The following is a 144,179-nucleotide window of genomic DNA, read 5'->3' as shown; positions in this document are numbered from 1 at the left end:
AATTATTGCCTTACAGGTAAACACATTCAAAACTCCATTCAAATAGTACGTAATTTGTGGTAAATGGGATGAAACATGCATAGACACCAATGTGACCCTTAAAGGAGTGAAAGGAGCCCTAAAATCACTCAAGTGTGTTTTTCATTTTGTCATTACCACCAAGGACAATAAAAACTGTTGATTGCTGGTTATCTATAAATGCACAACCTTTTTCAACACCACAGAGCTGAACGGATATTGATTAATGCATATGGTGGCATACCTAACAGGTCAGCACGCAGTAAAACAGTCTGTCTACTGAGACAACACTGTACTCAGTGAACACCCAGTTCCATCTGCTCCATGTGTCTCATCTACAGCGATACTAACTCCTAATAAAGTTTACTGTGACTTCAATCGGGAGAGTAACTGTCTTCATGTTTATTCTACTTGGTATTCACACTCTCGGGTAGCTCACAGCGCCACTGCCCCCTAAAAATACGACGTCACGACGGAGTCAAACGGCAAAGACTCTTCATTTTCTTCAACTTTCCTATTGTGCACGGATTGATCTCACAAGTACCCATTCAACACAGTAGACATACTGTATGATGTTAAATTTGAATCTAATGCTTAATTTTGCTTAAAGTACCATTTCATCCCAGTCAGCATTTCTTATGGAATACAATACAGTAGCTGCAAACTGCTATCAGCTACTCATTAGCCAGCTGTGTCTGGTGAAGCCAAACAACAGCCAACACTTCAAAATGTCAAATGGCATTGTAACACACTAATGCTCTGGACATTCTTATATTTAACTCTGTACAGTAAAGTGAGGGGAAATGCATAATTCTCTGCGCCTTTGAATTAGCGCAGCTTTAAGTTTCTAAATTGGAAAAATTTGGAAAGAGTACACCTCTCTTTCATCGTCATTTGCCACTCATCGTTGATGTCTTGTATACTGACATTGTTTGGTCATGTAACATTGTACAAGGGGAAAGTAGACATGGTTTCAATCAGAACATTTGTGCTGCACATGCAAAATAAAATGAATGGCTCAAGTTTATGTTTATGTCAGAAACTGCCTTGATGCTTTGACATTTTTCTCTAAAATGAGGATTGATCATTTCTTAACAGAAAGCACTAAGAGAATCTGAATACTAACTATTAAGCTCATGATTTAACATTCTACTATTGACTACATGCTTTGATCCTTAATCACTGCCACACGTTCTCTATCCAAAACAATATTTATCTAGACTGACAAGATGCTCAGCATAATACAACTCAAATGTAGTGAATTCACATTAGTTCTCTGGTACACACTGACTGATGGCAGCACATCCACACGATATAAGTCCTCTCTGATACACACAGATGTCCAAAATGAGCCCACAGGATTCACAAACTGTGCACACAACGTAGAGAGCTATTTAACAGTGCTGGTCAAAAATACGTTACGTTTCCAACCAAATCGTTTGCATGCGTGGCCATGCAAATTAAGACTATCGCTGGTTCACAAACACAAATGAACATTGCCAAATTGCAAATACCTTTGAAAAGAGATGCCCCTCCCTCTGTAAGAAATATATTATGTATAACAGTGCTTCACCCTTAGACATCATGCCAGTGCTTCCTCAGTTTATGAATCAGTCTGTGGTAGCTCCCATTGAAGACTTACACAGCCCATAAATACTTGAGCTCTAGGATTTCTCTTCTGCACGTGCGAGAAGTAGTAATAAACACACTGTACTGACACTAATAGCTTGGGCCACAGCGTGTACCGAACAGAGGCAGTCGCCTACTGAACTGAATGTCCTGTACTGAATCGTCCGGCACATGTATCGTAAAGAATATAAACTTTAGTCCAATGTAGTCTCTTGGTGTTACTGTCTTTGTCACTCATGATTTAACTCTTACTTGGATCCTTTGTGTTAGCTGGCAACCAGCTGAACTGATACTGTTTTCGTGGCACTAGTAAATCTAATTCAAATCTCTTCTGTTCTTTTACATTGTTAACCATCCTGTACCCAAGCAATTTCATGGCCCCTTTACACACTTCCTGGACACGTTTGACCTTGCTGTATGACAACATGCTTCGCCAAGCCTCGGAGACAACAGCAGCATCTCGTGAAGTGATTTTAAAGGCCTCTGTCTTGGAGCCTTTGCCTTTTCCATGGGTCACCTTGTAGATCCATTCAGACAATTGTGATGTAATTTCCAGACCTACAAACTTATACAAGTCATTTATCTCCCCATGTGGGTCACGTACTATGTCCTCATAGCGGACCATTTTGTAGCGGTCTTTCAGAAATGGAGGAGGCTTCAGATGGGCCCTCTCATTGATGCGCACGTGGCTACGGCAGATCTCCTGCATGACTTGATACTGCACCTCGGCTGCTGGTACGTTTCTCTGGTTCAAGACGATGGCGTTATCATTCTCAAAGGCTTTGGCTGACGCCTCTCTAGACCGCACCACTGCCCGAGGGTCTCGTACCAGGTGGATGATGCGGAGATCTAGGCTAGGGTCCTGCAAGAGCGGGTAGAGGGATTCCAGCTCAAAGAATCGTACTTCTTTTAATACCACATGACTGTAAGTGCCACAGGCCTGCTGCACCTGCTTTAAACCCCTCGAATCACATTTCTTAAAGCACAGAGTCTGGTTACTGAACTGGTTGCGTGGCGTGAGAGGACAGGCCGGTGGTGAGCACAGAGCTCGACTGTGACTCCACATAAACAAGGAGGACACATTGTGCTGCTCTGGCAGGTAGGCATCCATCACTGAAAAGTCACACTGGAATACGCTCCGTAATACATCCCTCGTGGCCATTCGGAGCACCCGCGCACTGGGTTTGTTAAGTTTGGTCCACAGATGCCAAGCGGGCTCCATGAGATAGAAGACAGACGGGTGCTGACTGAACACCTGACCCAGGAAGGACGAGCCTGATCGCCACGACGACAGCAGCAGAACGTGAACTTTGCCATTGGAGGAGGCAGAGCTGCAGGGACCGAGACTGAGCTGGCTATACCAGCTATAGAACAGCACCACTACCGTCCCCTGCACAATCACCAGGAAAATCATGGTGGCGAGGTTCAAACTGCAGCGGGGCATGATGGCTCCGGCTCCACAGCTGGTCTCTGGTGCTTGATCGACTTGTGGACTCTGCCGTAGAAAAGACAGGTCTGAGGAAAATATAGAGAGAGAGACACAAAGAGAGAGAAAGTTAAACAGGAAATGACTGCAAATCTCCTTTTAGCAATTGTAATACAGTAGTGTGTGGAGTAATTCAGTATAATACAGATTAGATAGAAGATAATGGAAAAAAAAAACCCAGACCAATTAGGGGTTCAGTATCTGAAAGGGCAGTTGTGACCGGGAGGTCGGCCCGGACTGGCAGGCTAGAAGCTGGGTGTGGAAAGTAAACCGAGCAGTGCTTGCCCTCCCTCATTTATCACCACTGAGGTGCCCTTGAGCAAGGCCCATAACCCAAACTTAGCGGCCAGCAGACCAGGCTTTGGTTGTACTGGGCAGCTTCCAGGTGTGAATGTTATCAGGGCCTTCCTGCAAAACAGAGCCTTCCTCTCAGTGAGTGCTGTTCCAGAGCCTGGGTACCACAAATCAAAATCTCTTACCACAAATACTACAGACATTGCCTTCTACTTTTTATCTGTATGTCTGTACTTTTGAGTTTTCAATTAAATTAAACGAGGAAATTGTACTCATCCACAGGGCAATTAAAAAGTGGAAGGCACAGGGACAGACTGCAAGCACAGGCCTGCCTGAGTCAGGTGTGAAGAGTTCCTGAATGTATACTGGAGCCTGATGTGGAGACAAGTGATCAGTAAAATCTCAGTGAATTCAATCCCGTGCTTCACCAGCAGCAAATGAACAGTAAAGGTGTGGTGTTTGCTGGTTTTACAAAAGAGGCTTGCCACCGCCTTCCGCTCAATGGCGTGCCCAGCCTCTGCGTCAGGAGGAGGAAGCGGCTTTAAGGAAAATCATTCTCTAACAGGTTAAGTCTGTTACAGATACTCAGAGAATTGGCGTTACATCAAGATTTCTATTTCTGTGACATGGTTCGGAGTCAAAAATATTTTGACTCTAAGACATTTAACAGCTATCTGGCACCATTTCAATCTTTTTTGAAGATGAAAGGCAACTTGAAGCTCAGTCTGTAGAGCCAGGCACTGTGATTTTTTTTTATACCGCCTCTCTCTCCCCCAATTCCTGTAGCCCGTCTGAACTGGACACAAAACACAGGCCAATGGAGTCTAAAGACATTTTAAGTAGATGAGTAGGTAAGATATTATATTTTAAATAATTGATATACATTTTGAATTGCTTTTGGGTATGAAAAAGTATATGTGTAAATATTAATTTGGAACACGGATAGATTATTTATAAGAATTTGATTTGTGGACACGGGGGTGGGATTAAATACGTTTTTTTCTTCTTCCCACTATTTTTCAAATGTGTAAAGAAATTGGCAAGAGTTTCCATTTCCTCCTTGAGCAAGGCAGTATTTGCTTTGCTGTCATGTATCTGACAGCAAACTAAAATAAAAGAGCTCTATCTTTAGAAACCTTAGCCTGTCAACCATGCCCTTCTGCATTCTCTGCCATCTATCTCTGTGTGTATCTTTACCTCGGACGTCACCTGTTTGTAACTACAAGGATTGTATTTCCCGAAAAACAGACTCACTTACACAGAATTACTCAGAATGACCACAGAAAAGCAATGGCATTCCTAAAGTAGGCTAGGTCTATCTCAGAACATAAGCTATTTCCGACATCCCATCCCACTTCAGATGTGAATGTCACTTAGGGCTTGATTTGCAGGTAGTACTTGATAAGACAAAGAAAGTACACTTAGGACAAAGGAAGAGGTGACTAAGACACCCTTTCCTTATGCAATACGTATTATAAATAACTACTCTAGGTCTGACTCTGTTCTTCAGGTTGCAAAACCAAATACCTACATGACACCTGCTTTCATTTCGCAGTATCGAAACACACACCCCTTAAAGAATACTGCTGACATCCTGTTAAGTAAAGGAAGTTCATCAGTGAAAATGAAAAAGCTCTAGTCATCTACTGTATTGTGTGTGACACAAGAGGCCCCTTAAGTATGCAATTCAATTCTATTTATTTAACGCCAATTCATAACAGATCACGGGGCACTTTTCATATAGAGCAGGCCTCGTACCCTTTATAATATTATTTACACAGACCCAAGTATTCCTACTATGAGCAAGCACTTGGCGACAATGGAAAGGAAAGTGGTGTAATTTATTATTACTCGATAATGTGAATATATAGCTAAATGAATGTCAGGCATATTAACATGATAAAATACACATATTTTAAAGGAATTTTCAACCAAAATTTATATTTTTATGTATAAAGTATTCACCTATAATTCTTTTTGGAATAACAGGTCATCTGCTGTGCATCAGTTAGAAACAGCCACTGTGCACCATGTTTATTTCTAGGGAATGCACTTTGCTTTGATTATTGATTACCTCTAATTTAGCTATCTCTGTTAAATACAACTAAGATCTCTTTAAAATATCATACTGGCTGCCTAGTCTACTATTGTTGCCTGCATCTGTTATGTTGATACGGACATGTAACCAAACAGACCACTTGCTGTGATATGAAGGGCGCTGCATATGATTTGCCTTCTCCAATAGCACAGACAGACAATACAAAATGATCATTCCCAAAGCATCTATGAACATGGACTTTACAATGTAAAGAATTATAGTGGCAATTAAGGGAGAATGGCTCATTGTTGAATGAAGATGGGTAAGCCTACATACAGAGGAAGACTTGCGTGTCATGCATTAAACCCAACAGGATGGTTCACTCCACTCATATTTACTCTCTCCCTTCAAAAATAATTGTTCCCGCTAAGTGAAACCCAAGATCAGTTTCATCACAACACTCTGTTTAATGATTGATGATCACCGCCGGGCACTGCTATAAAACAATCATGTTTCTAATGTGCATTCGAGAAAAGAAAGCCATGCTCTGCACAACGAGAGGATTCTGTTAAAATATCAGAATCAATCCAGTGATCATCTGACTTACAATTAACATGCTATTTATGGAAAAAGTATTTCTTGTGAAAGGGTCATGCAGGCTTCTTTCCAACACAGCCACCAGTCATATAGTGACCAGTTTATAGATTTGAGATACATTAGTAGAACAACCAAAACTTAAATTAAAAAAGGTATTCGCCTGATTTTCAAATTTATTGGATCTGCCCAACTCATTAATATCTGACACACAGCTTGGATGACAGCTCATTTCGCTAAATGCAGCAAAATGCAGAGCAGGCTCCTCTGTAGCATGAACTCTGCTCTCTCCCCTGCCGTTAAATGGAGCTGATCGCTACACTGTGTATGTAAACATATTACCCAACGTGCTGTCGTGAGAGGAGGTTCTTCACCCCTGCAGCTTATGATGTGGATGCTTTCAACTTTATCACCTTACAATGGACAACTGTAGGTGAGCTGAGAAGAATGAGCCGAAAGGGGTGGGGGTGGGTTTAACGGGTCGATGACCTCTCTCTCATTTCAACAGTAAAAGGTGTCAATATGGGAGACTTGCCAGACAAAACAAGAACTTTCCACCACAGAGGAAAAATGGTCACACTAATGGAGCAACAGCAAAGATTAAAGACAATAAAATGACTCCTTATTTTATTTTAGCCGAAATCAAATAAATCACTGTCCAGACTGTCTTTTCTCCTCCCCTTCTTTCTGTTCTGTTCATATTCAAATGAAAAACAAACAACATTTAGCATGACATCATTATATACGCTGACCTTCACTCAGCACCCCCAGCTGTGACTGACTTCCAGCGTCCCTGTGAAAGGAGGCCGGGATTGTTTGGCACACTTTTCACTCTGCTGTATTTCTCAGCCATAATTTATATTAAAATATAAGGTCTCAGCAACAAATAAATTTGTATGTACGCAAATGTGTTCTAAAATTAGGGGATTGAAGTCATGATACGCCATTTGTGCCCACGGTTATTTTCCGGTCCTTTAAAGGTCACACATTTGCTTTGTTGATCCCTGTTGACTGAGGTGATCCATACAAGCGTACCATAATCTCTTGTGCTTATTGAACAAGCCCTGACATGAGCTCCTTACTTTCAGATCCTCGGGATACGAAGGTAAACACCCGACATCATGACAGACCCACAGCTCTCATCACACCACACCCAGCTTTAATTCATACATTTACTTAAAACCTTATTTTTTTGTAGTAGTAAGCCAGAAATAAAAGTTTCATCTTATCAGATCCTCTGATCTCCACACTTATACATGGACAACGTTACTGGAATACTCACATCATAGCTAGACGTGAATTACATTTCCTTGAAAGCGAGACTATATTGGATTGCTCAATAGTCTGCCCAGCAGGAGGAAGTGAATGTAAATTTAAATACATCTCACGATAGATGTTGCATGACACAATAGTGGAATCAGCTCCAACATTTATAAAGTACCACAGATATCCCTATGTACAAACATGAACATGACATGTAACACTGCCTAGTGTGGCATGTGGCCTATACCTGACTAATCTGAAATGCTAACATGATGTGGCATCAACAGTGTCACCGAGAAGGCAGATGCACCATAACAGGAATGCTGTGTGGGCTTTCAACAGACCACAGCTTAATGCAATATTTGCAGGAGGGTCCTCATGACAAAGGGGAGAACAACAAGCCTTTGCTTACATATTAGTACGCTGAGTGAGTGCGTGGATAACACACACGGACCTACCGCACAGACATCACGTGTATGAACTTATATGCTCGTACAAACACGACACTGCATGATCAGAACCACGTGCTGAGCACTGTCCACGTCTGTATCGGGCCTTCAATGCAGCAACACTAGCACTGGTAGTTTGGGGTTCCTCCACACAAGTGAGGTTGTAGGTTTGGAACAACAGATACTTCTTTTCTGTCTGTGAAAGAGACCAGAGAGTTGCCCCTCTGCTTTCTCCAGCTGTAACTTCAAGCTTTTCTTACTCTGCTTGTTTATGAGAATACAGTTGCCCAAAACCATACGCTGAAACAAGCTTTTCAGTGTTGTCTCAGAGTGTTGTGCAGCTGCATAAAACAGCCATGGGTATCTGTGGAAAGAGCACCGAGTCCAGAGGATAAATAAACTACACAGCCAGGCAGTCTTCTTCAACAACAACCTCAAACAGCTGCTCAACTGTCAACTCCTCTGGATGAAGGTTCCCTTCATTTCATTGTGCTAAAACACAATACAGACATTTCACAGTGATTTAAAAATCAGTTTGTTATCACGTAAATGTAAATATTCATGTCAATGTATTCAAGGTGGGTTAAAACCAAGGGCAACTGGATTTGGTTGAAGGTACTCAAAGATGTTTTCGCCTCTCATCCAAGAAGCTTCTTCAGTTCTGACTGACTGGCAGGACGTCTATCTTTTAGAAAAAGTATGAATAAAGATGTCAGCAGCTTAAATTTAAATGCATGTTTCATGCAACTATTCTATCAGCTTCAATGAAAAACAGTACAGTTAAAGTGTGGTAAAGTCCAGCTACCGGTTTTTCCTTTCAGTTTAATAGAAGCATGATGATACTGTTATCGTTCTGCCTTACTTCTGCTGTCAAAATGAATAATTCTGAGCAACTTGTGTTTAAAAACTGTCTCAATGAAGTTTTTTTTAACAGTACACCACTATAATATCAGAAAAATAATCCCATGAAAAATTGTGATCTTTCATTCAACCAAACTGCCCAGCCTTAAAGCCTATTCCCAACACAGAGACCCTGTCCTCCTGTCCTGCGTCTCTTACAAGTTAAGACACTGAGCCTCAAACTGGGACACAGCAGGTCTACGTGAGGGCAATTCAGAAAGGTCGCCAGCAAATGTGGAATTTGAATTTTAATCATTGAAATTGAAAGTCCTTTAAAAATATCTCAATGAGACCATGTGCCCACTGCCTATAAATGCCAAAAATTGATGTTATGTCTCTACACCGGGGTTAGCCAAGACACCGCTGAATAAACTTTGAAAGTAGGTCCGTGTCTGTATGCGTTTAGCTATCAAACAAACCGCTAACTTCCTGACGTGTCTGAATTTTGACGAACTAACTTGCTTGACCGAAGATGCGGGATGAGGAGCTACTTTATTTCATTCCTCCCTCGCATTTAGCAGAAATGTCTTACCTTTAACTTTGTTTTCGGTCGTGCTGCGTGTCGACAGAGCGCTCTCTGTCCCCCCACCCCGCGGTCCTTTCCTTTCCTCAGCTCCGTGCTCCGCCAGCAGCTGCTCGGCCCCCTCCACTGTCCGTTTGTGTACAAAGCGTTGTTTTGAGACGTGGCCAGAGGCTCTGCTGGGCTAACTGGCAGTGGGCTGGGCGGGGGCCGGTGGTCCGAGACAGAGGAGGGTGGTGGGTGGAGTGGACCAGGCTGGACCTGAGCCAGAGAACAGGGTCCAGGAGTCGCAGGAGGAGAGAGCGAGATATCCCCTGAGGTTCAAAGACAGAAAAAGGCTTATATTACAGAAGCAATTCCTAAACTCGACTGTGTCTTCACGTCCTACCAAGAACTGTGAACCCGATTCTTCAATCGGCACTTGTCGTCTGTCACGTCTGTTTCTGTTTAGAATGTCCACGAGACTGCCCGTATCCATGACAACGGCCCTCGCTTCTCCGGCTAGCTAGCTGTCGGCTCATGTAGAAAAGGCAGTTCAGTTTCAGCCACAGTTTCGCCTGGAAGTTCCGCGTTAATTCGCCCGATGGGAAACCCCTGGGCGAATTAACGCTTCAGTGAATAGCCTATACTTTCAACCCCTAACACTAAAGTAAGCCTACTATTTTATTCTATACATTGGTAGTATACTACCAATAGCGCTATAAATACACAGCAGTTTACTTTAACTTTATCAATATTACGTTAATAAGAGCAATCCGAGACAAAAATCTAATCCCTCATCTTTCTCTCTGAGTAGGCCTCTCCCTGGCTCAGCTTCCCCTGTGCTGGACCCTCTGCTTTTACTGATTGTACAGTTACATATGCACGAGAAGAAAATCAGTAGCCTAATAAATATGACAATAATGTAAAAATGTAGCCTACAAAACAACAGTGTTGGGAGGAAATTAACACGTTACAAAAGTACGTCAATTACAGTAATGTATTGCTTCTCGCTGTAACACAGTGATATAACGTATTCGTTAATATCATAGGCTACCCGTTACAATCTCAGTAACGCGCGTTACAACGCATTTTAAATTAAGTGTTTTGTTTTTTTAATAATTCACCAACACCGAGAAACATTTCGGCACCAGCAAAACAAATCCATGTAGCCTAAATGAGTAACGTTATTTCCTGTTGCGGGAATCCGATGGCCGAGAGAGAGAGATTGTAGGCAGGGTGCAAACTACGGCGGGGCTGGGCTCCACTGAACAAGACGGTAGCTCCCCTGATGGATCATGCGTAAATAGATCTCTAGAGGCTAGGTGTTTGTGCTTTAACGAATTACTTTCATGATCAGAGAGGCTGCTGTCAGTTCATCCTGGCCGATCCTGTAGGAGAGCTGGGAGATGATGACGTTATGCTGCTGTACCTCGTGCGTAAATGCGCACAGTGTCTTTCTTAATGGGGAGACGATTCATGGTATTTCATCCAAAAGACCCACCCGATATAACTCTGCACATCACTAGAACCCACCTATGCAGCACATCTTTCTATCAGGATAATGCGCCCATTAAAGCAGTGAAAGTAACTCAACGCAAAAGTAGTGTAGGCCTAAAGCATTAGGCTACAATTCAGAGACAGTAATATTGTAATATAACTAATTACTCCCAAATGACAGTAACTTGTAATCTATAATGTATTACATTTGTGAAGTAACTTGCCCAACACTCGATATTAGTTTAACAGGCCTACTGTCCTTCAAAACTAGATCTCAATAACTCTTAAAGAGTGTCCACTGAAAGTGTACTGACCATTTAAATTTAGTTGTGCTAAAAGATACTTCATCCAAATAGGCCTAAAACAAAGAAAGACAAATGCCTGATTATTATACTGTAGACCTATTTAATTTCAAAAAGTATGAACTGCCTTTTTGTTTTGTATCACATTCCCACTAGAATCATGTCAGGATGTGTGATTGTACAGCTAATTTTCATCTTCATATCCTATCCTCCAACTGTATTTCTTTGTAGTGTTTTGGCTTTATATCAGTTTTGATCCGTTACTGTAAAGGTCCATTAAGGAAGTTATAGTAAATTTCTGTCCCATTTAACTTTGTGGTCATGTGTATCTCAAAAGTAGACCAAGGCTTACCAAGGTTAATAAAAAACCCTTGTTTACACTGTGCGTCAGCTCAGTGATCAATGTGGCTGGGTTGCTTTGAAGAAGAACTGGTGTGACCAGGTTATTTGCTTTGTTGTCATATAATCATGTTCATCTTTAGGACAATCAATAGCAATTGTTTGACAACAGTAGGCCTATTATGCCCGATACACTGTTTAGAGACATTTCATCTAAGAGCGAAAAAATGTTGCTAAAAAAGGTAAAAGCAAAATTATAATAGACTACTGTCAGAGCTTGAAGTTGAAATGAGTTACTTCATAGCACTGCATTGCTTAACAACTTGGTTGCTGAAATGTAAAACTGGCAGAGTTGGACTTTGACCCGCATTACCAAATAATGCAAGTAAGTTAGAAAATATATGTAATTGATGATATGATATGGAATTAAAAACATGTGAGCAATACAGCATTTTAAAAAACTGGCACTCTGCTGTCCTCCAGAAAGTTTGACTCTCAGTTGACATTCGAGCTGGTCTTCTCAGGAGCTCACCAAGTCAAATATGTAAGTAAGATTGATTCCATAGTTACATGCGCACCACACAAGCAACACAAATCTTCAAAAATAAGTTTTTGAGAAGATGTTAGAAATCCTCCCCACTCTAGTGGTGAAAATTCCACCCAGCATGCGTCCATAATAAAAGCCTGAAAAAAGCTTTTAAAAACTATGATGATTGTATCTGTACTTGAAAGTATGAAGTGGAGTAGATTTGAAGAGAATATGAAGATTGTTTTACAATTGACTTTCAATTTTATTTTATTTATATGGGGTCGATTCATAACAGAAGTTATCTCGCTGCACTTTTCATAGAGCAGGTCTACAGTTTACTCTTTGTAGTGATAAAAAAAAAACTCCCTTTTTTTTCCTGAATGGCTTCTGTAGCTGAAAGTATATAGAAGTAGTAGCGAAGCAAAAAACATAAAAACACACAACAAACACAGAAGAGTATAAAGATTTGAATAATAGTGAAAACACTGAATCATCACACTAATTACAGGTGTGTTCTAGCCTCACTTACCTTGTGTTCTTGTGTAGCTTCCCTCAGATGTCACACCTCTACACAAGAAAGCAGTCTCCTACTGTCTACTGGCAGGTGTGCAACAGTCTCCACCTAGACTGAATGAAACAATGTATGCATGCCATTCTAATAAACATTTATCAACTGGTGTAAAACTATGTTGCCTAACGTAGTGTAGCAGGTTTGTTTGGTATTTCAGACTAAAGAAAATAAAGACATGCAGTGAAGTAGAGAAAAGTCTCTCCACCCACACAAAGGTTGACACACCGGATAGCAACCATTGTACTGGCACTGTTGCTCAAACCAGCCCTGTAATCTGTCATGGGAAAGCTCTGCTCGGTCCTGCTACCTACTGGAAACGAGTGTTATCACATCATCATATTGGATTGGTAGCAATCAAGATTGTATTAGGTGTGAAAACATCAGATTGGTGTATTTATATTAGCACACATACAACAGGCACTGGCTCTCATGTAGAATATTGCTGTTGTATAAAAATACATACAGAGCAACGCTACTATGAGCAATTCTGTGTCCATGGGTCAGCTTACACTAGTACTCATCTTTATTACAGGATGAAATTTTAAGGTTTGTACAAACTGAAAAACTTTGTTCAGAAGTATCAATTAATGTGTAAGTATTCCTTACTATTGCAATGCTGCTGAGACATTGCTGTTTAAGTGCCAGCATCATGCCTACTGCTGACAAATAATGATATATTAGGAAATATTTAGCATAAGGCATCGCGTGGTTAAAATTCCAGGTGTGGAATGCCTCTGAAGTGAAAGAAGAGAAAACACTTATAGATCATACTGACAGTTATGGAGGAAGTAATCACATTCTTTAGTGTAAAAATGCAGTGACAATACCACAATTTAAAAATACTCTGTTACAAATAAAAGTCTTGCATTCAAAATTCGACATGAGTAAAAGTACATAAGAATTACCAGCAAAATGTACTTATTTAATTATCAAAAGTATAAGTAGACATTTTAAGAATTGCCCATTTCAGAGTGTAAATCAATGGACCATAAACTGGGGGCTGTCCCTTCTTGGCGAGCTGCACTGGGCTGTGAAAATGGGAAACAATGGACTGTATATGAAGTGATATCCCTATTTACATTCTAACAGGTGGTGCTTTTAACATGACATCAGATGTTAGCATTATTAATTTATAACTAACATAAGCATAATTAACTAGTTACCGGCATTGGCAATGTCATGCACCAATGTCTTTTTGGCTGATTTGAGCAAAGCCTCTTAAACTATGAAAACGTCTTTTACCAAGTACCTGTTGTACAAACAGGGTGCAAACTATGGGGGGAGCTTGGCTCCTCTTAATAAGACAAGACATGCTATTTTTGCCATTCATTTCTATTTTTCCGTATCATCATGGATCATGCGTATAGCGTTGTGCATCATCTTTAGAAGAGGCTTCCTTCTGGGACGACAGCTATACAGACCACTTTACTGCTGTGTGCGGCGTATGGTCTGAGCACTGACAGGCAGCCTCTGCTGCAATGCTGGCAGCACTCATACGTCTGTTTCCCAAAGATATGGATATGACGCTGAGCACGTGCACTCAACTTCTTTGGTCGACCTTGGCGAGCCCTGTTCTGAGTGGAACCTGTCCTGTTGAACCGCTATATGGTTTTGGCCACCGTGCTGCAGCTCAGTTTCAGGGTCTTGGCAACAGGGACGTGCACAGACATTTTGGTGGGCAGGGGCTCAAATAAAAAAAAAGACAAATATATTAACTCAACAACATTTTTACTTTTCTATAAAATAATCAGTTCACACAGAGACCACGGTCTTCTTTAGTATTCACAAGGTTTATCACAGGAGCAGGCGACAGACAAACATACAGACAAAGCAAACTATGCCACAATGTGCATGTTTTCATTTATGACTTAGTTTCATTAATAATTTATTTATTTTTCACAAGGCAATAAATTGTTTCAATTATTTAGGTGTTATTGGAATACATAACACTTCACATAAATCTTCACACTAAACTGTGGCATTGGGCTGCAGGAATAATTAAAATAAATGTTATTTAAATACTTCTACTTTTTGTTTCACAAGCAAGATGCCAAATGAGTAAACATAACCTTTAGCTTCACACAGCCAAGCAACAGAATACTGAATTGCCTGAATACATTAATGTGTGTGACATGGACAGTTTCACATTTGAGGGAGGACAGTTTCACATTTGAGGGAGGGCTGTCTGTATTATATAAGGATCTATCAGCATACAACAAACTAATAGAACGGAGAGTTATTAGATAAGGAGCCTACCATCAAAACTATGAAGTTACTCTTTAAGGCGCTTTTTCATGGAGTGGCCTATTTTGCTTCCATGTCTTCTTTTACTCCAGTGGAATACCCTCGGTCTATTTGCATCTGCAGATTTATTCTATATTACCCAAAACAAGCTAATCTGCACATTTCAGAGGAAAATAGCCAACTCTTGATGTAAGTCATTAACTGGGGAAGTTGTGTGGTATGTGTGCAAATTGGCGTATTTTAACTAGTTAACGCCTAATTTGCATATCAGTGTGGCGATTGTGATGACGTTATTAGACACAAATGTTACTGTGTTCACCTGCAGTGTCTCCATCAGTACATTAGGTTGTAAGGCCATGAGATATTGCCTTAGCTAAACTTCAGCTTACCTACTACAGTAGCTCAGCTCATGAGTCATGCCTTAGCAAGACATTGGCCTATATTGTCTTCTGTTTAATTAGCGATAAACTCGAGGCACTGGTAGTTTAGTATTTTATTAATCACCACTCACCTCCACACAAGCCAATAAAAACAGTGCTGGGAGAGAAGCTGGAGGGGCTGCTGTCTGTCTGTGTGCTGCGCTCTGGGAATCAGGGAATCTGTTGCAAACAGGAATAAATATACTGTATATTCATTTATTTAAAAAAAAAAAAGCATCCCAGAAAAAAGGGTAATTTCTCTTGAAGAAGAAAAAGGGCAGGTGCTGAAGCCCCTTTTGATGTCTATGTGTGCACGTGCCTGCTTGGCGATTTCTTATAGCCTAGGCAATCTTCATGTAGAGCAAAAATTCTTTTTTTCAGATCCTCAGAGACTTCTTTGCCATGAGGTGCCATGTTGAACCTCCAGTGACCAGTATGAGGGAGTGTGAGAGAGATAACACCACATTTAACACACCTGCTCACCTGAGACCTAGTAACACTAACGAGTCACATGACACCGGGGAGAGAAAATGGCTAATTGGGCCCAATTCTGTGTGGAGTTTGGATGTTCTCCCCGTGTCTGCGTGGGTTCTCTCCGGGTACTCCGGCTTCCTCCCACCATCCAAAGACATGCGGACTAGGTTAATTGGCGACCCTAAATTGTCCTTAGGTGTGAACTGTGAAGATGGACTGGCGACCTGTCCAGGATGTACCCTGCCTTGCGCCCGATGTCAGCTGGGATTGGCTCCAGCCCCCTTGCGACCCTGTATGCAGGATAAGCATCTTACAATAATGTTTACAAGAACTCACTGACTCCACAGATTAGAGTATAGTGTAGACAACACAAATATTATATTGACGCAAAGGTGCAGGAGTAAGATATTATTATCATTATTATGTACATGTCAGAGGTGGTTGTGATATACAGGCACACATACACATACATTCATACATGTACACAGTGCGATGGAGCATAGTGCAAAGGATGCTGGAATAAAGTATTTTGTGCTGGAGTTATGACTAGAGGTAGGTGGCTTGGTATACATTATATGCAATAATACAATATAACAGTATAAACAGCACTGAAATAGAGAATGGTGAATAAATAATAAGTGTTAGCCAGTAAACAGGTGGCTGATTAGAGACAGAGTTACTGGGTTATTGCACAGGAATTATTCCTGTAACCGTGAGTCAGAAATCAGCTGTTCATCAGAGTGATGGCTTATGGGAAGAAACTGTTCCTGATGTTTCCTGCCCGTTTCCTGACTCTGGAAATGTATAAGTCCTGAATGGAGGGCAGGTTGGCACCGATGATCTTTTCTGCAGTCCTGACTGTCCGTTGTAGTCTGCTCCTGTCCTTTTGTGGTGGCAGATCCAAACCAGACAGTGATGGAGGTGCAGAGGACAGACTGGATGATGGATGTGTAGAACTGGATCAGCAGCTCCTTAGGCAGGTTGAGCTTCCTGAGCTGGCACAGGAAGTACATCCTCTGCTGGGCCTTCTTGATGATGGTGTCACTGTTGGGCCCCCACTTCAGGTCCTGGGAAACAGTGGATCCCAGAAACCTGAAGGATTCCACAGCAGACACAGGGCTGTTGAGTTTGTTGATGGGGGGCAGAGTGGGGGGGCTCCTCCTGAAGTCCACAATCATCTCCACAGTTTTGTGCGTGTGAAGCTCCAGGTTGTTTTGACCCCAGAGAGCCTGAGTGTCTGTAGGCCGACTCATCACCGTCCTGGATGTCGTCAGCGGTCTCCTGAGGTGCAGTCGTTGGTGTAGAGGGAGAAGAGCAGAGGGGAGAGCACACACCCCTGGGAGGCGCCAGTGCTGATAGTCCAGGTGCTGGATGTGATGTTCCCCAGCCTCACCTGCTGACTCCTGTCAGTCATGTTCCTGGAGAGTCGAGGTGTTGCAGGATGTAATGCAGTCCCAAGTTGACCTGTTAGCCCTGTAGGCAAACTGCAGGGGGTCCAGCAAGGGGCCTGTAATGTTCTTCAGATGGGCCAACACCAGTCTTTCAAAGGACTTCATGACTACAGATGTCAGGGCGACGGGCCTGTAGTCATTTACTCCAGAGATGATTGTGGAGTGTCAAGTCATTCAGCTCATCTGCCAGTTGTTGATTATCAGCAGCATTAGGATGAAGCACTGGAGTCTAAACATTAGATAGATTAGTTGTTCTAGGTTAAGGCCAGTTAAAGATGACCTAATAGGGAAACCTATAAGAACTAGCTGGAAGACAGAAACATCAAAGAGATCAAAAAATGTTCTCCTTCAGATTTGGTGTTGGCCTTTGACATGTTCACATGTTGCATGCAGGCACTGTATCTTCCCGGCTGGGCTCAATAAACCCTGCTATGTTAAGTCTTTATCAGTCTCCGAAACGTCTTCACACCTGAACCTGGCTCACAATAATTTTTCAACAGATACTATATATGGTCCAGTGAATGTGTGTCTATTTGCAGGAGGTGTGTTTTCCTTTACAGGTATTATCTTCCACATGTCATGAGGTAGTATTTAAAACCACACCCTCAGTCTCCTACATCTTGCTTTCAGGCTGGTCTGGGAGATTCGCTGTGAACAGTGTTGCGCCTGTTCAGATTTCTTGTCCCTCATTCCTCCTACCTTTTCCTTATTTTAATAGGCAACACACTGGCAGGTGTTTTGAACAAGAACTATTCCAGGGCCTCAAATAAACAGACAAAGTAAACATATTAACTGTTACAGGAAGACTTGTTTAGTTAGAAATGTCAAGAAGTACACATTAATCATCTTTCTCATACTCAACATTACCTCAGTGACTGCTACGGAAAGTTAACTTAAACTGAAGTTACTCGGTGAAAACATCAATACCCAGTGATGACGTTTTCCTGTAATGTAGCTGTTAGTGAAAGCTGGGGTCTGCAACTTTGAAGAAACCAGCTAGACTTCCAACCGAAAAAATCCCACCCCCTTCCATTCAGGCCTCCCTCAAAATAAGCACAGGAAGAGTGCGCAGGTAGGTAGGTAGGCAGATTGGCCAGCCAGTCATTTCAGACAGCCACAGATAGCGTTTTTTCTTCCCTTTTGTGTGAGAGCATTTGATTTATTAAATGTCTCTGTACTATGAAGATTATTCATCTTAAATTACATATCAGTATTATATGTGGCTCAGGAGGTAGAGCCACACGTTACTGGTCAATAAAGCGTGTAACAATCACCACAAACCAAGTACAGGTACCCATAACTTCATACTGCTGCAGTGGCATGTACTGTAACTAAATACATTTACTCAAGATATGTAGATAAGTACACATTGAGGTTTTTTAAGTTATTTCACTTTATAATTCTACTTCTATATACTATACCACACTTTAGAGGGGAATATTGCACATTTACATTGCTGAATTTATTTGACAGCTATAGTTACTAGGTACTGTACCCATTAAGATTTTACATACAAACCATACAATGAGCTTATAAAATATTTTTTATTATAAAAATATATAATTAAAGGTAAAATCACCCAATATGACATAAACTTATTGAAATTACTTTCACAGACTACAAGCTGCTAAATACTACTAACACATGAATACACAATCAATAATACTTCAATACAATACACAATACTTCAATAATATGCAAAAGTAAAACACTCATAGGGACCTTTACCGTGAGCTATTGCTACTTTAACCTAAGTAAATTATTAAATGCTTCTTCCACCACTTCTCTTGACAAATATTTTTTGAAAATTGATGGCCAGCACAGCAATGTCAGCTCATTTTAAGTCATGCATGTAAAACTTTGCAATGGCATACATTAAATGTAGTGATGTAAAGTGATGTTATTTTTCTCTGAAAAGTTGTGAATTTAATTGTCATTTTATAACACAAGCATGTATAACAAAATGTACATTTGCAGTCACACAAACGCAAACACAGCAAGACATTACAAAAAACTAATAATTTTGATGCAGTGAGGATGATTAATTTAAAAGTCTCAGTGCTTGAGGAAAGAAGCTGCTCTGGAGGTTGAAAGGGGAAAATAATAGAGTTGAAGACCGGTTGGGGATGTTTACCAAAACAATGAAAATATTTGGGGAAATTTAAATTTAATAGGGTCCAGTAAGGGTAGTATTCTTCAGCAGTATGTCTTGCAATTTCTGAAGGTTGTAGGTGAACGAGATAATACCAAATATGCAGTTGTGCTTAGCTCTCCTGGGCCTTGGTAAATAACACTGGATATATCACAAGATTCATCCAGAGAAAAACAATATAACACTGAGAAAAGGATGCACCTGGTTCCTGTTTCCGCCAGACTCATATCCTGTCCTGCTCTGTGCAGCCAAAGCCAAAGTGCTTTGGTCACCAGTAAATGCATGCTGGATGAATTGAGAGGAGCGGAGTGAGTAGGGGGGTGACTTTGCCCCAGGGCACTGATGTGGAATCAGTTTAAAACAGCTGCAGTAAGGTGTAAAAAAAAAAGAATACAGTGTTTTGTCATTCAAACAATAGTCACTCAGTCCGGAAGCAGTGTGTGTGACTTCACTATTATTGATTCTAACAAACGGGTTAAAAGACTGTTTCTTATTTTGCATCACGGCATTGCTCAAAAACAAACACTGATAATGTTGACGGCAATGACAGTTGGTCTGTCCAGACTTGTATATCTCTCAACTATTGGACTGCCATGAAATTTTGTACAGAGAGGGTGTGAAGTCTGTGGACTTGGCGGTCCCCTAACTTTCCTTCTAGCACAGCCATTCTCAATAAGTGGTGCTGCCGAATGGCCTTGGGTCTCATTTATAAAACTGTACATAGAAAAGACTCTTAAATGTTGCATATGTATAAAACACAGAAAGTGTGCGCACAAAAAGACATTCAATCCAGTGTGACACTGACGTTCGTTTTGGTGAAACAGAAGCATGTTGTTTGGTGGGTAAAAAGCGCACATACACGCAACGCTTGTGCACCGGAGCGCCACGCCCTTATAACTGATCTACTGAATATGCTTGCTGGTTAGCTCGAGCTACAGCATGTATTGCTCGCATCTGCTAATCCGGTTTCAGCAGTAACTAACAGCACCTTTCCCCTCGTCCTGAGGGCATTTCACACTATACAACTATATGCTAGTAAAGCTCAGTCTGTGTCACTAGCTAACAGGCTCTAGCTACATCTAGTCCATACAGTCCATACAGTGCGCATGGGCATCCTGGATTTTCTGCAGGGCCTGTTTGATTGTGGCTGTGCTGCATCCAAAGCTGCATCTGTGTTGCAGCTATTACAGCGGGCCTCAACAGTCTGGACTATTTCATGGCCAGGAGCCACCCGCTGGTGAGGCATGTCCTACAGGCTGAGGTCCCTTGGTCATTGTGTTGGCCCTCAATGGGTCCTCCAAAAGGTGTTGGACAGCCTTCAGGAGGATCTCTTGGAGCTCCTCTTAGCTCTGGCGTCTACCAAGAGGGCAGGGGACCTGTGAGGGCAGGGGACCTGTGGTCTTGTCTGTGCCCTCCTCTTGTAGGTCTATCAGTGGCAACAGGGGGTCGGTGGAACTGCGTCCAAATCTGTCCTTTTTTCCTAAAGGTCACCTTTTCTTTCAGGTCTAGGGTCATGAACCTGAGGCCTTCATTCCTCCTATCACCAAAGGGGAGGAGAAGCGCCTGCACACCTTATGATCTAGACAGGCACTTTCTGCTTTCAATTGCTTTCAGGAAATACGACTGGTTGTTAGTGTACCACAGCGGTTAGGCTCAGGGGCCCCTTTGTCTGTGCAGCGGCTTGCTCAGACAAAGGGGCCTAAAAGCACATACTCAATGGCGCTTTTCAGGAGTGTCTCCGTGGAAGACACCTGTCTGACCGCCTCCTGGTCTTCCATTTCAACCTTTGTGCAGTCATGTCTCATGGACATGACCGCTGGTTCTGCATCTGTTTCAGTGCTTGGTGCACTGTCTTGGGGGGCCTCGTCTGAAGAACAAAGAGGTCTTTTTTGATAACATCCAGCCACGCTGGTATTGTTGCAGTTTGACTGAGGCCCTCAGGTGGGGCTGCGGGACCTCTGTCATGTTTCTGGCTTTTGGCAGGGTTCTGACTAGTTTTTGGTTTGGGTCCAGCTGGGAGAACATTTCATCCCTACAGCCTTTGCTTTTAACCAATTGCATAGCCAGTTGCAGAACACCTATGAAATAGAATTAGTAGTTACCTGGATGTAACTCCAGTTGTATGAGCATGTGCGGAGCCCTCTAACTAGTCCACCCTAGTTGTTGTTGCTGACTTTCCAAGGGAGATCAGCAATGCATGCACTGGAGCTATATAGGGTTTTGATTTTGTCTCAAGTGCTGAGGCAGAGCCTAGTGATGGCAAACCAATAGCGAAGCCCCAGCTGTACTTTGTGTTTAGTGCTAATTAGCAAAATTTAGCATGATAACACACTAAACTAAAATGGTGAACATGACACACATTATACATCCCTCACATTTTTGTAAATATGTGATTATATCTTGAAGAAATGACACTTTGGTACAATATAAAGTAGTGAGTGTACAGCTTCTATAACAGTGTACATTTGCTGTCCCCTCAAAATAACACATTACACAGCCATTGATGTTTAAACTGCTGGCAACGAAAGGGAACACATCCCTAAGTGAAAATGTCCAAATTGGGCCCAAAATGTCAATATTTTGTGTGGCCACCATTATTGCCTTAACCCTCTTGGGCATGGAGTTCACCAGAGCTTCACAGGTTGCCACTGGAGTCCTCTTCCACTCCTCCATGACGACATCACGGAGCTGGTGGACGTTAGAGACCTTGTGCTCCTCCACCTTCTGTTTGAGGAGCCCCACAGATGCTCAACAGGGTTTAGGTCTGGAGACATGCTGGGCCAGTCCATCACCTTCACCCTCAGCTTCTTTAGCGAGGCAGTGGTCGTCTTGGAGGTGTGTTTGGGGCCAATCTCTGAAGAGAGGGGATCCTGCTCTGCTTCAGTATGTCACAGTACATGTTGGTATTCATGGTTCCCTCAATGAACTGTAGCTCCCCAGAGCCGGCAGCACTCATGCAGCCCCAGACCAGGACTCTCCCACCACGTTTGACTGTAGACAAGACACACTTGTCTCTATACTCCTAATCCATGTCCTTAGCCTGCTTGTCTTCAGCAAACTGTTTGCAGGCTTTCTTGTGCATCATCTTTAGGAGAGGCTTCCTTCTGGGACGACAGTCATCCAGACCGATTTGATGCAGTGTGCGGCATCTGGTCTGAGCACTGACAGGCTGACCGCCCCACCCCTTCAACCTCTGCTGCAATGCTGGCAGCGCTCATATGTCTATTTCCCAAAGACAAGTTCTGGATATGACACTGAGCACGTGCACTCAACTTCTTTAGTTGACCATGGCGAGGCCTGTTCTGAGTGGAACCTGTCAAATTAATTGTCTTTCCTCTTTTTATAATTTTTATACTTGTATATTGTATATTTCTATGTACATGCAGCAACCATGCAGTCCAAAACAAATTTCCTTTCGAGGACAATAAAGTAGACTACTACCCCTTAAACAAAAACATTGCTAGCTAGCTAGCTACTACGTGACCCCGGGGCGTCACATACACACGCGGCCTGGATGCGTCTCATATACACCTACCTGGGGGCTACTATACACGCAAAATCACAGTTTTGCGTACAATACACACGGCTTTTCCAAAGCGTGTATGTGTGACGCCCCATTCACACCTGAGACCTAGTAACACTAACGAGTCACATGACACTGGGGAGAGAAAATGGCTAATTGGGATGAATTTGGACATTTTCATTAAGTGGTACTCACTTTTGTTGCCAGCGGTTTAGACATTAATGGCTATGTGATGTGTTGTTTTGAGCGGACAGCAAGCTGTACACTCACTTCTTTACATTGTAGCAAAGAGTCATGAAAAGATGTCAAATATTTATAAAAATATGAGGGGTGTACTCACTTTTATGAGATACTGTAAGTCAATGTACAGAGTCACATAGATATATGGCTACAGACTTGTGTTCTATTTACAATTTTCACCTAAGATGTTAACACAATACTACTGACATACAGGCTACTGTATGTCCAATTAAAACAGGCTCTGCTAAAATTAAAAAGCCCTCTGGTATGTTTTTTATTACCTGTAAGTCTACAATATTATTGCCAGATATTACAATAAAACAAACAAAGGTTGTATTTCCATCTGTCCATTCTGCTTGTCCTTGTTTTAAAAACGCCATAGAGTACAACCTCTATCTGTAGCAGACTGTATCAATCCACATGAGGGTGGCTGCAAAATTGTTAAAACATAGATAGTTTTAAGGGCAGATGAGAATTTTAGATACTAGAGTTTAGCAAACAGGGTGTGACTAACTAAACTGCATGACCTATCCCAAACTGGCAGGCTGAGTGGCCTAAATGAGCTAATACAGTGGTACTGCTCTAGAACTACACCAGACACACACACCCAGACAACAAACTAATTGTTGACATGCGCATATACTAACAAAGGAAGGAAGGAAAACAAAAACTCTGTCTCTTTCCCTGAAGTACCCCAGACAACCTTCCTATAAAGTACAGCACAATTCTTCATAAGCCATCCTTAAATTAAAGCAGGTTTTATATAGGACAGTCTGATCAATAAAGTGGCTGTTATAAAGTGCCTGCATAGCTTTAATCCTATAGATCAGTCAAGCATAAAAACAGAGATTAATCCGTTTTTATGGTCAGACATAGACATAGTATGGGGTAAATAGGGAACTGAAAGTTGCATATTAACAGGGCCTAAAGATTAAGATAATAATTAAATAAGAGTATTCAAAAAAGGTTCACTGCTGTTACTTGCCAATAAATCATTTTTTCCCCCAAAAAGATGCAAGTAAATGAAATCATTTTGCTTGAAGAAATGTTAAAATGAACAAGTTGTTGATTATCCATCACCTCAAGCTATGCACCATAAAAGAACAGAAGAACACATTGACAAAGTATTTCTTTAATTACAGTCACAAACTGTCACACATACAAATAGTAAAAATATAGAAAATGTATTTATATTTTCTATAAATCTCGATTGCTTCAAACAGCAGTAAAAGAAGAAATGCCTTTTCAAGAGCAAGAACTAGTGTAACTAGTGTAGAGCAGGGCCTGCGTAGAAACCTGGACAAGAAAGGGTTACCATATAAATTAATTTGTGTATCTCTCAGTTGTGAATAAAATACAGGCAAATTATTAAGGGGTTCATTGGTCAAATTTTTATGTAATGAGGACAAACTAGAAAGACATCTTAAAGTGATAAAAGTAAGTTGAAGTTTCAAAATGAAATGGATGTGGCTTGGTAACTTCATTCATGACATTTGCTTCATATGGAAACAGTGCACTGCAACTTCTAATCATTTTTCAAATGAATTCTGTGTACAATTTAAAGTTTCTCTACATTTAGTTTTAAAGCAGCCACAAGTTCGTTAGAGATAACATTATCTATACACCACTGTTGTGTGAACGTTATACTATCAGCATGGGTAACCAAGGAAGCAAATATCTTCCAGAGACAGATGGTAGAATTTAATGTTTATGTTCTCATAATGTAATTACAAAACTGACCAAATGCCTATTCCCTAAAACAACCATTGATTTGGTATTACATTTCAGTGTTGTTGAGTCACTGTGAGACACATATTGTCTCTGAAAAAAGCAACCTGGTGGTTTTTGTATACCTGGAGGTCAAGGCACTTCTACTGCATCATGAAAGATGAGATTTTCCCACTGGTATGGGTACGGTAGTTAGAACCTGGTTCTGAAAAACAAATCTCTGTATGCGTTCAAAGATCCAGAGGAAGACAAGGAGGACACTGATGTATTGAACCCAGGCAAATTTGATGGTTTCCCAGAAGCCAGGACGATAGGTGGAGGCAAATGGTTAAGGCAGAAATTATGAAGAAACCTGGCCAAATCTTCTGTACTGGGCCGCTGTATTTGGATGCAGTTCACTTCATTTCTTCACCTGCTTTAACCCAAGATACAACTACCATTTAACATTGCTGACGCAACACATTTTTAAAAACCGTTTAGTTTTTCAGCCTAGCCTGGTGTCGCCAGACTTGTTTGCATATTCGTATTAGTCTGGATCCTCTCATTTCGTTTAAAATTTGAAATGGAAGTTATCAGTGGGAGCAGACGAAAATGCATCCTGGTTGGATAGATCTATAACCAATCGACACATGCAAGTTGGGGCAGTGCTTGTCTGTTTTCAAGTAGGAGAAAAAATAGCAGCCTTGTCATAAGCGTTCTCAAATTGCAGGCAGATAGTACAGTAAAATGTGTTTTTGAAAACATTTGAGATGGGCAATGCAGTAACATAATCCTGATTCATATCTTATCAGCACCTAGTTTGACAGTTTGATGTAAGAGGAGGACCTACAACGAACCAGAGTAACGAAACATGTGACTTTTCAGTCAAATCTGAAACGGTGACACTTTTTTCAGTCAAACCAAATGCCACCATATCAGATTGTGACGCCCTGTGGGGTCAGGTCTAGTGACTGGCCCGACTTGATCCACTTCAAGTGGGAATGTTTCTGAATGGGAGGGAGGCTGGGAATCAGATGAATCTGCTGAAGTCATGTTTCATTTGGTCTGGCAGATATGTCAGATTCCCAGCCCAGTTTTCATGTGTGGTTTTCAGCGTGACCCTTTTTGTAGTTAAACTTGCTGTCTCACTGCTGATCCTAGCCCACACTCATTTCATAAGGTGAAAGCAGGAGGAACACACTGTTGCCTGCAAAAATTCAGGTTAATTTATATATGTATATATGAATGCATACAGTATATATGAATAAATAATATGCTAAAACGATAGAACTAGCAACACTTTACTTTGACCCCCTTATTTTAGCCCATATTAATAATATTATTATTAATACTAATAAGTTTAAACATTTAATAAATTATTTATAACACTATAATGAAGTAAGAAAATGTAAGTCTTTAACTCCTCCTGCAGGCACCCAGAAGTGAAGACTGTTGTATAAACAGATGAATGACACAGCTGTAATTATGTAGAATATGTTATCATTATTTACTTTAAATGTCCTTATAACTGTGTGCAACCACATTATAGTGTGTTATAAACCATTTATCAAATGTTTACTATATAGTACTTATATACGCAAAAGGGGGGAGGTTTCCATTGAAGGCATATAAAAATAATCTCTCCTATGAGTGAATCCTATGTTAAAATACACAGAAACACAAAACCCTTTCCTGCATTTATTAAAGGATATCTTATGACCTCCAAAGGGTACCGGATTTTTGCATTTAGCTGAAAGGGAGAACCAGCAGCTCGTCCCACAGTCCAGACTGGCATGGGACAGGACAGTACTGTGGTCACTATGGCAGAAAAAAGAAAGGGGCAAAAAGAAAATTGACAGAAAGACTGACAGTTGACACATTTTACAAAATGTGAATGTAATGCCATGGATGTAATAAGCGGTGGGTTTAATTCCCGATCAAAGGTGGTGATTCAGCTTGAGTTGATTCTGCTTTGAGTCACACAGCATATTAAGCAGTCATAAAATCAAGCAGCCAAAATAAGAGCCTTTTGTCAACTTACAGTTTCTATCCTGGTAGCTTCCAATTATGTTGTCAAGGTCATACGCACTTGCAAAGGGGCTGGAGCCATCGATCACTGACACCTAGGCATCAACAGAGAAAAAAGACAGACAGATCAAATACCAGATTAGTGACAGGTCATTTTAATATTGTCCATTCATTTTACACTATAATGCAGGGCTTTTCAGTCTGACACTGGGGACACCCCCAGAAAAAAAAAGGCCGGCAACAAACTGGAGACCAAGACACGAGTCTAAAGGTTTGAGTACGATACCAAAGGCTGACATCAGGGCAGCTGGACTGAAGGCCAGTGACAGGGCAGCAGGGCTGGAGCCCATCCAGAAGAACCAGAAGTGGCTGCTGCAGTTCAGTTATAGAGGCAGAATGTTGTTGCAACTCAGCAGACTCAGCAAGTTGTTGCAGCTACTCAGCAGAGTGAGGGATGTGCTGTAGCACAGGTGTTAAAATCATTTGCAGCTCTGTGACTGAAGCAGGAGGTCTCTGCAGCATTGCAGTGTCAGGGTGCTGCAGTAGTGCAATGGTGACAGGGATCTGCAGCAGCTCAGCAGTGTCAGGGGGTTGGCTGACAGGCAGGCAGGTAGCTAGTCACCGATGCACAAGCAGGCTGGGGAATCAGGTAGTTAGATGCTAGCTAGCAGGAGACACAGAGTCAAGTTTAGGGCTAGCGTGCTGGGAGCTAGCAGGGGTGACCAGGAACCTCTCTCCCCTCCAGGTCACTGATTCCACAGCCACGGAATTGTAGACAATGCTTGTGATTCCACCAGACGCAACGCAGTGTGTTTCAGAAGCATCCCAGAAGTGGCTCTGCTCCGCCGAGAGCATACACAGCAAATCTATTTTAGACAAAAGCCCCGTCAAGCAGAACAGAGCAGATGAACCAGGCAGAAAGTCAGACACAGAAACGGCACATAGAATCTAGCCAATTTAACACCCTGTGAAGACTCCCCATCATATTCAACAGTTAACACAATTAAAACAGACAAAAAGTAACCATTAACTACATAGCCTACATAGTGTCATTAAATGGTCTTCAAATGACATTAATATTGTCTATCGCAATTATTTCTGGGACAGTATATCGCCCAACAAAAGTAGTTATTGTGACAGGCCTACATGCAGGTACACAGGCTGCTGGCATGATCAATCGCAGACATAAACAAATGCACTGTCAGCAGAGTGGCATATTTTACAAACCAAGAGCAAACTGTTATATTAAGACAAATACGACATAGTCTAAGTAACACAGCTGGAGAGAGAAAACCGCCGATAGTGTGAATGCCTGAATGAACAGGCGTAGCCTATAAAAATGTGTTGATTTGATGTGTTCTTATGGCGTCTACGTAAACATCAGCCTTATTCTTTCAGCTCAGCTGTGGTCGCTCCACCTCACCTTTTAAGAACTTTTTGTTACTTCAAAAATGAGATTTATTTGACGCACTCAAAAGTGTCCCACACATTGTTCTAAATTAACTTCATAAAGCAATTGTTCATCTCAACAATTAGGCTACTGAAAACTCCCGTACATAACCTGCGCTCACAACGCAAGAGGTGGGGCACTACGTGACCAGTCTGTAAGATAGCTACTAACCTAAAATAAAAAGCCTACGTTCATATTAAATCTTTTTAAAATATCACTACCAACTGCTCATAATATTCATAAAACTTGGAATGTTTAAACTCTCTCAATGAAGACTTTTATGGGGCTGGGGAGTCTACAATTGACCTTAGCATGGGAATAGTCAGGGGTAGGATATCAGCGGGCGTGGCTGTCCTATGGAATAAGAAGCTAGACTCAATAATAAATGTGTTTTTTTTATCTTAAATGTGTATACACCATATCAATGCTGTCAGAATGAGGATGAATATTTAAATAGGCTTGCCTTCATCAGTTCCTTTATTCAAAACATTAACACCTCTTGCGTTTATGTCATTGGAGATATGAATGCGGATATCTCGGATAAGAAGTCACGATTTGCCAAACATAATTCAATTCTGTGAAGATAATCACATATTGTCAAGCAGAGTATTGTTGCCCACAAACAGTTGTACTTACATTAGCGAGGCCTGGCACACTACATCATGGCTGGACCACTGTATCAGTACAGCTGATGCACATGCCTCCCTGGGGTGTATGTACATTTTGTATGGGGTAACAACATGTGAGCATATACCTCTTGCTATGGTGAGAAATGCTGAACAAATACCTGTGCTATCCAGATGTGGAAACAGTGTCAACACAGAAGTATTAGACTGGTCAACACTCAAAAAGGAAGACATTTCTGCCGATTATGCACATACAGATAAGTCATTAGGTAATATCCAACTACCTCTAGATGCTGTGTAGGGACATTAACTGTGGATGAGAAGCATAGGAGAGATATATGCTCCATGTATGCTGACATAGTTCATGATCTATATGAATGCAGTAAGCCCTATTATAAACATAAAAGAACCATAATAACAAGCCTGGCTGGAGGGAGTATGTGGCTGGATATCATACGGAGGCACAAGAGGCCACTAAATCATGGGCTATTGCTGGTAGACCTCGACAAGGTCCTGTGTTTGAGCATAAGAAGCTCACTAATGCAAAATATAATTATGCCATTCGCTTTATATATAAAAATGAGCAGGCCATGAGGGCTTCCATGGCAAGGAAGCTCATAGGTAACAATGTTAATGATTTTTGGAAAGAAGTGAGAGTTCTTAACAACTGCAAGACATTTCTACCATGTACTGTTGAAGGAATCTCCGGACCAGACAAAATTGCAGCAGTTATGGCGACAGCACTTTAGTTGGATTGCATTTCTGCTGAACATCTTAAAAATGCCAGTATAAGACTAGCTCCTTTGCTCGCCATTTGTTTTACTGTTTTTATGATACAGGGTGTATTGCCAGACTTAATGTTGGCTGTTGCATGTACGGTTGGTGTAAAGATATCTCTGTTTAAAGCATATTGCACACCTTTCTATACTGCGCGCTTGTGGTCAAATTATAGAAAGGCAAGTTTATTGAAATTCAAAGTAGCATATAACTACGCAATGACAATATTACTCACACGACCAAGATGGTGTAGTGCAAGTGAGAAGTTTGTGGCTGCAAGAGTAAGGACCTTTCATGCTCTTTTAAGAAACCTAATGTTTAGATTCATGTGCTGGTTTAATGGGTCACAAAATGAAATAATAATGGGCTTAACTAACATAAGGCTAAGTACTACACGATACCAATACGTATATAGAAACACTGGTATAATTGTCTCCTGGTAGAACAACGATTTTCTTTTGAAATAAATTTTATACTTTTCATTTTTCTAACCATGATTTACTATGGTATTTTTTTATATGTAGGTATATGTGAATGCATGTGCGTTTGTGGATATGTTTTTATGTATTATTGTGGGTGAGATTTGGACCTTGAGTATGTAATAAAGTTTTGATTGATTCATTCAGCCTCACATAAGTAAAATGAAACTCATTTAATTAAATGGCTGCAACAGGCTTTGTGAAATGGACTTGGGAGCAAATAAAAAATATAAAACACATTTCAAAGCAGTAAGTAGGCTTACTGTAAAATCCTATAATAAGTAGTAGCTTACAAGGCTTTCAATCAGTCTCTGTAGGATGATATCGCTATGCTAAAGTTTCTCCGCATCACCACAGCAAACATAAGCAGCCTATAAAACAGTCTGCAGGATCTGCTACAGATAGTGATTTCCCAAGAGAGCGGATTGCTCAGTAGGCGGCGTTTTTATAGAGTTGATCTATAACATAACCTGATCCGGAGCAGGTTAGCTGTTCAGTATAGGTTACCATGGTGATCTACCCCAGTAAGAAGTGACCACAGTACTGGTACTGAAAACCCAGGGTTAATCCTGAAGTTATCTGGATAAGCTCAAATCCGGCTTTGTGGTACAGGCCCCTGGTAATGATGATGCAAAAATCCAGCAAGCAACAAGGACCACGGTTGAAAGGCAGAGGACAAACAGGATGGCAAACAGGATGGCAAACAAGCAGATAGCAAACAGGATGAACTAATATTGTGACAGAGAAGTGACTGGGTGTATGTGCTGAGTGGCTGATGAGGTAATTAGTTGCATGTGAGGAGTGGCCACAGTAGGCCATGTAACTGCAGGGCTGATAGGGAAGTGAGAATGGGGCTGTGGTGAACAAGTTAATTGTAAATAATTGCCCTTTCCTAACCAAATAATCCAAATGGTTGCCACAAATATTTGAATATCCTAATTATTGTATGTATATATTCCATTATATTTACTGGAGATTATCCAGCTTGATACTTGCCTGTGACTGAAGTGAAATGAATTAACGATATTGCTGAATTTATCCATTTCAAAACAGTATGAATATACTTGTATAAAAAATATTATATCAAATACACATCATTCGTTTGATCTAGCTCCGACAGACGGCTTATGCACTTTTATTTTGAAGGCAGCAACGTAACAAAAATAACAACACAGAGAAGTTTGGCAGAAGTTAGCAGACCGAGAGCAATCACAACTTGGATTAATTTTTATGAAAAGCTGTTTTGATTCTTTTTATCGGTGGACCCTTACAGACAAAAGGAATATTAATAATCAAGGAATGGACACAGTCTGACTTAATGAGCTCTTCAAAAGGTAACGGAAGTCGGCACTTTTTTTCCCTCATCTCTTGTACCATGTTGGTCACACCGGTAAGTCTGTATGAATCAAACTTTGGGGCTCGTTGTTTCCGTTGCATGTCCACTGACATCTAGGCCTGTGTTTGTCAAAATGTGTTCCCATACCAGGCCAGTAAAAGGGGCAGGTGGCTATTTGGGACTCTGCTATTAATTGAAGTTTTATGGTAATTCAAACTGAGCATGTCAAGTTAGCCCACATACTGCATTATCCTTACTTTGATCATTTTGGAGTAGCAACATTCATAGCTCGCGTATGGGTTTCAATTCTTGTTTAAAAACACACGCATATTAGCAAGGACAAGAAACCAAACAAACAAAGGAAGCAGATAATACCCTTCCAAAAGTGTCTCCCTGTAGCACTTAATGCAATTTACTATTCTACTCTACTCTGGACATGTGGTACCAACACACCAGAGACAAATTACACATTTCAATCACTAATCACAAACTCCACCTACCAATGCACAGCTTTCCTTCATACCTTACCAAGTCCACCTGCTAAGGCCCTGAGAAGAGAGAAAAAGGTGGACAAATTGCACTACTCCAAGTTACCAAAAACACAACAAAGGCCAAAAGAAACAGATCCATCCGACGAGCCCCCATTTGTCACATGACATGACATGACAAGCCATAAAGTAACATGATTCGCCTGTGGTTTCACTCTGATGGCCTGTGTTTTAAGTTAAAGTAAGAAAGATGTTTTGTTGATATACAACCTATGGTTGTACGTGATCGTTTTTCAGATTAGAGGTTGATGTCTAGTAAAGTGGAGGTGAAAGTCCGCTCTTGCAGGAAACTCCACCCTTTAGAGATATAAACAAGGTCTTCCTGATGTCAGATGTGTTGATCTCGCGCACATATATATAGTATATAAGAAGAGGGTCAAGAGTTTTCATTTTTTAAATCTATATTATTTGAGTTTATAATATTCATTAATGCATTTTAAAACTTGTTTTTTGAGATAACATATTTTATATGTATCCCCTGATGATGAATTGTTTTGATCAGCAAAGAAGGCACAATTAGCTAATGTGACATCAACAGTTAAAAGACAAGCACCTTCATTTTGTGACTATAGGAGCAGGGGAAGCCTTTCTCTCCTTTTGAAGACAGAAAGCGATGAGGAAAATAGAATGAGGGATGACATGAATTCATTGAATTCTGCATTTGGAGTGATGCATTTGAAACAGATTATTTTTATTTCTGCATGCATTTAAGGTTATGTAAGAGAAGGGATGTTCATTTATTTTGTGTGTTAAGTGTGGCCTACTATATTCGGCCTTTATGCGTTGGAAGTTAATGAAATGTTTATGAGAATACTGGTGCGATGACTATATTTGCACCGTTCACTCTAGGCCAAGTTTTTTCTCGCTTCTCTTACATGTATCTCCTGATCCTACCTCATCTCATCAATCCTATCATATGAGTTCCTGGCTCTCTACTGCACCTTGTCCCATTCATACATTTGCCTTTTCGCTCATTTTCTTTGTGATTGTTTTGCATGCTCGACAACCACCCCAGCTTCACCTTCCTGCAGAGTGCTCTGCCAGGATCTGCTGCAGCCTTGGACCATGTGAACTATAGAGTTTCAGGGTGTGTCAAAATATTTTCCCATGTCGTTCTAGACTGCTCTACTTGAATTCGTATTGGTGCAAAACCAAGAGTGAGATAACTGGTGGATAGGAGAAAGACAGTGAGTCTGTGTCCTCTCACATTGTAAATGTTGAACAGTCCTCGGTGAGGCAGGGGTGTCTTCTGCTGCAGCCTCAGGTCTCCGCTGATGAACAGCTTAGCTCCGGGGACAGAAGAAGAGTGCTGCACATAGGCCAGGCTCTGCATCACTACTGTGGACATCCGCTGGAAAAACACAAAGAAATGCACACAGGAAAGGATGTGTGGCTCATTCAGTGTAATAGCAACAGTATCAGTTGACTATATTCTAAAGCCATCTAACCAAACTGACTGATAATATGACCATACACATGCGGTAATTATTCTTGTAGCAGGTAGACTGAAAGAGATAATGGTACTTGCTCCAGGGGCAAAACAGCACACTATACTTATGAATATGTGATATTGTGCACGATCTTGCGAGATTAAAACAATATTTCTATTAGGGGAAAACCTGTCTGGCGAGATTCACACAATGGACACTTTTCACACACTGTCACATCAATTTTCTCACACACTGAAAAACAAATGAGTAACTGATAACGTCAACTCGCTTTGCAAGTCATCTTCACCCAGCTGAAGTGACACCCGCATACACCGAGATAAGGGACCCAGAGTTTTTCTATATATACGTAAAAACCTGAGCGCAAACTTGTTCTGTTTGGGACTGTGAGCTGCACTTTATTGGAGGCGTTTAAGTTAATATTTGTGTGGATTTGTGGTGAGATTGCGGCCTGATCACATGTGTTTCATAGAGCTGACCCCAAATAGTCGAAGATTCGATGCTGCGATGGGCGGAGCCTGATTCGACTGTCAATGTCACAGTCGAAGCTTCACAGCAAAACAAGGATCATGCCATATTAGCGATATGGGGCTGCTCAACGTTTTAGAACTACCAGTTTCCTCCCAATACGTTAATATACAGCCTATTACAATATACATTTCAAAGTTTAATGCTGTAAATAAACATGTAAAAGGAAAAAACTTTCACTAAATGTTTTTAAAGTGGTAGAATAAATCCAACCCTGGGTCAGTGCGCATGTGTAGGCGTAGCGTTTATACAGTCTATGGTGTAGCCTAGCGGCAGAAGAAGAACCTTGCTGAAGAGACCGAGCCCCAGCTTCACTGGTGTTGTGCCAGTGTGGAGTTGTCCGCACCTCGCGGGACTTTCAGATAATCTATCACCATCGAAGAATCACAAAAAGAATATAATATCGTTTCTTGAAATAGACACGCTAGGAACAGCATGGCATGCAAGCAAAACTCTGCACAAGACCGGTGAATGACAAGCGAGAGAGAGAAAGAGAAAGGGCCTTCAAAAAGCCTCAGTTTAGCTGGAAATTTACAGTTTAAGTTGAATGAATAGCAATCACCATGCACAAAAATTCACATGATTCGACTATAGGCAGGACTTGACAATTCTGAGTCGACTATGTAAATCCTTAGTAGGGACAGCCCTAGTTTTCAGTTAATTTAGCTTTCCACCTCCTTGTCTCATCCAGTAAAGTCCCAAATGGGGTTCTGTGTCTGTCATATGGTCTGAAGGGCCTATTACCATATCAGCAGAGCAATAATGTAATGCACAGCAGAGTATAGGGTTGGCTGACTTCAAAAGAATTATGAATTCTGCTTAAATGATGACATTAGTCTCATAATATTAAGAATTATTTCTGGACAGGTCAGAGAACACAGATGTGTAAGAGAGATTATGAATGTGCAGAAAGTTTTGTACATGAGCAGAAAACCTGCTGAAACAGAGGAGCACCTGAATTTTGTATTTCCCTCTACATAAATAAAAACATTTCCACCATAAATTGATAGAGAAAAGGCAGATATTGGTGCAAAAAAAAATCACCAGAACGCAGGAAATTAAGTGTTTCAAATTTCTCAAAATTTTCATAATTTTCATAACTTAGTATTGAACTTTAAAAAAAAAAGTGTTAAAATCTCGTCTGGTCTCACTCCAGTAAAATATATGAGGATAATACAGGTGCTGGCATATAATTAGAATATCATCAAAAAGTTGATTTATTTCAGTAATTCCATTCAAAAAGAGAAACTTGATAATGTATACATTCATTCCACACAGACTGATATTTCAAGTGTTCATTCCTTTTAATTTTGATGATTCTAACTGACAACTAATGAAAATCCCAAAATCAGTATCTCAGAAAATTAGAATATTGTGAAAAGGTTCAATATTGAAGACACCTGGTGCCACACTCTAATCAGCTAATTAACTCAAAACATGATTCCCAGACACCTGGTTAGGTTTGGTCTCCCGATTTAGGTTATGGTGTTTATGGTGGAGGTTGGAGGAAGTATGCTGATTAACCACAATATTCATCAGTGACCGTGATTATTGACTTGGCTTTTCATCTATACGTGCTTTAAAATTGTGAGTTTGGCAGCTGAACTTTTAAAACTAAATTCCTGAGGATTGAAGAGTGATGTCTGGCCTACTCATAAAATACACCAACCTCAGCAATACCGAATCTCATTCCAAACTGTATTGAAAAGTTGGCAGCTCTAATGTAGTAATGATCAGATCCAACACACGGTGACACTGACTGTAATTTTTCAGGTAATTACTCAGGAAAAGTACTACCATCTTACTAGTGGCATAGATCTATGAAGCATCTGTATGTCATGTATATACTGTGAGTGTGCACAGACTAGGTTAGGTACTGCAGTGGCATACATACAAAGAGCTGGTAGCTGAAGGTGAGCAGCAGTTGGACACTGTACACCTGTTCCTCAGGTTTAGAGGTAGCTGCAGTTGAAAATTCAGAAGATCCAACTTCCCGTCCTGGTTCTGGTCTTCTTCTTCTCACCTGTAGAGTGTATTCACCCACAGCCATTGCATTTTTTTGACATCGTTAAAACTCTAATGTGATTATGAATTAAATGCAGGCAAACCCACAAGGCCCCCACAAGCCACAGGGGACAATGGTATACATTTGAGGGAACTGTGGTAATCTCTTACAGAAACAGCAGGGATCCGGAGGTTGGCCCCAAGCATGTTGTTAAGATGGGGAAAGGTGCTCCAGGCCACATAGTCTCCCTGAGTACTGGTTGCTGCCACCAGCAGAGTCTGGTACTGGAACCTCACAACCGGTTGTTCCTCATAAGTGCTTCTTTTGATCCAGAAACCTAAATGTGAAAATAGAAAACATGGCTTTAAACATCGAGCATGCATTTCTACTTGTTTAACAAAAGCGTTGAAATATCGGTGTATTTAAACTCAACATTTAGCAATCACGACAGAAGCAGTGACCATAATAGTTGAGCGTTTGACATCACAGCTGTGTACCTTGGCTCCTGTAAGCAACCAGCAGAGGTGGGATGTAGGTGAGGCAGAGAACAACAACCAGAAACAGAGTGGCTTTTGTGCAAACACTCGTTTTGTACCGAATCAAAGCCGGATGAGAATACACTTCATAGAAAGCCATAGGTAACGCAATAAATAGTGTTCGTAACCGCCAGTGTTGTGTATCAAGTCAGCCGGCTAGCCTGTTAATGCTCAAGCTAACATAACGTTAGCTGCTAACTGAGTGGATAAGCCCGGAGGACTAACGCGAGTGAAACTATCACAGACAACAAACACAGCTATTAACCGTCGTTAAGTAATATCCATCCAACAGCCTTCGAAATGCAGTCGTCTTTCAAGGCGCATTAATAAGCTATTTACGTTAGCACCCTAGCTTATGTAGAACCACGCACCGCGCCATGTTTAGCTTAGCTTAGCGTCTCACGGTTACCATGGCTGCCAGTAGTAGCAATCATGCTGCATTCAAGCAATGTTGGTCCAGTCGTGGGAACAATGTGAACCGTAAATTAGCTACTTTTGCGGCGTATTTGGATTCCTCAACAAGTGAATCCAGACCCAATCGAACTGTGTTAGTCCTTAATAAGCTGAATTGATTGTATGACTGTAAATATATGATTTTATTTATATGTAATTAACAGCAATGATGGCTTTACAGCCATTTTGCTTTGTTAACACTATGTGGAAGCAGTGGCGCACAAACATCTGGGGTCCCTACATATGCACCCTCAGCAGTCCCCCACCCCCCTTTAATATTACCATTGTCACACCTATACAAATATATAATTACTATGCAGCATTTCATCCAAACAAATAAGACATTCCTTGAATCACACTTTATTTGCAGAATTACAATTTACAATTGATTTCCAACAAGTGTGCCCAATATGTTGAAACAACTAGCATTATAAAAATATATATAAACCTAAAGGCACAATCTATATACAACAATGGTAGCCCATCCATCCATCCATCCATCGTCAACTGTTTATCCTGTGTACAGGGTCGCAGGGAACAATGGTAGCCCCAATAATAAAACTGAAATCACAGATTAGAACCTGCTATCACTCTCAAACTGATGACTGGTCTCAATACAGAGAGTAATGTTGCATGAGAATGTTGATTTACAGGAGAAACATATATAAAAGCAATACAGAATGCCCAAAAGCCTTAGTGCATTATTTAGATTATTATTTGAATTGTCAGCTGGCACCTGAATTTTTGTCTAAAATATAACAAAAATATTCTTCTACTTCCTTTTAATTGGCTGATGTACTACTCACTGTGAAACTTTGACTGGGAAAATGGAAATATAGAAATATATATAAAAAATATATATTTTATATATATATATAGTATATTCTGTTCTGCTTGTCTGATTTTAGCAGGAAATCAAACCTGGTGACAGGCATTTAGAATAATTATATAGAAACAATTTTCTCGTTGACCATTTGCTTATGTAGGTCATATGGAGGCATCAATATTAAATTGAGACCGTTTTCTAACAAGTTAAAAGCTTCTCTTTAACTTTAACTGACTAGTATTTCTGGTGCTGACTAAGAATGTGTAGCAACGTTTAATCGACTGGTCGACTAATCCCCACATCCTTTTATAGATGTTAAAACGAGACTGTAATTGCAGTTCTATGAATTCTGGATGACAGTCAGGTATTATAAATAGACATTAAACTATCTGAAACGGCTGAAATGCATCTGTAAGCCATCAGGAGAGGTAGAGGAACATTGGAAAATGATCAATTCAATTCAGTTTTTTTATATAGCGCCAAATCACAACAACAGTTATCTCAGAGCACTTTTCATAAAAGAGCAGGTCTAGACCATACTCTGTTATGATATTTACAGAACCCAACAGTTCCCACCAAGAGCAGCACTAGGCGACAGAGGCAAGGAAAACTTCCTTTTAAGAGGCAGAAACCTCGAGCAGAACCATGGCTCAGGGTGGGCGGCCATCTGCCTCGACCATTTGGGGGTGAGAGAGAGAGAGAGAGAGAGAGAGATGGAAGGAGAGAGAGGGGGAGGGAGGCAGCCTACACATACACACACAGAGGTACAGACAGTAAAGGTGATGTTGCTATAGACTAAATGAAAAATGGCACAGATATGTATAGTAGTGTTAATGATAATAATCGTAATGTTAATGATTTTAATTACAATAATAGCAATAGGACTAGTAACAATAATTGTAGCAGAGGGTGTTGAGCAGGAACCTGGCGACCAGGTCTGTCGCACAAGGATGACAACAGAATGAATATGTAACTGCGTGACTGTATAATTAACCCACATTTTAATCGCCGTCTTCACGATGGGCTAATCGCGTTCTTTTCAAATTTCAATTTCGATTTGAAAACAATTAATCGTTCAGCCCTACCTGCATGTGTGCTGACTCAGCAGGGATGATATTGAGAAAAGATGATCTACAGGAGAAACAGATCTGAAAGCAACACAGAATACCCGAGAGCCTTTTTGTCTTATTTTCCATTATATGTTTTATCTATAATGGGAACGCAGGAACACGGGGGCAGCAGGTTACTCGCAACCACAGATCCAGACTCCACAGCTCCAGAGCCAGAAACACCTGCAGGAAGTGATGGGAAGAGAGAGGAGAGGGATGAGAAAGCACAAAACTACCGGAAAGGGGAGAAGTCGAGTTAGTAACATGCATTAATGAGGTTGCATACAAAGGGAGAGAAAGAAGAGGAGAGAGGAGCTCAGTGCATCATGGGAAATCCCCAGGCAGTCTAGGCCTATAGCAGCATAACTAAGGGATGGTTCAGGACTCACCTGAGCCAGCCCTAACTATAAGCTTAATCAAAGAGGAAAGTCTTAAGCCTACTCTTAAATGTGGAGATGGTGTCTGCCTCCTGAACCCAAACTGGAACCTGGTTCCACAGGAGAGGAGCTTGATAGCTGAAAGCTCTGGCTCCTAGTCTACAATCAGACAGCAGTGATTTGCGGGACGGACAGGTGATTCACCCAACCCTCACCACACTTTATATAAACAAGATTAATGAGCAATATTTATAACAATAACTTTAGTAAAATAGCCAGAGTCAGGATGCCATGTGCCATTGTGCCACTATGTGCCCCTTCCAGCCGAACTCCTCCTAAGAGCAACTTGTTCCCCTTGTTCTGTTTTATATCTAAATCTGCATTTCTCCACTGCAGAGGCACTATCCACAGCATTGAGGAGTAAATATTAGTATAATATTATTTAATTTAAATATAACATTAAATAAAAAGTATAATGTTAATTTAATAGTATACTGTTGTGTATGTGATGTGAACAAAGTTTGTCCACTTCAAATATCTTCCTATTGGAACTAGTGTATGACAAGTGGACAGGGGTCATATCCCCCTGTTGTTAATGATTTGGGAGTAATATGTTGGTCTCTGGGGCTGTGTGTCACTCTTGCCAAATATCAGAATAGCAGGAAATCTGCCATGTGGAATACCTTTCAAATAGTGTAGTAACGCTTCCCAAATGTCAGAATGACACGTACCAGGCCTGGTTCCTGGAGGAAAACGCAGAGTACCACCCATTCCAAGTGACTCAGGGGGGCCTGAAACACCTCCCACAGAATGTGCTGTTACACATGGCCTGGGTTCAGCCAAAATAACAGGCTGTGACATGGGTCTACAATAGCAGTACCTTTGCACTTTGCGCTCTCTTGTCCAATGGAAATACCTTACAAAGTGTGTAAGTGACAACACAACCTCTTTGTGTCTACCCATGTGATTTGTTACAAGCACATTTGTCTACTTTGTTTCTCATTTGCCTGTCTGTGTTTGATACCAGAGCTAATCAGTCCCTCCAGGCAGCTGAGACAGAGAGAGAGAGCATTTCTGATATTTCCTCTTTTCAGCAATGAAAAAAACCCATTACCAATTCATTTTAAAAAACATTATTTTTGACTGAAAAAGGGATGATTAAATGTAGATATCAGTATTTCAGTATTCATATTTATTAACTAACTGTATGTTTTGTATATGTAGTGTTAATTTGCAACGACACTGGTAAAGAAATTCAGCATCCTTAGAAACTGGCGAAAAACCTAGTGTATGACTTCCTATGTTTACTGTTGTTATTGTGGCAGAAGACGTCCTTTTCCAGGGCCTTTTCTGATTCAGTATTGTAAATTTTAAGAGTTAGGAAATAACTGACGCAAATGTTTCAACCGCAACATTTACATTTACATGTTCCCAGGGCCGCCCACAAGGGGGGAAAAGGGGAAAGCATTCTGGGGCCCAGCTGCTAGGGGGCCCATGTAGTCCAGCACTAGTGATGTTCATTGTAAATATGAGCAAAGATAACCAAATTTTATTTTGAACCAAAAAACTCACCATTACTTATTAAAATAAATGTAATGTTGTTTTAGTAAAATATAGCCTGTTTCATAATGAAAACATGTTGTTGCATGCAAGTCAGAACATCAGAAGTACACCACATGCGCAGGCCATCTATGTGTTTATGTAGAAGAGAGAGAGAGAGAGAGAGAGAGCACAGCATGCATTGACATGAGTAAAGCAGATTTGCAGAGGGCCCATTTGCTGGACCTTTTCAGGGGCCCAGTCATTTCTGTGGGCAGGCCTGCATGTTCCCTTCAGACACTCCTTTCAGTTCCTACATGTGGTACAATCTTTGCTTTTGCCTGGAATTGTTGTTAAATGCACATTGCAATGAAATAACTTTTAATGTGCGCAGTAAAATTGATTATAATATTACTAAAACAGTTTTGCTATATAATTCTATAAATGATTTCATTCTGTATCCAAAATAAATGCCTTAGCAATCCCCTGCATGTACTAGTCTGCATTGTTTTTTAAAGGACTGAATTCGTGGACGGACTGATTCTGTCCGACAGCACCTGAAGGTAGCATCACCACCACCACCTTTCTGTCAGACAGTGACGTCACCTCACATCCAGAAGGACAGTTGGGAGCTTCGGGCAGAGAGACATTGTTGACGTTTTGTTTTGATCGCTTTTGCCTGGACTTTTGGACAGTACGCTGACATTATCCGCTGATTTCGAAGCCCACCTTTCAGCGCTACCATCACGCCACAGAGCGGGGATCCAGCAAAGATGAAATGGATGTTTAAAGAGGACCATTCCCTCGGTAAAGGGATTTGGATTGTTATGAAACCAGAGATGTTAATAGTGTCATGCACCCTCCTTTCTGTTTAGCTGTCTCCGCGTCGATTTTGCCATATCATCCCACACAGGTGCATGCTTGCTTGCCACGGCGCCCTGTAAATTACAATTACATCAATCCATCATGGCTAACCTTGCAGGACTAGCAACAAATGCTAACGTGTTCTTCCTACATGTCAAATGGCCAAAACCGGGTTCATCTTCTACATTGCTGATCCATCAAATTAGTCAGCTGGTTTCTCCCTGGCACGTGTCTGTTTTGCATGGAGACATTTCATCGCCAAATTCCATTTAAGTATCTGACAATTTAATGTTGCCTTGCTTATATTAAATTCTTGGTAGAAAACCATTGGTAGAAAATGCCTTCAGACGTGTCAGAAATTCGTTAAGCGTGGTAGTTAATTCTGCACAAAAACACCACCAAGAAGCACTTTCTGTCAGTAGGAGGCCTACCTAAACTTTTTGTATTGCTTCACAGTGCTTGGTAGGCTACTGCCTTCCAGGGTTTATTTTGCTGGCAAAGGGAAGTGATAATTTCATGCAAAACAATAAAAACAGCAGCAGGAAATTTGATTTGAAAAACTAATCAGTGTGTTTTGCATAGATGCCGAGTGTTTCATTAGTATTTGTTCTTGAACTTGTATCTTGTTCCTCTAATGTGAACATTTTAAGCTCTCTGGAGGAGTATTTATTTAAAAGATGGTGTAAAGTTGTTTCCATGCCCAGATAGCTGGGGCAGGTTGTTTTGCAGCTCTATGAGTGCAATTTCAGCCACTCAGCTCCTCTCAGCTTCTGTGTTCATATTCTCTTCAGATAATCTCAAGTGTTCTTTTTAAAGAAAGGCTGCTGCGGGATTATTAGAGATGTTTCCAAAAGTAGGCCTCTTATCTGGGCTAATGAATGCATGCGACATGTTGAACTTAAATGGATCCGCAACATCATTATCACCCATCACCTTCCCCTCCCCCCTCTGGCTTCTGTTCAGTGTCTGCCTGCCGCATCTGGTCCTGCCCACAAAGCATACTGGAAATAGACCCATTATGACTTGGTCTGTGATAATGATAAGTACTTAAATGTTTAGTATCACTTAATAAAGACAATTGATGTGATTCATTACTTAAACTTAACAGTAATGACTATTCGTTGAGGACAAAAATTGAACTAAAATCCTCGCACTTTGACTTGTCCACTGCCAGCTTTGATGCTGAACACTATATCGGACAAGGTTGGCTGTATTTGGCAGTGAGGCATGAGAGGAGGTTCCCAAGAGGCTTCACTTATCCCTTTAATCTCTGACTTCCTGTTTGTTTCCTGTCTCTCCCCCAGAGCACCGATGTGTGGAGTCAGCCAAAATACGCAACAAATACCCTGACAGAGTACCGGTGAGTGAGGGGGAGGTGGTGTTTCTTTGCAGTGGAATGGGCATTAAAGGTACAGATAAAGTGAGGGACTGAAAGTCAAGAGATAAGCAGTGAGTGCGAAAGAAAGAAGAGAATGAGTGACGTAGAAGTGATTTGGATGCAGCTCCGAGAACCAGAGTTCCAGCTGTGACCCCAATGAAAAATCCCACTTTTCCATAACTTTCCTTAACTGAGTCTGAGTCCCTCCATGGCTTACAGAGTTTCTCCTGTCTGCTTTGGTAATCTCTTGAAAACCATCTATGAAGATACCTCAATGTATACCACAAAGTGACCTATTAGTACAGTTCCCTGATGTTCACTGACTATATGTTAACAAAGCTATACAGGATGTGACCCACACCCCCAGTGCCACTGCTACTAGTAATTACAGTGGTGTGGGTTATTGGCCCTCAGGTTTGATTCAGCAGGTAGTGGCCAGTCTATCCTTGCTCTCCTCCGCTGATACACGCTGTATGGGGTACACCCACATATTTTCAATGTTCTTTTTGCAATAGAACATTGAAAATATTTTGGATAAAACAAAGGTTTTCTACTTTGTGACAATGCTTCTAAACATGGGTTTGAACAAGGCATATCCACGTCAAGTTTTTTTAAGATAAGTAACTTAAATGTATTCTTTATAAATTGAGTATTTACTATCTATATTTTGTTTGGTGTATGTTTATCACTAAATAATGCACTAGTCTACATACTGTATTCATACCATACTGCCTTAGTCATAGCCCGTACATAGACTGTACATACCTGTAGCAATAGACATTCATGAAGACACATATTTATATTATATATCATTCATAGGGCTGGGTGATAAAACGATAATTCACTTTACTAGAGAAAGAGATTTACTAATCATATTTTTAGAAAAAAGTTTATCATAATAGTTTTGAATGTTCTACCTCAGATCAGTGATCCACAGTTTGGTATTAAGTGTTTGTCATGTTGAGACCATAAAGTATAGTTTAACCACACAATTAACCATCTGGCCCTTCAATTTTCATTCAGGGGCAAAAATCGCCACCTTTAAACTTGAAAGAAATAACGATTTGACATTTATCATGATAATTATCGATATTGAATGATATGAAATGTTTTTATCTTGATAACATTTTGGCCATATTGCCCATCCCAATCATTCATACCTTACACTTTTTATAATAATGTATGATATTTTATTTAATTACCACTTAAGCACTTCTGGCTAGATGCTAACAGCATTTTGTTGCTTTGTACCTAGTGACATGCGCAATGACAACAAAGTTGAATCCAAATGTAATCTAATATTCCACTGTAATAGGACACAGACACAATAATAAGAGCTTGTTAGCTAGAGTTAGCTTGCAAGCTAGCACTTTTGTTTTCCATCAACAACTTTAATGAGCTTGTGATAAGGATACTTTTGGCCATGTTCAAACCAAATATGTGCTCATTTCATCTAATCATTTATTTATATGAAAAATATTTTCCTGAATTGTGGCTCTAAACTTGGTCCGAATGTTGTTACGTAGCTTTTGTCATGCTGTCAAACATACTGTATACAAGAGAAACATCAAACTATTTTTATTTTGGAAAATAAAAATAACACAGTGTAATACAAATATCAGAACTAATGTATCAAGTATAAGCAAAAACTCACAGTTGCTTGCAACTGTTGATATGTGATGACACATCTCACACTGGCTATCAAAGCACACCCCGCTGTAAACATGTCTGAAAAACCTGTGAATTAACCTTTGCTAGTGCTGTCAGGAAGGGAATATAACAGCGCTGAAAACTGACACCTCAGGTCAGAGCGCATACAGGGGGACATTGTGGAAAACCTGCCTGGCCCTATATGCATACCAAGAGCCTTTTGTGTGGATGATAATCCCTGTTAAACTCAATCTTTTAATTAGCTCTTTCATTCTTCACCTGCTTAATGGGAGGACTGCTGGGAGAACAGGACACACAGTCAGTGAACACAAAAACTTTCTCCCATTGTTTGGGCTCATTCCATTGTTAGATTTTATATAACACAATGGGTTCAACACTGGACAGGATTGTAAACACGAGCATGGTAGAACTGCGCAACGGATAAAGTAACTGAAATGCAAAAGTAATGCGCATAGTGACAAACCCACAGACAATTATCACCCAAGTGTGCCGTTTCCCTCACTATGCAAAGGTTTTAGTGTCTTTCAGCTCATTGATTTGGTTTTACGACTAGCAACTGTCCTGTTTTGATTCAGTCATTGCACTGTATTTTTCTGTCACAGCAAGCAGTTTTCAGTAAAAATGCTCTTGCACATACCCACTGCCCAGCACCAAATGCCTGATAGACACAGACAAAGGAACCAACTAGCTGGTAAAACTTAGTGGAGCATTTAGCAGCTGATATTTCCCTCAGGGCTTGTCGGAAACCAAACCAGACCTAAAATGAGAGGGAAAGTGCTTACATTTGTCAGGTGGCAGAAACACGACAAATAAATAATAATGTTTGGGAAATCCTCAAATGGTAATGCTAATAATTGAGCTTTAAGCATTCCTGACATTTCATGACAACTGCACATAAACAAGGTCCCTGCAGTGGCCATTATAGGACATGTAGGCTTGTCAGGCTCAGTGCATACACTTACTGTGTATGCTACCGCAATTTTATCAGCTAGAGCAACCATTAGACACATGTCATAAGAACAGGACTCACTCCGGACACAGTTGTAAGCCTGACATGGTTTACTTCATTGCGTTCAGCTGAGTCTGACAAACTGATATCACATCCTATAATAGCAGTAAAGTTTCTGTTACAGCAGTGAACTCACATTCACATTTTTTCTGTTAAATTTTGTGCTCCAGGTGATAGTGGAGAAGGTTTCTGGCTCTCAGATAGTGGACATTGATAAGAGGAAGTACCTGGTGCCCTCTGACATCACAGTGGCCCAGTTCATGTGGATTATCAGGAAACGTATCCAGCTGCCTTCAGAGAAAGCCATCTTCCTCTTTGTCGACAAAACAGTCCCCCAATCCAGGTGAGAGCAACACTACATTCTGCAGTTGTAATAATGGAAGGAAGTTGCAGTAAGACATTGAAATCTTAGCTAAATGAAAGACAGAATTGTTTACTGTTATATATCATGTATCTATGTCATTGGTGGTGTGAAGCACTGAAGCAGATTTCTCCCCCAAAAGGTGACCAGGTGGCACACAATGGTATTATGGTGGTATTGTGCTTCTTGGCTTTTTCCCATTTTCCTTTTTTGTGCATGTAATAGGTTTGCAAAGTGAAAAAGCCCAAAGTCCACCCCAAACGGAGTTCCCATCTCCCACGGAAACTCTGCTCTGAACTGCCTAAAAACAGCTCGTTTGTAGTTCAGCCATTTCCCTTTCATCCCTGTGACGACACAGGGATGAAAGCTAAATGCGCCTCATATAACGCTCGCCAAGCGGCTAGTCCGATATGCCCTCAAAAACACAGGTGGTTTCTGATTGGCTAGTAGTCCTTAACTAGGAAGTGCGCATGTGCAACACCCAACAAAGATCATGTAGAGGCAAGATGTATCACTCCATAGCTAAAATGAAGCCTTTAACACACTGGGAGAAAAGAGGAGCTGCAGCAATGTGCAGTCTAACAAAAAATATGGTGTTTTTTTGAAAATTAAACCATGTAAACCTGTTCTGGTACAACCCCTAAATAGGATTTTGAACCTGAAAATAAGCATAATACCACCTCTTTAAATCTATTGCAGAGGCCACTAGAAGCTGTGGTCAGTTTTTAGAATCAATATTGAGAGAATTTATTGATGATGAACTGCTATTTGTAGCAGTTTTAAAACTGCAGAAAAAAAGGTTAGCGTAATTCTGTAATTTTTTGCCAAAAATCTTTATGATGAGTACTTCATCCTCAGCACTGCTCTACTGAATTTATTTTATTTCCATTTACCATTTTTAGAATTGATTTTATATTACTGTATATTGTCAGCTATGTAGCAGAAGGGAGGTACAAACTCAAAAAAGAAAGCCTATGACTCAAAGCCACATATATGGATACCTGAATGCTTGGAAATCAACAGGACACTAATAGCCTTCATCAAGAACTCAATGGGGCTGTGGAAAACAAGTCTGGAAGCCAACTCAAAACCAATTGCACAAGTCACCATCAAGTGGGGCATATACCAAGGCGATGCACTATCCCTGCTGCTGTTCTGCGTAGGCCTGAACCCCCTCAGCCAGATCATCACAAAAACTGGCTACGGATACCGGTTCTGAAGTTGAACAACCATCAGTCACCTCCTCTACATGGATGACATCAAGCTGTATACCAGAAATGAGCGAGACATCGACTCACTGATCCACACTACCAGGACCTACAGCAACGACATTGGAATGTCGTTTGGACTGGACGCATGGTATCAAAAAGAGGGAAGATGATCAGAACCAAGGGGATTGAACTACCAGAAGGCCACATTGCAGATGTTCAGGACAGCTACAAAATACCATGGGGTGCCGCAGGCTAATGGAAACCATGAGGAGGCAGCAAGGAAGTCCGCCACAGCCAAATACCTACAGAGAGTAAGGCAGGTCGTGAAAAGTCAGCTGAATGGGGAAGAACAACATCCGAGCCATCAACACATACACGTCAGTCATCAGATACCCCGCTGGTATAATAAACTGGCCAAAGGAGGAAATAGAGGCCACTGACATCAAGACGAGAAAGCTCCTCACAATGCATGGAGGGTTTCGCCCCAAATCCAGCACCCTAAGACTGTACACCAAGCGTAGCGAGGGAGGCCGAGGGCTAGTGAGTGTCAAGACCACTGTCCAGGATGAAACGACAAAGATCCAGGAGTACATCAGGAAGATGGCCCCGAAAGATGAAGGGCTTAGTGAATACCTCAGGCAGCAGAAACCCGAAGGTGAGGACTAGGAAGACAAAGAACCTTCATAGAGAGACAAGCCGCTGCACGGCATGTACCACAGACAAATAGAAGAAGTGGCTGATATCAAGAAATCCTACCAGTGGCTGGAAAAGGCTGGACTGAAGGACAGCACAGAAGCACTAATCATGGCGGCACAAGAACAGGCACTCAGTACAAGATCAATAGAGGCTGGGGTCTACCACACCAGGCAGGACCCCAGGTGCAGACTGTGCAAGGATGCCCCTGAGACAGTACAACACATAACAGCAGGGTGTAAGATGACGGCAGAAAGTGCGTACATGGAACGCCATAACCAGGTAGCTGGCATAGTGTACAGGAACATCTGCAATGATTATGGGCTGGAAGTCCCAAGGTCAAAATGGAAGACACCTCCTAAGGTAGTTGAGAATGACCGAGCTAAGATCCTGTGGGACTTCAAGATCCAGATTGACAAACTGGTGATGGCTAACCAACCAGACATCGTGTTGATCGACCAACAGCAGAAGAAGGCTGCAGTGATGGATGTGGCAATCCCAGGCGACAGCAACATCAAGAAGAAGGAACACGAGAAGCTTGAGAAATACCAAGTGCTGAAAGAGGAGCTAGAAAAGATGTGGAAAATAGGAGCAACAGTGACCTGAGCTTGAGGATGACACATACCACCCCTCAAGGGGTAAGAGGGGGATTTTCAAACAAACGGACAAACAGCGCTGTTTGTCCGTTTTCAGCTACTGTATAAACATGACGATGCAACGTGGCGACGTCCATAGAAGGGGGTGCCCGCGGTTATGTAGATAAAATGGGTCATTCTAAGGTAATAAAAACAATTGCTTATTGCGTAAGGTCTTTACACACCACTGATAACATGGTTATATTGCATTTCTATCAATAGATCCTCAGAAAAATTACGCACTGAACCTTTAAGGATAGAAAAACTATATATACAATAGTAAATATGAAGAATATGCATTAAAGATTAGATGTGGGGAGAAACAATTTTCTATATTCGGGATTCGTTGATTCGTGGCGAGTCAAGAAAGTGTGTGAAAAATATCAATTGTATGACTCATGTTCAATGCTGCTGCTCTCCCAGGCTCTGTTCTGGGAGAGAAAAAAACTGAGCAGGCTTCAATCAGACAACAGAAATGTCACTGATTAAGTCAGGGCATATCTCTCCTATCTTAACCTTATCTGTATGCAGCTTTTCAAGCCTCTGACTTCCTCTTAACCTCTTTCAGAATGCCACCCTTCTCCTTACTAAAGAATGCCATGGCGAACTTACACAGATCTTTTAAAAAAAGAGCTGTCGGCATTTCTGTATTGCAATTTATCATATATGTTCTCAGACAGACATATAAACTGATACCGATATATATCTGCAATAAGCTAAAATTGGCCTGGCTGATTTAACTTGCCTAGCTCTACTTGACAGCGCTCTCTGGGGGCAACCTATGTAATGGTAACACTGTTTCTAAATATTTCAAACATACAGTATATTTAGCATTTCATTTACACTGCTGTTACCAGCTGTATACAGTATATGAGATCAGCTAAAATCATGTAATAATATCTGCCTGGCTGATTTATTGGTCGGGCTGAATGGATGATGCCTAGAGAAACGTGGGAATTGGAAATAACATGAATAATGAATTCTTTATTGTATGTTCAATAACGAGGACAATACAACCCTTTTTATAACGTCTTTCAGGTCTACAGGGAGAAAGTGTTTGGAAATTCAAAAGAGCCATTCTGGGTGGACGCCGCCTTTTGTACATTTGTTTTCGTATCTGCAGCATTTTTGTAATTGGAATGCATTATTCCTAAATGTTTGTGCTTTTGCTCTTGTATGTGTTTCTGTCCTTTGGGATCACTGTAGGCTTTTGAACTGATTTCAAAATTCTGTCGATCAGCACAAAATAACCACTATTAGAGGCTTTAGTCTGCACAAACCCAAATTACAGATGTAATATAATTGATTCTAAAGTCTGGTTTCTGCTGTGTTTTGCAGTCTGACTATGGGCCAGCTGTACGACAAGGAGAAGGACGAGGACGGCTTTCTGTACGTGGCCTACAGCGGAGAAAACACCTTTGGTTACAAGGCCTTTTATACAACACGGGGTTAACACTTCACTGAAAACCAGTGTCACACACACACACACACACACACACACACACACACACACACACACACACACACAGTAGGACCCAACAAATACTGGTGCACATTGGCCTTTACATGTGTTACTCAAGTAATGCATCTACACACTTTGCGCAGTCATTTATGGTCTTTTTGATACAAAAAAAATACACATTCATGGTGAAAATTAACTACACCAAAATACTACAATAAACAAACTTGTTGGTCTTTTTGTCATGATTACTGTTTAAAGGTCAGTTGTGGAGAGAAATATCTTTAACACTGCCGTAAGAATAACAATTGCCACACATTACACGCACGTCAGATATCATTAATTTTCCAGGTATCGACATCAGTATTAGATTTAAAAAAGAAATAAAAACTCCTTTAGGCTCTGACACACACACACACACACACACACACGTCCATCATCACACATCATTTTCTTTCAATCCAGCTTTGTTGTCACAGATATTTGTGTTCGGCTGGAGTGAGAAAGAAACCCAATAATCATGTGACTAGAATCATTAACCACAATATGGATGTATTTGTATGGCTCATAATATTCTTTATGTAACTTTAACTCCACAGGTACACTCAGCACTATGATAGGCTATGAGAATGACTATAAGCATTTGAAAGATGGCAGCTCATGCTGTTTGCAATGGTGAATGATCCCTGTAAGCTGTTAGGAGGCAGCCAGTGTAAGGTGTGTCCAGCTCTCGGCCTGGGACCAACACCAGTCCCTGGGGTGTTCCTGAGTGCTTCCCTGCCTGGCTATTATGTATTTGCACTTTATGTTGGCTGAATAGTCAAGCTGGATTCCGACTCATGATGCCAACAGCAAGTCATGTAACCTCAGTGAACTGCTAAAGAAATCCAACACTTTACTTGAAGTTTATTGTGTCAAACTGTGATATACAGTATGTTTATGTTGTCATCACAGAGCAACAATCTGAAAATTGCCATCACTTAGCAGAAAACTCACCCTGTTACTCTTCTTATATTATCAGTCTGTGACGCAGTGATGAAGTGTTGCACTTAATCTTCTCTCCCTCAGCCTGAGTCATCTTCATCTGCATCAGTTAGTAGTTTCCTCCACTCCCCAGAATGCCTTTCATTGTTTTGGTCTTCTGCTCTGCAATCCCAGCTGTTATCAGAAAGGTTCAGATAAACCCACTGAACACTACCTGCTCAGAGACACAGAGACTAGAGACCACAGTGCGAGTAACTTATAAGCCATGTTGTGTTTTGTGTAAAAGGCATGCCATAATGATCATGAACTGAGTGGCTAACACGCTACAAGCATTAACTTACATGTCCTTTCTCTGGAGTTTGTTTTTAAAGGCATTCTGGAAAATGTAAGAAATCGTTGCAGCAACAGTATAGGAAGCAGGTCATATAATAACTTTGTATGTAGCATTGGAAGAGGATCTAAACCAGGATTCTCCCCTTTAAGACTCACTACTCACCAAACTTTTTACTCAGTGCTGTGAATACAAACAAGGTGGCGACTGCATTGCCTTTAGCTATAGTTTCAAACTTGTCCAGCTTGTAGAACTGCTCTAAGATCAAGTTCAGTTTGTCGTTATGGACAACTCCTAATACACTGTGAGCCATCAGAACGTTACAAACGGGTACATATTAATAGCATTATGTCATGCATTCATTTTCCTCATGTTCCTGGAATGAGTGTCATGAGATTGTTAGTATTTGATGCTGTCGATTATATCTTGTTCAAATTTTATTGATTAAAATACACAAAAGCTTTAATAGGAATACATGTGAAATTGCTTACAGTGAAACCTGTGTTTATGAGGACCATAAACTAAGAATATACAGCACTGTTATTTACTTTATTACATCGCTAATACTTCAAGTAAAGAGTTGCTCAGGTCTTTGGCTGCACATGGAAATCGGAACCACTTGGACATTTTGGCTGCAGTTGTAGTTTTCAGGCTTGTAGACATGGTATGTAAATGTGTAATATATTGATGGAATGCTATGATATTCGGTATTGCTTTCTTTCATCCGTCTTGTATGATTGTTAAATATATCTTAAAGACACACATTTTAGATATTTGAAAAAGGGAAGGTAGCTGGAAGACCTGACCAATAAAGATGAATGTAAAATGGGTCGTAAGGTGTGGTCTTATTTAAAAGAAATGCAATTAATGTCAGTACACCACACGCATTTAGCATGTAACGAGAGATAAATTAGCAGTCAACACAGGATTAGAACTTGGAAAATGTGCTTTCGTTTCACTGTGATGAACAACATTGGATATTTACATATACGCACATTTTAGATATTTTCTTACTATTGCAGGTCACCTGACTGCCAACTCTAGATTAGCTAGAGTACATTCTATAAAAAAGTGGGTCTTGATATGCCGATCTCTGATTGACTGCTGAACTTGATGAATAAGACCTGATAAGAGCTAAAAGTAACACAGCTTTAATTAAGGTTTTGGTTTTCTGCCGTGAATATAAATGCTACATTATTTTGACCAAAGTCTAGAATTATCCACTTAAATGGGCACTCCGGTGAAATCTTGCACTTCTGTACAGCAGAAGCTGATCTAGCCTCACTTTTAGTCCCTTGTATGGGTCAAACACCACAAACACTGATCCTACATTTCCCATAATGCATCTATGTAGCATCACTCCTTGCCTGATAAACACGCTAAACTAAGATGGTAACAATGGTAAACGTTGTACTTGCCAAACATCATCACAGAGCTGCTAGTGTTGCTGTAGGCTACATAGTCTTGTTTAGACTTTGGTAAGCTTCCTCCTGAGCCACAGACATTATCCAGTACAAGTGTTGTCACAAGCTGAGGCGGACGTGATGACTAAACTGATCTGGATGTGTAAATCTCTGTAGGTCTCTTCAACACACAAAAATAATGTGAACATAAAAAGGTTTGCGTCATTTTCTTATTTAGGGTGAAAAAACATTCAAATGATTTGAGATACATTAATAAGTATCACAAGGTATTTGCAGTAAATGTATGCGTACAGTACAAGGAACACTTAAGCTACTTAAAACAAGACCTGAACCTCTAAAAAACTATGTACTGCAGAGGAATGAGAATGACATTAAAAAGAGTGAAAAGCTTAGATGAAGGACCTAACTGTTGTGCAGAAATATCTCATGTTCCACCTGCCTGTGTTTTCAGAGCACGAACTCCACGCAGCTGCAGACACAACATGTTACAACCACTGTGAAAATAAAACGTTCATCTGAGGACTGAAGAGCGGTCATCGACCTCTCTGAACCGCATGACAGAGCTTGGTGTCCTGCTGTTGCAAACAGAGACATCCTGGGCTATGTAGCCAAACAATATGCATCCATATTGATCAGCTGACCCAACAGGCATTGGGAAATGAACACTGGAGATCTGGAGACCTTTTATTAGAGGTGTGACATGATGATGCAGAATATTTATTATTCAGCAGTATGTTTGTTGTCTTTGGTTTGAAATGTGAGTTTCACAAGCCGTTCCACCCTGATGAAGAGTCAAACTCTGGGAGAGAAACAATAGATGCAGACCTGCAGTTATTTTTGACCTGTGTCCTCCTAGTTCTTGACACGACGGAGCCAAATTTCTGCTTCAGAGTGAGGTTTCAGAGAGAGTGGACTTTCAGTGGAAGAGGAGAAGATCTCTGTCACTGCGTGGCCACAGAGGGAAAGCCTGGCTGTGTAGCTGCTGCCAGGCCTGCTGGTACAACTGAGAATCCTGCTTGTAGTCCCAGTAGGTCTGCAGCTCTGTTCTCCTGAACAGACACAAATAATAAAGAGCAGGAGCCCAGTTATTGCTCACACTTCCTGTGTTTACACGATCATTTAAATAAACGTTCCTGCTTAAAAAAGCTTAAAACACAAGTCATGTGTGTTATATATGAGGTTATTACACTTCAGAATCATCAATACAGGATATTGCACTTCCTATATTTATTGCACAAGGCTTAAAAGTATGTATTTGTTTAGTTTTCACTCTAAAATGATCAAATTCTATCAGTGTGCTCTGAAATGATACAAGTGGTCATTATGCTAGGCAGGAACAATATAGGATGCCTGTTTTTAAAGCCATCGTGGCATAACTTGATCACGCACGAGGCCACTCATTCCTGCTCAGCTTACAGATCTGCCTTCTGAAATACTTTATATTTAACACTATACAACATCTTCGTTTTTTGATTTTGGTTTGCTGTAATAAGGGGATGCAGACACTGACATTAAAGTATACGGCTGGTCATATTCTGTATTTTTCTTATTGTCAACAAAACCCATAAAAAAAGACTAAAACAAGCAAGGAATTGACAGAAAGTATCGACTGTGCAAAGCCTGATATATCTTTTTCCTCTGTACTATAGACAGTTATTTAATTTATTCATTCAGCTGACGCTTTTATCCAAAGTGACTTACAGTTGCTATAAATGTCAGAGGTCGCACACCTCTGGAACGACGAGGGGTTAAGTGTCTTGCTCAGGGACACACTGGTGGATGCGTCAAAGTGGGGAACTGAACCTGGGTCTCTCACACCAAAGGTGAGCGTCTTATCCACTGCACCATCACCACCCCATGGAACTACTTTTTCCCACCAAAAACTATTAATGTAAAACTAACTTACTAAACTATTAATGAGCTGTTTTACAAAATTACTGGGCCTTTTCAATTAAAAAAACCATTATGCTATTTTCCTCAGCTGTTTTTGTAGACTTTTAAGTTGGGCCCCACAGATAGGTTAGGGAAGTCAGAAAGTATTGAGCGACGGATTAACACGGTGTTGTTTTGGTTTTGGTCTTTTAATGCTGACAATCAAATATAAAAATATTGCCACATATTTGTGCAATTTGAGGAAACTATGTGTATTTGGTTGCAGACTTTGTTTTCTGAGCTAACAGCGAATCGTTACAAACAAGCTCCAATGAGAGCTCTCTGCTCTCTGTCTGTTAGCTGAGTTTGCAACACATCTGAAAATGTGGCAAATTCTTGTAAACTCAGCCGCTGGCTGAGAGAAGTGATACCTGCAGGCAGTGTATAACTGCAGCAGAGGGAGGAGGAGGAAGACAGGAGGAAGGACTGATACTGACTGATGTCTGAGTTCTTCATTCTTTCTAAACTTCACCCAGTATTTTCATGTTAGGAATGTGATTTTACTGACATTTTAGTTTCCAGTGAGATCTCATTGAGTGTATATGGTGACTTAGCTGTTGTAAACTTTACTATTGCTGCTGTAGAAACATTATTACGTTATTAAAATACTCAAGTCTAATCTTGTTCTGAAATTATTATTTTTTAAATAATATATTTTTTAAAAAGGCAATTATTTAGTAAGGAAAAAGAACTGCTATAAGAGTAGTAGAATCGATAAAATCCCAACCGTAGCCATCCCTTCTTGTCTCTCCTCACCAGACATAACACTGCTGCTGCAGATAATGTTGTCGTTGTATGCAGGGGCTTGGTGTATTGAGAGGGTGTGTGTGTGTTAAGTTCATCCATGTGTGGTTGGTGCTGAACTGGGATGGGATCAGATTATCTGTTAAATGCTGATAAACAGAGAGACCACTGTTCTACCTTTGGAGAGGATTTTCAGCCATCAGCCCGCACGCACAGACACACACAGAAACACACACACACGCACACAGACACACACACACACACACAGAAACACACACACGCACACAGACAAACACACACACAGACGCACGATGCACACGGAAAAACTAACCGATGAAATACGAGCCCCATACAAAGACACGTCAGTGAAATCCACAGCACACACACAGACAACATTTGTTATGTAAACTCAGTATGAACATAATGAAATAAAAGAACATGACTCTGTTTTCACAAATTTTATCAAGACAGAACTGTGACTTAAGACTAGCCTCAGAGCCGCACTTTAAATGAGCTCTCCATATCGGAGCATTAAAACATAAAACTCAACATTTCCCTGAAAGCCCGTTGCACTTTGTCTTTATAATGCTGTTACTCGCCATGACTGCGATACATAAACGCTTTTGTCTGTTGGTAATTTGCCTCACTGTCGATTCGACACGCTTCAGCAGCAGATGAGAAGAGAGTTACCCAAACAGACAAAATGATAAAAGCCAGATCCGTCATTTGGAGATTTTCATTCGTGTTTTGGGTTGTTCAGATTTAGTTTGAGGCTGTTTCAAACCACAGAAAGATTATGAAAGAGCCTATTGTTTGTTACCTGAGAGAGTCTGGAAGTGCTGAAAAGTCAGTGGCCGATACCAGAGACAGGAAGGAATGGAAAAGCTCCAGTTTACACAGAAGAGACCTAACAACACACAAAAACGCATAAATATAGCTGAAAGTTGTTCTAAGTAAACAGTCTATGGTGATAAAATGCAGTAAACGGTGAATTCTCATTTATTCAAATAAATTTTATTTATATAGCCAAATCCTAACATAACATATTCTTTATGTGATACTAATGTATGATGAGTGTATTGGTTCGACCTGGCTTTAGCTGTGCCGAGATCCTTCTTGGTGACGCCATGTTTGTACCCGTTGGCAGTGACATCTAGTGGCTGCTCCGTCACATTACACCAACTGATGGCTGAAACACATGTAGACTGGATTTAGTAGAGAGATGAAACTAAACTTCAAACACTCAATGAGCTCCTAAAATCTCAATATAAATACTTTTTTCTTTTATAGCCCACAAGGCAAAAACTACATTTCCTTGACTGACCACTTAACTCGAGTATATCATAGCTCTGATAGAGCCCCATGTTAAAATGCCCAACTTTACAGCAGAAATTAACACGTTTACTACCTGCTACAAAAGCTGCACGGAAAGGGGAATTTTTATTATTATTATTGCTATTTACTAGTTTGTTGCTTGTGTTTCATTGTAGTTTTAAATACCTCACTTGTGCCTGTTTCTGCAAGGCAAAAATCAAAAAATGTAAAAAATTTAATAAACTCCACCCGCTCCCTGCTGGTAGCCTACATCCTGGTTCCTCTTACAGCTCGACTTCCTCTCCTCACCTCTTGTTGTCACTTGTTTGTCGATCATACAGTCAATCGTGTAGCTCGCGGATGAGCAGAGACTCAGATGTTGACACAAACATGGGCAATAGGAAGCTGCAGTGCTCCCTATTGGTGCTCGGGGCGGCACTTGACGCACATCATATGACGAGCCATTTAGGCTTCAGAGGGTGAAGCCTATACTCAAAGAATTACGGCGCAGCCCTCTAAAGCTGTGGGGCCCTCTGGTTCCTTTAACTAGCTGGAGAAAAAGCAGTTTTGGAAGCCAAATGAGGGCCCCACCTCCGTCACAGCTTGTGTATTAATTTAGCTGAGACTCAAAGTCTTCATTGCTGCAGAGGAAGGGCGTCTATACTCAGAATGTGGAGTTATGGTCTGTAACTAACCTTCACACCTCTTCATTTTGAATGGCCAGTGGGAAAACTCCAACAATGGTGTCACTTTTTAGGGCTGTCGCCAGCTTTGCAGCAGTCCAGCCAAAAACTGACTTGAATTCAGTAGAATGAAATGTCTGGAAACTGACCTCTGTAGAACATGGCGAAAACGCAGCCAGTGCTGGTTTTGATTATCTCTACCTTCCAAATGGGAACGTTTAAGGATGTGGTTTATGACTGCGAGTGTTCACGTCTTCAAACAGCTGGATGATTTCAGTTAAAGTTGTGAGGGTTTTAAAGTCTTTGTGTTAATAAAGTGACACAATATCCAATACATTTATCTTAAATTATCCAGAACAACGGACGTTGGCGGATGTGAGGGGTCCACGTTTGTTTGGTTTTCAGGCACATTATTTAGCACAAAGTCAGTTTTACCTTTCAGAAAGATCTGACTTTCCCCATAACAATTATGATGTCGATGTTGACAATGTCAATGCTGTTTACAGCCGGAAACCGGTAATTACTGACACCTATATGACATGAGTGCGGCATGTCTGGTCATTCAGACCACTGTGTGCGTGCGACAATCCTACCTGCCCCACAGGGGGAGATGCGTCCCTTTCCGGCCTGGTGTCGAAGCTCGGTCTGGGCCTTGCTGAAGGGGAACTCCAGGCTGGACTGGAGCAGCACAGGTGGACGCACAGAGAAACCAGCAGGGAGGTTCGATACATTAGAGCACCTGGGGGGTACAGGAGGACTACATTCAGTAACGTCCGCCAAGTCTGAAAAATACTCCAACACAGTGACAGACGATGTATTCTCACACACTAATGTCAAACAATTAAGTTACAACAGTTACATTTATAGCCTCCTTCTAACTGGACATTGAAAACTCTCAGAAAACCAATATGAGACCTGTGCACCTAAATATAATGTATATAACGTATACCTCTTTACCTTAATATACAAATACAGCCATCATCATGGTCCATCTGTACTTTACAAGCTAAAATGTGCTGTGAAAAAAATCTATCCAAACAAGGAAAAGATCCATTCAGAAGAAATGGAGCAGAATCTTAATCTGACTATACTGAATTCTACAAAATAATAATGAAGACTAATGAGTGTCTGAGTTGTAAGTGCTGACCCTCGTGAGGTGAACAGTGGCGACACATTTAGGGGCCCAGAGCTAATAAAGGGCAGATAAAAATACACAAGGATTGCTTTATTTTAAGCTGCACTAATAGATCTATTTATATGAATACTGGGTCAAATGTCCCTTTGCAATGTTGCTTATAGGAACTCTCCTCATTTCTACGGATCTTTTTTAGCATCATTTAGCTCAGTGTTTTGGTTTTCCGGTCAGAAAAGTCTATTCTAATGTTGCTCTGTGTCTGCAGGATTAGCAACTGTTTACCAACACAGCCACCATGACAACCTTGTTTCAGTGTCTCACAAATATCTATTAATGCAACTTAAATAATGGAGTCTTGAGAGAATTTTCTTTTATGGGGTTCAGAACTTGTAGCTATACCTCTGGTGGTTTCACCAGTATCTAATTAAGAGTTTAACTGTAACAGCAATAAATCATTTGTCTATGTCAAAAAAATAAATAAGAACAGCCATCGCATTTCCCAAAGCCCCAAAGTGTTCAATTTATCCGACCAACTGTGCGAAACCCAAAGATATTTGATATTGATAGATATCTATCAATTGGCTTATTGTTTCAGCATCACTCCACACCTTGTGACCAAAGCTCTCTGCATAACTTCCTGGCTGAATGGGCACTTCCCCACCACCACGGTGCTGAAGTAGAGCGCCTCCTGCAGGTAATGGAACAGCAGTGCGCCCTGGAAGCCCAGCACCCCCCAGCGGGCCAGCTTGTCACTGCAGGAGAGGGACAGAGTGGGCTCTCCTCGCCCAGGCTTCACCCGGAGCACCCCCGTGCTGTGGTACCCCACCCCAGGGCGCAGAGGGTCCGTTGGGCCGCTCGGGACACACTTGGCCCCCGTTCGGTGAATGTCTAGGACCTGAGGATGCACTCCAGCTCTGTCAGAGGGGCCTCTGCTTTTAATCTCCGGCTGTGCTGAATCTTGTGAGAACGTTTCCACGAGTGTGTCTGCGGAGTGACTCTGTGATGGAGCTTCACTTTTGGATGAATTTGAAAGGAAGGATTGTTTTGTGTCTCTTCTGTCCTCTAGCTTTGTCTCTGCTGTCTGCTGTTCCTCCAGACGTGGCAGTTTAGCGTTTTTCCCTTCACTTGTTTCTTGAGCTTTCCTTTTCAGGTCTCCTCCTCCATCTGTCCCTTCACGGCCTTTTACAGATGTGACCGAAGGGCAAGGCTGAGACTGGTCAGTCATGGGAATGATGGAGGCATCGCCACCTGGTAACACACAAGAAGTTCCAGACTGATTCTGGCTTGGGGACAGAGTTCGGCTATAGCTTTGTGAAGGCCGATATCCAACAACTAAGGAATCATGGAAAAAATCATGCACTACTTCAGAGATCATATACCTTAAATAAATATATCTAAATTGCATTTCATAAATACATGACAAAATATATAGCTTGATTGAAGTCCTGTGGATCTGAGATAAGTGCTGAAACAGACAGCCAGCTAGGTACACTGGGAGCATATTGGACTCACAGGGAGTGTGACTGGTAAAGAAGAGGAAGGAAACCCCCGGCTGAAGCCTCCACTTCCCCCGCTGATCTGCCTGACAGAACACAGAGCTGTCCCCACCACTCACAGCCCTGTGCAGCTCCTGGATCAGGTACCTACAAATACACATGCACAAAATAGTAACAGCAAGGCCGGCCGATAATGATTATCTTTAATGGCGATAAATCTGTCAATTATTTTCTCGATTAATGGATTAGTTGTTTGGTCTATAAAATGTCAGAAAATGGTGAGAAATCACTGTTTCCCAAAGACCAAGATGACGTCCTCAAATGTCTTGTTTTGTCCACAACCCAAAGATATTCAGTTTACTGTCATAGAGGAAGGAAGGAAAGTAACCCGATAAAAATCATATTTAAGAAGCGGGAATCAGAGACTTTTTTTCTTTAAAAAAATTTTCAACCACCAATTATCAAACACCTCAATCCAAATACACACCTGACACATCCCCTTCTGGCAATGACTTCTGCATGGCTGTCATTAAGTACATCACCTAAATGGAGGAGAGAATCAACTAAATAAAAACACACTGATGTAAAGGTAGGTTTTTCAAAAAGAAGACAACCATTAATTGATTTAATGATTTTTTTTACACTGGACTTTTACAGGTTGCTTTGGATATCAGTTTTCCCAGACATTTCTTTTCCCAAAAACTTCACTTTTATGGACCATATATGTCACATTTCAGTCAACCCTTACTTTGAACTCTGCACACACTATAGGAACACCAAAATACAAAAAAAGTGGTGGTAAAGCTATTTGGTCGGGCTGGAAAAATAAACACAGAGTATGCAGCAGGTAAAGACAGAAAACACCAATTATGGTAACAAGATCAAGACCACATACCATTGGGACTCATAGCTGTCTGTCCAATACACTTGGTCCCCGTTCCCAGGGACACAACCTCCTTTTCAACTGGAAAGAAAAAGAAATCAATAGATCATGTCATTGATAACATATTTCATCTTTATACTTCCACATTTTCATATACCATGTTATGCTTTTGTGTGTTCGGGTTTGTTTAGGAGTGTCTAGGTGCTTCTAACATTTACATTATACAGGAATAAAAGAAATCTCCTTATTTTTTTAGTCTCAACATTCAGTTTGTCCTCTGCATCAGACCACAGACTGTATATAAAGGGCGGCATCATTTGGACTGGACCGTGTTATGTTCTCTCTGCAAGTCTAAACTGACAAAGCTGTTGGTTTAGTAGGGCTACATTCACTGAAATATAGTGTAACATAACTTATAGTTATAGTATACTTTTCTTGAATGCCGATTTTACCAGTTTACACTGGCTTTAGCTAAAACTTAATGTTACCGTGTTGTAACATTATATATGGACAAACGACGATACCAAAATGTTATTTTGTTATAAAATATTACAACATTTTGAAAATAATATGACTCCTGCCCAGCGACAGGACATTGTTGACCCTAAGAGAACTTGAAATACTTTGTAGCGCCAATCATCCAGCTGTCCAACCTGTGTCAGAGTTAGCACACCGCGTGATTTGGACCACGGCGGCCAGCAGGGTCCACTCTCTGCCCGGCTCAGGCTTCCCTCTCCGGGGGAGCTGCCTGAAACGCTCGTAGCACAACTTAGCAATTTCATCCGCGTTCACCATGTTAAACCGGACAGGAACGTGCAACTGGAGGCTGACGGGCATTAGTAATAAGATTTATGTTAACGGTAAATATATTTTAAATAGTCACGGTGTCACATGAACATTATACGAACAATGTTTTGATTAAGTTCGACCGAGTGGTCTGCTTGGAGGCATCTCGAGAAAACGAAAAAGTTACTTCCGGGCTGAGCCAAGGAACGCTTTACTTTCACAATAAAGGTCCTTAACTTCAGAACTGCAAATGCCTTAGCAATATTCAATTAATAATTATTATACATAACTCTGCCAGTTGACTGTATGAATCCTTTAAATAATAAAATACAATTCACACATTTAAGAAAAAACTTTAAGAAAAAAAGGCCAGATTAAAACGCCATTCAAAAATAAAAAAATAATAGAACAGTATAGTAATAGTGTAAAGTACACTATAGTTGTATAGTAATAGTATAGTAATAAGTAAAAAGTACTATAAAATACTTTATACTGTATTTATATTGAACTGAATTTTGGGTATAGTGAGTGTTACATAGTGGAGGCTAAATTGTTTATACAAAAGTGCAAATTTAAAATGGAAGACCAGAATCATTGGACATTGCCTGCATGCATCATCTGCATAAAGAGCACAGATTGAGCTCAATTATACTATGAAAATATTAAAGTGATAGTACAGTCAAAACCAAGGGCATCACTTTGTGTTGTAAAGTGTTGGAGACATTAAAGCTCAGATTAGGGGCGTGATGATACAAGTGTGTCACGAGGCTGACTGTCATGAGAAGATTTTTAACACTATTTTGAAGAAATGTGAAATGCTGAAATATATGAGTGGGGATTCTGAAGATTTTGAGAATTAAACACTTAATTTCCGGCATTCTGGAGACATTTTCAGCTCAAATGTATGGTGGAAATGTCTTTATTTATATAACGAGAAATCCAGCTGGTAGGTGACAATTTGTAAATATAAAAATATTACAGAATATAATGCATTAATCAGCAGCTTGTTTTTATTTAGTTACTTTGTTTTGGACATTTCACAATTGTTTCTTCTATATTTAAATTGCATGGCATGTTTTATTATTGTGCAAATAAACCTTTGTTAGTTAACATTTCTTGGTGCAAGCTATTTTTCAGAACATTTTTAACAAATGCTTTCAAGAAGTGATGGGGACATGTCCCCAGCGTCCCAAGTGTAAATGACACCTGTGGTCAAAATATTGATTTAAATGAGTTTTTCATCCCTCAGCTCTATCAACTCAGAAATCACCTTTTCTCATCAAACGGATGGTCTACATATCTTCAAGTTACCTGGACACACATCAGACCTCTGTACTACAGTATGACCTACGTAAAACAGAAACATTTGGAGAGTTTGTACCACATATCTGAACTGACTCCATGATCACTAAATGTCAGTTGCACAACTGAGCAAACTGCAGCATTTCGGAAGAGGAGGAGTGGTTAGTGGAATTGTGTAGGCACCAATTTGATGTGACTGAAGCTTCACCTCAGGTCATGATGCTTGTTCTAACCTGACCCGTGCCTGCTTGATATGGCAGTCTCAGTCATGCAGGTCAAACACTGACTGGCACTCACTGATTCCATCAGTCAAATATGTCTCACATTTAGCAAACACTGCAGGGCTGCTGTTTGGCTGCAGCTACTGGTGCAATGGCCATCAGAAGAACACTGAGGCCCTTTGTGCTCATTGGATCCACTTGCATCTCTTATGCAAAAGTGGAAACTGACTTAGCTCCAAACTGTCATAATTTCTTCTACGGACACACTGAGCTGACACTGGCCGGAGCTGCAGATCCCAGTGCATTCAAAACTAATGAGTTCAGAGTTGCAGAGGAATACCACTCCATTCAAAAGAAATCATGAGAATATTCCAATTCTGAAAATAAAATAACATATTCAAGAAGGTTAAATGATTAAACAAGTCCCATACTGCTTTTACTATACATATACACTATATACCATGCTGTACTCCACAAATATATTTCACTTGCTTTCATCAGGGTGGTCCAGTCATACCTCAGTGTATTTGAGGTTGTTTCTTGTCACTTTATAAACAACCCACTGATAAGCTATGTGATCCGTAGCCTACTCTGTGACACCACTCTTACTTATGAAGCTGCAAACTGGACAGCTGGTGATAACAATGGTGTGAAACATTAGTTTTTATGGTCATCTTAAAATCTATATTTTCAATTACGATCCTGCCAGTCAAACCAGCCAAATGTGTAGGAAAAAGCGTCTCGTTCTGCCACAGCTTTATCCACATTCACAGTCATTACCCTTTTAACCGTTCTTACCGGTGTGTACAAATTCAGCATTAGCTTGTAGGTCCAAAGGCAGTGTAATAACGCATCACCATTCCCAAATTATCCTAAATCTTTTCAAGACCAATATTCAAACTGCATTGGTAAGTGAAATAAAACGATGCAGATCACATGCTATAGCAAAAAAACAGAGGTGTAAAAGTTCTGTTTTTATGGAGTGAAACAGTAACAAGACTTCAGGATGTTTGGAGTTACTCTATTCTGCCTGCCTGTTAGTGGGTTTCATGCGTGCTCTTTATGCTCCTGTCAACCTTCACATAAACACAGGTGTCAGGGGCAGCAGCTTAGCATCCTTCTTTCTATTCACTCATTCATCATGTACTTGATGTGCGTATACTTTTAGCAACGTTAGCTGCACAGCTCTTTAGATGGCAATGTCAGTCAGTTTGGTCCAGACAGAAACATCTCTATTATAACTATTTGATGGAATGGCATGATCTTTTGTACAAACATTCACGGTCCCCAGAGGATGAATCCCAGTGACTTGAGTGCCACTGTGAGGTTGACATTTGTGTTTGTGAAATGTCTCAGCATCTATTGGATGGATTGTGTTTATGTTTTTGTTACAGTGCTAACATGCTAAACTAAGATGGTGAACATGGCAAACATTCTACCTTCTCAACAACATTATGTTAACATTGCCATTGTGAGAATGTAAGCATGGATACATTAGCATTTAGCTGAAAGCACCACTGTGCCTACAGCCTCAGTGCCAACACCGGGAGTGAATGGGGTGGTGATTACCGCTTAGGGCACACACACCATCTACTGTAAAACCTCAATGAAAAAGGCCTTTTGTGTTGTCATTTGCTGTTTTGGTGGATGAACAAAACAAATCTCATTAGTTTAAATGACAAGACTGTTCAAATTGCATGCCTTATTCTGGTGAATATAAACTCTGTACATGTCACATGACCTGTCTATTCAAAAAAAAGCATCAACACAGTCAAGACTGAAATCTCATTTATTTTAGTTATGTACAGGAGAAAAATGCTGAATTTCACAATTAACAGAAAAATAAAAAATAAAATCACATCTCCTCTGTCTAGCCTCTGTAAAAGAGGCGCACTAGTTCATGATAACAGCACTCTGTTTCAGACACACATGCACTCATTCACCGCCTCTCTTTCCCCCACATCTCTCTCTCTCTCTCTCTCTCTCGTCACTTTAAAATTAAAGTTAAAAAATGTAATTCTCTCTGGTAGATATGTTATACTGCATTTGTGGGTAGCTGTGCTGTTGTCGTTAGACGCTGACGACATTAAAACTATCCTGTTGTCTGGTTTTGGTGCGTTTCTAAGCAGTGAGGACAGGTGTGTGTGTGTGAGGAGGGGGAGGGTGAGACTATAGTCAAATATAATTCTCTGTATGTGCCATCCTGTCCTTCCCACATAGACATACACACAATTTAAATGCCTATACACAATGGCATTAATGTAAGCAACCACACACACATACACACAAGTAAGCATTCACGCTCTTCCTCTATGTTCTTGTGTCTCCGTCTCCTAGCTCATCATGATTATCCCATGATTCAGTTCACAAATAGGACCCTCCCACAGGCGAGGGGCTATAGATGACAGGTGATTTCTCAGCCCTGTGATTAAGAAATGCAAATTAATAACAAAAAACTATCCCCTTGAATCCACTGTTCTCCTTTAGCCGTCTTGTCTCAGTTTACTGTGTCACTCCTGTCCAAACCCCTCCGTCTCCTCGATGGCATACAGGAGTTTCTCTCGGAGCTGCTCTAGGCTTCTGTAGGGCGGCAGATCCAGGCGATTGAAGCTGGGGGGAGGAGACAGGCAGGTCACTATTAGTCATTCTCTCTTTGTGGATTCACAGAGTACATCGAGTCTGTGAGCTGTGTGAGCCATACTAAATCTAAAGTCTTCTGTGGCTGCTGCTAGTTAAAAGATGCTGGAGGTGAAATCTTGAATATGAGTTTTAATTTTCAGCGACAGAGTCTGCCATTCCTGTGCTGGATTCAAATGACCTACCTACACACGAGGGACTCACTGGACATGATGCAGCATGTAATCCAGTGCTACTGTTTGTCATTTTATGTCGTTGATATCAGGCCTCACTGTTAACTGTTCACTCTCCTACAGCTGTATCAGAGCTGTAGTTAAGTTACTGCTGATGCAGTGTAATGATGAGAAAAGATTTGAGGCATCTTGGCCCTGGAATAAATACAATTATACAAAAACTCTCATACCAGTTAAGGGTTTTGTGGATTTTTTTTCAACTAAGCAAATTTGGATATAGGCAATCGAAACAAACAAACAAAAAACTACCAGGTTTTAGAAATGGCCAACAGTCAATCTAAATGTGTACTTTGTACTGAAGCAGGTTACGTTATCTAACAGACCAGTTCTGGATTGATGTATTTATTAACAAACAGATAAACAAATGTTTTGAGCACTGGAATTCATCCTCCTATCTAAGTTTAATGGTGCACTTGCTAGCTTTTGGGAGCTTTCAGGCGCATCATCCACGTCTTCCTCTTAAAGCACATCACTCAGCAACACTTGGGCCTTTGATTATATATGCTGCACAAAGTTTACCAACAGATGAGGCAGCAGCTTACCATGTGTGGCTTCTTGGAAGCCAAGTCTCCTTCCCCACCTTGTCTATGCAGAACTTCTGGGGACCATTACTTCCTGCAGAGGTTAAAAAAAAAAAGAAAAACAGTGTAATTTCATCAAATGTCAGCTTGATTTTGTTTCATCATAATTGTCTTCGAAATGGAAACACCTTAATGAAATTATACTGTAAATATGGATACAAAAGCTAGAGTTAAAATGATGTGTAATAAAACTAATAGGTTGTGAATTTACCTGTAGCCTACTACAACTGCTCACACAGTACGTTCAGTATGATTGTTCTTTTTAACAGAAATAGCCATTTCATCCACCTGTTAAATGTTTTTTCCGACCTATGTTAGGCTACTGTTAATGAAAAGTAACGTACATTTTTCACATTAAACGCCTACGGTACAATAATAGAAAGGTTGGGATGCTTTTAATGTGAAAAATCTGCATTCGTAGACAACACTTATGTCACAGACATCACTTATGTCAAATATTCTTATTTCACAAAAGAACAAAGGCAGTGAACAGTCCTACATGTGTGTCGCGCTGTGTGAATCAGTGTTGTGTACCTATGAGCTCAGCGAAGCCTCCGACAGGCAGCCGACAGGTTCCTGTTACAAACTGAAGAAGACGGATTCTCTTCTCGTTGTCCATCTCTTTCACCACCTGCAGGAACACAACTCCGTCACTCACTGGGCAAACTCACCTCAGTGCTCATACACACAGGAACACATATACTTCATCACAGCAGATGTGTGTGTGTTCAGATCATGCCTTGTGCCCACTGAACCACGGTGTGTCCCTACCTGCCAGAACCAGTGGATCTGCTTGCTGTTCTTGGTGTAATGTCTGTAGATGGTGTTCTTCTGCCAGTCGGCCAAATCGATCTCCTGCATCCCACACAGCATCAGCTGCAACAAACAAGATGACATTTACACTCCAGTCAGTGCAGATGTGTGTCCTTTACTCTTCATATTTGTGTTTGTCTGACTCATCAGTGGGCAGGGCGCTGAAAACAGGGAAATACAGTATGTCCCAGACTAATTTAATTTACCGTTAGTTTCTGCTGGGACACAGACTCGTTAAGATGAAAGCTCATCTGCAGGTGGAGTCAAGGAGAGACGAGCAAATTGCTCCCTGAAACTCATCAATTAGCATCAGGAACAATTTACAAACTAATTCCTGGCCGGGATTCACTAAAGGTTACTTTCAGCAGAAAACCTTTGGCTCTTGTTTGTTGGGAGAGCTTAACTGACGACAAATACGCAGGAACACATAGTACAGGTGATTTGAATTAGTATGAACTTTCTTTCTCGTTCACCTCCTCAGTTTTTATGTAGAAATCGCTGATGGTGATGCTGCTTAGTTCATACACCCCTGAATTTCAGTTAATTCAAGTCAAGTAGAACGCTATTTGTCCCAAGAGGAGCAATTAGTTTTGACTTTGGATAATTCTCCCAGTAGATATGAGAATGTGAATGTGAACTTACAGACGATCTTTTCAAATTTGCTTTTATCGAGAAACGTTCACTGTATTTCCCCTCACCCATAGTTTTTAATTTACTGGTAATTTATGTTGTGGAATTTGTATCTAGCTGGTGAGGGATTAATCAAATAATTGAGTAACAACCAACCGTTGTCTTAGAAGAATTTATTAATAAAAGAGAATAAACAGAGAAGTACTAAAACACATATACAGCTGGTCGAGAGACCTGCTGTCTAGGGCAGCTTTGGGCATCTGGCCCCAAGCAAAGATGCATAATCATTTACACAGCCTAAGTTTCTATGTTTTGGGGAACAGAGATCCTCTCTCAGCCTTGAATGCACATTCCAGGAGAGGAGAGGAACAACAAGAGAGAGAAAACACCAAAACAATCTCACTGCTCTGACATAAACACTAGTAAATGTGGACAGACTAATATGAGAATTACAGGAGAGGAAAGGTTAAGGATAAAAACACAATACATATGTATCTATAATCTAAAATATATCTATTTAAGCCATAACAAATTAGTAATAATGATCATATTAAAAGATCACACATAAAAGACTAATTGTAAGAGGACACAATTTTCTGCCATAACAATTTCATTTTAAAATCTCCCATTTATTTGTCTCTTTTAAGAAATAATTTCTGCTGTTTCCAATTGCTTGCATCTGTGCTACATCTTTTTTGAATGACAGTTTTATTATTATTATTATTTATCCAATATAAGAAGAAATTCTCTTGTCTGGAAGTACCAGAAAGCTAAATTTAGAATTTTTATACCATTGGGTATTGTAAACAGTAAAATAAGGAAACATAGCTGACAAAATCGGTATTTCTGTCAATATTAAGGAAAAATGTAAAATCAAAGTCCATTAACCATCACCGCTGGGCAACAAAACAAGACTGCTAATAACTGGATTCAGGGAATGTTTATGAAACGTTAAATTCATTACCTTTCTTCTGATTTTCAAAAAGGACCTTGTTTCATCGGTTTTCAAACACTGACAAACCTGCTGGCTCTCCCCCCAGCCCTCCCGCTCCTTCTCACCTCCAGCTCCTTTTCGTCGAAGTAGCGAAGCCACTCCAGAGGTACCACTTCGTTGAAGCCGTCCAGGAAAGCTTTGGTCTGCTCCTCCACTCCACGGGTGAACCTCCAGTCTGTCAGCAGGCTGAAGGAAGGAAGAGCAGTGGGTTTTTATGGTTCGGTCTCGGTCGCTGAAATCATTTCTCTGTCTGTAGCGGCTCATGTTAGCTTACCTGATGTACTCTTCCTTGTTTTCCTCGGTGACCAGCTCATTCTCTCCGTCGTCTTTCAGCTGGTGAGTGGAAACCTTCCCGAGGATCTCCATGTCTTGTGCAAAATACAGCTCTACGCCACACTCCTCCAGGTTGTTCTCTCTGGACACACACACACAAACAGAAACACAAGCTAAATATGTATAATGCAGTGGCCTTTGTTACAATTCTTCCAGAAGAAGAGCCTTTTCATTTTAAAATCACTAGCTAGCCCACCTTTTAAGCGGACAATAGTGGGTTAGTGATTTGTTAACTTCTCTGGGACGGAGAAAATCAGGCTCTCACTGTTTCCCAAGCGTGTTTTGGAAAGACTGAATTTCAAGCCATTTTTCCTGTCGATAGTATGATAATTAAGTAGCAAACCGTTTTAATTATTTTTTTAACATGTAATTGACTCATTTCATAATGACCTACACATCTGGGTTGTTCTTGTCCTGTTTCTTTTTTTCAATTAAACAACGAATACAGAGAGTTATTAAAAAAACACTGAAGAAGAAATGAGGCCTGGAAAAATGCCCTTTTAGAATATTTTCCACCACTTTCTACTGTTGTGAGCATAAAAGAACAATAACACACACATGCAGAGGTAACCCATCCTGCGTTACTTACTTGACCCACATGATGGAGTTATAAAACTCAGGGTCTATGGACTCCAGGTCTTTCAGTGTGGGCTTCTTGTCCAGCATTCGCTTGTAGAACGGCAGCGTGAAGCCGGTATCAATGAACTTTCCATGGTACAAAGCCTGCAGGGAGAATTTGTTTCATTAGAAACCACAATGAGGAACGTCACCTGGTCTTCACATCTCAAATTCAGAAAGAAACACTGTTGGTTCTCTAAACCTAAATGATATGGCAGGGTTGGTAAGCGGGGGGAGTACTTTTCCCCTGCTGTAATTTTGTGATATTAAAGTGTTACTGTGACATATGGTTTAAATTTGTTATTGAGAAACTACACATATATTTTTCTCAGTCGCTCAGTATTTGTACTGATGATTCACCGGGGAATGTTTCTTGCCCATTCAAGCGTTATAAATGCTTTAACAGCCAGCCACCATTACACAGAACATGAATGGACTTTTTATTTCTGGATAACGGCATCCTGATTTAATTCTTCTCCTGTCGAAATCATTTACCAGCACAAACTCCACACTGGCTTAAATATACATGGCGTTACAGGGACAAAACAACAACTGATAATTTATATATGTATCACAAACACTTATTTTTTCTCTACAACTACAGCTGCAAATGATGACAGATGTGTTGTTTCTGATTGGTCCGAAGGGAAATTGACTTGTTTGAATTGTAGCTGCTGCCATGTGTACATTTGACTTCCAAATTAAATTCTGGTGAATTCTTCTCGACCCTTCATCCTTATTCTCATGGGGAAAACTACAAGGAGTCACTGAGATCAGATCAAGATACTGAGACAAAACGCCAGGCTAACTGAAACTCATGTGTGTGCTTAGCACAAACACATTCAAACTGCTTCAAACCAAGTCATAATATTTCTCCGGTGTGTGTGTGTGTTCACAGAGAGGTAGGGTGAGTAGCCTCAGTCAGACGGAGCGGTCCACAGAGGGCTCAGAGCTGTTATGAGCCAAGAACAACACAGGCGCCCACTGACTGACTCAGTCACAGTCTGTTCTGTCCTACTGTATCCTGACTGACCATGTGTCTGTCTCACAGCCAGCGAGACACACACACAGGAGGATTTATAGACAGAGGAGAGGGTGTCAGTGGAAAGTGAGGGGCAAAGATGGAAGGTAAAGAAAAGAGAAGGGAGAAGGAAAAGGAGACAGTAAGAGGGTTTGGTAGCTGAGACTTGGTAGAGACAAGCATCTTTATAAGGCAAGTCAGCAAAGTGCATTTTAGGACTTAATATAGGCAGCTGCTGGCGGGTGTGGGCTGGGTGCGGCAGTGAGGTCATGGTGTGGGTGAGGGGTGGGGTGGCAGACGGAAGGAGGGGTGGAGGGTGTCGGTTTTGGGGCCTACAGCGTTCTGGAGTTGAGCCCAGAGAGAGAGACATTATAGTACATACTGTACAGCATGTATATAGTGTAGACTCTGAAGGTTAAAAAGTATAGAATTGTACACATTTTCAAAACAAAAAAAGGCCCCCACCGCAGCGTCCTTTAACCTTTGTCATTCCGTCTGTCCATATCTCCAATGTTGCCATCAAATGCCCAACAAATATAACCATAAAAAAAGAAACCATGTCAATGGAGCAAGTGAATAAGAGCTGGGCTTCACAAAATCCATATTTAAAAACAACTCATAAATATGTCAGCACACACATGAGGACACAACTCTGTGCCGATTTTTAAAAGGAAATCATATTCTGGATCCAGCTGTCAAATGCGTTTACATGCATGCCTTTACTGTTTTGTATTATGCTGGTCTATTTACGTTGCACAAAATGTACTGCATGTCTGTCCGCCCTGAGAGGGGGATTAATCTATTAACTGAAAAAATTGACAATAGAAATAACAGCGTCTTACAAACTACAATTTCTGTAAACTGCTGTCCTCTTTTTACCACAGATGTGGAGACCGGCTGAAAGGTGGACAATAAACAGCTGAACACGTTGCCTGTTGCAGTTGAGTTTTTATGACCTTGAACATCCCTGAAAGCAAGTCCAATCCTAAGTATGATTTTAATCAAACTATTCCAAAGTGAAGCTCACCATGGCGATGAAGCGTCCGATGAAGCGGAAGTATGTGAGGTGGTCGGGATTGATGGAAGAGGCCGGGTTGATCTGCAGACAGTAGTTGTTCTTGCCGGCGTATTCAAACAGACAGTACATGGGGTTCAGCACCTCGTGGGACAGCAGGAAGAACCACTCCCTGCAGAGCCAGAGGACAGAAGACATTTATGCTGGAGAGGAAGATATGAGTGGCTGAGAGAGGACAGCAGGGATGTCAGGAATCAACATGTAAAATGGTGCAATGTTAGAGGATAGTGCGATTTAACTTGTCAGAAAAAGTGGGGGAAGTGAAGGAGATTGTGTCGTCACTGAGACAATGTGGTCAGTGGGGACAAAAAACAAACAAAAACAAACACATTTTGTGGTCCAGGAGCAAGAACAGATAAAAACAGGTGACAAATAGATGATGGAGGAAAAAAAAACGCATCTTATAACAAATACTGACAAAACAATAATCACAGTACAGTTAATCCAAGGACAGCACATGATCAGTGAGAAGGTTATAGTGAAGAAAATAATAATCAACTATAAAACTGACAATGAAATGCAGTAATTTTCCCTCTTCAGAGGAATGAAACACTGTATATGTTTGAATATTCTAGTAGCCTCGCAGTTTGTTTATTGGTTTTCTGAATTACCCTGTTTGACACCACTGAAGATGGATTTCCAGTGTTGCCTTCACTTAATATGGTATTTGATTTTTTTGATATTCTATTTTGAAAAAAAAAACACCTTCTAAATGTGATGAGGTGGCCCCAGTAAAGCAACACTGAGCTAGGTAAAATCTAATTTGATTTGTTTAATACTGTCAGATTAAATTACGTCAGTTTTGATGTAACAATTTTATAAAAAGATTTCCAAATCTGAATGAATTCAATTCAATTTTGAATGAATGAATCCTGAATGACATTAGAGAAAACAGACTTAGCTAGTCTACAGCTTTCATTACTCACAGTGGCGACACAAGGAAGTCACTTCACCTGGCCCAGAGATACTTCTGAATGTAATTATCACTTAGCGGTTATAGGACTAGACTGCTGTGGGACTTCCCATGATGCACTGAGCTCCTCTCTTCTCCTCTTTCTCTCCCTCTCTATGGATTCTTGTCCCATTAATGGATGAAACTAACTCAACTTCCTCCCTCTCCTGTAGTCTTGTGCTTTCTCGTCCCTCTCTTTTCTCCTCCTATCACTTTCGGTGGTTGTTTCAGGCTTCGGAGCTGTGGGGTCTGGATCTGTGGTTGCAGGGCCGACTGCTACCCCCATGTTCCTGCTTGACACCCGCTGCTAAAATCATTATTATTAGCTCTATTATTATTATCATTATTAATATTGCTATCATTATTAGTTATTTTAATTAGTAATTAATTATTACTATCTAATTATTACTAATTATCTCTCTCTTGCCCTTTTTCTCCTCCTCTCTCTTTTGTTGTGAACTGGCACTATATTAATAAATCTGAATAGAATGTAAAATTGTGAATTGTCATTTTTGTACACTTTTTGTTCGGATTAAACAAACAAGATATAATATATTAAGTCGTTTAGCTTTAGAAGTGATGGTGATTTTGCCTCCTCTGAACCGAACCAGGTAGCTGTTTCCCCTTGCTTCCAGTCATGCTAAGCTAAGCCAGTCATCTGCTATCTTAAGCTTCACATAGAGCCATGAGAGTGGTAATGACTCTCAGCAAAATAAGGGATGTGAAAATGTAGAATTATTACTATAATGAGAATCACACTCTTTTCTCTTATTCTTAATTTTTTTATGGTAGTCTTGTGTAGATCAGGTTTAAAAAATGAGACTTTTACCAGCCTACTCCAGATAGTTGTATTCATTAGAACATACAGTACAACACATTTGCACACATCCTAAAATCTAAATTTGACATATAAATTACATGAAGACAGAACATACAAAGTGAAGGATAAATACAACAAGTCAGAATAAAAAAGACACAAACAGACTGTGGAAGGATGCATGTTAGACTGAATGAGGGGCCCACCAGCAGCACCACCACCAGAACCAAGCGCTCCCAAGGCCCCTGCCCTCCCCCTTGGGGTTTATGGGAGGGGGGTATGGACTGACGGACGGACGCAGACACCTCCCAACATCCCGTCCGTGGTTCTACCCTGTGGTAGAACAGCATGATGTCACCTACCATAGGGTAAAACCACTGACGTGACACCGGAGACAGAGACACAATGCAAAACCAAACAGAAAAAATGAGAACACCGCCAACAGAAAAATAACATATACAGAGAGGAAGACCTGGAACGCAGCAGACGCAGGATGGATACATGTGATGGGTGGATGGAGGAGTGGGATAAGGGAAGGAGGACAGAAATGCTGCAAAGGGGTGGGAAGTGTTTTATGGTTTCAGGAAGCAACATTTAAAGGGGCTTTAAGTCAATAACAGTATGACCTTTGCTGGCAACCAGTGAGAATTACACCCTCACACATACATTATTCTGACACGCCAAAAAAAAGTTACGTAACAATAAGGATCTTGAGTCAAGAACCCTCTAATGTCCCACTGCCTCTTTACGATCTTATAGTATAGGTTCTAATAGTTTCAATACTGCCTGGAAGTGCAAACTTAAAAGCTGGTTCTAGAGGAGGAGGAAGCTGGTGCAGAGATGGAGAAGTAGCAGGGATAGGAAAAACACACCATCACCAACATTAAAAACAAATGTTAAAAAAAAAAATCATTGGGTTAAGTTACAGTCCCTGAAAAAATCTGTCGCAGCACACACAAAACATCTGAATGTGAGGAGGAGAAGGGTACATTTGTTTAGCTGTTGGTCTCACCTGGCGATGCCGCCGTAGTCCAGCCCCTCCTCTCCTCTCATAATGATGTAGAGTCTGCGGCGAAGGTCATATGGCTTCACATTCATGATCTGATGACAAAAAATATATAACATTAATTATATTAATATTTGTTAACAGGCAACATCTGAGATGGTCACATACAAAGTGGATCAAACGCTTATTTTCACCCCAAAAGAAGTGAGTGATGATTTTCGTTTTTTTTATTGTGTGAAGTCTTGTTTGTATATATTCCTCCTTGATGCTGTAACCTTCATGTATCTCATTCTTATGAGATGTTTGAATATTTATCTTTCTACTGTACGTATGGACTCATGATTACAGACACTTCTGAATAAAATATGGGAATATATCTGGTTGATCCAACCATCACTACTTTTGCTGTAGACTGTAAACATATTCATGTCACCTGTGACTGCCAGTATTCTTTGTAACACAAGATGGTGTTAATGTAGTTATATACAAGTGTAGGACAGATGTGTGTTTTGTCCGTGTCTGACCTGCTGAAATGAGTCCTCAAACAGCGTCTGTCTGGACACGGAGATCTTTACATGGCTGGGCAAGGCATTGGACTAGACAGAGACAAAATCAAAATAATAAATCAAGAAGTTAGATCTATTCAATAAAAGAACGGCATATGGAGAAAAATAAAATGTTAAACAGGTATGAGCTTCTGAAAAGCTCCTGACAGCTGCTGGTCACCACAAGCCCCTTAACTTCTAACTTTAACCCTAATTTAGTTCTGACCCATAGTCTTTCTAAGCTGAACATGGGTGAGTACTTAACCTACAATGACATATTCAGTACAGTTATTGGCTTTTATTAAGCAGTATCTGATCCTGCTATTTTAGTCCACCACTGATGATGAATATTATGCAGTTTATAATTATTATTACTATTATTAAGATATTGCCTACATTTTTTAAAATTAATTTAACCTTAATTTAACCAGGGGAAAAAAACATTGAGATAAAATGTCTATTTCAAGGGCGCCCTGGCCAAGAAAGGAGGCAGGACAGCAAATCTAACAGTACAAATATAAAATAATGCAGCTTTCTGCAATCCCAAACTGGATTGACATTACAAAATAAAAAAATATTTTCTCAGTCAGGCAAATAGTTTTTGATTTATCTGCTGAGCTTCTATCTGTCTGAAAATATGACATCATTATTTTGGTGAACAGACCCAAACTCCAGTAAATACACACCAACACAAAGAGCAAGGTGAGCTGTGAGTTTTTTTGCGGCTTCAGACTCTAGTTAACACTTACATGGCACAGGAAACGGAACTGGTGGTATTTCCACCTGAAGCTGCGGTCGTAAGCACCGGGTGAGCCGCCCTGCCGCGACCTGTGCACACAGCGCGCACGCACGCACACACACACACACACACAAAGACAGAGAAGAGAGGAACTCAGTCAATTTTGTTGGATTAACTCCAGAGTTAATAATCTAAAAACACACAAAGTGATGGCCTTGGTGTCTTGTGTTTTCGGCCCTTATCTGGTCGGCTGATCAACAACCACGATGGTCTCCTTTAAGACGCCCTGAAGTTCTAGGTTGCAGGCCAGAGACTCAAAGTAAATATTAAATTCACACGAGCCATTCTGTTCTAAATAACAACGTGGTGTGTCTGGGTCTCAAAGACAGAGGTTGAGTCCAGGTCTGCAGCTGTGTTAGTATAAGCTTCACCAACCCGCTGCACACACACACGCTGGATATGTGCCTTGTCAGCACCGGAGAGGCAGACACACAGAGAGAACGAAAGTTAGACAGACAATGGAAGGGAGGAGAGAGACTGAAATGGGGGGAGAGAAGAAGAAGGAGGCCTCTAATGCGTTGGGTTTGTGCTTGCCGAGCTGCCAGGCACATCTTGGTTTGGATTAGGAAATGGAGACCACAGCGGCAGAGCGCTGGCCATGGACACACACTCTTGCAGGATCCAGTGCAAAAGTGAAAACTCTTTCAGAAGCCCTCTATGAGCACCGGCCTAAAGATACTTTCAAAGATCAGCATGAAAAGCAGCTTGCAGATGCACTCACTCACACACACACACACACACAAACACACACCACAAGCTAATGCACACCTGAATGCCGAACATAAACACAGAAAGGCACAACCACCAGCGTACACACACACACACACACACACACACACACACACACACACACACAGCAGTGCAGTCTGCAGTGGATCTGTTGTTGCACATCTGCACATTCTCCTGACTTTTGCGGTGAGATTTGAGACTGCTTCAAGGCAAGGCAAACATCCACAGGCTGCGGGGAAGAGGTGTGTGTGCCAGCATGAACATGTTGCTGTGATAAAATATGACTTTTTGTTAAAATATCTGTGACGCTGACTGTCTGACCCAAAGAAGTATTTTAAAATAGGCAAAGAAATGAAAAGCAATGGATAAAACATGAGTTCAATAAAGATGCAGATGAAAAAATATTAAAAGATGATGTAGTTTAGATTAAGATAAAATCTTGACCTCCTACATGATTTTTAAGGTTTACACAAAATAAGGGGTTGTTTAAATTAATATTTGCAATTCACTTATTTCAGACCTAGGCTAAATCATTAAATCATTTTAAAAATTTAAAAGAAGTAGTTCACTTTATATTTGTATTTTCATTGACCTGAATGACAGCGATAACTTCCTAAGAATGTCTTTGCCTTGGTCTGCGACATACTTTAAAAAAAGCAGGCTTGGGAGGAAGGGCCAAGAGAATATTTACCCTGACTCAAACCCGGGTCGGGGGTCTTTAAAGGTGGTGGTGCGTGAGTTGTGGTCCACAAAATATCGGACTCCCTCAGCGGTGTACTTCATCTCCCAGCCCGGGGGCAGGGGGTGCTCCTTGATCATCCTGCAACAGGGAGAGGGCAGTGAGCACGGTCCCAGCCGGAGGGGCCCCGTCCTGGGGATGAAACTAACACACCTCCCTGCCAACCTGTGGATCTAAAGCCCTGGATTCTAAAACAAAACCCACGCTCAGGTGAAGTTTATTTCTACTGAGGAACTCAAAGGCATGGCTGACTTATTCAGACTGCTTCGAACCACTGGAGATGAAGACAGAATAAAGTCTAGAGGGCCTTCATTAGTGGGGCCAACAGCGGGAGAGGCCCGTATAAAATTTTATTTTATCATAAAAAATAGTGACTCAGCAATATTTTTAATGTGGCCAAGAATGCTTGTTCCACCCTAGCTGCAGTTTGTGACTCTCATGTTCGAATCACAGCGCATTAGTTTGTCTGTAAAAGAAATACCCAGCGATCTATGACAAACACAGAAGATCATTTAACAACACTTGTTGTCTGAAGGTACTTCTAACCATCTGGAGGAAAAAATACCCAGTCTGCTTTTTAACCTGTATCACAAGTTGGGACTCAAGTTGTGCTTACAACCAAGATAGCTGGACAAAAGAAAAATATAAAGATTTTCATGGACATGAATGGTGATATTGAGAATTAGAAATGTTTACATTTTGGTTCATGTCACTCAGATTAGGCCATATGCATTTTTTTGTTTGGAAACGGTTTAAAAATCTTTGTCTTGGAGGATTCTGGAAACACCCTCAAAACAGCAGTAAGTGTTGTATAACAACCTTCGGGTTTGTCAAAGGTTACGATACTTAGCTCTGTGACTTGAATGTAATGCTAATAGATGAGAGGCACAATCTGGAGCTAGTAACCACATCTCCAGCTCGCTCTTATGATGTCATACAGAGAGGAAGATGCCCTGCACGTTCAAGAGCCTGACCCTAAAAAAATCTGTAATGTGTAAAGTTTACTTCATCCAACCAAGTGGCTGACAGAGAGTCAGAGGATCAGTTAGAATGAGTGAGGTGAGAGGAAAATAATTTAAAGAGCTCAACGAGTGTTTAAATGTCAAAGAAACAGAGGGTGATGCCAGAAAAATGATTAAATAAACAAATAAACAGATAGGAGGATATCAGCCTAAACCCCCAAAACTTTCCAAATCCATCTCTGGTTGTTCAGAGTTTGGGGAGGAGTGAGATGGACTACAGTACAACTAGGACTCCCACACAAGTTTTACCAATGCTGTTTTTCAGTTCAGCACAGTCAATTTGTAAACTAAATTCAATCCTGCCATGTTCCCGTAAACTCACAAATGTTTCAAATTCCCTGGACTGCCTCAGAGAATTTGTCAAATCTTCCTGTCTTGGGAACACGCCTCTTTGAATTCCAAAATATTCCAGGACACCCCTGATCAACTCCCTCTGCCGACATACTAAACTGTGTATGATGTGTATCTTGTTCAGTACGAGCAAACACCCAAAGCAACCATCTAACAATCACATGCACACACACACACACACACACACTAAAACACACACACACACACACTTGTACTTTTTCTAGGTCTCACCCTTGGGTCCGAGGATCGTCCCACTGTGTTGTTCGTGTGTTGTGGTTGACAAAGTACACTCTGCCATTGTCCTGACGCTTCTCTGCGGGCACAAACAGAACAAGACAATACGATTAGATGCGTTTAATATGAGTTTTGAAAAACTTGTAATTAACGCCACAATAAATCGACTGGGATCAGAGGGGTCACCTGAGAGTCTCTGGCAGCAACAACTGCGCTCACTCTCTTATTTGGGAGGAAGAGAAAAAAAAAAATCTCACCACCATGATAGAAAACCATCAAGTCTGTGTGATATTTCACTGTGGCTTGATCAGAGTGCCTCACCAGGGTAAACCTAAGCGTGTGTGTGTGTGTGTGTGTGAGTGAATGTGTACAGAGTTAAGGCTGTGAAAGTGTCCATGATGTTGGGAGCAAATATTAAACATGGTGCCAATACTTCAATTCAAAAAGATAACTACATTTAAAGAACAGACAATAACATTTTATGGAAGTGTGTAAAATGTGTGTGTGTACGGTAGGCCACAGGTCTCATGAGAGAGTAGCTGGTGCCCCATCCTCCTCCCTCCGTCGCTCAGACATCTTTTTCTCATTAACAGGAGTGTGTGGAGAGCCCAGAAACAGTAGTGCTCACATTGCAACTCTTAGTAGCTTTCTCCTTCGCTCACTCCACCCCCACTTCACTATGCAGTTTGAAACCATCCCCCCCATTTCTACTTTCTTTCATTTGCTCCTGTCTCTTTTCCTTCTCCTCCATCGTTCCCTCTTTTCTCCCATATTTCTCTTTTTAAGAAAAAATCTGAGCCTGAAAGAAGAAGAAAAAAAAAAAAAAAGTAGGAAAGCAACCGCAGATGAAAAAGAGAGCGCCAGAGAAGTGAATCCGAGCCAGTGATATAATTGAGGTTTTCGTCTTGAGGTACCGCAACATGTTGAAAAGGCATCATGGGCAGGGAGTGAGAGTTTTTGGAGAGAACATGGCTGTGTAATGAAGTCTGTGAAGATGTTGGTGGGACAGGAGCTGGCAGCAGCGTTCGTTTATGAATGAATGAATGAATGTGTGTGACATGATTCCGCGTGGATCTGATTACATTACTCATTTGGGAAAATGTTGGATGATGAAGAGCCCCATCAATAACGCGGCCTCTGTAATTTGGGGACTTTAGAGCAAAGGGAGTGCGTACAGTGATAAATTGGTATAACATGAGCAGAGTATTGAAAAGAAACCAAGAGACACATTTATCCACAACGGATCCAAAAATCCAGATCAGGAGCAGAGACATAAATCAATCATTTAACAACTGAGCTGCTCACTGGGCACTACACGATGACTAAATCCAGCATTGTTTCTGATGTTGCATAAAGGCTTAAAAATCATCAAAAATGTGCTCCGAGTTCTGTGAGGAGAGAGAACACTGCCGCTCTGCAAACATTTTGTAACCTCACTCCCTCACAGCTGCCTGCAGAAATGAAAAGCACATTTTGAATTACTTAAACCTAAATGGAGAACCCACTGTTCATATCTTGACAAATTGCATTGCTTCACTGTTGACTACTGGCAAGAGCCGTCAAAAATACCTACCGCTCAGCCTTAAGAATGCAGTCCTGACTGATTTTTTTCAACACCAGACACCTCCAGCAGGTACGGAGGACTTTCAGACTGATCAAAATCTAGCTTGTTGACAGAAGCCAAACCTCAAGACCCTTTTATAACAGTTAAGCAGTTTGTCTGGAGAGTGTGTACAAGGAGTGTGTCAGGCAAACTTACCCCATCCAGGAGGCAGCGGGCCCAGAGGATCATTTTCCACCGGAGCACCGGACGGCTGAGGGAGAAACAGAGAGAGACAAAACAAATCCTGTTAGGACACCTTTCTGTCTCTCTCCTCTCTTCTCGTTCTCCAGCTTTCTCTCAGCGTTTGTCCTCGTACGTCTGTCCACGCGGTTTCTCACCGCCGCAGGAGGGTGACGAAGAGGAAAAAAAAAACCAAAATACAGAAAATGGGGAAAACCGAGGAGAGTTCAGTCGAGCAAGAAAAAATAAGACATTTTCAAAACGCCGGTAAAACTCACTCAGTAAAGCTGTCCCAAACTTGGACAATCAAGTCTTCGCCTGACCTCGCTAACTCACGAAACCAGGGATGAAATCTGTGGGTAAGTCTAGTGTGTGTGTATGTGTGTCTGTGTAAGTGTGGAGGGCAGAAAGGGGTGGGGGTGGCTCCTCTCTGCTGCAGAGGTAAGGGGCGACTGAGGGAGCTGGATGGCCGGCGGGTCGTATGCTTTCCAAAAACGACATGCTCGGTAGGAGGATAAAACAACAACGCTGTTCCAATGAGCTCACTGGCTGGATGCAAGCCCCACCCCCCCCGGCTTCCCGCTCACCTCCTCAAATACAGCCCATCTCCTCCTCCTCCTCCTCCTCCTCCTCCACCCTGGCACCCCTTCCTACCCCACCCTGAGGTCCTCCTCCTCCTCTTTTCTCTTGCTCTCTTCTAATGCTGCTGTGAAAGTAGGCAGGGAAGTGTGATGTCTGAGGGAACTGAGGGAACATTCATGCTTGTTCCAGACTGGACACCCCCGCCCCACCCACCCCACCTCCTCACCGGCCGCCCCAACCCACCCGGGCCTGACAAAAGGCACCTTTATTCACCCTGGGCCTGGAAACCACTGTGGGGTTTACTCAGCCTGCACTCCTATATACACACACACAGAAGAAAAAAAAAGTGTGTGTGTGTGTGTGCCACTGTGTGGAAAGTTTGTCAGTGGCAAACAGTTAATGTGTACGTTCTTATGTTGGAATACTCACATGCAAACCCACATGAATATATTAGCTTGAGTGGAAAAGTAGCTGAAAAGACGCTTGTTGGGAGTAAGCGGCTGCTGATGGGTTTTCATGGTAAAAGATGTTTATCAAACTGGTCTAGGTGTGTCGCAAACAACTTCGAAATCATTACCAGTACCACCAAGCACAGGCCCTTCTAATGACAACATGTTATGCTGATTAAAGATGTAGTGGTGCTGTAAATAAAAATGGTGGGTACACCGTGAGCTCTATATTGTGATTGTAAGAAGCCAAACAACCCTCAATATTAATATTAGCAGAAAAATGTGGGAAAATTCTGTTTTGGTGGCTTCGCCTTCTATTAAATGGCAGCTTTTGGCAGCACAGGTAGCGCTTGTTTTCCTTTATTGGCTACACTGAGGTGAAAAAAAAACACTAAACCACCATTTTCCAAATGAAAACTGGTGGACCTTCAAAGGTTTTTTTTTTCACTGAGACATGCACCACAAAAAGTGATGATTATTTCCTGAGAAGCCATAAAGTAGAGCATTATCCACTGAATGTCAACGTCACTTTACACAGCATTTCCCTAAAAGAAATGTGACTGTGCCCATTTAAAATGGCTCTGTCATGGAAACTCTGAGGGAGTCGGGATGGAAAGGACGGGGCCTGCTGGTGGAGCGAGAGTGGGCACACAACAGGGTTAAAGGGTGTGTGTGTGTGTGTGTGTGTGTGTGTGTGTCGCTCCCATCGACAGCCAATCTATGCCCCGGCGCCCCACCCTTATGGGTTTTCTGTGACTAAAAAAGGTAAAAGGAGAATATAATGATATAAAGACATGATGACTTCATCCTGGCTCTGACCATTCAGCTCCTCAGCAGCTTCCAGACAGAGCGAGGCTGGAGGGAGGAAAAGAAAGAGAGGCTGAGAAAACAAGGGAGGGAGAGGAAGAGAGGGAAAAGCAGCATGTTGGCAGTAACGTGTGAAATAATGGCTGGGTGTTATGGATCTGGAAGGAATATGCCATGAAGGCCTGATTCAAGGCCAGGCACCACAGGTGAAAATGGCAATTTCAGCTAGTCGCTTTTGACATGTTAACACTTTTACCACCACTGTGGCTTCAGAAGATGTGCAAACCTATTAGTGAAATGAAAACTATTATAACTACTGTTGCAAAGACGACCTGCCACTCGTTTTCCACATCAGCAGAGGGGAGAGAGGGAGAGAGAGAGAGAGAGAGAGAGAGAGAGAGAGAGAGAGAGAGAGAGAGAGAGAGAGAGAGAGAGAGAGAGAGAGACACAGGCAGACAGACAGAACATGAGGAATCCAGTAAACTTCGGGAGGTCAGTGGGTTCATCAGCGTTCAAACACTTTAAAAACATTTTTACTCATCTGTGTTTAAGACTGATGTAGCCAAGAAGTTTTTGTTTGAAAAAGTTTTAAACTTTGGTTTGCGTATTCGAATCTGCAATAGTTAGAAAATAGTTTTGCTGGTGAAAAGTTGCATCTTTCTGCTTTGTTCTCCCAAATAATTTGACATTGAGGTAAATATTCTGAACGGGGGGGGGGGGGGGTTAAGATGGAGATCCACATACTAAATTTGACCCAGTGCTTCTTCAGTACACTTGCTTTTAACAAACAGAGCTTTTTTTGAAGACACTTGGAAATTGTGCAACAAAATATTTCAAAAGGTCCACTTACAAGGTTTTTCCAGAGCTTTTAACTGCATTTCTTGTAATGACACCATGAGACATGGCTGGGCTGTCACTAACATTTATTTTCATTACCAGTTAATCTGCAGAATATTTCCTGATTTGTTGATTGATATTACAAAATGCCTAAAAATAGTGGACCCCCCCCCCCCCCATTTAAATCACTTGTGATGGTAAAGTGAATGTATTTCGATTGACTGCACAAAACAAGAGACAAAGAAGAAGCAAAACCTCACAATAAAGAACCTGGACACCAGAGAGAGTCTGGCATTTCTGCTTAAAAAATGACAACAACTAATCCATAATAGAACCAGTCGCCAATGAATTTTCCCCTGGCTTGATTAAGCAACTAATCATTTCAGCTCAAGCTGGAACTGCTGAAAAATCTAGAAAGTGAACCTTTGAGTTGAAATCTTGTAAATGACCATCTATCTTTACATTAATCAGGAAATAACTTAAGCATTATTAACTGAGAAAGTCTTTTTTTAAACAAAAGCAGCTAATTTAAACATTAATGAAAACAAGTCACCATTATATAAGATACGTTTTTCAAAAAGGGGGGCACAGGAGAGTTGAAGGGGGGTGTGGAGGGAAAGGCATGAGGTGAAAGAGACAGATGCATGTCGGGTTCTAAAAACAACTGGAAGTTTGCTGAATTGGTACCCCTTCTCTAAATCAGAGCTCAGTCAACACCCAGATATACTTAGATTCAGTGCGACTTCCCATGCATTAGCATTCTTTCCAATTTCCGTTCTGAAAAGTCAAAGTAATCCACTGGTAGTTGTCTGTACATTCATGGATACATTGCAAACAGGAACTTCTACTAGCTTATTTTGAAGTTTTACCTTTTGCACAAATGTAAAAAAAAATAAATAAATAAAAAGCAGGGCTTAAGTTGTAGGCCACAGCAAAGTCACTGACTGCACAGCAACATTATTCTTCCTGTTTACATCCCAAAAAGCCCCAAAATTATGAACTATAGTTCCAGAATACTTTGATAGCACACTGGAGTGTCCGTTCGACATGGTTCTTCTATTCGTGCAACACTGACACTCTCCACTATCCATTCATATACAGGTAATTGTCCTGCATTAAAACCTATGGCCATAGAGAAAAAAAAAAGTTTAAATAGTGAGTGTTGGGTGTGTAAAGTTGCTCTTAATGAGTAAAAAGTAAACAAATTGGCATTCTTTGGCTTCTTACTGCAGTATGGAAAATGCCAGAATGCAGCTTTAAGACACGTGAATACAAATGTATACATCTAAAATAGGACTTTCTTTTAGACTTTCAAAATAAAGTGAACAAAACCAGCATCAGTGCACTTTGAGCAACTTCTGTTCATTGTCCTTTCATGGCATAAACCAATTACAAACATGCTTTATGGAAACATGAGCACTGACGGGTTGTGTGTAAACATGAATGAACGTGACATTCAGCCGTGTGGACGTGTGTGTTTTCTGTTCAGCGGTGAAAGTGATAAAACACAGGGCTGATTCAGGTGCAGCTGTTAAGGGTCCTTGTTCCAACGAGAATGGACAGAGAGTCAGAGAGGGGAGGGGGGGAGGAAGAAGGAGGCAACTGAGGGAAGGTGAGCGGAGGGAACGAAAGACTGATTTGACTGCAGAGGATGAAGGGTGGTAAAAACAGAAAAGAGAAAGGAGGGAGAGGTTATCTTAAATGAGCCAAGATAAATATAAGGACATTTTGGTGCAGAAAAGGGGGATTTTCAGAGGGTAATGGAGATCGGGGGGATTTTGGAAAAGGGACAGAACGATGGGGAGGATAGTAAAAAGAAGGGGGGAAGAGAGAGGGGAGAGCCGGAAACAGCAGTTAATGACTCTGAGGCTGTTCTCTCTGGGGTTCCTAATGAGCTGCAATTACACACACACACACACACACACACACACACACTGGACCAGCTAAAAAGTAGATATCTGCAACTGTGTGTAACTAACGCATAAAAACTCTCAATGGATGCATGCTTTGGTGCTTGTGTTTATGAGTTTGCCCAGAAACAACTTTGCACTGTGTGTGTGTGTGTGTGTGTGTGCGCATACAGGGACCCATTACACAGCCAAGGTCCATTTAGGAGGAGAACCGGCCCCTTGACCCTTTTTGGTTGTCCTGTGCTACAGAAAAGAAATGTGGCACCTGACCTCGACATTACAGCCCTGTGAGCACATCTGCGCTCTCTCTCACACACACACACACACACACACACACACACACACACGTGATTTAATAGCAGAGACCTACACACATCCGCACCCATATAACCCCACGCATGCGCACACACGCGCAAGACATTTAATAGTAGGGACTTGCACACAACAGCATCCATATTAGCACACATAAATACATTATCCTGAACGCCTTCATAAATGAAACGTTTAAGTTTGTTGAGACATCTGCTGATTTTTAATGGCAAGATTATTGAGATATATATATATAGAAATGATTATTCCAGAGAAGTTTTGTAGTAATTTTTTTGGGCACTTTTTACAGTGTGTCCACACACAGTGAGTGTCAGTGGGGCAGAAGAACATGTGGTTGTGTTCACAGTTAAACTATGAGCTCTTTTGTGTGTGTGTGTTTCCTTGTTCACACACACACTGGGGCCATAAATAGTTGGTGCTATCAGCAGTGAGGACATTCCAAGACAGCGCAGTGTACTATCAGCAAGGAGGGTAGACCTGCCTATTGGCTTTTCTCACACAAGGCTAAGGGAGGAGAGGAGGAGGGGAACAAGGGCAGAACAGGACGAAGGAAGGAGGCAAAGTTTCTAGCCCACACCGAAACCTTAACGTGGACAGAGCGTGTGCGATGTCACCTTTGGTGAAATGAAAACCTCAATTAATCCTGACACTGCTGAGAACTGTATTTTTGTTTGTTCAATCATCTGTATATGACACATGAAATCTGACATCACATGAGATGTTTACATACAGGGTAACCTGGCCATTAGTCAGGCTATGGTTAGTCTTCTTCAGGCTGAGAACCTTTTCATACTCTGGGTCTCCTGATGTCCACATCATTAAATATCACCTTCCCCGTCTGCATGAACGATAATAGTTTGCCTCTAATACAAGGGGAAACATTTCAAATACTTATCTCTGCTATAAGTGATAATTAAAATAATAATGCTGTGCATGAATGAGTCAGAGCGATACTTAAGATGACAGTAAGCCAAAACACTTTGTACAGCTCAGGACGTTTTAAACCAAAGGTTCAAGGTGTTCAGAGGCCGTTAAGGCAAAGAACAAATGGGTTGGGTTTAATTTAAAAGTGTTTAAAGGCCTACCTGACTGCCTACCTGCGTGCACTGAAAATATGTTTAGAGTGGGGGGGTGAGACTTTTTTTTAGTTTAACACTTTCAATATCTAGCTGCCTCTTGCTGGTTATCCAAAGTTGCCTACCCTAGCTTTAACACAGCAAATGTGCAGAAACCCTGCTGAAATAAGACTAAAACTAGCAACTGATGATTTAAATGAAAAAAAACATCTGTCCAAAGAATAAGGAATCATGACGAAGAAGCAGCCAAAGTATTTAATGCCAGCTTTGGTACTTTCAATACTTGGTGCTATGGATACATTTTGTTTGGTATAGCCAATCCAAGATGAGAACAAATTACATCTTACTGCACTTACATTGGTGTTACAATCCATAAAGTAAACAGAGTAATACTATTACCAGGGTCTAAAATAATCAGCTACTGTAAATGCCAGGGGACAATAAATCAGTAGAAGGTAGCTGCTCCGCCACCTGTTCACAGTGCTGCTTGTTTGTTCAACTGCCCAGATTGATAAGTTAGTAATAAATGAGAAAGTAAACAATTTCCAACCTTTGATCTTCAACACTGACCACAGGCAGACAGACATACAGTATGATGGGGGGATTGAGAGAGTAAAATGAGGAGGAACATTTGGGTGTGAGAGTGTCAATGTGTGAGAAAATGGGTTACAAAAAGGGAGGGGGCATGAATCAATGACGGTGTATGGCTTAAAGGATAGACAGATGATGAGAGGGTTGGACGGATGGATGCAGTGAAACAGCTGAAGGTTATTTCAAAGAGGAAAAACGCATAACAAGACTCAAGAACAGGAACACACACACACACAAACAGCCACAGTGAACACACAGAAAGAAACTTTATTGTATTGACTGAGACAAATGCACACACAAATTTCATAAAAATCTAACTCTAGCACATAAACACACACACAGAGTGCAGGGTGGGGTGTTTTTTATAGAAGCCTATAAGAGTTTTAAGGCTGGTTTTACTAATGGTCCATTGAGAAAGCTCTGTTGTTTTAGTCCCATAAGTCTTTACTGTCTGGCTGCAGTATGACCTTGGCTGCTTCACTGAGAGGACGCCGACTGTCAGAGACATTGCCGAACCTCGACTGACTCCACTGGAAAAACCCTCAAACAAGTCTCAAATAACATCCTTAATCCCCCCTATAGCCAGCGTCTTCTGACAGTTAGCCAACAAGTAAACCGCACTGTGTCACATACAGGGCCGATCTTACTCAGAACATGTACTGATCCTGTTTGCATGTGTGGGGATGACGTGCAGATCTAAACACAGATTTATTATGTGACATTTTCATGAAAAATATTTCCCTGTGTTTCTAAATCTCACGAGGTGAACTGAAGCAGAAAAACTCTAAACCCAGCAGTAATGTGTGACGCCGCAGGATTTTACCTCCAACAACCAGTAAGACGTAACAAAATTGGAAAATACTAAATTATGAGCATCTTGGAAAATATAAGATATCAATTTACCTGGAAGGGAATATGTCTTCTGCTACAGTGTAGCTTTAATTTTACCCAACACAAATCCAAAAGGATAAAAAACAAATAACAAGAACAAGGTAAATTACCTTATTACTAACAGGATTGCGGTCTCAAGAACTAATTTCACTAAAAGGCTGAATGGCAGAGGTGCTCACTCCTCACTGTAGTAGAAACACAGAGTCTACATTCAGTACGACTCATAAGTAACCAAGGAAGATTCTGCTTAGTTGTGACCGTAGTAGGAAAATGTGGATCCAGTGATTGTGTTTTTTGTGTGTCGGGTTGATACACAGATATTGACAAAAAGAAGTTATTTGGTTTTCATTAGGACAAACCTATTGAAAATCAAAGAACTGATCCCTTGTGGCCTTTGCCTAAGTGAGCTTTATATAAGCATACTGTGTGCATGTAAACTTGGCCAGTGCAGGCCTGGGGTACCTGGTAGAGGAAGCGCTGGCTGAACTGGTGCATGGCGCCCTGCAGCTGGCTGCGCTGGCTCTGCCACTGCTGGTAGTTGCGCACGGACTCGGCCGTAGGCCTCTGCCATGTGGTGGTTCTGGTGTTGTGGTCCACGTAGTAGTATCTCCCCCGCTGGTCCACTCGCTTCTCCCAGCTGGAGGGGGGGGACAGAGAGGGGACGAGACAGGATGTGGCTTTCAACAACATCTTTACTAAGCAGAGAGTGGGTGGTTGTACCAAAAAGCTGCGCTGCTAATAGTAACAACACTGATTTATAGAAGGACGAGGAAAAATTAAACAAAGGAAAGAAAACGGTAACAGGGGGGAGCAGAGAATGGGAGGGAGGAAGGGGAACAGGGGAAAGAAGGGGGACAAGGGAATGAAGAGGGGATAAAGAGTAAAGATGTAAAGACGCTAGGGATGCATCAGGAAAGACAGGGAAGAGGAAATGATAGATTGTGCTGCGAAGATTGTTAAATCACACAACATATTTATTAAAGTTGTGGATTACTGAGGTGAGCAGAATAAAACAGATACCAAAACTTTAAATGTAACCAGTAGCCATTTGCACAGGATCAGTGCCTCACAGACTACATCTCCTGAAAATCACCATTCCAGAGAACGGGAAAAAAGGCGGATATTCACATGGCCTCCCTAGTTTTTGCGGTGTTATGACTGGTTTAGCTCACCCTCAGACGTCAAACAGCGTTTTCACTTTAAAGACAATGCCAGCCCTCCATTACGACGATGGGGGAAAACAATGGGAGACGCCAGGTTTCTGACTGATACTAACCATGTGCTGTGGGGTGTGTTTGTGTGCCAGTGCCTGCCAGTGGCATTACTCAGGTCTATGTATATCATGTGCTTCCCCTGAGATGGGGGGTCTGGACATGGACTGAGATATAGACAGTCCAAAGAAACACACACAAACATGGCTCCACACACACAGACCAGTTCCCTGGGCCTGGCAGGACTGACTGCTGCTCTGCTGCTATTCTCATATCGCTGACTTCAGCGCTGCAGAATTTGGAAGAGAAAACAGCATCGACTTCCGTATGCTAACAAAAGCACACAGCGTAGATACCAACAGGCTTGAGAAGCATGCACACACACAAAAAGGAATAATACGCATGTGCACCGTGGCAGCGCTTCCATGTAGCCCTAATGTTAAGACTCCATGATGTTTTTAACGTTTGACTAGAGGAGGACTGTATCTCTGTGACCTCCTTCATCTCTGGTTTGTTCAGTGTTTTTCTAACATTGTATGGGCCAACAGTCTGGTTTCCACTGTAGTCAGGATGAAAAACACCAGCTACTGCAATAACTGTGTGAGACAAGCTGATTAAAGTTCACTGCCGAGAAGTAGAGCAGAACTGATTTTACGGTTAACATCTTAGATATTCTGTACTCCCTGACCTGCTTCCTGTTTGGAACGCACTTCTCAAAGCGCTATGATTTAGGTTTCTACATAGAGCGTGATGATGACAGATGACACGAACATTAAGGTTACTGAAACTACAGGAAACGAGCCAGATGAGGCTGATGCTATCTTAACGTTACCTGGTGAGTGAAAGTAGCATATACGTTATCATTAATGGAAGTTGCATCTATTACTAGTTAACATAACTAATGTTAATGTGGTGGATCAATGAATACGGGATACTGTGTGTGTGTGTGTGTGCGGTAGAAGCAGCAGTTCCTGGATGCTTGTTTGACAACGGTTTTGAAAGATAAGTGTGCTTGAGATGATGTGGACCACTTTTTGTGTCCTCACTCTTCAGAATATTCTGTAGTGAATGAGTGTTGGTGACAGAACTGCACATGTGCCTATGTTCATTGTTATTACTGATACGGAGCCTCAGCTTTCCATTATTGTTAATAATAGTTGCAACTTACACTCTTAAATGTGCATTGAAAATTGCCTCCTAACTGGAGCTACGCAATAAGAAAACATGCAATGCAATATAAATATAGAAAAACAGATCTGCATTATCCCCAAAAATTACATAAGCTAAAAAAACAATTTGGCCCTGTGATGGACTGGCGACCTGTCCTGTACCACGCCTTTCGCCCGATGTCAGCTGGGATTAGCTCCAGCCCCCCGCGACCCTGTACGCAGGATAAGTGGTTGACAATGGATGGATGGAAAAAAACAATTTACGGATTACTGCATTATATTCCATTATATTTTTATATTCTGAATTGTCATCTGCCACCTGAATTTCCACCATAAATTGGTGCAGAAAATGTCTCCAGAATACAGGAAATTAAGTGTTTAATGCTCAAAATCTTCTGGGGGAGGACCCTAGACCCCCCAATCGTATATTTTCATCAATGAATATTTCTTTAAATAGCATTAAAATATCTTCTAGCCTTGATCTCGTGACCCCAATATTCTGGATTGTCACGTCTCAACTCTAATCTGAGCCCTAAAATGTCCCCACCGCTTTTCAACACAAAGTGACGCCCTTGCCCACCTGTAACCTTCACTGGCTGTTAAAGTCTCTGCAGTGTTGATAACACACAGCCTAAGCAGTCCCTCAGAATGTTCTCTATTACATGTACATGCATACTGTATGTGTTAGTGAGTGTAGTGGTGCTTATGGGACGTCGCTCTAAGACGGGGGAGTATGAGGCTGGGAGGGAAAAATCACAGTATCCTCGCTACAAAAAACTAGACTACACCACTGGTCCTACTCTCTCCTCCACCCACTTGCAGCTTAATCAGAATGGCTGTGAAGCTACCGACTTTTAGTTTGCTGGGTCCTCCCAGTGGTCCAAGACCTCTAAACAGACCCACTTTTGTTGCAGTGAAGCTATTAATGCAAACTCACACACTCATTCATTGTGTAGTCAGTGTGCAGGGGAGCTGCATGAAATATTAACTACAGTACGTGAGGGTAGGGTATTATGGTGAAAGTATACCTGCTCAGTCAACTTTCTATGGGTGAATACATTTTAATCTACAGTTATACTGCAGCAGAGCAGATTTTCAATATCAAAGCCCATTCATTGAGTATTTTTGGGGCAATCAATGTGTTACAAAGTTGACAATAGAGAGATGATGTGACAGAGAGATGGGACATGACATGCTACAAAGTCAGCGGCTTACCTGTGTACCCCCACATTTAAGGGATACACAGGGAACAATGCATGCAAGTACTCAACGGTTAGTGTTTACTGTTTACTGACATCTCTCCTTAAGCCGTATCTTGATAATGCAAACCAAATGTTTCTTCCTGCCGCTGCTTCAGATTAAAAAGGTTCAACCGGCGAACCACAGGGTACTTTTCATTGCGAAGCAGCCACAGGTAACTGTCACTGAGATCAGCGGTACAATTGTACACTAAAGTTAGTCTACACAATAAGGTATGAACAATTTCAGCACTTTTTGTCCGTGGATGAGTTTTAAATATTGCAGGGAAGAAACTGAACAAGATGGAACAGCCACAGTGAGCCGTTAGATGAAAAGCTGCAGACGACAGGCTGTTACTGAGGTTTGTGACCACCAACAAATCTCCAACACGTAACCGAGGTAAAAAACAGCTTTTATTATGTCCTACTGTTGCGCTGGCAACAGCTGGACCCTCTAAAGTTACTCAAACAGGAGGAAAAGTGTATTTGCTGGAACTTTTTTCAGCAGCAGGGCAGTGTATGTGGGATTGAGTCAAAATAAACAACAGTGTAAGTTATTGGTAATGGAGGAACGTGTCAGCCAGTGCAACAGTGTGGATGACTGATGGGGTTCTTTTGGGACAAAAAAAACAATGGAGCTCTATGGCACAGAGGAATAATACGACAAGTGGAATTAATCTATTGTTGGTTTGGGTCAATTCCTTATTTGTGTTGACAATAAGAAAAATTTCACCAAAATTTCAGCTCTCATTTCCTGGTATTCACATCTACATGTGTTAAATAACTCAGGACATACCACCGTCTGCATTAGACCACAGCATTCTTAGGTGAGCAAGAGTAATGGAACAAATAATCTTAAAGTAAATAACATTTAATATTTGGTGGCGTAACTCTTGCTTGCAATAACTGCCTCAAGCCTGCGACCCATCGACATCACCAAACTGTTGCATTCTTCATTTGTGATGCTATTCCAGGTTTTTACTGCAGCTTCTTTCAGTTCTTGTTTGTTTCAGGGTGTTTCTCCCTTCAGTCTCCTCTTAAGGAGGTGAAATGCAGCTCTATTGGGTTAAGGTCAGCTGATTGACTTGGTCAGTCTAAAACCTTCCACTTTTTCCCCTGATGAAGTCCTTTGTTTTGTTGGCAGTGTGCTTTGGGTCATTGTCCTGCTGCATGATAAACTTCCTCCCCATTAGTTTCAATGCATTTCTCTGTAAACTGGCAGACAAAATGTTTCTGTCCACTTCTGAATTCATTCTGCTGCTCCCATCATCAGTTCCATCATCAATAAATATTAATGAGCCTGTTCCAGAAGCAGCCATGCACGCCCAAGCCACAACATGACCTCCACCATGCTTCACAGAGGAGCTTGTATGCTTCGGATCATAAGCAGTTCCTTTCTTTCTCCACACTTTGGCCTTTTCATCACTTTGCTTGAGATTAATCTTGGTCTCATCAGTCCATAAGATTGTGTTCCAGAACTTTTGCGGCTCATCTCTGTACTTCTGTGCAAATTTCAATCTGGCCTTGCGATTCTTCCTGCTGCTGATTCTTCCACTCCTTGTGGTGTGGCCTCTAGATTTCAGCTTTCTGAGTCTTCTTCCAACAGTGGATTGTGCCACCTTCACCCCTGCACTGTATCACCAGGTTGCTGGTGATGTCACTTCCTGATGTCTTGGGGATTTTCTTCACAGCTTTCACCATACAGTGGGTACGGAAAGTATTCAGACCCCTTTAAATTTTTCACTCTTTGTTTCATTGCAGCCATTTTCCAAAAATCAAAAAAGTTATTTTTATTTCTCAGTAATGTACACTCAGCACCCCATCTTGACAGGAAAAAAACAGAAATGTAGAATTTTTTGCAAATTTATTAAAAAAGAAAAACTGAAATATCACATGGTCATAAGTATTCAGACCCTTTGCTGTACATTTCTTCTGATCCTCCTTGAGATGGTTCTACTCCTTCACTGGAGTCCTGCTGTGTGTAATTAAACTGATTGGACTTGATTAGGAAAGCCACACACCTGTCGATATAAGACCTTACAGCTCACAGTGCATGTCAGAGCAAATGAGAATCATGAGGTCGAAGGAACTGCCTGAAGAGCTCAGAGACAGAATTGTGGCAAGGCACAGATCTGGTCAAGGTTACAAAACAATTTCTGCAGCACTCAAGGTTCCTAAGACCACAGTGGCCTCCATAATCCTTAAATGGAAGAAGTTTGGGACGACCAGAACTTTTCCTAGACCTGGCCGTCCGGCCAAACTGAGCAATCGTGGGAGAAGAGCCTTGGTAAAGAAGAACCCAAAGATCACTGTGGCTGAGGTCCAGAGATGCAGTAGGGAGATGGGAGAAAGTTCCACAAAGTCAACTATCACTGCAGCAATCCACCAGTTGGGGCTTTATGGCAGAGTGGCCCGACGGAAGCCTCTCCTCAGTGCAAGACATATGAAAGCCCGCAAAGAGTTTGCCAAAAAACACATGAAGGACTCCCAGACTATGAGAAATAAGATTCTCTGGTCTGATGAGACCAAGATTGAACTTTTTGGCGTTAATTCTAAGCGGTATGTGTGGAGAAAACCAGGCACTGGTCATCACCTGCCCGATACAATCCCAACAGTGAAACATGGTGGTGGCAGCATCATGCTATGGGGTGTTTTTCAGCTGCAGGGATGACTGGTTGCAATTGAAGGAAAGATGAATGCGGCCAAGTACAGAGATATCCTGGAAGAAAACCTCATCCAGAGTGCTCTGGACCTCAGACTGGGCTGAAGGTTTACCTTCCAACAAGACAATGACCCTAAGCACACCGCTAAAATAACAAAGGAGTGGCTTCGGAACATCTCTGTGACCATTCTTGAATGGCCCAGCCAGAGTCTTGACCTAAACCCAATTGAGCATCTCTGGAGAGACCTGAAAATGGCTGTCCACCAACGTTCACCATCCACCCTGTAGGAACTGGAGAGGATCTGCAAGGAAGAATGGCAGAGGATCCCCAAATCCAGGTGTGAAAAACTTCATTGCATGCATCATTCCCAAGAAGACTCATGGCTATACTAACCTCAAAAGGGTGCTTCTACTAAATACTGAGCAAAAAGTCTGAATACTTACGACCATGTGATATTTCTTTGTGGTTTTCTTTTGTAATAAATTTGCAAATATTTCTACATTTCTGTTTTCTGTCAAGATGAGTGTACATGAATGAGAAATAAAATGAACTTTTTTGATTTGAAGAGTGAAATTATTTAAAGGGGTCTGAATACTTTCCGTACCCACTGTATTTCTGTCATCATTGTTTTGGCCGACCTGTTGGACGTCTGTTGCTCAGTACACCAGTAGTTTCTGTCTTTTTCAGGACGTTCCAAATTGTTGTGCTTGCTATGCCCAGTGTTTGTCCAATGGCTCTGCTCGATTTTCCTTCTTTTCTCAGCTTGCCAGTGGCTTGCTTTTCTCCCATAGACAGCTCTCTGGTCTTCATGTTGGTTTATCCTCTTTAACAGGAAATGCAGTCTTTATAGGTTTGAACCGAGGATGAAAATTTAGACTAGTTATGCAGAGATATTTAATGTTTGGACAATCAACCTAAAAGGCAACACCTGGGCAACAAGAAACATCTGGCAGTCACATGTTCCAATAGTTTTGCTCACTTGAAAAATGGGTGGGTTCCAACAAAGGGTGGTATGTCCTGAGTTGTTTAACACATCTAGATGTGAATACCAGGAAATGAGAGCTGAAATTCTGAACTCTTGTTCTCTTGTGAACTCTCATCTTTTGATCTTAAACCCAAATGTCTTCAGTGAACAACAAAAACAAAGGAATTTGCCTTACCGCTCCAATACGTTTGGAGAGGACTGTAATTTTGAGTGCCATCAAGCAATATTTTTATGAACAATATATTTATTATTATTATTATTATTATTATTTTTTTTTTTACAAATTAAGTGAGCTTACTCCAACATCTCTAAACTCCTAAAAACATGCAAAGAGGCTCTTCTGGCACTAATGTATATATTATTTAATCTGGTACTAATGAGGGGGCAGTTGTAATGTATTAACATTACATGTATTCACAGTTACAGAGCAACTAACAGCTCTTTTACTGGCCATGACAAAACATTATTGTCATGATTGTCAAGTAAAGATGACTTTTATTTTTTTAATAAAAGATAATTTTCTGGTCTGGGAAACATTCTGACAAGCCATAGAAACTGTAATGCTCTTGATAACTGTGTACAGATGTACTGTTAATGGTATTTCCAGGGTCGGTCTAAAACTCCTCTTTGCTGAGGCCTTTTTAGCATAGTGCCTAAATATTTAGCATTGGTGTCTCCAGGGAGAACTGTGCCCACATGGTCTACATTATCACCCTGAAGATTTCAGTTCAGAAACGACTGTTAACTTGATTAGCTGATGGATTTCAACAATGAACTTTGTTGTCTTCTGAGGGGAAAATCTCTTTTCTCTTGTGGTCGGAAGTCAGGCTCAGCTCCACGGCAGCACCCCATGAGCTGGCAGCTTTCAATATCTTGCTCAAGGACCCTTCAGCAGCATGGATGATTGCAAACCCAGGGAGTTATTTGGTTGAGGGATAGTCCCTCTGACCACTATGCCTCTGAGCTTCCTTAAAAAGGCAGGAAAAACACAGTTCCCTCTCTGATATTAGCACTAGCTTGTTATTTACTGGAGCCAGGGAAAATCCTGGAGCCCACAGCGGCCTGTCTTAGAGTCTCTACTTAGTTCTGCTTTCTGACTTTTAACTCTTTGTACCTGTCACGTCATTACCCATCTACTCCATGTATTCCTTTGAAACTACAAGTTTACAGTCTCCTCACCACAAACTGTCCAGATAGAGATTACACAGGACATCCTTTCTCTTCTCTTGAGGACCACAGTAGCTCAGTCCGTAAGGATTAGGCTGGGAAACGGTTCGAATCCAGCTTGGACCAGAGTTGTGGAGTGTGAACTGGGCACTGCTGAAGGAGGCCTTGAGCAAGCCCCTGAACCCCTAACTGCTCGGGGCGCCGCACTGAGTGGCAGCCCCCTCACTCTGACATCTCTCCGTGTGTTGCTATGGGTCCTGTTTGTGCATGTGTGTGTATTTTGGACCTGTGCGTAAAGTAAATCTTCTTCTTGGATGGTTCCTCTATCTCTATCCCATTTTCTACAGGGATGAAGATTTAAAAGTGCCCTGCAACACGCTCAGTAACGCAGTCATATTAACACGCACTTCTCTGCAGAAAGCCATCAGTAACTGGACAGGATGCAGAGACTGCAGTCCTGATGGACAAAGTATTGATCACAGCTCTACATCTAGACTAAAAGTGTGTGTTCTGATACCCTAAAACTTACCAGAGTTGCATCAATACTTACAAACTCTTATGTCTGATAAAGAGCAGTATGACTCAGAAGTTCTCCACAAACTGGCTACGGATGGCTTTCATTATTTCAGCTTCCAAACCTCGATTGCCTAACTACCCCCCGCCCCCAAACTTGACTGCCCCCAACCTCTAAACAGTTCCTGGTGTGTACAAAAGGAGCACTAGCCTCGCATTAGCTTGCTAATTGATCCTCTGAAGGGCCACAGCAGCCAGCAGCCAACACAGTGGTGGATGGAAGTACATGTGGCGCTAAGAAAGGACTTTTGTTCTCCAGGCCCCCACGCTCTCGTTCCTTCAACGGAAAAACTGGGATGGGGGGTTGACCTTTTCCTAAAAACAGCCTCTGTTTCTCTCTGTCACCCAGTCACACACTCTGTGAAAATCAATAAATAACTGGTGCAAGTAAAAACGTCATTGGGCTGGACTCAGGCAGAAGTGCTGCTCTAGTAATGCTGTCCACAAAGAGGCGGCTTAACACACAAACACTAAAATCAAACTGGGTGATTTAGGTCCAATTACATCGTCTGCTGTTGTAACGGAGAACGTAAAACACATTCTTAAAGTCAACAAACAAGAAGGCTTGCTTGGGCAGCCGACAAGACCGTGGCTGAATATGACGAACATTCCTCTGGACACACTTCTGTACTTTATCTGCCATGTGAACACTTTGTCAACCCAGCTCTTAAAATGGCAGAATGTGGTGACAAATCCAATTTATTTGAATGGAGTCGCCACGATTAGAGGATCTTCTCGCTGGGGGGAAGTAAATTTGGAATTTTTTTGCATTGAGTTGGACTTTGATGAACATTGTCATTATAGACCAATAGCTAAACGCCTGACCTTTGAGGGAGAGCTGGAGAGTCAAAAACAGAGGAAGCTATTGCAGCTTATTGGCTCTGTCTTGCACCACACTCTTATTGGCTAGCATGTTTGCCAAGGAGCCCTGTGAGTAGTCCCTGAATCACCACGTTTCACACAGAGATGTAAATGAACCGGGTCTTCACAGTGTTGTACTGTATGCACAGCTGTATTCATTTTGTGCATATTCTCGCCTCTGTATGCCTCCTGAACAACAGTTCTCAAATGCGCTCTGGTGAAGTGCACTCTTAACATTCATTCTTTCCTTATCTGCAGACATTTTCTGGGACTGGGGAACCACTTGTTTATATTGTAAATATAACAAAACATAATCTCAAAGACGATTAATAACTAAAGAACAGACACAAAGCACTCTGACATTTTTGTAGGCTGGCTCGTGATATGATAGTCTGTTGTTTCCCATGGCAAATGCTACAAACTCGATGTTGACATGGCTTGTAACAATTACGTTATCGTTTACTAAATTAAATTGACTTCACCGGTCTTTCTGCTGCTGAAATTACTGTTAATTCATTTATGCATTTATTAAACTCATTTTTGTAGAGGTTGTTATTGTATTAACTGCCTGGTGTTTTATATTTCTTCTAGGGGTAAAGGTTTGTGGCTGACAGATGGCAAACAGCATTTAGTTATTCTTGGCACACAAAACTCTCTACTGAAACTAATAATGGCTTTTTGCAATAATAGTTAGCAGCTGCTTTAGGCAGTCACCCTTCAAACGTATTTACTACAGTAGTTGGTAACCATTACATTTAAATCCACTCACCTCAGCAATGAAAGCCTCACATGTGCAGCCAGTAAATTAAAAGCACTGATCAGTTGTCCTTGTTGTCTGCAAGTTGTTTTAACCAGGTACCACAGATTCGTTAGGAAACTATTTAAGAGAGTTTGTTTTCTGTACCTGTGGTCACGCAGCAACTTCCATAATATTAGAGGTGGAAGATGTGACTGGCTGGTATCTGATTTTTAAAGCGTAACATATCAGTCAGGCTAACCTTTTCTGACCCTGATGTGTGTCAAACAATCAATGCATCAACACAGAAAACACAAGTAAAAAATGTAACAGGCATACCCTGGTGGCAGCGGTCTCTCCCAGGTTGTGGTTTTGGTGTTGTGGTCGACATAGTACACTCTGCCATGAGGCAACACCCTCTGCTCCCAGCTACACACAGAAAGAGGGAGAAAGAGACAAGTGAAGCACTTGCTTCTAAAATTCACACATTTACAATTACAACAAACAAACCTTATTTAGAGAGGAAAGGGAGTGTCCCATACTACCTGCTATGTAACAGTGTGTGCAGCCCTCTAAATATGTCTTAATGACTCAATCATCACAGTAATCACTAACTTTAAACGCTCTTTACTGCCATAATTCCCTTGCAATTATTTACCAAATATATCAATCTTTGGAACTATGTTTTCTTGTGTTTTCATGTCAGTAAAGCTCATCTGGCCGCCTATTGTCTGTGCTAAGACACTTACATGCAACAGTGCTATCAGAGTACACAGTAACGTCAGGTCAAAGTCAACTAATTCACCATGTCTGGGAGAATGTATTCACACGATTTTGACTGACACTAAATAAATAATTAACACTATTTATTTAATCATGATCACTGATTGATTTGTTTTTTTTATGACTTTCAAAGTTAAACATGATGCTGGGCATTATTCTGGGAAAATGTACCAATAAAAATGTATTAAAAAGCAATAAATGAAGTCATTTAGAGCTGCAAGCAGCGATATAGCAAATAGGCTCCATTTTATTGCTGTATGTAGTCATGAGGAATGCAAAGGAAATTAAAATTTTAAGTGCGGGTGGATGCTCATATTTCTCACACTAAAAGTAACACAATTTAGGATGGATCACTCTGAATGAGACTGGACTCTTCTGCAAAGTTTGGTACAATTGCATAGAAATTAAATAATCATGATGAAAAAGTCCTAATGGTGTATCTTAGAAATGTTAATTAAGAGAAAATGTTTTGAAAGTTAGTAAATGGTCCGTGAGTTGAGATCTGTTTGTCAGATTAGCTTTGTCTATGTGAGTATTGTGAGTGAGTTTAAAAAAGTCATTAGTAACTAATGTATATTTTCTTTAAACAAATTTATCAAATTATCTTCCATTTGTCCTTTGCCTCACCTGCCTAAGAAAACACTCCTAATTCCTAATTTACTGGAGGCAAAGCTTACGGTAGCTTTGTTACGTTCATGTTTTACATGTCACTGTGTTAACCTACCAGCATTTGTAATGACTTTTTCTTTTCTTTTTTAAGAGCCCACTAACTAAAAATGTGAATAGGGTATTGATTAAGAATACAATAATAAGACACCAAATCAATGTTATCAACAACTATAATCAGACATTGTGGTGTTTCTGTTTCTTTAAATACTGGTACTGACTGCTGTGTACATATTCTAAACATTTTCTCTTGTTTCAGTCCCTGTTCAGTTGCCCCTCTTATACCACCACCGCATACTGCAGCGTTGGAAAATAACATTTTCCTGATTTAAAACTTTTATGAAATCAAATATTTGAGATATGAAACTTCAAGCAAATCAATCAGTGGCACTAAAACTATTTAGTGCTTTCCATCCAAGCAGGTACCTCCGGGTTTGAAAAGTGAAGCCAATGCGTATCCCTCCGCAGCTTCACCCTCTCGTCCAAATATGGTCACTCCTGGTTCCAAAAAACCAATATGGCAGCGGCCAAAATACCAAACTCGAGGCTTCAAAACGGTAGCCACAAACCACTGGGTTTCATACAGTCTGTTACAACTCCGATAACCAGCTGCTGTTGCTTAAGTTTAAAGACTAGCCTTGAAAATAAATTATTTATGTGGTCGAACGTTTTTACAATTTACATTTGTATTGCCATCATACTTTTAGTATCAAACTGTACTTCTTAAAACTGTGCACTGAATGTGAGATGTTCTGATACACTACATCTATGCATGCTCTTAGAGACTCTTACCCTGCTGGGAGAGAGTCTGTAGTGGGCTCTGTGGTGCTGTTGCTGGCCGGCTCGGTGCCAGAGTTGGTGTTGGGGCCGGGCTCCGAAGGCGGGGTCAGACCCAGGGCGTCCTGACCTGGAGCGGGGCTACTGCAGCTGGGGGTTGGTGATCTTCCCAACGGAGAGGATGGAGGAGGAGTGTGATGGGTCACGCCCCCACGACTATTCTCCAGCCCGTTAGACGTCAACTCAACTTTGTCTGAGTAAAGACACAGAGGGGATGAAGGACAAGAGAAAGGAAAGATTTGAAAAAGTTACTTATTGTTAGTTTTTGCGACATCGCTTAAATGTTAATTTTTGTCTGGGGGTGATGTGGAACTAAGTAGTCCATTGCCTTTATGTTATTGAGAAGGTGTGACATCTGGGACGTCTAAAGTCCCTTTTCCACTGGATGGTACCAGCTCAACCCGCCTCAACTCTGCTCGCCTTTGTTGGGTTTCCTTTAAGCAAACGTCTGAAATGGGAAACGTAGGACGATGCACCAAAAGCGAGTTTAGTAGAGGCGAGTTGAGCTGGTATCCGCAATGGGAAAGCGCCATAAGCTGGTTGCTAAACATGGCAACGTTCAATTAAGCTGTAAAAATAAACCCACAGGACAATGGAGTAAACAAACAAGCTGTTACAGAGGCCTCCGCTTTGCAAGGTAAAGAATAGTTCAGTGTTGTCAGAGCTCTCGAAGAGTCACATACTGATATTTGTTAATGTAGGAAAGGAACTGATATTAACATCACACTCTACCACAGTAGATATTATACAGTTTGCATGAATACAGTTGGTATGAATTTAGCTTTTATAAACCCAGGACCCTTTAAGATCTGCTTCCTGTTAAATACACAGATTTGCTATCCTTAGGGGTTAACAAATCTTTAATCAAACCTTTTTTTCCTCAGGCAACAATGAAACTGTTTGCTGTAGTCTCGTTAATAAGCTCACAGAGAGCTTATTAGACAACAGCAAACTGATTTGGCAGTAGATGGCCAAAGAAACCGTTTGTTTTTACACCAACAGAGTGATGAGTTTTCTGTAGCAAAACAATCTAGTTGACTGATTCTTGTCCGTTTCTGTTGCCGGAATCTCCCAGCTGAACATTCATATCATCATATCAATATTTTAGGTTTAGCAACTTTGAACACAGGACCTCAAGTTTTTGGAGCAAGTAGCTTGCGAAATATAAAGTGTAAATGTAAGTAGGCTTGACCTGTTATTTCAACGGCAAACGGCAAATATTTAAATCAACATTTCAAATCTACTGCTGCTCATTTCACTTTCAGGTTGTAGCTACAAGTTGTGAAGATAGATAGAAACTCTAGTAACTTGCCAGGATTTGATAAGGGATTCAAAATTATGTATTTCCTGACTTACTTAAACTAGACATTGTGTGTACAAAACAATCCGACGGCAATAACAAAAGGGGCTGTAGGGTTGTACGAGAGTAATCATCCAGGCACATCAATTGCACACCCTGGCACGGATATTTTTCACTATGCTGCAATCCAAACATCTTTTAGTGCCCCTTTAAAATATCTAATTACTACCAGCACTTTATTTAACATCAAAATCATCTCAAACAAACAGCTGTGTCAAACTCTAGTTCGTGTAAATGCATGTATAAATCCTGTTTAAGCCATGTAAGGTTAGCAGACTCTTTGTATACCTGCGCTACTTCCAGGGCTGCCGTGACTCTTGGAGGACCGACGGCGACCAGATGGGCCCGACCCGGAGATCTGCTCCTCATTCAGCTCGCCATTAGTCAGAGAACCCCCTCTGGAGCACCCTGGGGAGCCTGAGTGCCTGTTACTTCTGCGAAAAGAAAGACACACGCACAGAATGGGATGTGGAGCAGATGACGGGAGAAAGTGAAAGAAAAGGAGATGTGGAGGAAAGGCACGAGGGAGAGAGGGAGGGAGGCGCGATGAGAGCGGTGACAAAGAAACATCATCATTTGCACCGACTCTATGGGGAAAAAATGACTGTTATCATGTCTTACTTGTATTTTGACTGTCATTCTTTTCCGCTTCCTGTGGATCACCGCACAGCTTTGTTTTGACAACTTATAATTAGACCCATTGTTGTTCCTGACTCGGTGGAACAGACCTGGCACATGCACGAGCGTGTACACGGCCAAAGCCAGCACACAAGAAACGCACACAGAGGTGTCAGCTACCTTTCCTCTCTGAACACCCTCATATTTTCCTAACGCTAAATATAACTTTGCTTTTCCGACAAGAACTTTTATACAAAGAAAAAACATTTTGGCTTTCCCTCCCCAGGACCCAGGAATGCTGAGGCTGAGCTTGGACGGATTCAGGGCCGCGCTGGGCTGTTTATTCGTCACAATAAGGAGAGGCAGCAGAGGAAGGAAGCAATGATTTGACATTAACACTTGGCGTGTGTGCACTGTAGACCCTTACGAATGTGTTTGTGTGAGGGCACTGAGCTGCTCGTCATGGGAGCCCGCCAGAAATCACCTCTCCTCTCCTTTTTCTCTGCAGCATCTGTTCAGACACAACTGGATGGAGATGTTGACTGCCTCTCCATGGCTGCGGCGGTTTGGGCTCTTGGCTGAACTGTGTTTAATGCCCCCCTGCAATGTTTAGAGGGAAATACCATCTGACCCAATGCACCCCTGCCGCAAAGCTTTGAAATAAATGCAGTCTGCTCCACTATTTATTATCCCACTACCATTCTAGCCAGGGAGAGCAGCGTCTCAAACCACATTCAGGGGGGAATAACATGCTGGCACTCTGCTTAAGTGCTTCAGACGACGATGCTGGCACAGGCTTCCTTCACTCAATCCTTTTCTTTTCTTTCTTCCATTTATTTTGATTACAATTATGCTTGAGGTTTATGATTTTCATATAAGCGCTTTGCAAACAGTGTTTTTGAAAAAGGTTACGCAAGATTGTTATTGGGCTATTATTCTTATTATACACCACGACGTCTGCAGAGATTTGAAACCAACAGTGAAGTGAACTGTGCTTCATTTAGATGCCTAAAAAGCTGGTTTTGTGTGTGTGTGTGTGTGTGTGTGTGTGTGTGTGTGTGTTAGTGGTTTAGGACAAAGCCATAAAGTTGGTTGAGGCCTAAGCTCCATGTCACCCCCAGGCTGCGCCTATATATCTTGTTATGCTCTCATGTTATGATTCAAAAACCTCATGAGCCTAAATGCTGGTACAGAAAACAACTCCCTGCTTAAAAATCCAAACTGTCTTTTAATCGGCTTTGTTTAGATAAAGGTGGACTCAATATTAGAAATCAGTATTGTTTTATCTCTCTATATAAATCACCTCAAACTTCCCCAAGTGGCTAAAAACTTTACTGTCATTTTGTCAAAAACCTGATAAACTCATTGTCTTCTGCAGATTGTATGCAAAACCAGGGAAACACACACACACATGTAAACTTCCAGCTATTCAACAACAACTTTTACATTTGTTTTTCTAAAGCAGTTGGTCCTAAACCACAAACAAGTGTTGGGGAGGCCTTCTGTGCTTGTGCAGGAGTTTTTTCTCACACATCTCCACCTGACTGTGACTAATTATGCCCTTTTTTCTTTTTTCCCTACATTGCAAAGTGCTGCTCTAATTATTACCACAAAGCAAATGTATTAGATGACTGCTTAATCAGTCAGAAACACGCTGAGCTGAATTAGACTGATTCTGATATGAGGGCTGATCGATTATATTATCGATTCAACATAATTGAAATCACAATTATTAACAGGATTACTGATTGACTTAGGACACATCATGTATTTATTGAACTTTTGAAATTGTATGCATCATTAAATAAGATATAGTAATTGAATACTATTAACTTTAAACAGCATGTTAGACAGCAGCACAGGGTCGACAGGATTCCGTGTGTTTGTGTGTACATGGAGGAGAGCAGAACAGGTGTCAGCTTAAGTAAGAGTGGTGTTCATTCGGGAGATGCAGTTACTTAAACTAACGGTGAGAAAAGTATAAATCTGGTAATACAGACAGGTACATGGTGAATATTTTACAAGCACGGACCAAGTCAAGCAAGGCTTAACACACCTGATTTAGTATAAAACATAACTTATGATCTAGGGATAAGTTGAGTCAGTAAGGTCTCCAACTAAAATATGTACATATATTTTAGGATGTGGTGCATCCCTAGGAATAACCAATTTGGATCTAAAATGTTTTCAAAAAATGGCTTTCCAAAAAAAGTGAACTCTTGGCTCAACTTGCCCCATATGAAGGGTAAGTTGAGCCACATGGGGGTCGGGGACGTCAATGTCATTTCGTCATGCAAACTCAAATGCCAGGTCCCAACATTCAATTGCACTTAGATAGTGAAACATTGCAGCTATGTCTCCTAGCTGTTTCATATCAATGTATCGCTTTAAAGCCATCCTGTTTATCGTCATGCCCCATGCCACCTAACGTATGGACTTCCCATTTTTTTACATCTCCCACTGTCTGTCCAAACCCACAATAGGAGATGAATCCTGTCTGTTTTCCATTTATAGAAGCATGAAATGATGGTTTCTGGTTTAAAATGCATAATCTCACATCATTTTGGTGATGCTTAAGAATGCAATATAAAATTACATTAAAATAGCTGGCTCAACTTCCACCAGGTCTTTTGGCTCAAATGACCCCATCCCTGCCATTTTAACAAAATTCTGTTATCCAGGAGTTTAAGGGTCACGTCATGCTAACACTATAGCCTCATACTGTAACTTCCTAAAGCACTAACAGACAGACACAAGAATCAGGACTCCTTAAACATAAAAAATGTGTTTATAACTTATTCCAAGGGCCTCTCTCCAACACAGGTAGAGTAAAATGGATGACTCTTTGAACATGACCAATTTTGTCAATGGTTGCCGGGAAACAAGGGGTGGCTCAACTTTCCCACATGCTGGTTTCAGGTTCATAATCTTATTTAGGGGTTGTACCAGAACAGATTTACATGGTTTCATTTTCAAAAAAAAACATATTTTGTGTCAGACTGCACATTGCTGCAGCTCCTCTTTTCACCCTGTGTTGAAGGCTTTGTTTTAGCTTTTGAGTGATACATCTTGTCTCTAAATGATCTTTGTTGGGGGTTGCACATGCGCAGTTTCTAGTTAAGGACTATTAGCCAATCAGAAGCAGAGAAGGGCGGGTCAGCGAGAAGCCGGTAAACAGCTTGGATTCAGCTGTAGGCTACATGTTGCCGACCAGCTTGGCAACATGGACTGGAGCAAGAGTTTCAGAGTGGTGAGTTATTAATCTGTAACAAAAGTATCTTTCATCCATAAAGTTTTAACTGAGCTCTGTCTCTACATGACAGTAACAACTTTATGTCCTCTGACTGCCTGGAGGGTAGCTAGTGTTTGGAAGGGAGAGGAGAGCTGTGTGCTGCAGCTCACTGTTTTTCCACTGATATTTTTGAGGGCGTGTCGGACTAGCCGCTTGGTGAGCGTTATACGAGGCGCATTTTGCTTTTATCCCTGTGACGACACAGGGATGAAAGGGAAACAGCTGGACTACAAACAAGCTGTTTTCAAGCAGTTCAGAGCAGAGTTTTCTGTGGGGGATGGGAACTCTCTTTGGGCTTTTTCCTTTTGAAAACCTATTACATGCACAAAAAAGAGATATGACAAAAAGCATAATACCACCTCTTTAAATTCAATTAACCTGTTTTTATAATTGTTGGAAGCCAAAATCGAAATCGTGATTAGAATTCGATTAATTGCACGGCCCATTAAATACGTATTCTTTGCTGTGTCATGTAATTCGTTGTTTTTACTCTGTGAAGGTTTGTACTTTATAAAAATTAAATTTTTTTCTTCTGACGTATGATTTCAGGGTATGCACTCATTCACCATAATACATTAAGGTAACTGTTTAATGTGGACGGCTATTTAAGACAAATATGTGATTCCAATCAAGATATGGACAAAACATCCTGTTACATGTGTTGATCTCCCTTTTTTTTAGCTTTGTATTCATTTCCCACAATATCTGAAAAACATTCTATGTGCGAGCTCTTGAATTCTGTCATACAGGAAGTCATTCATATTTCCACAATGTGCTCCTCAAAAATATCTAGTAAAAAAACAAGAGAGCTGGCTTTGACAAGCTCCTATAAAGGAAAGCTGCTGTCATTAAGCCAAAACTATCAATGTTGCGTTTGTAAGACGGAAAATAAAGGAAAGATGTGAGGAGATGGTGATGGTGCTATGCACATGTGGCTTTTTCACTGAAACTACACGGCAATAATTTCTTAGACATGATCAGCCACTTTTCAACAGTGCTGCAACTCACATAAACCATAATTAACTGTGCCAGACCCCTGCAGGCTTGCTGAAAAAAAATGTTGGTATTCATCAACAAAAGGACACTGAATAATGGCAGCAGCACACAGTGAATAGGATCTAAAATGTACAATAGAAATGAAAATAAAGCAAATACTAACACCAGGACAAACTACTGTATGACTGGATATGGAACCTGAATGTTGAATTCTCCCATAAACAGTGCTAAAATCTACCACTACTGAAAGGTTTATTAATTATCTGATTAGACATGCTGATTTAAAAAGGCATGTTTTGTCTGTTTAAAGACAAAAAAATATTGATGGTGGTGCCTACTTCCTTTTTAGATAATAGTTATTAATTCATCCTCTCCTCCCCATAAATAATCTTTCCACATTGCTTGTACAGATGTACTGTTGAGATGTTCTTCCATCAGACAGACAGATGGAATAGGCTATAGGCTACAATTTAATGTTTACCCAGATTAATATGGACATTATGAAGGTATATGAAAACGTGTGTGTGTGTGTGTGTGTGTGTGTGTGTGTGTGTGTGTCTCTCTCTCTGACCTATGAGATCCAGCTGTACTGGGAGTCTCCTCGCTCTGTGTCCTCCTCAAGTTGGGTCTGTCTGACTGTAGTATCTCTGCAAAGACACGACATCATCACTGTAAAGACACAGATAAGCAGCTAATAACTAGCTGTCAATCACAAACACAGTCAGAACGGAAGAAGCTGGGATGAGAGGTGAAATGTCTTCAAGTATCTTCAACCAAGTCCAGCTGCCCTTAAGTTTAACCTTCCTTGGACAACACATGCAATATGTCATGGTGTGTTTATGTATTAGGGTAAATAAAGACTGACGCCAGTCCAGCTTTCAAACATCCCACATTCCCATCAGCTCACATTTTACGTCAAATGACTTGCACTTTCCCGGCATGAGGGGATAAATGCATCAGAATGTGAAGATGCGTGTTACAGAGCTTTCTGTGCTCCTGGATCAGCAATCAGGATCAGTATGTAGCTGAGAGGGGGAAATGAAAAAGTAAAGAATGGCCCTTGTTGACCTTGACAGGAAAGAAGGGTGAGGAGATAAATCAGACACACCTGTGAGTTGGGGGAACTAACAAAAAGCAGCATGGAGGAGAACAGAAAAGAGGAGTGAGAGTGGCTAAAGGAGGAGATAACTAGAAGTTTAAACCAGTTCCTGGACATCTTCGCTGTAATTTGAAAAACAGGGACATATACAAAAAAGTAAGGATTTCCTGAACATTCTTGGGCACTAAGGTTCTGCTGGAAATGTGTTGATCCCAGGAGTGGACTTGGATGAATCTTCAACCACCTCTTTGACTTGCTCGGATGCAGCTGTGGCACTCCTCATCTTTGTTGAACAAAAGTTAAAATAAATCCTCTTTCCTGCAACTCTTCAGGCTTCTACTATTCTGCCTGCAGCTAGCGCGCACTACCTCCTCATCTTCTACACTCCACTCAACTCTTACTTTGGATTTTTGGGATAAACCTACGCTTCGTGTTGTGGCTATAGCAACCCCATTTACATTCTGCTTCAGAAACAACAGCAGACGGTGAAAGTCAGTGGATTTCAAAATGTGGCACAGCTAGCTGCTGCACAGGCTGAAACAACACTAAAGCTCACTCAGCAACACAGTTTCCCGCAGCAGTTCCAGTCTGTCCCTAGAGAGTCTATCATCCCATTACTGTCACACTTTGAACATTACAGAAGTGATGTTCCTCTCCTGAGCTGTGTAGAAAATGAGAAAGTTCTCATAGTGAGGCTTAGGCCAATTTGTGTTCAATCAAATCCATATAGACTTGAAACATTTGGCAATGGAAGTACAGTTGGTGGTTTAATAGAGACCATTCATCCTTGTATGTTCTGTGTAGTGTGTGTGTGTGTGTGTGTGTGTGGTATGCATGCGGTCTTGCTGGTGTGAGGGAATGTGTGACTATATGCTCAGTCCCAACTGTGACTGAAACCCATAGGCCTCTAACATGCTTTTCATTAACACTCACTTTCTCCATATTTACACACACACACACACACACACACACACATATCCTCCTATCTAAAGTAAAGCAAACAGGTAATCTCTCACTGACTCGATTGCTCTCACACACAGAACGCTGTTTTGTGGCTATGAAAGGGCTTCTTGTGCACAGACCCGATGGACATACAGAAAAATAAACAGTGGTCTTGAGGAGAAACCATTGTGTCATAGCCTGCTGCTCACTGAGTTCATCACCCCCTCCCTTTTAATGGCACAGGTCTAATTACTGGTCTGGTGTGTGTCTGTGTCTGTACATGTGAGTGTGTATGTAGGTGTGTAATTTCCAGTCAGCGACCACATTAAGACACAAAAACATCTCAACAACTAAACAACACTAAAAACAGTGGGCACAATTCAGGTTCAGCAGCTGCTCTGGATGGATAGGAAACTTCTCCAGTTCTCTGAGTGGCATGAGTGACACATCTGAATGAATGCTATGAACACAGGGAACAGATCACATTCATACCTGCAAGTAAAGATTATTTTCACCACTGGTTCATCGTTCAGTCTGTAAAATGTCAGGAAATGTTGAAAAAAATATATCAGCCAAAGGGCCATCTTCTCAAATTTTACAATTTAATGATGAGAAAATCACCTAATCATAAAATTTGAGAAGCTGGCCCTTTTGTTTTAAAATAAAATCAATAAATAAATAATTGTTTTCTGTCAGTTGATAATTCAACCAACTGTTTCAGCACTACCGCATGTTGTAGCAGTTGAATGTAAAGTTTGATGTGATGTTTCACTCGGTGCAGAATTTAGGTAAAATGGGAGAGAAAGACACTCCAGACTAATGACAAAAAGTAAGAGGCCTACAACTATCACTGTTTAATTAAACTAGAGAAATTAATGCTAATTAATGTATGCTGTCACGTGTGACAACACGTTTGTGTTCATCACCTCAGTAATAATATTCAAAAATCTGTCCTGTCCAAATTACAGTAACTGTACAGCACAATATATCATAAACGTAAATGAACAGCAGTGCTTTATGGTAATATTAGATTTTTAGATGAGATGAAATACTTCTGCTAGGTTAGGTTATTTTAGTTTATCCAGCAGTTCCCCAGCTGATTTTCTGGACTTGAGCTTTACCACTATACGTACACGTACACGTACACACACACACACGTACACACACACACACACACACACACACACGTACACACGTACACACGTACACACACACACACACACACACACACACACACACACACACGTACACACACGTGCACACACACTTTGTTGCGAAAAAGACATTACATACATACAAGACTGTAAGATTTCTCCCAGCCCTAGTCTACACCCAGTTCACTGCCAGTCTAAATGAGAATTAACCACAGTTAGCAAGTTACAATTATTTGGCACATAATGCGAGTTAATGTACAGAGTCTAGCATGATGTGTCCAGGACGATGAGTGTTAGTCACTGGTGTGTCTGTGTGGACTTAGTCTTAGTGTTTCTGTGCTGCAGTGTGCATGCGGCTTCTGCTTCCGTGGGATGGGAAGTTGTGTATATGTGGAGTGTGTATGTAAGCATCTAACCTTTACAAAGTGTGCCAATATTTCCAGAGTTGAAATCTTTCTGCTCTGGCTTCTGTTTCTCTCCGTCTTTCAATACAAGGGTTTGTTTATGAAAGCCACTAGTGGTGTGTGTGTGTGTGTGCACACGCGTGCATGCATGTGCCAGAAAAGCTGCCAGGGGAAATGAGTAAAACCTCCAAACTAACAGAGGTACGTTCAGAGCGAGAACACAGAACGCCTTAACACCACCAGAAGGCAACACACTCCCACCTTTATACACTTTCATACATATGAGCCGCCAACATATGCCCGCACACACACAGATTACAGAACGTAAAACACGTGTACATGCACACCCATGAACACACACAAGCTCAACACTCAGGAGACCATAAAACACACGCATACAAAGACAAGTGCCTCAACTTGAAACCCTGGTTTTAGAGGGCACACTTCAGCCCTCTGTTCACTAACTTCTCCTCCCCCAACACACACGACCTCTGTCACACACACGACCTCTGTCATCCCCGCCCCTGCAGACTTGGAGAGGACCCCCCTCCCCTGCTATCAAGCACACTGCTGCAGGATCACAGAAGGTGATTGTACTACTGAGCTGCAAGCAATGAGGCTCAATTACGCAATTCTCAGAAAAAAATTAAGACAAAAACACTCCTGATGTCTGTGATTATGCGCGTGTGTGTGTGTGTGTGTACAGAGGTTTAAGAAAACACGGGTACAACAGGCCATATAAAGAAAACCTTTGACCTGCACACACAGTAAAATTACAGTCCAAGTTTGTTTAACTGCATTAGTGAGGACGTCCCATTTAGTGTAGTCCTTCCCTTTTGTCCTGACCCTTCATTTTACTTTTAACGGAACTGTTCCACATTTTGAGAAATATGCTTATTCACGTTCTTGCAGAGAGTTAGATAAGATAAGAGTGGTACCTGGAGTTAGAGCCAGAAGCATGTTAGTTTAGCACAGCATAAAGAAACAGGTAGCCTGGTTGTGTCTGTAAGGCAACAAAAAGAGCCTACCATCTCCACCAAAGCTCACTAATTAACACTTATCAATGGTATTAAAAGTCTACAAGTTACAATCCCAAACAGGTATCTAATAAATAACTAAAAAAGAAAAGATTAGAGATGAGTCCAAAAATAAAAAAGAATTTTAAATTTTCTTTTGTATTCATTATGTCATACTGCGACCACACAAGATTTATCTTCCAACTCATTGGAAGGTCACAGCTCACAGATTGGGAACCCTTTTTTTTTTTTATGCATTTCCATGGTCATTTTCCTGATCGTCAAATTATCCATCAAGTGATGGTTGTGCTACATTGCTAGCATGCAGCAATGGGGAAAAAGTCAGCCATTGATTCCGGTGACTGTATTCTCAGATGTTAAAAACATGGTATTTGTCAAAACCTCACTCATCTTATCTTAACCATCAATCTAAATCCAAACCCAAACTAGCCTTCTTCATAAGTGAGGACTTGCAAACCATACCCCCTTAACAGGAATTGTCTCATCTGGCTGTCCTTGTGAAGACATGTGGTACAACAGCATGCACACAAACACCCATGAGACACCACCTCTTAACCTCTCTTCACATCTACACAGTCACAAAGAGACACATTTATACAGCCCATGCTGCGGCAGGCTTAGGCTTTTACTGCTGGCCCTGTGTTAATTCAGCAGAATACACTGTGGGCTCTGTGTGGCGCTCTATGAAAAGACTTGTGTGTGTGTTTGTGTGTTACTCAGAGAGGAGATGGATGCATTGCTGTGGCTATGGTTTTAAGAGCGGCTTAATAACTGTGTGTTTGTTAAAAAGACACCTAGTGTTTCCTTACAAACCATAAAAGGAAAGTAAAATGTTAGCGTAGTGTGCCTGGAAGTGGGAAATACTGTTGACCTAGAGTCAATAAGTCTGTGGAGGGTTTGAAATCCTTCCCCTACCGGCTACAAAATGATTTTATATTGGTTTGGGAATAGGAACACATGCACATGGAGATCAAGTGTTCTCTAATGTCAGTGTTAAAGTTCAGTGATTACAAGTTGGTGAATGTTACTTTAGGTTTAACAATGCTCTTGACATGCTATTCTTGGCAGGACAGAAAACTCTGCTTTGCTGAAATTAATAAATACACATATAGACTAACCCTAACTCTTATGATGCTAACTTGGTTCTATTGTTGTCACGGTTGACACAATGCAGCAGAGAAGCTGAAGCTACAGACCAACTTCATTTAATTCAAATACTGACCAAACACTTTAAGGGAACCGTCTAGAGGGTTAAAATAGTAAGGACTTTTGTTGAGATTGAGCAGCCGCTTTTAACTCCCGTGTTACATTTAGTAACAGTCCCAGCTCGTTATTGGTCCATGCAAATAAAAATCTGGTGTTGTTCTTCGTCTCTAGTACTTTACTTTTTCGCCAGATCTTCTGTAACCAGGAAGAGACCATCTGCTTCATGTTTACACCGGCACGCGAATGCCCAGTGTCCGTGAAGGACCACCAGATGTGTGCTGCTATGAATATTACTGTACTGCAATACCTTTTGGCCAAATATGTGGTGACACCAAGATATTCTGTTGTACATTATTTACACTTCTGTCACCACAAACAGTACACCAACTAGACTCCAAACCCTCATTTCACCAGAACAAAGACCTTGGGCACAAACACTATTAATATGGGCACGAACACTGTTAATTCAAAGCCTTGTGGGTATGGAGTGACTTTGGAAAGTTGCCATTCACACAATGTAAAACCTCTGGCTTTTTCCAAGTGGGTGAAACACTCATTACCAGGGTGGAGAGACACACAAGCATCCTACTGTACAAACAAATGCGTGTGAGTGTGTTTGTGCGGTTGTTGGCAATATTAATGAATATTTAAGAGAGACAGGAAGGGAAAGAGTGAGAGGAGGAGCAATGGTTTAGTATTGTGGTGTGTTCTGCACTAATAAGCTGTCTGGATTTCTGTGGGAAAACAGTGTGTGTGACATAACGAGTGAAAACCTTGTATTCCCTAAACTTTTCACAAACAGAAACTGCTCTTGATGTTAGCTTCACTCTGCATTTGAGTTTAGCCACGAGGTTTAAAATGTGTTTAACGAGACCAAAGGTTGTAGAGGTTTTTATACAGTGTTACATTTACTTTTTCGTTTTCTAAGGTTTCAAACATTATACTAAAAATTGAATTCCTTTTTTCTTTCAGAATGATGTAGTTGTGTTTTTCGGCCATCTCTGGTGTTTTTAAATGTTGAAATTGTGGATGACATAAATATGAATGACAAGACTTTTATTACTTCTTTAAGGCAGTTCTTTCTTCTCCATAAAACATAAAAATCACACCTATGGAGTTTTTCACATGACAGCAGTGACATGTATGTGCACATGGCCTCCGTGTGCATTTCTGTGTTATTACCTTCACCTCTGTGTATGTGTGTATGTGTGTGTGTGTGTGTGTGTGTGTGTGTGGTAAAGGCGGGACTCACTGTCTGCTGCCGTGCTGCCATTGGGCAGCGAGCCCAGATCAACAACCATGCCGTCCAGACAGACGTTGAGCTCGCCTCCCGCTACAACCGAGCCTTTGTTCTCCGTCTGCAGCACCAGACTCAGCTGGACGTTCTCCACTAAAGGAGGGGGGGGGGGGACAGAGAGAACTGATGAGTGGCTGAGAAGGTAGAGGACAAAGGTGGTGGGGAAGGGGAGAAAGATTGACTTGAAGGAAGGTAGAGAGTGAGGAGAGTTGGAAGGGAGGAAATCCGACATCCTCTGTTCCTGCTCTAAAATGAGAAAACAGCGTGAACCCACAGCACATTATCTTCCACAGGGATAATGGTGGAGGGCCACACCGCTGAGATATTTGTAACCAGATGAAGTATTAGATGAACTAGCAGAGAGAGCTGAGTAACATTTCATCTTCATGAATAATGCTTTATTTCACAGTGGTTTCAGAAGACTATGTAGAGAAAATTGCCTGTGCTGAAAGATGGATTAACTTATTCTATGATCAGACATCAGATTTAAATATTTTAACTGTAGTTTATTCAGGTAAAATACTATTTCAGTATCAGCACCGGGACTCTCATGTGGTAGTGGCACATAAAATTCAAAAACATCTTTTAAGCTAGGTGGCATATGATGGGAAATTTAATCTCGGCAGGTTTATTTAAGCAACGGTCCTGTAAGAGCAATACATACTACATGACATTATATTTATCATATTGCTCCATCTCCTACCGCACTGGATTAGATATCTTCCAGCAGACTGATTCCAGCTACTTACAAAAGCAAGATTTGTTTCGATATCTACAAGTTAGTCACCATTTTGAAAGAAACATTTTCCAGAGGAAACCTGAATGAGTCATGAAATGGTCTTAAAGCTCAGGCCAACGGAGGGACAATAATATGGTCACTGCCGGACACTGGGTGCATCACCTTCGTACTTTCAGAACTGCTGCACAATTCAACCTTATTGTTTATGAGCAGTAATAGAGACAGTTAATAGTTTAGTTTATAGATGGACTAGTTTTAGTCAATGTATTTAGATAATAAACTAATCAAGTTTAAAGATGTTTGTCAAATAAATCTTCAAGACTGATTTAAAGACAAAAACGGTCCAAATTCAGATGCTGCATCTCCTGCAGATTGAAATGGAAACAGACCTCAGCCTCCTCATCAGACTCAAAGGCTTCTGTGTGGTTGAGAAATGCAGCCTTCATTTGTCTCAATTTTGAAGATACACTGTGTATCTTTTACTTAAAGATACTTATGGGATTTATCAGTATCCCATAATCCATTACGGGCCAGTCAGTTGTTAAATGTAGAGTTCAAATAATCCTCAACCCATCAAGTCAGGAATCAGCATGTAGCCACGTCATATTTACAAGCTATATTTACTGGTAAATACATTACTTGATGTGGACCAATGAAAAGTGCAAATAAAGGAAGCCAAGAATAAACTTCACTGTTATTTGGCAATATTGACCGTTCATATGGCTCATTGAGTGCCAGTCCGTAATGTGTGTCCTGTACTGTATACTTAAGTATTTATCAGCATTTTGTAGACAACTTCTTGGTGATTAAATAAAATATTTGATTCCCCCCCTTTCCTCTCTCATCTTATTCTCTTTTTTATCTTTCTTTCTTTTCTAATTCTGAAAGATTCTGCAAACTTTCTGTAAATTCATACTTGGTCTCATCATGGTCCCGTTCTCATTTGTTAACATACTGCTTATATGTATAAGTTATACTTTATTAAACGCTGTAGACAAATATCAGTGTTTCCTAAGTTAGTTTCTGTGTGTGTGTCCTTACTCTTGCCATCGTGTGTGCGCAGTGTGTCCAGCAGGTCTATGGTGGCGCTGCCCAATAGCTCCTTCCTCAAGGTGTGGCAGCTCCACAGCTTCAGGTCCAGACGACTCTGAGGCGTCACATTACTGTGAAACACAAGACCACACACACACACACACACACACACACACACACACACACACACACACACACACACACACACACACACACACTATCAACTGAGACCTGCTGTTACCACACAAACACACATATTTAAAAAAAAACAAATACTGAATATCAGTACATTCATCATATCAGTCTGCATGACTATTAGCATGAAAAAGACAATGTATTTTTGCTTTACTAATTTTTAATACATTTATTATTAGTGATTATAAATTTTACATTCCTTATTTTCCACACCTATGTACCTACTGCTAGTGTAACGAAGTCTAAGTTTTTAGTTTTACTTCAAGAAATGTTGCAAATGAGCTGACTTTTATATCTAATAAACATCATAATCTTTACAGCAGAACCAGCTGAACTTTAGTTAAATGTAAATGTTAGCTAAGATATAGCTTTTGTACTAGAGTGGGATGTTCTGGTGTTTGGAACCCTTTCCTTCAGTTCCTACATCACATTTAACAACATGTACACAGTCCTGCTCTATAGACTTCTATATAATTGTTTAAACAATTGGCAGAATTGTATAAAAGTCAGCATGTGTGTTTGTCTGTGTGTGGGTTATGGCGTTCTCACAGGGTGAGGTCTTCATTCCACTGCAGCTCAAGGTGTCCACTGCGTTTGCCTGTTTTTTTGGTTTCACTGCTTAGGCCGTCGGCAGTCACCTCGACGAAGGAGCTGAGCCGAGATTGACGGTTTGGCAGCTTGGGAGACTGGGGCTTCGCTGAAACCACTGAGGGTGCACACAATAAGATCAAGAAAAAGAGAGAGAGGAAGGCATCAGAATTACTAGAGAGTGAAAATGTGTTATTTTTGTTGCACAGAGGAAGCGAGCAGAATGGAATAGACCGGGATACTTTGTGCGACTGTGGCCAGAGTTCAACCACAATAAGGAAACATATTTCTGTTTCGTGTGTGTGTGTGTAAAAGGTCAAAGGTTTAGCTTTCATATCAACAACACCTCAGCCAAAATTTCTTTTAAATAATATACTGTCCACCTCTGTGTCAACCAGTGAGATGGGGCCCCTAAAATTAGGTCATATTCAAAGAGAAGGCCTGTAATTTGAGTATCTAACAGAGGAAATACAAGCCAGCTCATCCAAAATACAGCAGGCAGCATCCTCATATGTACACGCAAAGACAAGAATATTGGTCCAGCACTTAAATGGCTTAATTGGCTCACAGTGTAATATAGATTCAACTTGTACATGTTGTCTTTAAAGCACGTATGACAATCCACTCAGGCCTCTCAGGTTATAAGGTTATTTCTAAAATCTGCAAAGCAGGAAAAAAGAAGTGTCTTTTTGCTGGACATGTCTGTGCAACCATCTCCCTCTGATGTCATGTCACTTTCAGCGGTAAGATAGTTTCTGTGTTATGTGCTAAAGGGCAGCTTTGTGACACATTATAATTAGCTGTTACTACCTTATATATCATATGGAGGACCGATCCTGACACAGTCAGAAATAAATACAGAAATAAATAAATGCTCAATAAATAAATAAGCATCCAATTAAATACACAAAAAAATAAAGTAAATAAATAAATGTAGGTAGTAATTAAATTATACAAGGAGACATAAATGTATATATTTTAGTGTCTTTACTTATTCACCTTTGTTATAATTACCTTATTTATTTATTCTCCGTTATAATCTTCACCTTTATTTATTAATTACAAATTTTTTTAATGTATTTATTTATGTGTGTTTTAATATTTTTGTCTGTTTTATTCTTCCTTTGTATTTTTTACCTTATTTATTTTCACCCATGGTATTTATTTCTGCCTGTCCTTTTTACATTTCTGTATGCATTTCTGCCTCATTATGCAAATGAGGAGGGGCTGTGTCTCAAGGGGTCATCTTCTGCCCATTGGTGGACCAGTCAGACGGGAGATCTGAAACTGTGGTAAAAATCTGCAGCTGGGCTTAGAGAGGCTTAGTTTCTTATTTTTATTGTTGTTTTTAAGTGTTGTTTTTTGTTTTCTGAGGTGTTCCTGGAGCCGTTTCCCTACCATTCACAATTAGCTTAATTTTTACATTGCATTGTCTTGTGGGAAATAAAAAAAAATTTTGTATGCATACTGACTGTTTTGAGTGTACTTAATTTTGTCACTAATCCCATGTGCACACACTTAATTCATAAACCCTGTTATAATTATTATGTTGCACTGATTTGGGATGCAACTTGTATGTTGGTGGTACAACAAGCAAACAGTGAAATATAAATATCGCCCTCTAGTGGAAGAAAGAAAAACATCTGTGGTACCACTTTGATTCATTTGCCTTCCAGACTGGGGTCACAGAAAGTAATTAAATGGTCACGACGAGGCCTCAGTACCAGAGACCAGTGTTTGGACACTGGAGGGAAGTGTTCACACTGCAGGCCTGGTGGAACGTTCCATGACTTTTCAAGGACTTTCAATGCTTAAATCAGAGTGCTTCTGCAGCCTAAAAATACTTTGGTGTTCTGGTTTATTCATGATGAGATTTAGTTTCCACACCAGTTGGATTGTACAGACCTAATCAAATGAATGCATGAAAGGAGGTGTGCAGCTGCTGTGTTATAAAACGAAACTTGATGAAACATCCTGATATTCCCCGGCTTCTTACAGAGAACTGGTTAGCCCTCTTACGCTATCTGAATACACCTCACCACATTTCATGATATTTCACTGAATCTCAGCACAATTGGCAGCTCTGAAACTGTGGTAAAATTCTGCAGCTGGGCTTAGACAGGCTTAAGTGGTTTTGAATTCTTGCAGGTCTGCTGAGAATCTTGTTGCAGCATGTGTCAGTCAAATGACAGCCGATTTGTTCGTCCTGAATCGTTGCTGGATTGCAAGCTGAAGAACGCACAGCCTGCCAGCGTTTCTGAGGACGACGTCTGATCAGGACGAGAGGCTGGATGAATAAATGATGACAGGGAAAAGGGCTTCCGTCTGTACCACAGACGAGACATTAGCAGATCCACACTGGCTGAGACAGGTTGACGATCTCTGAACTCATAAACACACTGACTCAACTGCAGCTCTCTGAAGAGATGGAAGTGACACTGAAAGGTGGAAGAGTGCCAGAAATGGAAGAATCCAAAGTAGGTTTCGACAGAGTGAGAGGAGGTAGGAGGGGTGGAGAAAAGGTGGTTGAGAGCAGATCAATGGTGAGGTAAATGAGGTGAGTCAGAGCTCAAACCAACAACAGGGAATGACACAGAGTGATTGTGAATAAACTGTGATTGAGTGGAATAAAGGAGGAAAAACTAACAATACAGTACAATCTAACATGTTATCTTAGCCAGTAACGTGTTGTTTTAGGTGCCATTTTTACTAATTAACGTAATAGAATAATACCTTGGGTCATGCTATTGATTTCAGAACGTGACTGCTGTTTAAGGGAGAGTGAGGTAGTGTTTGTGTTGTCATTCAACTGCATTATTCTCTACAGTATAACAATATATGTAACGCTAGATAGTAACTGTTTTAGATTAGATCTGCTGTCATTTAGGATGGTGTATTGGACTCGTGAATGCAGGTATCGGTCGGTCTATTAATCGGTCTGTCACTAAATGTTCATGCTAAGGCTTGTATACATTCCCCTGACTTTACACCATTAAAGGATAATTACATTTTTTTTTTTAGATTTGGCCACAATTTCTTGCTATTATAAAAACACTGTCCTCATCAAAGTAACTGCTGAGAGTGTAGGGTGCCTGCTACATCCACCATCGTGTAGTAGGAACTGGGATGTCCCATTATACAACCATTGTGGGACAGCCATGGGAAACCAATACCAAGAACACTCAAGAGTCTGCCTGTTATGTGATAAATCATAACTAAACGGAATTTAAAAGTGTTTTATGTGGGAAGTTCCTGCAATTGCTGGCCAGAGACAAGACTCCCAATGAATGATAATGTTGCTCCTTAACTTCCGGATGTGTAAAATAAACAACTGTTTTCTAACACGTTGATCATATCAACTTGCAGTGCAAGTTTGTTTTAAATGGACTGTGCAAAATGATAACATATTGTAGTAATACATTTGTCTTATTTAAACCTGCATTAGCATACAGTATCTCACAAAAGTGAGAACACCACCTCACATATTTGTAAATATGTGATTATATATTTTCATGTGACAACACTGAAGAAATGCTACAATGTAAAGTAGTGAGTGTACAGCTTGTATAACAGTGTACATTTGCTGTCCCCTCAAAATAACACATTACACAGCCAATTAATGTCTAAACCGCTGGCAACAAAAGTGAGCAGACCCCTAAGTGAAAATGTCCAAACCAGCATGCCTTACGTTTTCCAACTTTCGCCGACGCTGCAAAACGTCATCACATCACATGATATTAAAGAGGTCATATTCTGCTTTGGCTTTGGCTTTTTCCCTCTCCTTTATTGATTTATATCTCTTTTTTGTGCATGTAATAGGTTTGCGAAAGGAAAAAGCCCAAAGTCCACACCAAAGGGAGTTCCCATCTCCCACAGAAAACACTACTCTGAACTGCCAGAAAACAGCTCGTTTGTAGCCCAGCCGCTTCCCTTTGATGCCTGTGACGACACAGCAAAATGCGCGTCATAATGCTCGCCAAGCAGCTAGTCCGACATGCCCTCAAAAACACCGGTGGGAAAACACTCTGAGATGCAGTGCACACCTCTCCCTTCCAAACACTAGCTACCCTCCAGGCAGTCCATAGACATAAAGTTGTTACTGTGATGTAGAGACAGAGCTCAGTTAAAACTTCATGGATACTTTTGTGACAGATTAACAACTCACCACTCTGAAACTCTTTCTCCAGTCCATGTTGCTAAGCTGGTGAGGGGAACATATGAGTCGTGTTTACCGGTTTCTCACTGACCCACCTTACTCTGCATCTGACTGGCTAGTAGTCCTTAAGTAGGAACTGTGCATGTGCAACTCCCAAAACAGATCTTATAGAGGGAAGATTCATCACTCCATAGCTAAAACGAAGCGTTCACCACACGGTGAAAGAGGAGCTGCAGCAATGTGCAGTATGACAAAAAATAATATGAGCTCTTTAAAAGCTTGTGGGAGCAAGGTGGCTGCAGTTTGCTTTTCTCCGGCTGCACCAAGTTGGAGCCACCTTTTGCTGAAAGACAATAAAAAGCTCCATAGAGAGCTGAAGGTAACGGCAGAGTCACATAATGAAACTCTGTGAGTTCTGCTCGTCTTCCTTGACCCGTCTTGCTAAAAAGATCTCAGCAATTACCTTGGTGAATACAATACCAGAAAAATAAGACCCTAATCATCATAAACCTAAATTATCTTTTTAACAGAGCAGACTTGACTCATTTTTAACTATTTCATGTTCACTGTTCACTTCATTGAGAAAACCCTTGTGCCAGTTTTACCAGTAAGCAGAAAAGTTTGAACAAAACTACAATGTGTGCTGTCCTAAAGGGAAATACACACATAATGCTTTTTAAGTGCACAATACTATGATCAGTCGACACAGTGTATGCTAAGGTGTTAGCATGGATAACAGAGCAGCATGGCCATTTTTTCACTAGTCTACATTCACACTGCAGGTTAAAGTGGACCCCCCCCCCCCTCCCTTCTGTAAGTGACTCAGACCTGTGAGAAATAAACAATCTCACTGAATTTTCAATTTCTACTTGGATCACAGTGTGTTCCTAAACCAAATTTATGTGGATGAAAATGTATCAGAGAGCATGTGAATTTTACATTAATCCAATGCAACATGAGTCATTCCTTTATGCAGGTGACAGCTGTGATGGAGCTGTTCAGCTGCTGGACAGAGAAGGTGTTAGCTAAACTTGAAATGGTATAAATGTGAGCATCAACAAAATGAAGGCAAAAAGGGGCCACAGCAGAAGGCCAATGTAATGTTAAGAGCCTTTATACATTAAAGAAGTGGCCATGGCTCAATAGTATAACAACATCACAATGAAGTAGACTGCATTGTATCTGATAAACCACAACCACACACACAATATTACAACATAGAACAACGCTTACAAAAAAGTACATATATTCCAGATATAGTAAGCAGCCTGTCCAAATAAATTCCAATAGAGCCAGAGATTTGTTCCTAGTAGTAGTGAGTGCCAAGACTTTCATCAGCTGCATCATGCCACCACAGCTTTAGTCATTCTGAACCCATGTGAGCATCTTGGATGTTACATCTTTGACAGTGTTCCTTAGCACATGCAGGTCAGTTCAAAACAGTGACTTGTTTGGGCTGATACTGCTTAATAAAAAAAGTTTTAAAAAAGTCACAGTCCAACCAAAACCACAAATCTTCTCTGAGCAGTTAATCAAACTCAATAATCAAGGCTACCAGTGTGAATGTAAACTGAATGATAATGGGCCAAACATCTACTGTACTGTGTTAAACATTGATTGGAGGTTTTTAAAACACAACACAATGGTTGCCACAAGCCACACAAGAATAATCGACAGTCAAAATACAGCACACACACAAACATTTATCTGACTTGTCCTGATGACTTTCCAATTTTATAAATACTGAGAACCTGCAGGACATCCAGTCTAAACAAGACTGACATACAACAAACAATGGGAGAGAAGTTAGACAATTGGCCTTCTGACCATCAGTGATGAGCGCAAAATTGAAATTGCAATATGGTATGTGAGGTGTCAGGTTGACCAATTATTTTCAAGGAAGTGGCTAAAATTGAGACGAAGACGTTTCATAAGTCGGTGCTTCAATCAAAGAGGATATTTGCAAGTTATGATGGATGGACATAAAAGGTGACATCATGCTGCCTAATGTTTAGTTATAGAGAATTAAAAACATACGTTTTTGCTAACACAGTAGTATGGGAAATTGTCCTGTTTTGTCTTCATTTTGGGAAGACATGACACGTCATTATTTGTATGTCCCAGTTTGTCAAGGACATGACAAAAAACAAACAAAACAGATAAATTACCTTTCAAGATCAACTGAGACTTTTCAGTGGTCTGGGCACCGCCAGGTCTGCTCACGCTGGCAGCTGCCATGACCTCACAGCTCTGAAACACAACCATACACAAACACACAATAATACAACATAGAGTCACTTCATCCCACAACTACATTTATTCCAGGTATACGAAGCAGCCTTGCCAAATAAATTCCAATAAAGGCATTTGTTCCTAGTAGTGAGTGCCAAGACTTTCATCAGACCCCATCAACATCACCTTGAGCAAAGTCAGAGATGTAGCCTGCTGAATTGCAATGCAAAGGGAACTGCATATGCAAGGCCAATACGCAACTAAACTGAATCCTAGTCTGGAGCTACTGTTAATATTAGTCATTACTATTGGATGTACTGGTGTGTGGAGGGGATCCTCATTCTGTTATCAGTTATTCAGTGTACCGTAACGTTACTTGCTGCAGCACCAAGGTGACAGCCTAATACCAGACAAATCCCAGATGTGACCAGGTCATAATAAAAAACGAACCAAGACGTGTTATTCAAATGACCCCTAGAGGTCTGTGTCCGGGCTGCAGACAAACAGATCAAAGAAATCACAACAAAAGCGCACAGCGTCTTACGTCAACCTTGTGAATTAAGCTGACCGGTTACGCAGTGTTAGCTAAATCCGCCACTCAGAGGATGCTGGCTTAACTTCATAGAGACTAATAAAGATTTACCTGTCCCTAATAAGCAAATTCCATTGTCGCTGTATTTAAACACCCTTGGCTGCTGCGGACAAAACACAAACACGGAAGATGATCAAGGCATTTATGTACACATCACTGTCAAGCGAGACTAAGAAAACAGTGACTTCCGGTATTTTCCAAAGTTAAACATAACTGACTTAACAAAATGTTTTGATGAACACAACGCACATAAGATAAAGCACACAACACATTTTGAGGCTATTTTTTTACTGAAACAAATAGCATTCCGTAGCTCTCCACAATGTCGTACACCCCACGATGCGTGCTTCCCCACCAATGTGGCAGGATTTTCTTTGCATTTGTTTTGAAAGTGAAGTCGCGACATGTCCGGTCCGATGTGGCTAATTCTGGCTACTTTGACCTAGGAGAAGCTAACTGTTAGCGAGCAAGCTTCGTAGGGGTGTTTTATGAAAGGACATGCAGACAAAACCTGTTCTAATCACCTGACAACAAGTAAAGATACATTGTTAGTTACGTGGATCATGTCAGAATACGTTATATCCATTAAAACACAAACAAATTAGGCTTTAATGTAGTCTTCCTCGTACCTTTGTCAGCTGTGCTTCGTTGCTGTCGTTAGTGAACTTTCATTTCCGCCTCAGTCAGTGACATTACCACGTGACCCAGGGTATGTCTTTCATTGCACAAAGGATTGTGAGTCATAAATAATTGTAAACATCATCACATATTTATTTCAAATTAAAGTTACGCTTCACTTTATTTGCAGATTTAAAAAAAATCCAGCAAAAGTAATTACAGTATTATTAAGCAAATATTAAAGCAAGGAATGAAACATAGACTACATTGGTATCAAAACAGCAAAGTTGAAAATAATTCCAAAGATACCACACTATAGCAAATCTGAAGTGTGTTCAGCCAAAAACCGAAAACATGAGCTCAAACCAAATGTCAGCTGTCATAATGTCATAATTCTGACTTTGAAGCTGCTAATATTTATTTATTTATTTTTGGCCTCTTGAGGGCAAGAGAACCAGCTAAAATCACATAACTGATATGTCTCCTTACAGCTTTGCTTCTCCTTCTCCTGAGAAAAATATCTGGCTCTTTAGCTGCTAAATGCTACACTATGTTCATCAGCTAGTTCCAAACTTTGTCTGTCTGCGGTTTGGTGGGTAGGGAGTGGGGGTTATGTTGAAACCAGTTGTCTGCTGCTCCTGGAAATGAGGTTGGTAAGAATGGAGTGATCTGGAAAACCAAAACAGTGAGCTAAGAGGCTAAAATGCGTTGTAGAGCTGATTGGGATGTTGTTTCTTTAGTTCACAGAGATACAACATCAATTCATAGTTATTCATCTAGTTAAAACACAGTTATAAAGGTTAATACTATAAACATGGAATCATTTCACTAGTATTGAGAATAAAAAAAGCTACCATGCAAGATCATGCAAAACCTTTGTCTGACCCTATTGCTATGGATAGATGTGTTTTACAAATGAACTTAGATAAGATGTTTGTATGCCGAATATAACTGTGAAGTGTTGTTATTAATGACTTCAGGTTCACGTGTTAGATGAAAGGTGTGAAGGGCTGTGGCCAAGTGACATTCAGCTGGAACCTGATGCCCTTTGATGCCTTTTGATGCTGCAATGCATTGCATGTTCAAATGTCATTACCGTAAACATATGACACTTGTCCACAGAGATGCTCCCCACCACTGCTACTTCCTCCTCTGTCCCCTTCCCCATCCTGCAACACCTACTCATGGCGCCCCAACAGAGCCATGGAGGCTTGTGAGGAGGAAATGGGTGAAGCCCACCTATTAGCCAAGAAGAACTGGGCTAGTCCTGCCTTACTTTACATGAAATTACATTCATTCGGAATTTGTCCACAGCAACTAACAATGAGTCCATTCAACCTCTGTAGGAACAAGAGATAGAGTTTTAAAAGGCAAGTAAGAGCTTGTTCAGTGCCTCAGTAAAAGTGCCTAAAGAGTTTTCAGCCTGTGGTGGAAGATGGGCAGGGACTTTGTTTTCCTGACTTCAGTGGGAGTACTATACACCACTTTCGGGACAGGACAGACAAAGCTTTAACTGAGATAAGCGATCTCAGGGTCCCCAGAGTGATGGGCAGGATAATTATTCAGAGGCCACCGGGTGTCCGGGACTGTAGGAATTGACAATGGTTTGGAGGTAAGATGGAGATGTTCCCTTCATTACCCTCTACTTTAGCACCACCGACTGTGTTTGTCCAGAATCAGAGTCAACAGACTTCACTGACAACAGTTAACAGTGCCGAAGAGGGGTGTAGATAGTGTGTTTTGTGGATTATCCACAGACCTTTAATATTGGCACTGCCATGAAGCTCTGGGGTTTTGAGTGAAATTTCTTTTGCAGCTATTAGATAAATTTCATCACATGCAATCACATTTTGTATAGATATTCATGCCTCCTCAGGATAACTTCTTATAACTTCTTATAACTTTGGTGATCCTTAACTTTCAGCTAGCACCACCATCAGGGGAAATTTCAGTTTGTCCAATACTTTGGTTAATGACTAAATACCAGCAAAACTAATGACATTCCCATCAGCCTCAGGTACTACAAATTGCACTCCACTCAAGTCCTAACTAACCAGTCTAGCTTTGATCTTTGCAATAAGGTTGCCAGATGCATTAATCTGACAAGATTGGTGATTATGCTAGCTGTGACACTACACCAGTTGCCACCTTTAACCTTGCATGTACACCCACAGGGCATTATTGTTTCACTTGCTATCAAGGTGCAACACCACAACAGAACAGAACAGCTTTGCGTTTCAATCTTTCGCATTTTTAAGGACTGTGTGCACATATTATGTACTATGTAACTAATGACTGATTTTCCTCCAGATTTTCCTCTCCTTTCAGTGTTGCTCTGTTAAGCCTTTGCTGCATTCCACAGTTATCAGTCTGGTGTAGACAGGTACTAGCCTGTATGTACGGATGTGTGTGCGTGCATCACCCCAAAACTATAAAAATATCTGTTGTTCTTTCCTCCTTTGAGACTATTGTGTATTTGCATGCTGCATGATACTCTTCCCAGCAGTATGCAATAAAGCTGGGGACAACTGAGTAGAGTCTTTATTTTATTCATCAAGGAGAGAGGAGAGACTGTGCTCTAAGGGATATGTTACTTCTCTTTGGCCTGAGCCAGAAGCGAAGCAGTCTCCCCGGATGTAGCACCTGTGTTGCGCTGTATCTTACGTCTAAACCTGCAGCATTTCTTCCACCCCCACAACAGATCCAAGCTTTGTTCCACAGGACATAAAATTTCTTAATGACATTTAATAATGAATGATGATAAGGTATGGTCACAAGTGTCCGTATGCACGTCTGCCTGTATGTTTGAAATTGTGTTCATTGGTGTCTGTTTTTCTTGTATTTTGCCACCAAATACCATGTGATTTCTGCTGCAACCTAATTTCCCCACTGGGACAATAAACAAACAAACAAACTGCTTGTGTTTCTTCTTTTTACCGGTAGGCCCTTGAAAACACAAAAAGAAATATGTTGTTTTTCTAATAAAAAGCTATTTTGAAGCTGTCAAACTATAATAAATCTACAGAGAAGTGATAAGATAGGACTGCCACAGCCATAAAAAAAACAACAGCATTGTTTGTTTGGTCAAATCCCTAAAACAATCTGTTCTTTCACTTACCTGACAAATAAATACTGTTGTCTATCAGGAGCAAAGACAGTCATAGCGTGACATTGTCCTACCAGTCTTACTGAGGAAGTCGGGTTGGATGTTTCAGTGTACAAAGCATGCAAAATTGACATGACATCTTTGTTTCCTCTCTCCTGCCAACAGTTAACCTTTTTTTCATTGAAAGGCGACTATGATTGTTCTCCAACCTTGATCAGTAAACCTAACCACAGAAGTTGCAGAACAGTCATTTTAATGGTTTCGGAAGGAACTGGAACATGATGTCCCTGTTCCGCAGCATCTGATCAGGTAAAGTTCACATGGCTGGTTTTCAAAAGAAGTGACCCATTTTGTCATTTAGTTTGGAGAATTTGTTGGACAAGATCAATGTCATGTCTTTGTGCATTCTGTGCAAAGATAGGTCCAAAATATCTTTAGTTTGGCACAAAGACTGGAAGCAGTGAAACTGCTAGCCTAGCTCTGTCAAAAAGCAAGAAAGCCTCCTCACAATGCAAAGTTGTCTTATTTACGTGTGGTATCTACACTGAACAAAATTATAAACCCAACACTTTTGTTTTTGCCCCCATTCATCATGAGCTGAACTCAAAGATCTGAGCCTTTCTCTATGTACACAAAAGGCCTATTTCTCTCAAATCTGTCAAAATCTGTGTTAGTGAGCACTTCTCCTTTGCCAAGATCATCCAACCATCACAGGTGTGCCATATCAAGATGCTGATCAGACAGCATGGGTATTGCACAAGTGTGCCTTAGGCTGGCCGCAATAAAAAGCCACTCCAAAATGTTAGCAAGCAAGCTAATGTTGATAATGTTTGCGTTGGACTCTGTGGTGATGGGTGCTAGTTGTACTTTATTATTAGCAGACTCCATTTCTAAGCTAAAATTAGGTAGTGTGGCACATTGTTGGTGCTGTAGGGAAACAGAAGAGGAGGCACTCTCATTTTTTAGTTATGTTACAATCTGTTCACACATTGGCAATACAAAGTCATTAATACATTTCATTTGTTCATTGCTTCACATTCTTACATATGGTACCTTTAAAGATTAAGGATTTCTATTTTATGCCGATTAATATTTCCACTTGACAAATTTCAGAGGGCGGTTCTTTTTACTCATTATTTGTAAGCTATTTATGGGATTATTTTCTTATGTTTGTTCAAGAGCATGGTCTTTCAATTTGAGAGCATGACTTATTGATTTCATGTTTCATGTGTACTGTATTGACAAGAATGTATTTTGCCTGTTGTTGTTCTTGTGGCTTCTTCTTGTTGTTTTGCACTTCTGCCTATGGAGAGAACATGAGTTGAGTATCCGCTCCGTCGATGGGGCCCAGGACACATTTGCGTACATACTGCTAAAAGAATCACACAAATACCCCAATGATACTGCACATCATAAAATAGTAGATGTTCTGTGTCTCTGTAAATGATCGGATTTCTTTGGCAGCACAATTCATGTGTGTCATGTAGGCATCAATTGTAGCCGTGTTCTATGGTATGTTCTCCCAGGCTTTAAGGTACTGCTTTGACACCATCTCTTACCATTGGCGTGCCGACAATATTCAGTTATATATATGAGTAAGTTTAATATGACATAGTCCAAGGCAGATCCTGACTTTTGGTGACTTCTGCTTAAGGAGACTTCCAACATAGGAGTACTAGTAAAACTATATGGGCTACTTTTGTTTCACTGTGGCAGTGACATGATAAGAACACTGACTATACACCATGTTTGATTATCACTTTTACCATTGCAGACACTGATATGAGACAAAACATTTTGCATTAAAGGTCTACGGTTTTCTGTAGCTATGAGTTTTCTAATGATCTGGAATCAAACAGAAGTGATCTTTTTTAACAATGAATAGCCCACATCTTTTTAGTACACATCTTTCAGTGGTAGGCAGTGGTAATTTGTTGTATGCTTTAAAATAACAACATGGCAGAGGAATTATGAGAAGAAAGCAGAGCATTTATAACTGTCATTAAGGCCTATACGAACCTTACTTTGCTGGCAGACATGCTTTAAATCATTCCTCCTTAAACCACAAGGTACAATCATTCCCTGTATTCCTGATTGGACCATGTCCATGAACTTACAGTAAACTTGGATGAGCTAGGGCTCGTTAACCACATGTTGACACAGCAGTGTGTAAGCAATAACCTTAAATTCTGTGCTGATGACTCACATTATTATAACAGGAATAATCACACAAATCTTTACTGAGCAGTACCTTACATTCAACAAGCTGTCCAGCTGGACTTCAGATGTACAAATTTAGATAAAAAATATACTAAATCAGTTGTTAATTGCATACATATTTGTAAGGAAGCATTGTAACATAATTTGCAAGCCTTTCCAATACAGAAAAGGGGCATTAATTAGTCTACACAACATAGATATGTATAGCTGAACTGGTAAGAGGTCATGGGTTTATAACCCCAAAAGGTTTTCCAGACATCAAAATGGATCCTTGGCCTTCACTGAGCTTTGGAGCCATATCCTCTTGGTGTACTTGTAAATACAGTACAATAGGATAGAATTTCTCCCCTTGATCAGTGAGGTAGCAGGAAAACTGTGCTGGGAAGACCGTGTTGTGGTGTCAGTGGTGAGGATGATGGTTGATGATGATGGTGATGAAAGCTGATGTAGTGGTCGTGAAAGTAGGTGATCACAGCCAGAAGAGGGCCCAGCAGCAAGCACAGCCACACTAAGCCGTTGCCATAGTTTCCCTTGAAATAGTTTCCAAGGAATACTGCAACCAGAAGCTAAAAGGAGAAGATACAGCGTTAGCTAAAGAAATGCACCAGTATTTAACAAAACATAGGTTCTCCTCTTTCTCAACTAAATTAATTATATTTCTAAGGATAAAAAGAAACTGCAAACTTCTCTAACCATTGACCACTTACTGTAAATCCTCAGTCCAAGTACATTAACTGTGTACTTCCATGATTGCACCTGTTTAGCTTTACAAGTACTATACATAGATCATTGCCGACCTTGGGTTTTGATGGAGTGTAGTCTTTTCAAAAGATTCACCACTTTTCGCAAAAACTGAATGGGCAGCTGTGTTCTTAACAAAAAAAATATGGGTAAAAAAAACCCTGCTTTTATTTTATGTTTATCTGCAAAGAACCAACAGTAAATTACATTATATCCTTAACAACTTAAATAAATGTTTTCTAGTTTTATTCTCAGAACTGAAAATACTTCTTCCAAATTTGTAAACCTGCATGTGAAATACTGTGCGATACAGTGGTGGTGAGTCATTAGATGGCCCATGTGCGACATCCCTAGGGTTAGCAAACTTAATAAATTACTATATATATTATAATATTTGAAATGAACAAATAAAATATTTTTTACTTTTTAAGTTTGTATCTTTCTTAATCAGACTAATGAGTCCTTGCCATGCAATATACTAGTGTTGTAGTATTCGTGACCGGTCTTGGTCTCGTCTCGGTCTGGACCGCATTTGTACTTGGTCTTGTCTCAGTCTTGGACACTGAGGACTCAGGATTTTATTTCAAGACCAGTCAAGACCATAACTTTGAGAATATCAATAAATTGCTTTTGCATTGTCTGATTTGTAAACATCCAAACTTTGATTGGAAGTAAAACATATTGCTTCCTATCCTAATTAATTAATTAATTTCAGTGTTTGTATGTGGGTGTTTTAATGGGAATGTGGATCTTTCAGATGAATTTGTGAACTACCTATGATCTCGTTCCACATTTTATTGCGTGCCATGCAATGCAAGGAACTGGTCTTGGTCTTGACTCGGTCTCGCCATCCCTCGGTCTTGGTCTCGACTGCTCTCAGCCCCTAAAATTTTTGGTCTTATCTTGGTCTCAATAAACTCTGGTCTTGGTCTTGACTTGGTCTCGGTTTGGGCTGTCTTGACTACAACACTACAATATACACACATTCACTGTTGACAATTGTAGCCACTCTATTCCAATATTCCACACAAAATTATTAAATTAGTTCTAATGTTAGCCATTGCAAGCAGAAACCAAGTCAAGACAATACTTATGGGAAGTTTATGAATAATGGGAATCAATGTGCGTTCATTATATATGTGAAATTTTAATGTTGTGTAAATGTGAATCTAAACTTGCAATAACTGATTTGCCCAAAACATTTACATATATGCAGAATGGTACCCAGAGAACAACCTACTGCTCAATGTCAGCAAAACCTAGAAGCTGATCGTTGACTTTAGGAAAAAGGAGTCAAAGACATACGCTGCTGTCAACATCAGATCTGCATCAAACTGAATCTGACATGGTCATCTCCAATCTCCACCCTGGTAAAGAAAGCTCAAAAACAACTGTATTTCTTAAGGAATCTTCATTTCTGTGCCAGGCCCTGGTAAACTTTTACATTGGAGCAATAAAAAGCATCCTGACTGAAAACATCACCAACTGGCATTGTATGTGCACGGCCCAGGACAGGAAGGTTCTGCAGTGGGTGTTTAAAACTGGTACCCATCTACTGAGCATCTACTGTGTTTTTGTATATAACGTTTGCTTTCGGTACGTAGCATAAAGGGAACTAAAACTTAATCTTGTTATACAAGCTTAAATAAATCTACCTTGCACCTTATAATGATCTCTTAAGTCGATATGGTGAACTCCTTAGCAAACAGTTGCTTATTTACACATCCAGCAAATATTTACTCTCTTTTAGCACTGTTTTTGGTTTCATCCAACTCCTGAGAGAAATATCTGTCTCTTTAGCTGCTACATGCATCCCTAGCTAGTCTTGCACATGTTATACCAGCTGTTTGGTGCTGGAATGTGTTTGCTTTTCTGATTCAACTGTGGAGTAAGTAAGTCTCATTGCTAGTGTGTAAGCCCTCATCCAGGTAAACAATCAGCTGCCACTGATATTCTCACCTCAAATACCATCATGAGTAAGATCCACAGGCGACAGCTATGCAGGGGCAAAGCAATCATATACTGTGTAGAAGAGAGAGAAAACATCACAGTAAGATATTATTGCATTGTTTGTTTGGGCCAATAGCCTTCTAATTTCTATACAGTAAGATTCATGAACTGCAACACTGACTTGACTGGTTACTCTCTAAGCCTCTGACCCTCTGGCATCCATATTTGTTTGGTTTTTAAGTCTTTCAGAACAATAAAAGTTTCCCACTTGTAATTATGACTTGGATCTTGATGTAATTGCTGTTTACAAGTTAGAAACTCGTTATTACAATAATTCTGATCTGACAGCAATATGTTATAAGCACAATATGGCACTGAGGATCTTGCATGAAGGTCAACATTTGATTATATATTATATATGATATACTGTAATATTGGTATATATATATATAATATTCCAGTTTAGAAACCCAATTCATTTGAGATTTCAAATGTCTTATATCCTCTGCTACAAAACAAAAGAATCAGTAGTAACATTTGCTTCAGGCAGGATCAGACTATACCTCACAAAGAGCAGCTGACATCAGGAAGACCATTAACTCTGCTCGTGATGGAGGCACATTCTTTTCCACCAGCCGTGTGTACACATGTCTTCATATGAGTGACAGGGAGCAAAGACATATGAGAGATGAGAGCAAAGGGTATGGGAAATCATTTAGTATTCATGTCATGCCGTCGCATTAAAATACCTGTGGCACCACTTTTGAAAGGGAATATTCCAATTGTTCCAGAAAGCGATCAGAGTTGTAGCGTTCCTATAAATGAAAGATGAACCACCGTGAGCCAGAGCCGAATGAGCGAAAACAAAATATGCAGAAATTATTTTGGGCAACTGACCACCAGTCTCCATAAAAATGTCGATCACCAAAGCGTAGCAGTTCTGCACAGAAATTCAGGTAGGAGTGACTCAAGAAGAAGAAGAGGAGCCAGAGGAAATGGGTTGGTGCCTGACAAGAAAATATATGTTGTTAAAGTATATGTCATCTATGACAGTGTCTACACTTTAATGACCTCTAATGACCCAAAATATGAGGAGCAATACCTCCTCATCCTCGTCATCATCACCACCATCTAAGACCACTTTTGACTTAGTGTTATAGAGTTCTGGGAAATCCAAACGGTTAATATTTAAGGTAATAAATAAAAAACCCTCACCACTAGTCCCACCAGGTGCTCCACTCTCATAGTGATGTCCATAATCTATAAGAATAAAAAAATGTGAATTCCACACAGGTGTGGAAGCTGTGTATGTTCTAATATTCAAAATGATATAGGTTTGTGTTTCACTCACAGAGAAGGAGTTTTCTGATCTCTGGAAGATGGGCTCAATCCACTGAGAGAGACAGGAAAAAAAAGACTTATTCACAGGACAGTAATAGCATTTAATGTAAATGTACATAGTCAACATATTCAGAAACAAGACAAAGAGTGCACGGCCATTCTAGCAGCTCTATGAGGCTGGATTTTGGCACAGCTAAACATCAGCATGCAAACATGCTGATAAATAAAATATTTACCATGGTCACCATCTTAGTTTAGCATGTTAGCATGCTAACAGTTGCAATTAGCACAATAACACAATATACAGCTGAGGCGGATGGGAATGTCATTGGGTTTGCAAGTATTTGGTCATAAACCAAAGTACTGGATACATTAAATTTTGATGATGGTGATAGATGAAAAGTCATTAGGATTCATCCTCTGGGGAAAATGTCTGTAACTAATTTTGTGCCAGTTCATTAAATGTTGAGATATTTCCAAGTATAGGTAAAAGCTTTGACCTATTGGTGGGGCTAGAGGAAAAATCCGAGCATCACCAAAGTCAGTATGATTCATCCCCGGGGCACCTTGAATATCTATACCAAACTGCACTGTAATCCATCCTATAGTTGTCAAGATATTTCACTAAAAGCCAAAAATGCCAACCTGTTGGGGGTACTAGAGGAAAAGTAAGAGAATCACCAAATTCAGTAGGATTCATCATCTGGGGATCATACAAAACTGATAAAGGTACCATGCCTATCCATTTGACCAAGTTAATTAAGTCCAACCATCTGACCGACTGACAGACAGGATTTTAGACATGCCACTAGCATATGATATGACTATGAATTATTAGAATTTCAGGGAACCAAATCAAGGGAGAAAAAAACATTACAACACTTTACTGTCATACTGATTTATTATGGGATAATAGTCAATTAAAGTTTGCACAATGATAAAACATATTTAGCATACACTGTATATTACACAGGAGCCCACCAAGGCAGTGTATTCAGCCCCTCCGGTTCCCGCTCAACGACTGTATTTCTTAAGGCAGCTTAAGAAGGCCAAATTCCCGTGCCAAGTTCTTGTCAGCTTTTACAGAGGAGCCATAGAAAGCATTCTGACTGGAAACATCACTAACTGGCATGGGATGTGCACGGCCCAGGACCGGAGGGCTATGCAGCGGGTGATTCAAACTGCTCAGAAGATCATTGGTACCCATCTCGCGAGCATCAGTGATATCGGTGAGGTGAGGTGCCTGCAGAGCCCAAAGGATACTAAAGGACAGTACCCACCCAGCCACAGCCTGTTCGTCCTGCTGCCTTCTGGGAAGAGATATAGAAGTTTCTTCTGCCACACCACCAGACTGCAGAGCAGCTTTTCCCCCAAACTATCAGACTGTAAAACTCTAATTCATCCTCAGCACTGCTCCAGTGAATATAGTTTATAGTTTGCTTCTTTTTACCATTCTATGATTGTTTTTGTATACTGTATGCTGTCTGCTATGCAACAGAAGAGAGAATCACATTTCATTTTACAACCCTGTTGTAATGTGAACCTTGTACCTTGTATATTATATGATACTATTGCCATAGAATATGAAGGGTGTAGGGCAGATGTTTTAGATAGCTATGCAGCTCACTGTTCTTAATGAAACCCCAGTGTTAGAAGGCTAGATGTTGTAGTCATCAAACAGCACTTATTAGCTATTACAGTCTTTCCTTACTTTTAGTAAGGTATTGAAGAAACATGTATCACACAGTTGACAAAGATGGTGCCAACGCAAAGATTGTAAATAAATCACATTTTTTCCCAACATATGAATAAACAATTGGGCGGCTGTGGCTCAGGAGGTAGAGCGGGTTGGCCGTTAACCGGAAGGTTGCGTGTCGAAGTGTCCTTGGGCAAGATACTGAACCCCGAATTGCTCCTGGCGGCTATTCCGCCAGTGTATGAGTGAGTGTGAATGTTAGTTTCCGTTTGAGCACTTAGGCTCAGTGTATGAATGTGTGTGACTGGTGAATGCAGATGTAGTGTAAAAGCGCTTTGAGTGGTCGAAAAGACTAGAAAGGCGCTATACAAGTACGGAGCATTTACAATTCTGATAGTTTGAATCACAATGACCTGTGAGGCCAGGAGGAAGCACAGACATTGTCATTTGCTGTTTTACAGCTCATGATCCCTTAATACAGCAAAGTACAGTGTAACCAACTACACCATAGCAGAGCTTAGTCTACTTACCACTTTGCTTTGCTTTCACTAACCCAATGTAACTGTATTTTATCATAACGAGTTTCTTTCATCATTCTCTTTGAAAAGCCTAAATCTGATACTGTACCTTGGTTCTTCTGTACTTATTCTAAGGAAACAGGGTACAGTATCTGCTACTACCGTAATGGACAGAAAACATTGTATACCTCCTTATGTTAAAAATTATTAGATGTTGTAATGTTTACTTTGTTAGGGTTCAGCACCTACGGTCCCATGCATAGACTGTATCAACGGTCCCGTGATGATGTGGTTTAAGATGTGATGTGACGGTTTTCACAATGAAAATCTACACTGAAAAGCAGCAAAGTTTTTCCACCCATGTTCATTTAGTAATGTCAAAAAAACTTATAAATCGCATTGGCATTCAAGGCGGCATACTGCAACAATTCAGACACATCTTGTACTACACTATAACATATCACACATACATGGCATACTATGTTATGATACACTACAATATGGTGTACTGTAAGTTCCTAGATAACTACATAGTAACATACTATACAATACAGGAAGTACTTTAACCAGCTGTTGTACCTGCTGCACAATTCCAACCATGATCTGGATAACGGTCACCTAAAGGTAGAGAATGCCACAATTATCAAGCTGTAGTGTTTCTATCCCTAAATGAACATTAATATATCTGGTAAGGCCCATTTCAAGCGGATCAATTGCATCAATCATATGTCATGTTGAAATTGCCAAATAAATAGAACCTCTTTAAAACTTGAACTGTACATATGAACTAGGGATGATTTACGCAAACAGACATATATGGGATATGGAGATACAAAGCAGCTGTTCCAACAATTATGGAAGAGGTCCAAAAAAGGTCTTTATGTGTCTCTCTATGCTGGAGCTAATTTGAGCTAATATTGTCCATTTCCACTGCCTAACAGTACACCGAACTGTACATCAAAATGGTGCCACTGTTCAGCTCACCATTTCCAGCAGCCTGTGCAGTAGCTTATTGATGCGGACCTTAGGAGTACATGGGAAGTCTCTCTGGTAGCACAGAGTGGGGGCAAGTAGGAAATAATACAGATCTGAGAAATCAAAGACAGAGTCACAGAGGACAAAATGTATCATAGTAAATTAATGTGAAGAGATCAAGTATCATCTTATGAATGACAAGCTGTTTCACCTCGGAAAGTAAGATGCTCATTGTAGGCTTTTTCCGCAACGGAGACATTCTTGTCTGTCTCTGAAAACACACAGATAAAAAAGCAGTAGTTGTTGGATTAGTTAATGTCATTGTTCTGAAATTAAATCAATGCAACGTCTGGTGTTGGATGAATACCTGCATTAGTTAAATGAGCTTGTCGGTACCAGCGATTAGTTTCCTGGTATGAATAAAGCTTCATCCCCAGAGCAGTGTAGAACCAGAGAGAGAAGAATGCTCCACCTGGTGGACAATAAGCCAGAAACATCCCAGCAACGCTGGCTTTTAAACTTCTACACTTGATTGATGTTAGGGCTTTCAAACAACTGTGCCTGTTGGCTGGGAAAGTCAGCATATTTTTAACCATTCAGTCCATCATTAAAAGCTCTTTTTTTACAGACAAACATTGGTCTAACATATAGAACTCTATTCTAAAATGTATTGATGATGGTAACGTTTCCTACTATGAGGAAAGAGTATTCTGTAAAAGGATGCACATGCCATCTAGAATATTTGCATTTGACAGGAAGGTGCAGCTGTCATACAGTCTGGATAATTTGCTGAAACAGCAGATAAAAGAATGCAATAACCAAACTGATATCCATTAGCTGTTGACAATATTTAAGAAATTTGCAGTCACTGCATCACATATGTACAATCAAATGAAGCACATGTTTCTAGTTGTTACCTGTTGATATTGTGGGCTCATGTACAATCACTGCCGCAGGAAACAGCAGGAGCAACCCCAGATTTGTGAGATGTAAACAATGAGCATTGGTGGGGGACAGCATATCCTGACAGAAATGAATGAAATAGAAGTTTTACTAAGGAGACTTGTACAACTGATGTGTTCATATGTTTTTTCAAAACTGTTCAAAAATAAAACTTGCTATGGTACGAATTCAAAGTGTGGCATGGGGTTGATGCGTTGTCTAAATCAGAAGTCTCACCTTTTCCTGAAATCTCTCAAGGAGCAAAGCTGTAATGGCAAAGATGTTGGAAGCTACAGGACATATAAATACCTAGTTAATGCACAATGACCCACCCCAGAGCTCACATCAAAGTCAGTTAGCAGGTCATGGAGAGTAGCTAGTACTCAAAAGTGTGAAAAAAGTTGCATGAAGCCTTTTGTGGCTCCATAGGGAGCTACACGAAATCTAACAAATTGCCTTAAGTGATGTCACTTGAGTCAACCGGGGCTGAGGACTAAAAAGTTGAACATAACACCCCCGAATCTCTGGTATCTTTGCTGCGCTTCTATCTAAAGACTTTCTCACCCAGTATGAGGTTGACAGATGGCCAGTTGCAGTTGTCCTCAATGAGATGCTCCATGACTTTTTTGACATCTATCAAAAAGCCATGTCTGTTAAGAGGAGGCAAACAAAGGACAAAAGTCTAATAAGAATTCTGTACACGGAAGATTTTTAATTATATGGTTTGACCAAATTGAAAAACAAAGTTATAACTCAAGGTCCACACACTAGCTTTTGAGCTTTTCGGATATTATCTCACAGTCTTCATCAGTGGACGGATTAAGCCCAGGGAGTTTTATTGTAAAACTCCAGTGATGCAGCTCCATCTGCTGATAAAGACTGCGAAATGTGTTTGAAAGCTCCAGAAAAGTCTCGTAGTTGGCTGGGTGTAATGTTTTTCCATGATTACTATCTTAGTTTAACATGATGTTAGCATGCTAACATTTGACACTTAGCACTAAACACAAAGTAAAGCTGAGGATGTTGGGAATGTGATTAGTTTTTCAGGTATTTGGCCATAAACATCTATAAACTAAGTGTTGGTCAAACTGAAATTCTGACCTGGTGATGGTGCTGGATGAAAAGTCAGGGGAGCACCAGTCATGGGATTCATCCTCTGGGTACCATAAATGTCTGTACAAAATTGTGTATTATGCATGGGAGCTTCTATTTATACTCACTGTATGAAATTCTCCAAGAACAAGTGAGCATGAGTCAGGATCTGAAAATCAGAATGACACAGTGTGTGACAGTAAAACACCTGTAAGTTCTCTGTGAAGATTCTCATCATCCAGGTCATAGTTATCCAAAGCTCAAATCAAGGGCAGCTGGATTTGGCTGAAGATACTCGCCTCTCACCTGAGGGGCCTCTTCTCCCAGCTATTTAACCTCAGTGGGGTCAATATTGCTTGGTTCGTTAGCACTCCTGGTTGTTGTAAGACGGTCATTATGGTCGTTGGAGTCACCTGAGGCCAAGTTGGCATTTGTTCAGTCTCCTGGGAAGAGTTGAAAGGACAACATTGTAGGTGGGCGATTTCTCTGTTTTAGAGATAGTTTCTCTACTCGAGTTTAGATGGTTTCTTTCACTCCTCTTTCAACCAAGCCCAGTTGCCCTTGATTTTAACCTATCTTGGTCAATTCATAAATCGTCATCACCAAGTCAGAGGTTTAACTCCATTAAATTGAAAGTACCTGTTTGGTAACTTAATAAACACTTATAAATATCTATAAAACCAATAGGAAGAAATGGGAAAACTGACCAGGAGAATGATGATCCAGTTAAGGATGCCTCTGTATCTGGTGAAGCTGCTGTTGGAGCTCAGCAAAGAGTCTTGGACACGATGACAACTGGACACACAGTTTTTTTTTTAGTCATTGTCTTGTGTGAGGCTTATCGTTCACCAGTTTTTGAGTGTCACCATGCCAGTTCTGGTGTCACTGCACCTGCAATTACCTTTGATAACAAATTCCCCCTGTAGATGGCTGCTCCTGCAGCAGATACTATACATGCTGTCATTGTAGGTGTCTATACTGGTGCAGCATATTCTCACACTAAGTTACAAATTGTCGTTGATAAATACCTGTCTTGTCTCTGGTCATGTTCCGTCCACCTTTAAACACACTGTTGTACAACCCCTGCTAAAAAAGGAAAATCTCGACCCCTCTGTTCTCTCTAACTTCAGGCCCATCTCTAAACTGTCTTTCTTATCTAAAGTCCTGGAGAAAGTAGTTTTTACCCAGCTGCAAACATTTTTAATTAATAATAATGTTTATGAAAAGTTCCAGTCCGGCTTCAAACCCCGTCACAGCACTGAAACGGCACTTTTAAGAGTTTTTAATGACTTGATTTTAACTGTTGACTCAGGAGTCTCTGCTGTCCTAGTGCTCTTAGACCTCACTGCTGCCGACACTGACACTGTTGACCACTCAATCCTCTTGTCACGGTTGGAAAATTGTGTGGGAATCAAAGGGCAGTACCTTTGATTCCCACACAATTTTCCACTTAGGTGGTTTCAATCCTATCTAACCGATAGGAGCTTCTCTGTCCACCTCGGTGATTATTCCTCTGAGACAGCCCCATTTACCTGCGGTGTCCCTCAAGGTTCTGTCTTAGGCCCCATCTTATTTTCTTTGTATATGCTGCCCCTGGCCTCCATCTTTGAGAGGTATGAGGTCTCTTTCCACTGTTTTGCAGACGATATTCAAATTTATTTGCCCCTGAATGTAAAAGCAAAGGGCTCACTGCAGCCCCTGCTTGACTGTATGAAGGACACCAAAACCTAAATTTCCTCAACCTAAACGGAGACAAGACAGAGATCATAATGTTTGGACACCCTGAACTGCTTGATGTAGATTCTCTTGGCCCTTTAACTTCAAACTGTCTGCCACTGTCAGATCCTGCTTTTTCCAGTTGAGAACTATAGCCAAGGTAAAGGCCTATCTCCCTCCTAAAGATTTGGAGAGGGTGATAAATGCCTTCATAACTTCCCGCCATGACTATTGCAACTCCTTATATGTGGGCTTAGACAAGTCATCACCTGCAGTTAGTCCAAAATGCTGCTGCCCGTCTCCTGACAGGAAAGAAGAAGAGGGACCACATCACACCTGTGTTGCGCTCCCTCCACTGGCTTCCTGTTCATCACAGGATTGATTTTAAAATCTTACTTAACTTTTAAATGCCTTAATGGATTGGCTCCATTGTACTTAACGGAGCTTCTTCACATTCATACTCTAGAGTGTATATCTCAGCTAGAGTGCTGAGATCCGCCAATCTCCTCCTCCTGGATGTACCCAGAAGCAGACTTAAAACCAGAGGCGATCGAGCCTTTTGTGTAGCTGCCCCTAACCTGTGGAACAACCTGCCAGTCCATATCAGAACCGCCCCAACTCTTGAACGTTTTAAATCACTGTTAAAAACACATCTCTTTTCTTTGGCATTTCCTTCGAGTTAAGTCTGTTATTATTCCTGGCAATTTTAATATCACTATATATCGTATACTGTATATTATAATGTTTTATTGCTGTACTTTTACTGTGTGAGTAGTGTCTTGTTGTTGTATTTAACCTGTGAAGCACCTTGGTCAAACTTGGTTGTTTTAAGTGTGCTATATAAATAAAATTGATATTGATATTGATATTGACAAAAAACCTTCAGCCCTCTCACTCCTCATACTAAGTGTGTGATCTCTGTCGACTGCCAAGTTCTTCTCTGAAGAAAATATCAGCCTTGCACATTCACTGGAGCTCCTTGGGTAATACAAGGACAAATACAGTCTTCATAAAATGTAACAATCCTGTGGCCATGAGTTTCAGACAGAGCTGGAAAGTTTCAGTGTTACTCTCTGTACCTCAGCTTCAACGAGTCCTGATCTCCTATAGTCAACAGCAAGCTAGTTCTGTATTTAAGTTCAAACTTTAAGTACCTGCACTATAATTTATTTTACTACATTTGTTTGACAGGTTACTTTACAAATGAACTTTTTTACCTACACAACATATGAAGAATTTATAAAATGATGTATTGTCATAGACTTAACTCCCCAAAAGTTTATAAAATGCTTAAAATTGGCTTAAAATGCTACTTTCACATTAATACATCAGTAATAATGCAATAATATAAGATACATAACAGATAAAGTATAAACATTTTACACTAATTCAGACACATTCAGCTAATAACACTTAAGTAAAAGATGTGAATACTTGCTCCTCTATTAATGTCTTGTATCTGCCAGTTGACAGCAGAAGCGATGGAGGCAGCAGAGAAAGCTTACCAGAGCAGAGATGCATAGGGATGTTCTTGTTCACTGGGTGGATCAGTGGCAGAAATGGGGTCACTGTCATGGAGGCTTGCGCTGTCTTCTTCAGCTGAGGACGAGGAGCAGACAGAGGAGAACCTCTTCCTAGGCACAGCCATCTCTGAGTCTGTGGGCTTGTCCGCAGGGGTAAACTTGGGAAGTTCAGAGATAGTTGAATTCACTTATCATATACTGTCTTACCAGGTTGCAAAGATGAAATATTAAAATGCATTAATTTATACCCACAAAACACAAATCAGGAGCAGGGCAGTACATAATTTACATCCCAGCTGCATCTCAATAAACCCCTATATTGTAGGTGACCTCTTGTCCTCACATGGAAAGTAATTCTCACCAAATTATTCCAGCAAAGGTCACGTGAGGTGACTTTCCAATTGCCATTTTAAAGTTGTCTCGCTTATGTACAAAGGTACAGATCCCATTAGATATAGTTTTAGAGTTTATTGGAGAGTCCAGTTCCATTGGGTAAATTCGGCATGCATGTTATCCAACAATATGTCATTCATTTGATTAAAAACCATCCTTTAGTTTTGGTATGTGCGTTTTTCCAGCGACGGTCCTCCCACAAACACACCAAGGTGGGTCGCATCTTGTAACATCGTAATTGCAAAACATGGCTTTTTATTGATTTGTTTCCTGCTGCTTAGTAGAATACATGTACGCCGAATTAAACAACTGCTCCTTGTTTATTCAGGACCCACACTGTTTGATGTTAATATGTCATGTTAACATTTGCCGCTACTAAATGATACTTAAAATTGGCAGAAATCTGAACGCAGCTCGGCGTGACCATACTCTAACGACAGAAAGCGACTTACCTTGTTACCCCCCGACAAAACACAGCATCCTCTCTGTAGGTAGACCTAGATGAACTCTACATTCCACAACATCCACAGCTTATTAGCCTACTGTCCGGATATATTTGAATAAAGTGCTAGTTTGAACACTGATTCCATCTGGGAGTGCGATATGGTCGGCGTCCCACTGGAATATCGCCTCTACTTATAAAATTCAAAATAAAAGCCTCCTTCGCTTTTGTGCAAACCCAAAATAAATGCGTCAGCAGTCACTACCATATTATTTTTATTGTATCTTTTTTTTTTTTTTTAGCCATTCGCGTAAAAGCACTTTTTAAAATCCTATTTTTGAGTTTTATCTTGTTACAGCTAACGCATGTAAATTGTTTATATTCATTTCATCTTGTTCACTTTGTGATTTTAGTGAAATAATGTTACAGCAATATACTACTTAACCAATCAATGACTGTAGAATACCAGACAGCCTAAACCTTTTTATAAC

The 144,179-nt window shown here is 40.8% G+C and overlaps 6 protein-coding genes across 12 annotated transcripts in view; 1 reads left to right on the top strand and 5 right to left on the bottom strand.

Annotated features, from left to right (window-relative positions):
• Window positions 1-12,648, bottom strand: part of chst6 (carbohydrate sulfotransferase 6) — a 13,465-nt gene extending 817 nt beyond the window's left edge. Inside the window, exons 1-3 of the mRNA XM_038705534.1 lie at window positions 12,370-12,648; window positions 9,204-9,505; window positions 1-3,162 (exon numbers count right to left, since the gene is read on the bottom strand). The exon at window positions 1-3,162 is cut by the window's left edge and continues 817 nt beyond it. Coding sequence (XP_038561462.1) covers window positions 1,889-3,091 — 1,203 coding nt within the window. The 5' untranslated portion in view covers window positions 3,092-3,162; window positions 9,204-9,505; window positions 12,370-12,648 and the 3' untranslated portion in view covers window positions 1-1,888. The remainder of the gene's footprint in view (window positions 3,163-9,203; window positions 9,506-12,369) is intronic.
• An 11,380-nt stretch (window positions 12,649-24,028) lies between these two features.
• Window positions 24,029-36,759, bottom strand: tmem231 (transmembrane protein 231). Its single transcript, XM_038706943.1, is given in 8 exon segments — window positions 24,029-24,956; window positions 26,334-26,439; window positions 26,663-26,744; window positions 33,073-33,216; window positions 35,736-35,797; window positions 35,800-35,859; window positions 36,001-36,183; window positions 36,344-36,759. Coding segments are annotated over 8 exon segments (939 nt in total). The 5' UTR covers window positions 36,483-36,759; the 3' UTR covers window positions 24,029-24,793.
• Window positions 36,760-41,276: 4,517 nt separating this feature from the next.
• On the top strand, window positions 41,277-52,118 carry gabarapl2 (GABA(A) receptor-associated protein like 2). Its single transcript, XM_038706942.1, has 4 exons — window positions 41,277-41,493; window positions 42,855-42,910; window positions 45,779-45,951; window positions 49,847-52,118. The coding sequence occupies exons 1-4, from the start codon at window positions 41,460-41,462 to the stop codon at window positions 49,959-49,961; spliced, it is 378 nt and encodes a 125-aa protein (XP_038562870.1). The 5' UTR covers window positions 41,277-41,459; the 3' UTR covers window positions 49,962-52,118.
• A 779-nt stretch (window positions 52,119-52,897) lies between these two features.
• Window positions 52,898-61,865, bottom strand: adat1 (adenosine deaminase tRNA specific 1). Of its 2 annotated transcripts, XM_038706939.1 has the most exons (9): window positions 61,547-61,865; window positions 60,906-60,974; window positions 60,498-60,552; window positions 60,027-60,157; window positions 59,123-59,762; window positions 57,973-58,118; window positions 56,472-56,571; window positions 56,203-56,289; window positions 52,898-53,755 (listed from the first exon to the last, which is right to left on the bottom strand). In XM_038706939.1, the coding sequence occupies exons 1-9, from the start codon at window positions 61,728-61,730 to the stop codon at window positions 53,623-53,625; spliced, it is 1,545 nt and encodes a 514-aa protein (XP_038562867.1). In that variant the 5' UTR covers window positions 61,731-61,865; the 3' UTR covers window positions 52,898-53,622. The 2 variants fall into 2 exon arrangements, with proteins under 2 accessions (XP_038562867.1, XP_038562868.1); XM_038706940.1 differs by lacking the exon at window positions 61,547-61,865 and having other exon boundaries at window positions 60,027-60,370.
• A 3,108-nt stretch (window positions 61,866-64,973) lies between these two features.
• Window positions 64,974-125,113, bottom strand: wwp2 (WW domain containing E3 ubiquitin protein ligase 2). 4 transcript variants are annotated; one of them, XM_038706934.1, is made up of 24 exons: window positions 125,045-125,113; window positions 123,760-123,841; window positions 117,397-117,553; window positions 116,662-116,783; window positions 114,837-114,974; window positions 108,314-108,389; window positions 103,125-103,270; window positions 101,432-101,669; window positions 99,530-99,619; window positions 89,050-89,224; window positions 81,091-81,145; window positions 79,329-79,410; window positions 77,677-77,805; window positions 76,207-76,285; window positions 75,437-75,508; window positions 74,919-75,007; window positions 72,090-72,249; window positions 70,013-70,146; window positions 69,365-69,505; window positions 69,156-69,276; window positions 67,425-67,529; window positions 67,188-67,284; window positions 66,615-66,687; window positions 64,974-65,812 (listed from the first exon to the last, which is right to left on the bottom strand). In XM_038706934.1, the coding sequence occupies exons 2-24, from the start codon at window positions 123,827-123,829 to the stop codon at window positions 65,713-65,715; spliced, it is 2,649 nt and encodes an 882-aa protein (XP_038562862.1). In that variant the 5' UTR covers window positions 123,830-123,841; window positions 125,045-125,113; the 3' UTR covers window positions 64,974-65,712. The 4 variants fall into 4 exon arrangements, with proteins under 4 accessions (XP_038562862.1, XP_038562863.1, XP_038562865.1 ...); XM_038706935.1 differs by lacking the exon at window positions 125,045-125,113 and adding an exon at window positions 124,467-124,523; XM_038706937.1 differs by lacking the exon at window positions 77,677-77,805.
• A 4,774-nt stretch (window positions 125,114-129,887) lies between these two features.
• LOC119893607 (diacylglycerol O-acyltransferase 1-like) lies at window positions 129,888-143,855 on the bottom strand. Of its 3 annotated transcripts, none has more exons than XM_038705876.1 (18): window positions 143,699-143,855; window positions 142,836-143,011; window positions 140,322-140,409; window positions 139,743-139,783; window positions 139,087-139,172; window positions 138,760-138,812; window positions 138,498-138,603; window positions 137,948-138,052; window positions 137,792-137,851; window positions 137,590-137,693; window positions 137,185-137,223; window positions 134,402-134,443; window positions 134,266-134,310; window positions 133,948-134,057; window positions 133,800-133,865; window positions 133,614-133,701; window positions 133,060-133,122; window positions 129,888-130,925 (listed from the first exon to the last, which is right to left on the bottom strand). In XM_038705876.1, exons 2-18 carry the CDS (start codon window positions 142,976-142,978, stop codon window positions 130,713-130,715), a joined length of 1,452 nt encoding a protein of 483 aa, XP_038561804.1. In that variant the 5' UTR covers window positions 142,979-143,011; window positions 143,699-143,855; the 3' UTR covers window positions 129,888-130,712. The 3 variants fall into 3 exon arrangements, with proteins under 3 accessions (XP_038561804.1, XP_038561805.1, XP_038561806.1); XM_038705877.1 differs by lacking the exon at window positions 143,699-143,855 and adding an exon at window positions 143,215-143,308; XM_038705878.1 differs by lacking the exon at window positions 137,185-137,223.
• Window positions 143,856-144,179: the final 324 nt, after the last annotated feature.

This window comes from Micropterus salmoides, unplaced genomic scaffold, assembly GCF_014851395.1.
Source record: "Micropterus salmoides isolate LMB-PRFRI ecotype aquatic unplaced genomic scaffold, ASM1485139v1 Ms_hic_scaffold_8, whole genome shotgun sequence".
NCBI lineage: Eukaryota > Metazoa > Chordata > Actinopteri > Centrarchiformes > Centrarchidae > Micropterus > Micropterus salmoides.
Note: the sequence above shows the minus strand (reverse complement) of the source record. Positions and strands in the feature narration are given on the sequence as shown.

Excerpts from the sequence above, each read along its gene's own strand:
- LOC119893607 (XM_038705876.1), bottom strand. The coding sequence starts at position 142,978 with ATGGCTGTGCCTAGGAAGAGGTTCTCCTCTGTCTGCTCCTCGTCCTCA. Across the intron at positions 140,410-142,835 it reads CCCTATGCATCTCTGCTCTG|TTGTCATCGTGTCCAAGACT; the intron begins GTAAGCTTTCTC and ends CTGTGTGTCCAG. Across the intron at positions 134,058-134,265 it reads AGCACCTGGTGGGACTAGTG|GCACCAACCCATTTCCTCTG; the intron begins GTGAGGGTTTTT and ends TTTTCTTGTCAG.
- adat1 (XM_038706939.1), bottom strand. The coding sequence starts at position 61,730 with ATGCCCGTCAGCCTCCAGTTGCACGTTCCTGTCCGGTTTAACATGGTG. Across the intron at positions 58,119-59,122 it reads CAGAGAGCTTTGGTCACAAG|GTGCTCTAATGTATCGAACC; the intron begins GTGTGGAGTGAT and ends TGTACCCCCCAG. Across the intron at positions 56,572-57,972 it reads CATCTCCCCCTGTGGGGCAG|CCATCAGTTGGTGTAATGTG; the intron begins GTAGGATTGTCG and ends CATGTGTTTCAG.
- gabarapl2 (XM_038706942.1), top strand. The coding sequence starts at position 41,460 with ATGAAATGGATGTTTAAAGAGGACCATTCCCTCG. Across the intron at positions 42,911-45,778 it reads AATACCCTGACAGAGTACCG|GTGATAGTGGAGAAGGTTTC; the intron begins GTGAGTGAGGGG and ends TTTGTGCTCCAG. Across the intron at positions 45,952-49,846 it reads AAAACAGTCCCCCAATCCAG|TCTGACTATGGGCCAGCTGT; the intron begins GTGAGAGCAACA and ends TGTGTTTTGCAG.
- wwp2 (XM_038706934.1), bottom strand. The coding sequence starts at position 123,829 with ATGGCAGCTGCCAGCGTGAGCAGACCTGGCGGTGCCCAGACCACTGAA. Across the intron at positions 108,390-114,836 it reads TGGCAGCACGGCAGCAGACA|AGATACTACAGTCAGACAGA; the intron begins GTGAGTCCCGCC and ends GTGTCTTTGCAG. Across the intron at positions 67,285-67,424 it reads AGATCCACTGGTTCTGGCAG|GTGGTGAAAGAGATGGACAA; the intron begins GTAGGGACACAC and ends GTGTTCCTGCAG.